The sequence below is a fragment of the Mustelus asterias genome, chromosome 7 (assembly GCF_964213995.1).
Source record: "Mustelus asterias chromosome 7, sMusAst1.hap1.1, whole genome shotgun sequence".
Taxonomy (NCBI): domain Eukaryota; kingdom Metazoa; phylum Chordata; class Chondrichthyes; order Carcharhiniformes; family Triakidae; genus Mustelus; species Mustelus asterias.
In genome coordinates this window covers 42,178,750-42,291,987 of record NC_135807.1, presented here as the reverse complement: position 1 = coordinate 42,291,987, position 113,238 = coordinate 42,178,750, and the positions used below count along the sequence as shown (strand labels likewise).

At 42.4% G+C, this 113,238-nt stretch overlaps 1 protein-coding gene across 4 annotated transcripts; it reads left to right on the top strand.

The window, feature by feature from the left end:
* The first annotated feature begins 5,306 nt into the window (after window positions 1-5,306).
* Window positions 5,307-49,831, top strand: plekhf2 (pleckstrin homology domain containing, family F (with FYVE domain) member 2). 4 transcript variants are annotated; one of them, XM_078215961.1, is made up of 2 exons: window positions 5,307-5,495; window positions 48,776-49,831. In XM_078215961.1, the coding sequence occupies exon 2, from the start codon at window positions 48,784-48,786 to the stop codon at window positions 49,528-49,530; it is 747 nt and encodes a 248-aa protein (XP_078072087.1). In that variant the 5' UTR covers window positions 5,307-5,495; window positions 48,776-48,783; the 3' UTR covers window positions 49,531-49,831. The 4 variants fall into 4 exon arrangements, with proteins under 4 accessions (XP_078072087.1, XP_078072090.1, XP_078072089.1 ...); XM_078215964.1 differs by lacking the exon at window positions 5,307-5,495 and adding an exon at window positions 6,075-6,188; XM_078215963.1 differs by lacking the exon at window positions 5,307-5,495 and adding an exon at window positions 6,126-6,193.
* Window positions 49,832-113,238: the final 63,407 nt, after the last annotated feature.

Sequence of the window (113,238 nt, the reverse complement as noted above, 5' to 3'; positions counted from 1 at the left end):
ATGAGATTCATTCCCATTTCATTACAAAAAGGAAGAAAAAACATAAAACAACAAAACACTCTCTCATTCTTTCAGCAGTGATTGGTTTTATCTCTTCTGAATCCTAACTTCTTTAAGTTCTGGACAAGACATCCCCAATCATATTGCATTTCCAGGGAATAAGGATGATTTTGAAGTGGTACGGTTGGAGGAACAAACTTCAATGAATAGCCTAGCATTTCCGCAAAAGTTAATGGATTGTGGTCATTAAGACTGTGATCTCTCTGTACCTATTTTGGACAAATATCTCAAAGTGTTTGAGAGCCAGTAACAACCTGAGGGTTTCCTTCTCGACCATTTGAGCATTTCTTAGTGAAGTACCGGATTGGTCTCGCTATCCTGGATCCTGAACACCTCCCATCCCGATGTTGCTCGCATCAAAGGCCACTTAGGGGAGGTGATGGCCTAGTGGTATTATCGCTAGATTATTAATCCAGAAACTCAGTTAATGTTCTGGGGACCGGGGTTCGAGTCCCACCACGGCAGGCGGTGGAATTTGAATTCAATAAAAAATATCTGGGATTAAGAGTCTACTGATGACCATGAAACCATTGTCAATTGTTGGAAAAGGACCTTGGGGTCCAGGTCCATAGGACTCTAAAATCGGCCCCGCAGGTGGAGGAGGTGGTTAAGAAGGCGTATGGTGTGCTGGCCTTTATCAATTGAGGGATTGAGTTTAGGAGTCCGGGGATAACGATGCAGCTATATAAGACCCTCGTCAGACCCCACTTGGAGTACTGTGCTCAGTTCTGGTCGCCTCATTACAGGCAGGATGTGGAAATGATTGAAAGGGTGCAGAGGAGATTTACAAAGATGTTGCCTGGATTGAGTGGCATGCCTTATGAGGATAGGCTGAGGGAGCTCGGTCTTTTCTCCTTGGAGAGACGTAGGATGAGAGAAGACCTAATAGAGGTATATAAGATGTTGAGAGGCATAGATCGAAGAGACTCTCAGAGGCTTTTTCCCAGGGTGGAAATGGCTGCTACGAGAGGACACAGGTTTAAAGTGCTGGGGGGTAGGTACAGGGGACATGTTAGGGGTAAGTTTTTCACACAGAGGGTGGTGGGCGAGTGGAATCGACTGCCGTCAGTGGTGGTGGAGGCAAACTCAATAGGGACTTTTAAGAGACTCCTGGATGAGTACATGGGACTTAATAGGATGGAGCATTATAGGTAGGCCTAGAAGGTAGGGATATGTTTGGCACAACTTGTGGGGCCGAAGGGCCTGTTTGTGCTGTAATTTTTCTATGTTTCTATGTTTCTATAAACCCATCTGGTACACTCATGTCCTTTAGGGAAGGAAATCTGCCGTCCTTACCTGGTCTGGCCTACATGTGACTCCAGAGCCACAACAATGTGGTTGACTCTTGACTGCCCTCCAAGGGCAACTAGGGATGTGCAATAAATGCTGTCCAGCCAGTGCCACCCATGTCCCATGACTGAATAGAGAAAAACTTCAAATGCTTGGGGCGGGATTTTCCGGCCGTGCTCACCCCAAAACTAGAAAATCTTGCCTGAGGTCAACAGACCTTTGCATGGCTCCCCATCCCCTTGCCCCCTCACCCCACCTGCAATTCCCATGGCAGGTGGGACGGGAAAACTCCCCCCTTGATTAAAATTCAGGACTACAAGCACTGGTTTGCCTTTTAAAATGGCCTTCAGCTTTTCGAAAGCTGTCTGGCATTTCTCAGTCCATACTACCTTTGCTTTTATCTGTAGAAGGTCTGTCAGTGGGGCAGCTACTGTGCTAAAGTTCAAAACGAACTTGTGGAACCCACACATCCCCAAGAACCTCATGATTTCGTGGTGGGAATGGGGATCTAGGCTATGGCTTGTACCTTGGCACCCCCCCCGGCAGTATTGGCCTTGAGCCACTACATGTCCGAGATAGGTCACTTTAACTTCAGTGAACTTGCTCTTTATGAGATTCATCACTGGGTCAGCTGACTACTCTTTGGATAAGGGCTTCCAGTTGTTCCACGTGGATTTGCCAGGTGTTGCACACTAGGAGGTCATCCAGGTACACTACACAATTGGACAAGCCCACCACTACCTGGTTCATCAGCCTTTTGAAATTAGCTAGGACAATTTGGAGTCTAAAGGACATAACCTGACACTGGTGTAACTCATCTGGATTCACAAAAGCAGAGATTTCCTACTCGCGGGCCATCAAGGCCTGCCAGTTTCCCTTGAGCAAATCTACTTTTGTGATATAGACGGCTTAACCTCCCCTATCTATGCAGTCTTCCAGCTGGTGTATTGGGTAGGAGTCAGCTTGGGTCACTGCATTAATTTTTCAGTAGTAAGTGCAGAGCTTTGTAGAGCCATCTGGCTTGAGCATGAGTACAACTAGGAAGTTCCAGCTACTGTTACCAGGTTCTATTAGTTGGTGTTCCAGCATGTACTTAATCTCCTCTAGACCTGGGTCAGCTTTGCTGGGTCTAGACAGTGATGGGATGTTGCCTAATGGGAGGCAGCGGGTAGTAGTGGGTTCAATGTGGGCCTCGCCCATGTCTGTGTCCAATTCATCTGAATTGCTACCCTCATTCTCCCGCTGAGTGACAATGAGACAGACTGTTACTCACTTACCCCTTCTCGGCTGTGACGTTCCTTTATCATGTTGACATGACACAACCTTTGCTCTTTCCCCGATCTGGGGCATCGATTAGGTAGATCACTTCCCCAAGCTTCGTTGGTTTAAATTTAACTTAAAAGATCTTGCATTGTGCAATGAGGAAGGGCTAATTAATAACCGTGTTGTAAAGGAACGTTTAGGGAAGAATGACCATGATATGATGGAATTTTACATGAAGTTTGAAAGCGGTATGGTCCGATCTGAAGCCATGATCTTATATTTGAAGTTGCCTATGGTGGACTGGAAAACCTAATTAAAAGGGTTGACAGTAAACAAGCAATGGCTAGCATTTTGAAAATGAATACATGATTTACAACAAATATACATTCATTTGAGGCATAAATGGACTCCAGCTGTGGCTAACAAGAGAAGTGAAATATTATATTAGATAATTAGGCTTACAAAGTTGCCAAAAAATAGAGAGCCTGAGGATTAAGAGGGAATTAGAATTTAGCAAAGGAAGACAAATAAACTGCTAAAGAAAGGGAAAATAGAATATGAAAGTACATTAACGGAAAACATTAAATCAGACCGTAAAAGCTTCTGTAGGTATGTATAAAGGAAAAGATTAACAAAGATAAATGTGGGCCCACTACAGGCAGAGACACAGAAGGAGGGAGTGAAACAAAGATTCAGCAGACTGATTCCTGGGATGGTGGGATTGTCCTATGAGGAGAGATTGAGGAGACTGGGCCTATAATCTCTAGAGTTCAGAAGAACGAGAGGTGATCTCATTGAAACATACAAAATTCTCACAGGACGTGACAGGGTAGATGCAGGAATAATGTTTCCACTGGCTGGGGTGTCTCGAACAAGGAGACAGAATAAAGAGTAGGACAATTAGTACCGAGACAAGGGGAGATTTTTCATTTAGAGGGTGGTGAATCATTGGAATTCTTAACTCCAGTGGGCCTGTGGCAGTTCAGCCATTGAATATGTCCAAAGCAGGGATCGATAAATTTCTAGATAGTAAAGATACCAAGGTAGTGCAGGAAAATTACTCCGAGGCAGATGATCAGCCATGATCTAGTTGTCTATACCTGCTCCTTTCCTTCTCTTTCTTGATCTGATCTTTCCTGATCTTCCTCTACATCCTATCTGTGTGTGACTATAACACTATATTCTGCATCCTCTCCTTTACTTCTCCCTTATGTACTCGATGAACAATATGTTTTTGTCTGTATAATGTGCAAGAAACAATACTTTTCACTGTATCCCAATACATGTGACAATAATAAATCAAATCAAATTGAATGGCCTACTCCAGCTCCTATTTCCTATGTTCCTGTGTAACATAGATAAACTGACAGCTTATTAAAGGCACATTTATAAAAAAACAACTGCAGCTGCTCCAGCAGTAATGTTAAAAGCTAACTGGCAGTTTATATTGATTCACTTTTGAAAAAAAGCAACTCATGATTTTTTACCAAAACAAATTACTGTGGATGCTGGAATCTGAAACAAAAATGGAAAATGTTGGAAAATCTCAGCAGGTCAAACAGCATCTGTGGAGAGAGAGAATAAAGCCAGCGTTTGGAGTATGGATGACCTAAAGGTGCTGTCAGACCTGCTGAAAATTTTCCAACATTTTCTGTTGTTGTTTCATTTTTTTAAATATCAGGTTTCTTGATTTTTAAGCATCAGCTCTGTTTTTTTTTGAGACCGCAGGACTGTCATTGTTATCTTTTGATTTGAATTAGAAACATAGAAACTAGAAGCAGGAGAAGGCTATTCGGCCTTTTGAGCCTGCTCCGCCATTCATTTTGATCATGACTGATCATCAAATTCAATATCCTGATCCGCCTTTCCCCATATCCCTTGATCTCTTTAGCCCCAAGAGCTATATCTAATTTCTTCTTGAAATTAGACGTTTTGGCCTCAACTACTTTCTGTGGTAGTGAATTCCACACATTCACCACCCTCTGAGTGAAGGAATATCTTCTCACTTCAGTTCTAAAAGGTTTATCCGTTATCCTCAAACTATGACCCCCTAGTTCTGGACTCCCCCACCATTGGGAACATTCATAAGAACATAAGAACTAGGAGTAGGCCATCTGGCCCCTTAAGCCTGCTCCGCCATTCAATAAGATAATGGCTGATCTTTTTGTGGACTCAGCTCCACTTACCCACCCGCTCACCATAATCATTAATTCCTTTACTGTTCAAAAATGTATCTATCCTTGCCTTAAGGGCACTCACCTGATGAAGGAGCAGCACTCCGAAAGCTCGTGCTACCAAATAAATCTGTTGGACTTTAACCTGGTGTGGTGAGATTACTTACTGATTTATTATTGTCCCATGTATTGGGATACAGTGAAAAGTATTGATTTAATTTTTTATTGTCACATGTATTGGGATACAGTTAAAGGTGTTGTTTCTTATCTTTTGCGGTTCTGTGTGTTTTTCTTTGGTCTGATTACGGCCAACCTCATGTTAAAGGTGTTATCGCAATGCAGGGTGCACAGTGTGGCCTGTGGTTTGCACCTTTGACTGACAGTGGTCTGCCGAGTGATGTAACCCTCTCCCTCTCACGTGGTGCGCGGGGATTCCCTCGGCTGGGCGCCGTCGCTTGACGGACGTGCTGACGTGTGCGGCGCGGCTGGATTGTGCGTGCGGACGTCGCGGGCGACGCCGGGGCTGTTCGCGATCCTGAGGCCAATCCCGTCGGCGCCATATTGCGATCCACTGGGGAGAAAGAAAGTGAGATAGAGAGAGAGAGGACGGCGGCGGCGGCGGGCAAAAAACTTTAGCAGAGAAGCTCCAAGAGCCGACATCCACTTCGGGCTGAAACAAACCGAGTTTAACGCCTGTCGAACTCAATGGTGAGCGCGAGGAAAGTAGAAGGCGGTACTTTCTGGAAGTTGCGAGCCCCGCGGTGGCCGTTGATTAAAGAGTGACGGTTAACCCTCTTCCCCCCCCCCCCCCCCCCCGGGACTCGGGGCAGCAGAGGAAAGCGACCCCCCCCCCCCCCCCCCGCTCACATCCAGCCGGGCCAGGCCCGTCAGTCAATCAGGGAGAGTCAGGACGGTCACCTTGGAGCTTGTCTGTCTGTGGCTCCCAACGACTAACAACAACCACCAGGGCGCTCCCGGGGCCAGGGTGGCTGCCTCCTCGGGAGAGAGGGAGCAGAGATCCCGGGGGAGGTCGCCCTGGGGATCTGGAGCAGACCCGGGGAGGGGACCCGGTTCCTGAGGTGGAAGAGAGGGAGGGAGGGGTCCTGGATTCTCCTCCGTTTGCAAAGTGTTGACATGTGTCGCCTTGTGTTTGAAATTTCTCATTCCCCTCCCCTCCCAAAAAGAAACACTCAAAACTATCCCTGGTGTTCTTGAAACGACACTTTCTGTTCCTCTGAAGTTTCACAGCGATTTTTTTTTTGGCCCTTGTGACCCTCCCAAATTATTTATACTCTCAGATCGCAGGCGTTTACTTTTTAGTTTTCCCTCAAGAAAAAGGTCGTAGCAACAAGTTGTTTTCTCAAGTTGTGGTTTCTGGGTGTGTGTTTTCTGGTCGGACTGGTAATGTGAGCTTTCCCTGGGCTTGAATTTGTCAATCACATATTGGAGTTGTTTTGATTGAACTTGTGTGTAAAATTGACATGCAAATTTCGTGTTGTCAAAGAAAAAAATACAGCGTTTAAATTGGTTGATGTCAGTTAAAATATTCAGGACTATCAGTGCAAATGTACAAATCTCGGACAGAATGCCACTCCTTTCTATCCCGTTTACCTCCGTTCTCATTCAGATCCGCAGCCAACAGTAGTTTAAGACAAGTTATCAGGTCTGAAAGCATGAAGCATTTCATACAAAGGGTGGTGCAAATTTGGAATTTTCTTCCTCAAAAGTTTGAGAGTGTTTGGTTAAGTTGAATCTGTCAAGGCAGATCAATAGGTTTTTGTCGGGTACGGGTATCGAGAGTAACAAAAGAGCGTCAAAAAGCGGGTAAATGGAGTCCAGGTAAGGATCAGCCATCGAATGGCAGAACATATTTGAAGGTTTGAATGGCCCACTCCTGTTCCTGTGTACTCAGATTTAACTCTTAAATGGTCATAAGCAGTCAATTTATAATTATCCTGATACTTGATTGAATTGATGTGTTTATTTTGCAGCACTCGTTATAGCAGTATTTTTGAAATGGCTTATTTGCTGGCAAGATCGTATGTAATTTTATTAAAGTTATCAAAGCACGTTACAAGTGAAGGTGCACCTTTACTTTAAGTTTTACTCAGAGTAAATGAACCATTTTTAAATTAATTGCATTGGAGCAATATTTCTGCACTTTAGTGTGAATAATCTTTTGTTCACTGAGCTGTTCGAGTTGCTGGTACTATTAAACTTGATGGTTATTTGAAGTTTGACTGATATGATGGTGACTTTATTCAAGAAAATTTGAGGTATTTATACTTTGTATAAGTTTACAATGTCAAGAATTAGTCATTTGTGATTGAGCTTTGTCGGTGCAAACTTATAATTTAACTAAAGTTCACTTAGCTTTTACAGAGGTGAGATGTCATTGCAATCATGTTCAGGACTGTTGGCTTTAAGAAAATAATACTTTTCTGGTAGGAAATGTGATGTTTGTGTAGTGATTAATAAGCAATTTTTATATTAGTTAAGCTGACTTTGTACGCTGTTTTGTCTAACCTCCAAAGTCCTATATAGATCTTGCATAAAATGTATTTGTATTATTAGAAAAGAAACTTTGGGAGAAGTCAATTTTTCCTATTAAAGTTCAAGAAAACTGCCCAAAGTTTTACTAACAACGTATCAAAATATGTAGAAATTACAGCACAAAAGTGTTTATCCTTCAAATATTTCTATAATCAAAATTTCAGCTTGTATGGCATAGTATCCATCCCCTTATAGATCATTATTTTTTCCTTATCCCTATGTCAAGTGATTTGGAATATTTTCCATGTTAAAGGATTATGTCTTGAAGATGGAATACTTTGGCAAGTCACTGGGATGATCCAACTGTCAAAGGAAGAGAGGCCAAAGGTTTGATGAAGGAAATAAGATGGCAGTCACAAATGATGTCTGTGGATGTGGTGAAAACCGGATTATGGGGCCTTGAGCATAGCTTACCCGCGAGCTCAATTGTGACGCTGTAGTTGTACATGGATGTGTAAAGTGGGTTTGCAGCAAGTATGTAATTGATTCAGAGGGAAAATCTACGTGAACATTAGGTTGCAATGTCAATGAGGTTGAAAGTTATGAAAAAGCTTTATTAAATGGTTATATTGCTCCCCAATTTGCTGATGGAGGAGACTTGGTGATGGTACCATTAAGTCAAGGGGAGTTTACTGGGCTTCCTTTTGTTGGAGATGGTTATTACCTGGCATTGGGTAGTGTAAATGCTTCTGGCTACTTGCCAGCCAAAGCCTGGATGTTATATAAGCTCTGTTGCTGACTGGAGTGAGTTCTTTATTATTAAAGGGGTTGTAAATTGAACTGAACGTTGTAGAAATGTCAGCAGGTAATGTGACATTGTCAAAGATTGAAGGTCATTGAACCAGCAAGTGTGGTTAGGCCAAAGAGTGTTTCCCTTGGATTGCGGTGATTGGTCTCAGCCACAGACATTTTCCTTCCTTCGTGCATGTCTCTGCCCACTGGATAGTTTTCCTGTTGCCCCTCCACTGTTTTCAATTCTGTTAAAATTGCTTGGTGCCATTTTTAGTGAAATGCTGCCTTGATGTCAGGGTGGTTATTCTCACATTGTCTCTGGCATTTTAGCCCTTGTGGCCATGTCTATTAATGCACTGATGAGATCTGAAACCAAGGGTTCAATGGGAACTTGAACTGAGTGTCAGTGGAGAGATGATTGGTGAGTCACTGTTGCTTGATGGCACTAACTCCTTCAGTCTCTTTACTGATTGGGAGTAGCTCGTCGAGCAGTAACTGACTGGGTTATAATGCAAACTGGGGCAGTCTTTCACATTGAGTAGATGCCAGTGTCAGTAACAGTCCTGGAACAGATTGGCTGGCAGGCCAGCTAGCTTTGCACAAATCATCAGGGCCACATCTGAGCATTGTCATGATCTCTAGTCTTTGGTGTGTCCATGGCGGTCAGCCACATTCTGCCTTGCGGAGTGAATCCAATTAGCTGGATAATCGAATAAAAACAGAAAATGCCGGAAATACTCAGCATATCAGGCAACATCTGTTAAAAGAAAGAAACAGCGTTAACGTTTCAGATCAAGGACCTATCATCAGAATTGAAAAGCTTCAGAAATGTAAAAGATTTTAAACAGGTGAGGTGAGGAAAGAGTAAAAGAGAAGGTCTGTGATAGAGTTGAGGAGTGAGTTACTGAGCACAATTGGCCATTGAGTCCATGCTGGCTCTTTAGAGCAATCCATTCCCTCAAAGTTTATTTCCCCAAGTGTTCAGCCAATTTCTTTTTGAAATCATTGTTCCACTCTGATCCACCATCCTTGTAGGCAGTGGCTTCCAGATCATTACCCCACAGTGTAAAATAAGTTCTTCCTCTCATTTCTCCTCTCACTTCTCATACCAAAACCTTAAATTTCTGTCTCCTTATTCTTGCGTCATCAGCTAATAGGAACAGCTTATTCAAATCTTTGCTCATCTTTTTTTCTTCCATAAAGGACCAGCCCCAGCTTCCCCAATCTAATTTTGTAGCTAAAATTCCTTGTACATAGAACAATTGTGGTAAATCCCCTCTGCACCTCTCGAGGATCTTAAAATGCTTTCTAAAGCATGGTGACCAGAACTTGGCGCAAAACGTAGTTACGGCATAACCAAAGCTTTCTAGAGGTTTGGCCTAACTTCCCTAGATCCTGTATGCTTTGCTGACTGCTCCATCAACATGTCCTGTCTTCAAAGGTCTATGCACATGAACCCCTGCATTCCTCCATCCCTGCGTGATCTTCACAGTATAATTAAGTTTATATGTGTTTCCTATCTATTCTGCCAAAATCTGTCACCTCCTACATCTCTATTGAATTCCATTTGCCACTTGTCTGCTTGTTCTGCCAGCCTATGCCCTGTTGTAGTCAATTGGTATAGTCCTCACCATTCAATATCATCAGCAAATGTTGACATTTTGCTGTATTCTAATATGCAAGTTAAGAAGGCCTTGTACAATGGTAGCGCCCCAACTGCTGGACCAGAAGCTCTGGGTTTGAGTCCAGCCGGGATATTGGGTTCATGTCACACTATTTGTAACGCCCACAGTTGCGTGGACCTGCAGAGTTTCACTGGCTGTCTTGTCTGGAGACAATACACATCTTTTTAGCCTGTCTTGATGCTCTCTCCACTCCCATTGTTTTGTTTCTTAAAGACTTGATTAGTTGTAAGCATTCGCATTCCAACCATTATTCATGTAAATTGAGTCTGTGTCTTTATAAACTCTGTTTGTGAACAGAATTCCCACTCACCTGAAGAAGGGGCTTAGAGCTTCGAAAGCTTGTGTGGCTTTTGCTACCAAATAAACCTGTTGGACTTTAACCTGGTGTTGTTAAACTTCTTACTTTGAGTCCAACACCAGGACTTGTTGACCATAGTGCATTCATAGTTCAATAGGCTGATCATCAGCTCAGAAATAGCTCCCTGCTATTGCCCTCAGGGTGAAAAACAGTATGGGAGTTGATTAAAGGCAAAATACTGCAGATGTTGGAACAGTGAAAATGCTGGAGAAATTCAGCAAGCCTGACAGCATCTGTGGAGAGAGAATAGAGCCAACGTTTCGAGTCTGGATGACCATTCTTTGGGTCAGCTCTGATGAAACAATGCCCACATCCCATGAATGAACAAAAAAACCTAGCCTGTAGTAACAAGGCATGCCCTTGCATCTTTTCTTGAACAAAGGTGTGAGATCAGCCATTTTCCAATCCACTGGCATTCCCCCTGTATCTCGAAGATTGGAAGATTACGGCAAGCCTTTCCACTAACTCCACTCACGTTTCGTTTAACTTGAGATGCAAGCCATTTGGACCAGGTGACTTATTCTAGGCATTGCCAGTTTTTCCAGCACATCCTATCAGTTTTTATTCCTCCCATTACCTTTTCTATCTCTGCTTCTACTGTTATTTTCAGCTTCTATTTTCTTAGCAAACGCTAACACAAAGTATTTCAGTATTCTTATGTTGCCACTCTAAGCATTTATCACCCCCTTTGTTCCTAATAGGCCCCATCTATCTCTTACCTACTTTCTATTTGCTTGCCTTAGAAGAAAAGTTACTTTTATTGTCACTGATCTATTCTCATTCTCTCCCAATCTTATATTCCTCTTCTTTTCTCCTCCCAACTTATGATATTTGTCTGGTTCTTGCTTGAAGAATTTGCCTGACATGCATCAACACTCTTGTTGCATCATATTTTCGATCTTCTTCATTACTCAATGAGGGCTAGCTGGCTTTGGTTCCTCTGTGTTTCCAATTTGTTCAAATATACATAGCCTGTACCTGAGAAATCTTTTTAAAGATAACTAATTGCTCTGTTACTGTTTTTTCTTGTCTTTGGTCCCATTTTACCCTGGTTAGATTCCCCCTTCATCTTACTGAAGTTAGCCCACTTCCGGTTTCAAAGTTCTACTCTAGATTGTTCCTTACTCTCCTCCATTACTAATATAAACCTTATGATCACTCTTGTATACGTGTTCACCACAGGCACTTGGTTCACCTCATTTCCCAATATTAAATCCAATGATGCTTCCTTCCTAGTTGGGTCAAGGAAGCTCTCCTAAACACATTTCTTAAATTCTTAATCAATGATCCCAATTGATATTTGGGTAAAGTCCCCCTGGTATCATCGCTCCCTAGGTCTTGTGCATCAGTGATTTCCCTTCTCATTTTGTGTGTTTACATTATAATCCTCTGTAATTTGCTCCTTTCTAATGTGGTACAACTTCCTTCCCTAGTACTATCCAGCACATTCCCCATCACGCACCTTATTCCTCTTTTCTATTTGTATGTGCTAGAGTCCACACAAAGTTCCCTGTCCTGTTATAGAGTCAGAGGTTTCTAGCATGGAAACAGGCCCTTTTCGGCCCAACTTGTCCATGCCGCCCCTTTTTTGTTAAAGCCCTAAGTTAGTCCCAATTGCCTGCATTTGGTCCATATCCCTCTATACCCATCTTACCCATGTAACTGTCTAAATGCTTTTTAAAAGACAAAATTGTACCCGCCTCTACTACTACTGGCAGCTTGTTCCAGACACTCACCACCCTCTGAAAAAATTGCCCCTCTGGATCCTTTTGTATCTCTCCCCTCACCTTAAACCTATGCCCTCTAGTTTTAGACTCCCCTACCTTTGGCAAAAGATATTGACTATCGAGCTGATCTATGCCCCTCATTATTTTATAGACCTCTATAAGATCACCCCTCAGTCTCCTACGCTCCAGAAATAAAAGTCCCAGTCTATCCAGCCTCTCTTTATAACTCAAACCATCAAGTCCCGGTAGCATCCTAGTAAATCTTTTCTGCACTCTTTCTAGTTTAATAATATCCTTTCTATAATAGGGTAACCAGAACTGTACACAGTATTCCAAGTGTGGCCTTACCAATGTTTTGTACAACTTCAACAAGGTGTCCTAACTGTATTCAATGTTCTGACCAAATGAAACCAAGCATGCAGAATGCCTTCTTCACCACTCTGTCCACCTGTGACTCCACTTTCAAGGAGCTATGAACCTGTACCCCTAGATCTCTTTGGTCCGTAACTCTCCCCAATGCCCTACCATTAACTGAGTAAGTCCTGCCCTGGTTCAATCTACCAAAATGCATTACCTTGCATTTTTCTAAATTAAACTCCATCTGCCATTTGTCAGCCCACTGGCCCAACTGATCAAGATCCCGTTGCAGTCCGAGAACCTTCATCATTGTCCACTATGCCACCAATTTTGGTGTCATCTGCAAACTTACTAACCACGCCTCCTACACTCTCATCCAAATCATTAATATAAATGACAAATAACAGTGGACCCAGCACTGATCACTGAGGCACACCGCTGGTCACAGACCTCCAGTTTGAAAAACAACCCTCTACAACTACCCTCTGGCTTCTGTCGTCAAGCCAATTTTGTATTCATTTCGCTACCTCACCCTGGATCCCGTGAGATTTAACCTTATGCAACAACCTACCATGCGGTACCTTGTCAAAGGCCTTGCTAAAGTCCATGTAGACAACATCAACTGCACTGCCCTCATCTACCTTCTTGGTTACCCCTTCCAAAAACTCAATCAAATTTGTGAGACATGATTTTCCACTCACAAAGCCATGCTGACAGTCCCTAATCAGTCCTTGCATCTCTAAATGCCTGTAGATCCTGTCTCTCAAAATACCTTCCAACAACTTACCCACCACAGATGTGAGGCTCACCTGGCCTGTAGTTCCCAGGCTTTTCCCTGCAGCCCTTTTTAAACAAAGGCACAACATTTGCCACCCTCCAATCTTCAGGCACCTCACCTGTGGCTGTCGATGAATCAAATATCTCTGCTAGGGGACCCGCAATTTCCTCCCTAGCCTCCCACAATGTCCTGGGATACACTTCGTCAGGTCCCGGGGATTTATCTATCTTGATGCGCTTTAAGACTTCCAGCACCACCTCCCCTGTAATATGTACCCTCCTCAAGACATCACTATTTATTTCCCTAAGTTCCCTAACATCCATGCTTTTCTCAACAGTAAATACTGAGGAGGAATATTCATTTAGGATCTCCCTATCTCTTGTGGATCCGCATATAGATTACCTTGTTGATCTTTAAGAGGCCCCATTCTCTCCCTAGTTACCCTTTTTTGGCCTTTATGTATTTGTAGAAGCTCTTTGGACTCTCCTTTGCCTTATCTGCCAAAACAATCTCGTGTCCCCTTTTTGTCCTCCCGATTTCTCTCTCAATTCTACTCCTACACCCCTTATACTCTTCAAGGGATTCACTTGATCCCAGCTGCCTATGCATGTCATGTGCCTCCTCCTTCTTGACCTGGGCCTCAATATCCCGAGCCATCCAGGGTTCCCGACTTCTGCCAGCCTTGCCCTTCACACTGAGAATGTGCTTACCCTGTACCCTGGTTAACACACTTTTGAAAGCCTCCCTTTTACCAGATGTCCCTTTGCCTTCCCACAGACTCCCCCCAATTAACTTTTGAAAGTTCCTGCCTGATACCATCAAAATTGGCTTGCCACAATTTAGAGTTTTAACTTTTGGGCCAGACCTATCATTCTCCATAGCTATCTTAAAACTAATAGAATTATGGTCACTGGTCCCAAAGTGATCCCTCACTAACACTTCTGTCACCTGTCCTTCCTTATTTCTCAAGAGGAGGTCAAGTTTTTCCCCCTTTCTAGTTGGGCCATCCACATACTGAATGAGAAATTCTTCCTGAATACACTCAACAAATTTCTCTCCATCCAATCCTCTAATACTATGGCTGTCCCAGTCAATGTTGGGAACATTAAAATCCCCTACTATTACCACCCTATTTTCTTGGAGCTATCTGTAATCTCCTTGCATATTTGCTCCTCAATTTCCTGCCGACTATTTGGGGGCCTATAGTACAACCCTATCAAAGTGATTTCCCCTTTCTTATTTCTCAGTTCTACCCATATAGACTCAGTGGGCGAACCCTCAGATATATCCCCTCTCAGTACTGCCGTGATGTTTTCCTTAATCAAAAGTGCAACTCCCCCTCCTCTCTTACCTCCTGTTCTATCTGTCCTTCTTGAATCGGTGCCTCTTGCCTCAGAATTAGTCCCGATGTTCCAAGAATCTGAAGCCCTACTGCCTGGACCTTGCTATCAAATCATACTTTGATCCTATCTTCCTATTTCTTCTCTGTTGGCATGTGAGAGTAATCCAGAGATTACTGCCTTCGAGATCGTACTCTTTAAATTCCTCCCTAACACATTACAGAAAACCAGTCTGCCCCTCTACTCCTTGTGCCCTTTTATAAAATCCAGGATCTCTGGAATCTTCTCCAATGTCTGCATTTCTACTCTTTGCTGTTCAGTCACCTGTTGGTAATAAGGTCTGGACTGCATGCCTTCACTCCCAGTACTATCCAAAGCTGAGGACTAGTTTGAGATCTGCACATATTCTGAAGAGTCAAAAAACAAAGAAAATTACAGCACAGGAACAGACCCATCGGCCCTCTAAGCCTGCACTGACCATGCTGCCCATTTGAACTAAAACCCCCTGCCCTTCTGGGGACCATTTCCCTCGATTCCCATCCTATTCATATATTTGTCAAGATGTCCCTTAAGCCACTATCGTATCTGTTTACACTACCTCCCCCGGCAGTGAATCCAGGCACCCACCACCCTCTGTGTAACAAAAAAACCTGCCTCATACCTCTCCTTTAAACCTTGCATCTTAAACTTATGCCCCCTAGTAATTGACTCTTCCACCCTGGGAAAAAGCTTCTGACTATCCACTCTGTCCATGCCCCTCATAATCTTGTAGACTTCATCAGGTCGCCCCTCAGCCTCCGTCATTCCAGTGAGAACAAACCAAATTTCTCCAACTTCTCCTCATAGCTTATGCCCTCCATACCAGGCAACATCCTGGTAAATCTTTTCTTTACCCTCTCCAAATGCCTCCACATCTTTCTGGTAGTGTGACAACCAGAATTGAACACTATATTCCAAGGGAGGCTGATCTAAGGTTCTATAAAGCTGCAACATGACTTGTCAATTTTTAAACTTGATGCCCCGGCCGATGAAGGCAAGCATGCTGTATACCTTCTTGACTACCTTCTCCCCCTGCGTTGCCACTTTCAGTGACTTGTGTACCTGTACACCCAGATCTCACTGACTGTCAATACTCATAAGGGTTCTGCCATTTACTATATATATTTCCCATCTGTATTAGACCTTCCAAAATGCATTACCTCACATTTGTCCGGATTAAACTTCATCTGCCATCTCTGTGCCCAAGCCTCCAACCGATCTATATCCTGCTGTATCCTCTGACAGTCCTCATCGCATCCGCAAATCCACCAACCTTTGTATCGCCTGCAAACTTACAAACCAGTGACATTTTCCTCTAAATCATTTATTTATATATATATATATCACAAACAGCGAAGGTCCCAGCAGTGATCTCTGAGGAATGCCACTAGTTATAGCCCTCCATTCACAAATTCACCCTTCCACTGCTACCCTCTGTCTTCTTTGACCGAGCCAGTTCTGTATCCATCTTGCCAGCTCACCTCTGATCCCATGCAACTTCACCTTCTGCACCAGTCTGCCATGAGGGACATTGTCAAAGGCCTTACTGAAGTCCATGTAGACAACATCCACTGCCCTACCCTCATTAATCATCTTCGTAACTTCCTCGAAAAACTCGATCAAGTTAGTGAGACATGACTTCCCCTTCACAAAACCATGTTGCCGTTTGCTAATACGTCCATTTATTTCCAAGTGGGAATAAATCCTGTCTCGAAGAATTCTCTCCAATAATTTCCCTACCACTGATGTAAGGCTCACCAGCCTATACTTAACTGGATTATCCTTGCTACCCTTCTTAAATAAAGGAACAACATTGGCTATTCTCCAATCCTCTGGGACCTCCCCTGTAGTCATGATGTGGAGATGCCGGCGTTGGACTGGGGTAAACACAGTAAGAAGTTTAACAACACCAGGTTAAAGTCCAACAGGTTTATTTGGTAGCAAAAGCCACACAAGCTTTCGGAGCTGCAAGCCCCTTCTTCAGGTGAGTGGGAATTCTGTTCACAAACAGAGCTTATAAAGACACAGACTCAATTTACATGAATAATGGTTGGAATGCAAATACTTACAACTAATCAAGTCTTTAAGAGACGAAACAATGTGAGTGGAGAGAGCATCAAGACAGGCTAAAAAGATGTGTATTGTCTCCAGACAAGACAGCCAGTGAAGCCAGTGAAACTCTGTGGGGGTTACAAATAGTGGGACATGAACCCAATATCCCGGTTGAGGCCGTCCTCGTGTGTGCGGAACTTGGCTATCAGTTTCTGCTCAGCGACTCTGCGCCGTCGTGTGTCGCGAAGGCCGCCTTGGAGAACGCTTACCCGAATATCAGAGGCCGAATGCCCGTGACCGCTGAAGTGCTCCCCAACAGGAAGAAAACAGTCTTGCCTGGTGATTGTCGAGCGGTGTTCATTCATCCGTTGTCGCAGCGTCTGCATAGTTTCCCCAATGTACCATGCCTCGGGACATCCTTTCTTGCAGCGTATCAGGTAGACAACGTTGGCCGAGTTGCAAGATTGGGACATGAACCCAATATCCCGGTTGAGGACGTCCTCGTGTGTGCGGAACTTGGCTATCAGTTTCTGCTCAGCGACTCTGCGCCGTCGTGTGTCGCGAAGGCCGCCTTGGAGAACGCTTACCCGAATATCAGAGTACCTCTTTCAGGTACACGGTACATACTCTTGCAACTCGGCCAACGTTGTCTACCTGATACGCTGCAAGAAAGGATGTCCCGAGGCATGGTACATTGGGGAAACTATGCAGACGTTGCGACAACGGATGAATGAACACCGCTCGACAATCACCAGGCAAGACTGTTCTCTTCCTGTTGGGGAGCACTTCAGCGGTCACGGGCATTCGGCCTCTGATATTCGGGTAAGCGTTCTCCAAGGCGGCCTTCGCGACACACGACGGCGCAGAGTCGCTGAGCAGAAACTGATGGCCAAGTTCCGCACACACGAGGACGGCCTCAACCGGGATATTGGGTTCATGTCCCACTATTTGTAACCCCCACAGAGTTTCACTGGCTGTCTTGTCTGGAGACAATACACATCTTTTTAGCCTGTCTTGATGCTCTCTCCACTCATGCTGTTTTGTTTCTTAAAGACTTGATTAGTTGTAAGTATTCGCATTCCAACCATTATTCATGTAAATTGAGTTTGTATCTTTATATGCTCTGTTTGTGAACAGAATTCCCACTCACCTGAAGAAGGGGCTTGCAGCTCCGAAAGCTTGTGTGGCTTTTGCTACCAAATAAACCTGTTGGACTTTAACCTGGTGTTGTTAAACTTCTTACTGTGACCTCCCCTGTAGCCAGTGAGGATGTAAAGATTTCTCTCAAGGCCCCAGCAATTTCTTCCCTTGCCTCTTTCAGTATTCTGGGGTATATCCCATCAGGCCCTGGGGACTTGTCTACCTTAATGAAGATGGCTGAACATGCATGCAAACACCGATCTTGACGCTTGCACTCATTGGCCAACTTTGATTGAGGATGGGATATTCTTGGTGTTTGGTTTTCCTGCTGCTTGATTACCTATGATGATTGTCCTCCAACCAATGGTTGAGGTGATGGTGTAGCTGTGATTGCTGCAATTGAACTCTGCTTTAAGGGGCACAAGTATTTCTTCAATTTCAGAAGCTGTGATCTGGAAATACCCTGCCTGAAAGGTGGTGGAAGTTGATTCGGTAGTAACCTTCAAAAGGGAAAAAACCCCAATGCTCCCTCCTTTTGCTCTCAACATGACCCAAACTATCTTCACATCCTTCCCTAGACTCATCATCCACCAAGTCCTTCTCGTTTTGGTGAATACTGACGCAAAGTACTCATTTAATATTGCACCCATTTCCTCTGGCTCCACATGTAGATTCCCTCCCCTTTGCCTGAGAGGGCCAACCCCTCCCTGGCTACTCTCTTGCTCTTTATGTATAAAAAGGAGCTTTGGGATTTTCCTTACTCCTGCTGGCCAATGACTTTTTGTGACCCCTTTTAGCCCTCCTGACTCCTTGCTTCAGTTTCTTTCTACTTTCCTTGTATTCCACACTTGCTTTCTGTGTTCCAGCCTCCTAGACTTGACAAATGCTTCCCTTTTCTTTTTGACTAGGCTCACAATAGCTCTCATTATCCAAGTTCCCGTAACCTGCCATACTTATCCTTCAGCTTTACAGTAACGTACTGGTCCTGAATTCCTATCAACTTGCACTTGAATGCCTCCCATATGACAGATGTTGATTTGCCCTCAACCATTTGCCCCCAATCTACATTCTTCAGTTCCTGTCTAATATTGTTGTAATTAGCCTTCCCCCAGTTTAGCACCTTCACCTGAGAACTGCACTTATTTTTATCCATCAGTACCTTAAAGCTTACTGAATTGTGGTCACTGTTCCTGAACTGCTCCCCTACTGAAACATCGATCACCTGGCCGGGCTCATTCCCCAATACCAGGTCCAGTAAGGCCCCTTCCCTAGTTGGACTATCTACACACTGTTTCAAGAAGCCCTCCTGGATGCTCCTTACAAACTCTGCCCCATCCACGCCCCTAGCACTAAATGAGTCCCAGTCAGTATAGGGGAAATTAAAATCACCCATTAGAACAACCTTGTTACTTTTGCACCTTGCCAAAATCTGCCTACACATCTGTTCCTCCTGCCACTTTTTACTCTTTCTGATGGCCACCCAACCTGTGTAGCCACCTCCTGTAATGTACCATCCAGGAGGCTGGACCCTACAACTCTCAGCCTCCCTGATGCATCCAGTGAATAACGCTCTCTCAAGCTTGGAAACACTCACTGTCAGTAAAACAAAGGAGATGGTCATCGACTTCAGAAAGCATAGTGGAGGACATGCACTGGTCTACATCAATGGTGATGAAGTGGTCAAGAGCTTCAAGTTTCTAGGTATCCAGAACACTAACATGTCCTGGTCCCTCCATGCTGACGCTATAGTTAAGAAAGCTTTCTCAGGAGGTTAAGGAAATTTGGCATGTCTGCTGCGACTCTCTCCAATTTTAACAGATGCACCATAGAATGCATTTTTTCTGGATGTATCACAGCTTGGCATGGCTTCTGCTAACCAGGACCACAAGAAACTACAAAGGTTTCTGAATGAAGCCCAGTCCATCGTGCAAACCAGCCTCTCATCTATTGATTCCGTCTACACTTCCTGCTGTCTCTGAAAAGCAGCCAGCATAATCAAGGACCCTGTGCACCCTAGACATACTCTCTTCCACCAAAAGGGGAAAAGGTACAAAAGTCTGAGAACGTGTACCAACTGACTCAAGAACAGCTGCTTCCCTGTTGCCATCCGATTTTTGAATGGACCTACCATATATTAAGCTATGTGTGTGTGACTGTAACACTATATTCTGCACCCTCTCTTTTCCTTCTCCTGTATGTACTGTATGAGGGGTATATTTTGTCTGTATAGCGCGCAAGAAACAATTCTTTTCACTGTATCCCAATACATGTGATAATAAATCAAATCACTGAGCTCAGGCTCAAACAGCAGGAGACACTTCATACACTCCCCAAGACACATGTCCCTCATGGCACTTGATTTTTAAGACAATAGGTCTCACTTGTATGGACAAGAGATTAAATGTCAGAGATTTGGCATTGCAAGGTTGGATAAGAGCCTTGGGAGGAAATTGATAAGGATAACCACATACCTTTTGGCTAAAGATGCATGCAAATACCGATCTTGACTCTTGCACTCATTTGCCAACTATAATTGAGGATGGGGTATTCTTGGTGTTTGGTTTTCCTGCTGCTTGATTATTTATGATTGTCCTCCAACCAATGGTTGAGGGGATAGTGTAGCTGTGATTGTTGCACTTGAACTCTGCTTTTAAGGGGCGCAAGTATTTCAATTTCAGAAACTGTGATCCCTGCCTGAAAGGTGGTGGAAGTTGACTCAGTAGTAACCTTCAAAATGGATTTAGGTATTTATTCGAAGCAGGGAATGGCCTGTGCCATTCATTATGGTCATGGCTGATCATCAAATTCAATACCCTGATCCTGCCTTCCCTCCCATATCCCTTTAGGCCCAAGAGCTATATCTAATTCCTTCTTGGAAATCTTACAATATTTTGGCCTCAACTACTTCCTGTGGTGGTGAATTCCACAAATTCACTACTGTCTGGGTGAAAAAATTTCTCCTTGCCTCTGTTCTAAAAGGTTTACCCCTTATTCTCTCACTATGACTCTTATTTCTGGATTCCCCACCATTGGAAACAGTCTTTGTGAATCTACCCTGTCTAATCCTGTTAAAATTTTATAAGTTTCTCTGAGATCCCGGCTCTCACTTCTAAACTCCATTGGATATAATTCTAACCGATTTGTTCTCTTCTCAAATGACAGTCCTGCCATCCAGGAATCAGCCTGATAAACCTTTACAGCACTCCCTCTATGGCAAGAACATCCTTCCTCAGATAAGGACACTGAAACTGCACACAATACTCCAGGTGTGGCCACACCAACACCCTATACAGTTGCAGTAAAACATCCCTATTCCTATACTCAAATCCTCTCACTATAAAGGCCAACATACCATTTGTCTTCGTTACTGCCTGCTGTACCTGCACGCTTACTTCCAGCAACTGATGCATGACAACACCAAGGTCTCACTGAATATCCACCTCTCAATTTATACCCATTCAAATAATCTGCCTTCCTTTTTTTTGCTACCGAAGTGGATAACCTCACATTTGTCCAAATAATATTGCATCTGCCATGCATATTCTCACTCACCCAGCCAGTCTAATTCACACTGAAGCATCTCTGCATCCCCCTCACAGCTCACCCTCCCACCAACTTTGTATCATCTGCAAATTTGGAGATAATAAATGAACAGTTGGGGTCCTAGCACCAGTGGGTTCTGTGGTATCCTGCTAGTCACTGCCTGCCAATTGGAAAAAGACCCAGGGTGGCACGGCACAGTGGTTAGCACTGCTGCCTCACAGCGCCGGGGACCCAGGTTCAATTCCGGCCTTGGGTGACTGTCTGTGTGGAGTTTGCACATTCTCCCCATGTCTGTGTGGGTTTCCTCTGGGTGCTCCAGTTTCCTCCCACAGTCCAAAGATGTACAGGTTAGGTTGATTGGTCATGATAAATTGCTCCTTAGCGTCAGGGGGATTAGAAGGGTAAATATGTGGGGTTACGGGGTTGGTACCTGGCTGGGATTGTTGCTGGTGCAGACTCGATAGGCTAAATGGCCGCCTCCTACACTGTAGATTCTATGATTCTATAACCCATTTATTCCAACTCTTTGCTTCTCCTCTGTGAACCAGCTTTTCATCCATCTCAAAAAACTACCTGCAATCCCATACGTGTTTGAGACCTTAGCAAGAGTCATTTAAAAGATTAAATCACATCTTATGGTTCTCCCTGGTCAACTCTACTAGTTACATTTTCAAAGGATTCTAGTAGATCTATTGAGCATGATTTCCCTTTCGTAAATCCGTGCTAATTTTGTGTGCTTTACAAATGCTCTGCTACGAAATCCTTGATAATGGACTGTCGCAACTTGCCTCCTACTGATGTTTGACTTATTGGTCTATAGTTCCCTGTTTTTCTGCACCTCCCATTTTTGAATGGCGGGCTTATATGAACTACCCTCCATTCTGTAGGAAGCATTTCAGAGTCCAAAGAATTTTGGAAAATGACCATCAATGGATCTATATCCAGGACTACTTTCCTTAAATACTTTGGGATGAAGATCATCAGGCCCCGTAGATTTATCTGCCTTCAATCCCATTAATTTCCCCGAATCCATTCCAGTATTGATTTCCTTCAGCTCCTCACTAAAATTTGTATTTCTCAGGACTCCTGTTACATTATTCATGCCTTCCTTTGTGAAGACAGAAGCTAAATATGAATTTAGTTCATCAGCCATTTCTTTGTTCCTGCCTGTCCTGTCCATGCTGGTGCTCTCCAAAAGCAACTACAGTAGTCCCACCCCCTCCACCCTTTTCCTGTAAACTTGTACATTTTTTTCCCCTAGATAACTGTCCAATTCTCTTGAAAGCCATAATTGAATCTGCCACCATACTTCCCAGGCATTATAAATCCTAACCACTGCATTTAAAAAAAAATCTTTTGGTATCTTTGCCATTTACCTTAAATCAATGTGCTGTGGTTTTTCTTTCATCCACCAATGGAAACAACGACTCCCTATCTCCTCTGTCCAGACCCTTCATGATTTTGAACACCTCTATCAAATCTCATCTTAAACTTCTCCGAGGAGAACAGCCTCTCTTTCTTCTGAATTTTATTCACAAAACTGAGATTCTGCTGAACCTTTTCTGCACTCACTGCAATGCCTCCGCGTCCTTCTTAAAGTGGCATCCAGAACTGAATGTAGTTGAGGCCCAACCAGTGTTTTCTATTGATTTAATATAACTTCCTTGTGTTTGTACTTTCTGTCCCTTTTTATAAAAATTAAGATTCTGTCTGACTTATTGATCACTATTCTCGGGAGATGGTGGCATACTGGACTAGTAATCCAGAATCCTGGAGGCATGAGTTCAAACCCCACCACAGCAGCTGGTGGAGTTTAAATTCAATTAATAAAACTGGGACATGATGTTAGTTTCAGTGAGCAGTTGCATTGCCCCTCTCACCAGCTGAAAAAGAATTGCACCCCAACCATATAACCTATGTTACAGTAACTTTCACCCAACCCTATATAATTTGTGCTCTTCATGCCCCTATTAAAGCAAAAGCTTCCTTTTTCCAGCCATTCCCCCCCTTCTCCCCATTCTCACTCCTGAATTGACAAGGATATCATAGTCAATTTGTGGTGGACCTGATTGCTCATCCTTGCACTTGTTATAGTCTACTCAGAAGCTATGACACAGTATGTGTTCTATCTATTTTTGGGACATAAAATGGATGTGATTTTACACCAAACCTGCTCCAACAGCATGGCCTTTAGCACTACCACATTAGTCATCACTGCTAGATGTCTCTGGTGGCTGTATGAAATCAGGATTGAGTTAATTTGCATATGGGAGAAGGCTACTTCTGCAAAATGCATAAAATATCTAAATGAAGTGTGTGTTATGCATGATCCTAACCAACAAATTTAAGTGTTGAAGGCTGAAGAAATGGTAGGCAAATTGGCTGTCTCAGCTTCAAAGTCAGACTGCACATCAGTGCTTTGTATCCTCTTGGTGATGCAGCAGGCCTAGTTTTCTTTTAAACAAGCTGCCTTTGGAGAAAGTATTGAAGTCAAGCTCCAGATCAGCATCGGACCTCAGCAAGATCCAGTCGTTGTTCTGAAAGGGGGCACAGGGATCATGACTACAGCTTACGGTTGTGTTGCATGCTGCTGCCCAATATGAACGTTGGAGGTTGAAGTTTGCAATGTAAAAATCAATGTGCAGTTTTTTCGGTGAAGTAAAAGTAATTGAGCTCCACCTATTTGTTCCCCAACTGAATTGCTGCTGTTCTTTGAGAGAAAGAAGCCTGCTGTCCATGCCTGGCTGGTCTATATGATTCCAGATCTACAGTGATGTGGTTGACTCTTTACTGCTCTCTGAAACGCCGAGCAAGCAGCAAAGTCTTGCCAGTGATGCTCACATCCCATGAATTCATTCGCACACCAGTGTAATTCTTTCTCAGGTTTGACTTCCTTTCCTGGCTGCTGCATTTGTATTGCTCCTACTCACAGAACGATAGAATAGAATCCGTACAGTGCAGAAGAGGCCATTCAATCTATCAAGTCTGCACTAATTCTGACATTATCTTAGCCAGGCCCCTTCCCCTGCCCTATCCCTGTCACCCCACACATTTAACATGGCTAATTCATATAACCTACACACTGTTGGACTGTGGGAGAAAACTGGAGGAAACCCACGCAGACACAGAATGTGCTCATGGGCTGAGTTCTGCATGAAGTACTGGGCAGCATGTCCACTGAGCCAATTACATCACCTTGTTTTCTCCACCCACCCTTGCCCTAGCCCAATCTTCAAACCCCACTCCAGTCTCTTTCTTCCCACATGCCTCTCCCCACCCCACCCCACCCACCTAAATCTCCTATCGCTCCTTTCTCCTTGTGTCTCAGGCCTAATTTTCTGTCCTCCCCACTGACCAATCTCTTGTGCAATCTCCTGATAACCAAAGCCAACCTAATCCTGCACGTCCGTGCTCCATCTCTACCACAAATAGCTTCCCTTTCCAGTCACACTTGAGCAGGATGAGATGCTGACATTACAAAGCGATGAGTGCTGTTTGGACTAAAGATCTAATGGGCTGCGCAAAGCCGTGTTTCAGAGACTTGGCAGGCACATGGTGGCTGAATGTAGCTGCTCTGTGGGCCACGATATGACATTTTTGGCCTTGTACAAAAAGTTTGACTTTACGCTAATTTATATTGTAAAGCAAATCTAAATGGGTGGGGATCAAAATATTAGGTCTACAAGTGTGGAGGCTGGGGACGAGCTTGGGGCTGGGACAAGGCTGGCAAAGAAGAAGAGCACTCTGGGGGAGGACGACCTCACTGGGCCTGGAGGTCTGGAGTGCTTATACTTCAATGCAAGGAGCGTAGCAGGTAAGACAGACGAACTTGGGGCCTTAATGCGCACGAGGAATTTGGATGTGGTTGCGGTGACAGAGACTTGGTTGAAAGAGGGACAGGACTGGCAGCTGAATATTCCAGGGTACAAGTGTTTTAGGCGAGACAGAGGAGGGGCCAAAAGAGGTGGGGGAGTAGCGGTATTAGTTGGAGAGCATATTACAGCGGTGCAGAGGGAGGACAATTCAGAGGGGTCGTGTAACGAGTCACTCTGGGTGGAGCTTAGAAACAGGAAAGGCGCAGTCACTATGTTGGGGGTGTACTACAGGCCCCCCAACAGCCCAAGGGAAGTGGAAGAATGGGTATGTCAGGAGATACTGGATAGGTGCAGGAAAAATAGGGTTGTTGTAGTGGGAGACTTCAATTTCCCTGGTATAGACTGGAAATCGCTGAGGGCAGGGACTCTGGATGGGGAGGAATTTGTAAAATGTGTACAGGAGGGTTCGTTGGAACAATATGTAGACAGCCCGACTAGAGAGGGGGCTATACTGGACCTGGTACTGGGGAATGAGCCCGGTCAGGTCTTCAAAGTTTTGGTAGGGGAACATGTGGCAAATAGTGACCACAATTCTGTTAGCTTTAGGATAGTGATGGAAAAGGATGAGTGGTGTCCCAAGGGTAAGGTGTTGGATTGGGGGAAGGCTAACTTTAGTGGGATCAGGCAGAAATTGGCAGCTCTTGATTGGGAGAGGCTGTTTGAGGGTAAATCCACATCTGGTATGTGGCAGCCTTTTAAGGAACAGTTGTTAGGGCTACAGGACAAGCATGTGCCTGTAAAAAAGGATAGGAAGGGTGGGATTAGAGAACCGTGGATAACCAGGGAAATTGAGGGACTGGTCAAAAAGAAAAGAGAGGCGTATGTTAGGTCCAAGCAGCTAAAAACGGAGGGAGCTCTGGAGGAGTACAAAGAAAGTAGGAAAGTACTCAAACGGGGAATTAGAAGAGCAAAAAGGGGTCACGAAATGTTCTTGGCAGACAGGATTAAGGAGAATCCCAAGGCATTTTATTCATACGTTAGGAACAAAAGGGTTGTTAGGGAAAAAATCGGACCTCTCAGGGACAAAAGTGGGGACTTATGCTTGGAGCCCAAAGAAGTAGGGGAGATCCTAAATGAATACTTTGCGTCGGTATTCACAAAGGAGAGGGATGTGTTGACTGGGAGTGTCTCGGAGGGGAGTGTTGAACCGTTGGAGAAAATCTCCATTACAAAGGAGGAAGTGTTAGGTTTGTTAGAGAATATAAAGACTGACAAATCCCCAGGGCCTGATGGAATCTATCCAAGGCTGCTCAGGGAGACGAGAGGTGAAATCGTTGGGCCTCTGACGCAAATCTTTGTCTCGTCACTGGACGCAGGTGAGGTCCCAGAGGATTGGAGGATAGCTAATGTGGTCCCGTTATTTAAGAAGGGTAGGAAGGATAACCCGGGTAATTATAGGCCGGTGAGCTTGACGTCCGTGGTGGGGAAGTTTGAGGGTAAATCCACATCTGGTATGTGGCAGTCTTTTAAGGAACAGTTGTTAGGGCTACAGGACAAGCATGTGCCTGTAAAAAAGAAGGATAGGAAGGATGGGATTAGAGAACCGTGGATAACCAGGGAAATTGAGGGACTGGTCAAAAAGAAAAGAGAGGCGTATGTTGGGTCCAAGCAGCTAAAAACGGAGGGAGCTCTGGAGGAGTACAAAGAAAGTAGGAAAGTACTCAAACGGGGAATTAGAAGAGCAAAAAGGGGTCACGAAATCAAGAGCTGCCAATTTCTGCCTGATCCCACTAAAGTTAGCCTTCCCCCAATCCAACACCTTACCCTTAGGACACCACTCATCCTTTTCCATCACTATCCTAAAGCTAACAGAATTGTGGTCACTATTTGCCACATGTTCCCCTACCAAAACTTTGAAGACCTGACCGGGCTCATTCCCCAGTACCAGGTCCAGTATAGCACCCTCTCTAGTCGGGCTGTCTACATATTGTTCCAACGAACCCTCCTGTACACATTTTACAAATTCCTCCCCATCCAGAGTCCCTGCCCTCAGCGATTTCCAGTCTATACCAAGGAAATTGAAGTCTCCCACTACAACAACCCTATTTTTCCTGGAGAAGATTCTTAGAGATAGGATGTATGCGCATTTAGAAAGGAATAAACTCATTAACGATAGTCAGCATGGTTTTGTGAGAGGGAGGTCATGCCTCACTAACCTGGTGGTGTTTTTTGAAGAAGTGACCAGAATGGTTGACGAAGGAAGGGCCGTGGATGTTGTCTATATGGACTTTAGTAAAGCGTTTGACAAAGTCCCTCATGGTAGGCTAGTGAAAAAGGTTGGATCTCATGGGATAAAGGGGGAGGTGGCTAGATGGGTGGAGAACTGGCTTGGTCATAGAAGACAGAGGGTGGTAGTGGAAGGGTCTTTTTCCGGCTGGAGGCCTGTGACTAGTGGTGTTCCGCAGGGCTCTGTATTGGGACCTCTGCTGTTTGTGATTTATATAAATGATCTGGACGAAGGAGTAACTGGGGTGATCAGTAAGTTTGCGGACGACACAAAACTGGCAGGACTTGCAGATAGTGAGGAACATTGTCAGAGGCTACAGAAGGATATAGAAATTTGGGCAAAGAAATGGCAGATGGAGTTCAATCCTGATAAATGCGAGGTGATGCATTTTGGTGGGAATAATGTAGGGAGGAGCTACACGATAAATGGAAGAACCATAAAGGGTGTAGAGACGCAGAGGGACCTGGGTGTGCAAGTCCACAGATCTTTGAAGGTGACGTCACAGGTGGAGAAGGTGGTGAAGAAGGCATATGGCATGCTTGCCTTTATAGGACGGGGCATAGAGTATAAAAGTTGGGGTCTGATGTTGCAGATGTATAGAACGTTGGTTCGGCCGCATTTGGAATACTGCGTCCAGTTCTGGTCGCCACACTACCAGAAAGACGTGGAGGCTTTGGAGAGAGTACAGAGGAGGTTTAGCAGGATGTTGCCTGGTATGGAGGGGCTTGGTTATGAGGAGAGATTGGGGAAACTGGGGTTGTTCTCCTTGGAAAGACGGAGGATGAGGGGAGACTTACTCGAGGTGTATAAAATTATGAAAGGCATTGATAGGGTGAACGGTGGGAAGCTTTTCCCCGGGTCGGTGGTGACGTTCACGAGGGGTCATAGGTTCAAGGTGAAGGGGGGGAGGTTTAACACAGATATCAGAAGGACATATTTTACACAGAGGGTCGTGGGGGCCTGGAATGTGTTGCCGGGCAAGGTGGTGGAGGCGGACACACTGGGAACATTTAAGACTTATCTAGACAGCTATATGAACGGAGTGGGAATGGAGGGATACAAAAGAGTGGTCTAGTTTGGACCAGGGAGCGGCGCGGGCTAATTGTTCTTTGTTTCTCGTTTCAAGGCTTCATTCTATGATCATCTTGCTGGTGCCAGTACAGAGCGAGACTGCGGATAGTTGGGAACCTGTCTCGGGGGCAGGGAATTCAGATGGTGTTCGTAAAGCATAAGTGGAAATGAATAGGGTTGGGAAGCATTTTCTGATCAGGGCCAGTGTGATCTCCTGGACTCGTTTCGATCGCCTCAGGGGGTCGGAGAGGAATTTCCCAGATTTTTTTTTCCCCATATTGGCCCTGGGGTTTACACTCTGGGTTTTCGTCTCTCCCTGGGGATCACATGGTCTGGAATGGGGGGGTGGGGGTGAGTTAATAGGTTGTGATGAACAAAGCATCGTAGCTGTGAGGGACAGCTCGGTGGATAGGATATTAGGATGTAGATAGGCTGGAAAATTGGGCGGGGATCCTGGATTCAGGATTCAATCCTGGACCGGGGAGCGGTGCGGGCTTGGAGGGCCGAAGGGCCTGTTCCTGTGCTGTATTGTTCTTTGTTCTTTGTTCTTAAATAGAGTTGAAAAAATAGAAGATAGGAACAATGTACCTCGTTCTGGACAAGATGATGATTACTCTTTTGAGACAGGTTTTTTCTTGTGTTGTGTGTTTGGGAGAATGAGTGAAACAACAGAACTGGATTAAGTATGATGTGATTTATTAAACCAGTGACGCATGTGAAGTCTTCTGACATTGAGTCATTGAAGAATAACCTTGCTCTGGTGCTAATACCTACAGTCCTTTCTTGGTCAAAATATTACATATACCAATAACCTGTTAATCTTTAATATTGAAAATAGTACTTTGAGGTTTGAGATTATTTGTGCCTTTTCTTTTGGTTTTGTTTCCACCCTGCCCAATCCCCAGCTGTTCATTTCAGATTGTTGAGTTACAAATGTATTAATTGCCACATGACAGCATGCAAATTAAATGTTTCAGTGGACTGGAAATGCCAGAATATATTAGAAGTGCAACTTTAAATTTAACTTGACAACTGTATTCCTGATCCTGAGTTTCAATGTTAGACATATGATTTTAAATTATGCACTGTCATTATCAATTGAGTGATAATTGACAAATTTGTAAGACATATTTTAATCCAAGCTAATATCGTGTAAGCAGATTGTGTAAAGTAGCCTTATGGTTACAGCTGATTCTCATTGTGGATCATGCATACGGAAACATAGTGGTTATACTACTGGACTAGTAACCTGGGGGTCCGGGTGAATGATTTGCATACATGAACAGGCATTTAACTTGTCCAAGAGATTAGTTTATTTATAAAACAATTAAACTGACACCAACCAAGTGTCACGTTTTAATTTGATCAGCTTACCAGTATAAATAGGTGTAGTGTATAAAAATTCTGTTGGCCATGGCTTTATGTATAGTTCTTAAAGCCACAATATTTTGGTACCTAAAGAAAATTTCTCTGTTATGTAATTTATTCTGCCATCAGTCTATAAATCACATCAAATAGCATGTCAAAAATTTCCTGTGGTCCTTAATGGGATTGAAAATGTAAATGTGCCCATCAGCAAGTTTAAAAAAAACTTTTATACTGGAAATGACTTACACTTGTATAGCATCTTTCATGAGCTCTCAATGTTATTAAAATACTTGAGAACCAGTTCATTTCAAGTGTAGTTACTGATAATGATGGGAACTGTGACAGTTTATTCATTTTGGATATGTGTGTTGCTGTCAAGGCCAGCATTTGTCATTCAACCACAGATACCCTGGAGTTGGTGAGCTGACGCATTAAACTGCTGCAAATATGGTGTAGGTGCACTCTCGGTGCTGTTTGGAAGGGAGTTCTAAGATTGAGATTCCCCAACGTTGAAGGAACCACAATGTAGTTAAGTCAGGATGGTGTGTGTGCGTTGCATGTAATGGTGTTCCAAATCATCTGCTGCCCTTGCACGTCCATGTGATAGTGATCGCCGGTTTGGATGGGGCTGTCAAAGGAGCCCTAGGGAGTTGCAGCTATTCGTCTTTGTACATTTCAGTGGTGGACCGACTTAATGTTTAGGTTCATGCATGGGGTGCCAATGAAGCTGCCCATTCCTGGAGAGTGTCAAGCTTCCTGAGTGCTGTTGCAGTGACATGCATCCAGGCAAATGGACAGTATTCAATCACACTCCTGACTTGTACCTTTTATAGATGGTGAACATATTTTGGGGACTCGGGAGGTAAGTTACTCACCTCAGAATTCCCAGCCTCTGACCTGCTCTTGTAACTAAAGTATTTGCAAGCTTGTCCAGTTCAGTTTTGGTCAGTAGTAACCCCTTGGACGTTAATGTAGCATTCAGGGATGGTAATGTTATTGAATGCCCCGGGGAGATGGCTAAATTCTTTCTTGTTGGAGATGGTCATTGCCTGGCACTTGTGTTGCACAAATGTCATTTACCATTTATCCCAAGCCTGAATGTTGTCCAGGTCTTGCTGCATATGGACATGGGCTGCTTCAGTATCTAAAGTGTTGTGAATGGCACTGGACATATTGTGCAATTATCAACAAACTTCCCCTCTTCTGAATTTATGACAGTCATTTATAAAGCCCCTGAAAATGGTTGTGCCCAGAACACTTTCCGGAGGACGTAGTGCATAGCAGTGAAAAAAATCTAAAATGTGCAGAAGAAAAAGGTACTTTGGGTATTCATTTTAACCATTTAAACCAATTTTTAAAATACCATCAAATTTGAATTAAAACGCACAAATCTGTAATGTAGATAATGCATATTTTGAGACATTCTCATGACAAAAATGTGTTCCAACATAAAAAGGGGAATATTACTTCCACAAAACCACTCTGAAAATGTTCAAGTCTTCAGTGGTTTGACTTTGTGTTTTAGACTATCGGTTTATGGGATTGCAGGAAAAAGGAACTAATTCTTTCACATTTGTATGTTAATTTTGAAATGAAAACTCTCACCAATTTCAAGAGCTTAGATTTATAATTTAATCATTATTCCCCCACCTCTGTCCGTAATTATAAGTCACTTTAATTCTCTCCAGTGTAGTGAGGAAGTCTCATCAGTTAACATGTATATTTGTATTATATAGTATTTATTTATTCAGCACATGGGGTTCTGTGGAGTTGTTTAAGTTGAAATGGATGATGTGCTGTTTTATAAGGAGGAGCATTGTCATGTTCTGTGAAAGGGACCTGTCCCACGAAGCCATAAATTTATTTTCAGCTGGCTGAGATTACTCGGAGGCTAATTGGTCTTAAACATTCTCACTTGAGGCAATAAGGCATAATCTGATACTGAATGAAGTTAGAAATATAGAAAAACTACAGCACAAACAGGCCCTTTGGCCCACAAGTTGTGCCGAACACATCCCTACCTTCTAGACCTACCTATAACCCTCCATCCTATTAAGCTTCATGTACTCAACCAGGAGTCTCTTAAAAGACCCTATTGAGTTCACCACCACCACCACCACTGACGGCAGCCGATTCCACTCGCCCACCACCCTCTGTGTGAAAAACTTACCCCTGACGTCTCCCCTGTACCTACCCCCCAGCACCTTAAACCTGTGTCCTCTCATAGCAGACATTTCCACCCTGGGAAAAAGCCTCTGAGAGTCCACCCGATCTATGCCTCTCAACATCTTATATACCTCTATTCGGTCTCCTCTCATCCTTCGTCTCTCCAAGAAGAAAAGACCGAGCTCCCTCAGCCTATCCTCATAAGGCATGCCACTCAATCCAGGCAACATCCTTGTAAATCTCCTCTGCACCCTTTCAATCTTTTCCACATCCTTCCTATAGTGAGGTGACCAGAACTGAGCACAGTACTCCAAGTGGGGTCTGACGAGGGTCTTGTATAGCTGCATCATTATCCCCGGACTCCGGGGATAATGATTATTCATTATTGGTTATTCATAGATTATACGTGATTTGCTTTATTTTTGTACTTTATTTAAATGTAAGAGGCAATGCAGCGTAGAAAACGTGAGAGGTAAACGCAGGTATGGTGTACATATTCTTCTGAGTATATAATGCACTGACATACATTTTGGTTAACTATTTGGCTAATCATTGTTAATTTGTGCTACAAGTTTCTCTGCCAACTGGACGAAATGCAGGTATATTCCACTTTAAGCAAATTTCTTTCAGTTGATTAGGTGATATGCAAATTTATGCTTTACTCTGAGAACATCCAGATCATTTTGTTTGCCATTTGTCCTCTAATCAAAATTTGTAATGTTCAAATTGATTTTAAGCGAAAAACATTAAGTAATGGTTCAAAATTTCTGAATTGGTTAATCTTACCTATAAAGTCATTTGTGTGCAGTTTCATCACTGTTTTAATTTGAAAGCCTCAACGCCTCTTTAAAAACCTTGGGCTAAAGCTTATCATTTACGTATGTTACTTCAGAAGAAACAAGACAGATGGCAGGCTGCCTCTTATTTATACTCAAACCCTGAGCACGTTTTATTTCAGTGAAAAGTCCTATTTTGCCTTCAGTGCAGTTAAGAAATTTTCCTTTTCAGTTGAATATACAGTTGCAATCAATATTTTGTTTATTTTTCTAATAAGTAAAATTATCTGACATTTATGTCAGACTCCTATTTATTGACTGCAGCTCAACATTCAACACCATTATTCCATCGTATCTCAATATATGTGGGCAATAAATCAAATCCAGTCTTTGAGGTATTGCGCCCCACTTCTGTGTGGTAGTTCAGCACCTCAATTTCTTCCTCTCCTTTCCACAGTCTGTTCTTCAATATAATGCCACTTGATTTGACCACCAGTTTAAAGTGCTTTAAACACTGTCTTTGTTGGCATGCAATCACTTTGAACATAAGCCCTAGGAGCAGGAGCCCCTTGAGCCTGCTATGCCATTCAATACATTCGTGGTTGGCCTACTACACCAACTCAATTTTTTCTCCATATCACCAAAAAATCAACCCTTTGAATGAAGACCTATGTGTTAAATGGATCCCCCTCTTATCCTGAGAATATGATACCTAGTTCTACACACTCCAGCTAGGAAAACGGAATCTCAGCATCTATTCTGTCAAGCCATCTCAGAATTTTACATGTTCCAGTGAGATCACCTCTCATTTTTCTAAACTCCAGAGAATATTTTTGCAGGTAACATAATAACAGTACTATTTGAGTTCTCATCAGCTCTCATGGACAAGCACATTCATGTCCTATGAGCTGAACTGACCAATTTTGTCATACAATCTGAGTATGCACCCTGGGGAAACATTAAGACCTAGTTTTGTTGTCTACTTGTATTCAAGATTTATATTGAACAGTTCAGAGGCCAAGTAATATGTCAAAGCAGGCACTTTGGTGCTTGTTGAAATTGTCAAGCTAGTTGCCTCAATGTTGGTTTATGATACTGCAGTGGCAATTACAGTTAGTTATTGAAGGCAGCTCAAATCATGGCTTGAAACATTCACAAAAGTACGTTCTTTTGTATTTGTAGTGGATGTAGAGATTTTGTGACTAGAAATTTCTTACACCTATTTTTAAGCTAAGTAACGTTACACAACTTATTTCTTATTTTTCTTTGATTTATGAAGTTTAATTCAAATTATTAGATTAAGACTGCAGATTTGTATTGTTGCTTTTGGGTAGACTGATTAATATCTCCCGTGGTGTGTTTGCGGTAAAGACTAATATCGGTACATGGTGAAAGCTAGAAGATGCCATTGTCATGTGCTCTTGACATTGTGTTCGGTTACAGATTGTAGATTTGGAGATGGCATGGAACTGGTATGTGAAATGAAATACTGCATTTCAAAGATGCTTTATATGTTTGGAGAGTCAAGGCAAAAGATAGTGTGCTCCATATCATTGTTAGAAAAGTTTAGTCCTTCCCCTGTTTGCACTTAGCCTGAAGCTAGAAAGAGGGATCAAGTGTATTTCTGTAACATTTTTATGCCACCTTTCTTGTGTGTAGGTAAAGAATCACAAACTTCAGCATGGAAGGAATTATGCTGATGGTGCTGGTGGTAACACCTTAACTGGCTCTATCTAATTCAATTTCCTCATTCTTTTCAGTTTTGATGAAGGGTATAAGTGGACTACAGAAAGCTTAGACTTCTAAAATATATTTGGTAAAGTTCTGCATCAAAGTATATGAAGTCAAACATAAAGTTGTTAGGATTTGGAAAACGTCTTGGGGATTGATGAGGTTATTTGACAGGAATAAAGCAATGGGGTATTTGTTAGAGAATTTTCCTGGGGTTGGGTGTTAAGCTGAGTGCCCATTCCTTCTATTAATCAGCACTATTTTGAATTTACAGTCATTGGGTTCAGAAATTCATAAAGTGGGAAAATTAACTGTGGCAGTGAAATCGGGAAGCCCAGCAAAAACCTTGATTGATTTATGTACATTTGGAATGTTAACCTGCATTATTCTTTGCAGATGATTGAAGTATTTTTCCATTATTTTCTGCTTTTACCCAGCCTTTCCCTATATCCTTTTGTATTCAGTTTCCAAATACTGCGATCACACTTCTTTTAAAATGTCACAGTATTTTTGTTCTGATATGGCTTGTATGCACGTGTGCTCAGAGGATTGGGGGAAAGGAGGAGCAAATTTTTCTGAAACTTCCCCTTTGCTAGTAATAAACCAAAATGTATACTTTTTTTTGTTAGTAATAAACCAGTGAAACGTTCTTTCACGGTTAATGTCACACATTCTCATGATTTTGAAACACTTGATTAGATCTCTCAGCTTTTCTGTTTCAATGAAAAAGCCCAAACGTTTTGAAGTCTTTATCACTATAACTTCGAATCACTAGTACCATTCTTATGGATCTTTATCTTGCCGGTACCTTTTTCATGGATTTATGTTCCATATTGGGATACCCAGGACTGCACGAAGTGTGCCAGCCTAAACTGACCCAATCTCTTTCACAAATCATACATGCGTAGATACATAGAAAATGTTTAACTGTAGCAAACTGCTCTTTCGTAGAAACTAATAAATCAATTTTGTGTTCTGTGGGAGAGCTGTGAATAAATGCCTTCAAAGTTAGATATTCTTCTCATCCCTTGCATGCTTACACAGTAAAGCAGTATGCTCTGCCTGGATGAATCTTCAATTTTGAGAAAAATCAGGCCCTACCAGATTCTCAGCTCCCTCTGACAAGTGCACAATGTGTTTATTTCAAGTTGTCTGTCTTGTAAAATTCAAGTTTTTAAAATTTTATCCTGCTCTGATCTTTTGTATGAATCTTTACCTTTCCTATCTTACGATTAGTGTTGTGAACATGCTTCTAAAATATATTAATACCAGCACTCTATAGAAAAGTATTATACTTGTTCCAATATGCTTTCATTGTATTTTGTTTTTTTCTCATCCTACCAGGCCAAAGCTCTGGGTGTGAAAGGACAAAATCTATAATTACTTTGTTTTGGGCCCTTTTCAGGGTTCATAGGGACATAAGGTCGATCTTAATTCATAATTTAAAAAAACTTCTATTACTTGACTGCATTTTCCTCAGTTGTGAAGATATTTAATATGTGAGTAACTAATGCAAATTCGCCAGCTTTCAGAACATCATAAACCAAATTTTCCTGTCAAAATAATGTTGAGGCTCATGGTTTTGCTGTTTGCTTTAGTCAAAATGACATCCTGCTGTCTTTTTCACCATTGGAGCAGATAGTTGCTGTATTTATGTGGAAGATTTGATCCAGATAAAGTATCATCTGATCCAGTCCAAGTAACTGTTTAATTATGTGATGAGTCCTAATTATTTCCAGTCAGCCTCTGGCATTGGCTTGTTGGACTAGGAGCATGATTCTCATTCAGGGGCATACATTGAGTTAGTTTGTTCCCAGGAACTGAAGTCCCATCAATGTGTTAACACTGGCAAGAAACTGTTCAGGTGCTCTCACTGTGGGATGGGGTTCAGGCAATCAGCTGATGTCATTGTATATGAATGCATTCACACTCGGGAAGCCATTCACCTGCACCAAGTTTGGCAAGGTATTCACTTAGTTATCCACCTTGCAGAAACACCAGCGACTTCACCAGTAACTACGGTGGTTGAATCTTGCTGTTCAGGATTGAACCATTTTCATTGGGGTCTGTTTCTGCTGATGTCAACTCCAGCCCAGTCACAAGTGTTCTGGATAAAGTGCAAATAAATCAGCTTTGTGTTTAAAAAAATTAATCATTGCAAGTGTGGAGTCTCATTCCTTAAGCTTTTTCATTGTAGATTTCAAAAATGTCAAATTTAAAATTTTACTTTGTCTCTTTTCATTTTCTACCTCTCTCTCTATATATAATTTGACACTGAATCTCCCAGCTCCAGTCTATACTTCCTTCTCTGCCCTTGTGCTGTTATTTTGACAATCCAGTCTGATTTGGTCACGGAAAACAGGTTGCATACCCTGTTCGCTAAAGTCCCTGTCCTGTTTCCTCACAATCAGCTCACAGTTTCAAAGAATTGCAAAGAGCTTTAAAATCTAAACATGCCCAGGATGAATCTAACTAATTTGGTGTTCTACTACAGCAAGAATTAATCCATTTTTCAGCTTTTCAGCTGATATTTCTGTGCCACTCTGATGCGCTAACATAAAATTTGTACCACTGAGATCCTGGGGTTAACTTGAGATTGCATTTATTTTGACCTGGGGAAGCAACCTTTAGAGCTGTAATTTCTTGACAATTTATATCAATGACTAGAATGAAGGGACTGAATGAATGGTTGCTAAATTTACTAATGACTCAAAGATCGCCAAGAAAGTAAGTTGCAAATTAAATTTTGGCAGATGGAGTCTAATATGCGAAAATGTTAACTTGTCCACTTCTATCAGGAAGAATAGAAAAGCAGCATATTATTTAAATAGAGATTGCAGAACTGTAAGGTGCAGAAGGACCTGGGTGTTCTGATACATGAATCTCACAAGTGAGTATGCAAATATACTGATTAGGAGAGCAAATGGAGTGTTGCTGTTTATTGCAAGGATAATGGATTTTAAAGTAGGGATGATTTGCTGCGGTTGTACAGGGCATTGATTAGGCCACATCTGGAGTGTTGTGTACAGTTTTGGTCTCATTTAAGAAAGGAAATAAATGTTTTAGAGGCTGTTTCGAGAAGCTTCATTCGACTGATGTCTGGGATGTGCTGGGTTATTTTACAAGGAAAGATTGGACAAGTTGGACCTGAATCCATAGGAGTTTAGAAGAATGAGAGGTGATCTTACTGAAACATACGTGATGGGGTGATTGTGAGAAGATGTTTCTCGTTGTGGGAGAGACTTGAGCTAAGATACAAAGTTTAAAATAAGGGATCTCCCATTTAAGACTGAGATGAGGAGAAATGTTTTTGAGGGTCATGAATCTTTGGAAAACTCTTTCCCCAGAAAACAGTGGAGGTATTTATTGAATATTTTTAAGGCTGAGGGATTCTTGACTAACAAGCGAGTTGAAGATTATCGGGGAAAGGCAGAATGTGGAGTTGAGGCCATGATCATATTGAATGAGGGGCTGACTGGTCTACTCCTAATTTGTATATTTGTATGTAATTCAATACTACTTGGTTTCTGTATATACAAAAGCAAAATGCTGAGGATGCTGTAAAAAAAAGCAAAAATGCTCAAAATATTCAACCGGTCAGGCAGCATTTGTGGAGAGAAGCAGAAGTTAATGTTTCACATTGACAATCTTTGATCTGAACGTTGTTTTGAATGCAACTGATTTGGAAACAGATTTTTAAATTTACTGTAGCCTTTTCAGCAGATATTTGGTATAATCAGTGAAGCAAGTGGATAAAGTGTATTTGGTGTGAAGATTGCAAACCAGTTGATTTTGCTGAGTCTTATCTTGTTTAAATGTTTAACGTGCATCATCATCAGCATTTCTATTGTCAGATGCCTCTTCAGCTCATCCAAAGGTCATCCAAAGACTGCACAGACTAGCTCCTTGCTACAGGAAGGATTCTTTGTTTTTGTTACTGAAGATTGAACCTTCACTAATATCGGAAAAGATTATAACTTTTTTGCAAATATTTGGTCTACCCTGAAAAAGTCTCCATTTTAAATTCTTGTGTTTTGAGGGTTTTACATCATCCAGAAAAATATGTAAAGTAATATGTAGATTACATGTCAAAGCAAGTTTACACAAAGTATAAAATCATTGGATACTGTTTGTTTTTTAGTAGGAACATTGAGGTCACATTACCTTAATTAAAAACAATATTGTCTATGTGTAAGCTTTAAATTTTTGTGCTTCATGTTTTGCACATGAAAGCATGAATTAAAAAATCCTATTGGTAAGACTGAACTGAACAATCAGAATCCACTGATTGAGATAAAACTGATTGGTGCTGCACTGCATGTGATTGTTGCTATGAGCAGTTATTAATCATAAATCAGTAAGTACCAAAAAAACAACAAAAGTACTGAAAGAATTTTTATCCGTGTTTAGTGCAGCCATTTTCTTTTAGAATATAGGGACATGCACTTAGATCATAATATGGTTAAATAGAGTCAGATGGTTTTATGAAAGGTGGAGAGTACTTGGCAAATTGATTACTTTCTTTGAGAATATGACTAGTAGGGCAAATAAAGAGGTGTATGTAGTGTGTTTGATTTTCCAAAAGAATTTTGGTAAAATGCCACAGAAGATTAATATGCAAGGTAAGGGCTCATGGAGTTGGGGATAATTTATTAGCGTGGATGGAGGTACATTCATGTACAGGAAGCAGAGTAGGGATCAATGAGGTATTTTCAAGTTGGCAGGCTGTAACAAGGGGAGTGCTGCAATTATCAGTGCTTCAGAAATCTGGACAAGTTACAGCAGGCATCTCAAACCACTGGCAAAGTACCAATATTGATGCTTTTGGTTTATGTCCTTAACCAGCACAGGCAATTCTGTCCATTGAGCTTGCTCCCATATCCAATTAGATTATGGTTGAATTGATCATAATTCCAACTGCCCACCTTTGTTCTGTAACCCTCCATAGCATTGCCTAAAAATGTCAGTTCCAGATTTTGAATTTTCAATTGACCACTAGCCTCAACAGAATTCCAAGTTTCCACAACCCTTTGTTTGAAGAAGTGCTTTCTGTCATTACCCTTGAATGACCTAGCTTAAATATTTATGCCCTTTGATCTGTATTCCCCCCACAAAAGGAAAGAGTTTATATTTCTATCCATCAATCATAAGCACCTCAACTAGATCATTCCTTAATCTTCTATACTCAAGGAAATGTGATTAAAATTGTCCAAGGTGCTTCACAGCCTTCTCAAACATTTGATACAGTTGATTAGGTTAGATCAGATAACAAATCTTGGTTGAAAAGATAGGTGTGGAACATTTTGAAGGAAGAAAGAGAAAAAGGAAGGAGAGAGGAATCATGAGGGAATTTCAGAGCTACGGGGCCCAGCAGTGGAAGACATGGATGCCAATTTTGTTAAAAATTAGATTAAAAATTGGGGATATGCAGTCGGCCAGAATTTGCGTGTTTGAGGGTTATAGAACATAGAAATAAATACAGCACAAACAGGCCCATCGGCCCACAAGTTGCGCCGGTCATGTCCCTACCTACCTAGGCTTATATATAGGCTTACCTATAACCCTCAATCCTATTAAGTCCCATGTACTCATCCAGAAGTCTCTTAAAAGACCCTATCGAGTTTGCCTCCACCACCACTGACGGCAGCCGATTCCACTCACCCACCACCCTCTGAGTGAAAAACTTACCCCTGACATCTCCTCTGTACCTACTCCCCAGCACCTTAAACCTGTGTCCTCTCGTAGCAGCCATTTCAGCCCTGGGAAAAAGCCTCCGAGAATCCACCCGATCGATACCTCTCAACATCTTGTACACCTCTATCAGGTCACCTCTCATCTTTCATCTCTCCAAGGAGAAAAAACCGAGCTCCCTCAACCTATCCTCATAAGGCATGCCAACCAATCCAGGCAACATCCTTGTAAATCTTCTCTGCACCCTTTCAATCATTTCCACATCTCTCCTGTAATGAGGCGACTAGAACTGACCACAGTACTCCAAGTGGGGTCTGACGAGGGTCTTCTAAAGCTGCATTATTATCTCCCAACTCCTAAACTCAGTCCCTCGATTGATGAAGACCAGCACACCATACGCCGCCTTAACCACCTTCTCTCCCTGCGAGGCCGATTTACGAGTCCTATGGACCCGGACCCCAAGGTCCTTCTGATCCTCTACACTGCGAAGAGTCTTACCCTTGATATTATACTCCTTCATTCCATTTGACCTGCCAAAATGGACCACTACACATTTATCCGGGTTGAAGTCCATCTGCCACTTCTCCGCCCAGTCTTGCATCCTATCTATGTCACGCTGCAGCTTCTGACATCCCTCCAACCTATCCACAACACCACCAACCTTCGTGTCATCGGCAAACTTACCAACCCATCCCTCTACTTCCTCATCCAGGTCATTTATGAAAATGACAAACAGCAAGGGTCCCAGAACAGATCCCTGGGGCACTCCACTGTGACTGACCTCCATTTCAGAAAAAGACCCATCTACAAGCACTCTCTGCCTTCTGCAGACAAGCCAGTTCTGGATCCACAAGGCAACAGCCCCTTGGATCCCATGCCCCCTCACTTTCTCGAGAAGTCTTGCATGGGGGAACCTTATCGAACGCCTTGTTGAAGTCCATGTAAGCCACATCTACCACTTTTCCTTCGTCAATGTGTTTAGTCACATTTTCAAAGAACTCCACCAGGCTCGTAAGGCACGATTTGCCTTTGACAAAGCCGTGCTGACTACTTTTGAGCATACTAAACTTCTCTAAATGTTCATAAATCCTGTCCCTCAGGATCTTCTCCATCAACTTACCAACCACTGAGGTTAGAGTCACCGGTCGGTAATTTCCTGGGCTATCCCTATTCCCTTTCTTGAATATAGGAACCACATCCGCAATCCTCCGACACCTCTCCCGTCTCCATCGACGACGCAAAGATCATCGCCAGAGGCTCTGCAATCTCTTCCCTCGCCTCCCACAGTAACCTGGGGTACATCCCATCCGGACCCGGCGACATATCTATCTTGACGCTATTCAAAATTTCCAACACATCCTCTTTTTTAATGTCCACATACTCAATCTTTTCAGTCCGCCTCAATCCTGTAGTACAACCACCCAGGTCTTTTTCCACCGTTAATACCGAGGTAAAATATTCATTAAGCACCTCTGCTATTTCTTCCGGTTCTGTACAGACTTTCTCACCTTCACATTTATATAAACCTAACCGTCGTCTGTGCAACCTATCCTCATAATTTAACCCTGTTAACCTGAATATAGTTCTTGAAAATAGCGGAATGGTTGCACCAAATAAACCTGTTGGACTTTAACCTGGTGTTGAGACTTCTTACTGTGGCTACCCCAGTCCAAGACCGGCATCTCCACATCATATTCTATCTAAGCAGCCTGGGTGCACTTTATTTGGGAATGAGCCATGCAGGGGATAAATGGTTTTGCAGCAAACAAGGTTCTCTTTAAGGTGTGCACATGTGTGACTGCACAGTGCAACAAGCTGACACACTCAGCAAACAGGTTAGAGCAGTGATTCCCAAAATAATTTACAATCGGACACCGTTTTAACATTTGAAAGTTAAGTCCCAGATGTCAACAAAAAAGCAATAAAACAGCATAATTTTCAGTATAAAATTATTGAAGTTTATGCATTAAATATGAACATATAACATAAATGAGAATCTGTATTTTAACCTATTTTGTAAAAATATTCCACATATGTATGTAGATTTAAGTCAAGCTTGCCATATTCCCTAGTGATAGACTTAATGAAGGTCCTTTTCTGCTTTCTGGTCCAAGATTGAGCATGCTCCATAATGCACTTTGCACAATCATGATCTTTTTGGTAACAATGTGCAACAGGATGCTGCCATCTTTATAGGGGCAATGTGCAGCAGGCCGGTTGCCACCATCTTTATAGTAGGCAATTACCCTACTTCATATTGGTCTCTATAAAGGTGGTGGCTTGGGCCAGTATTTATTGCCCATCCCCAGTTATCCTAGAGCTGAGTGGCTAGGCCACTTAAGAATCAAGCACATTGCTGTGAGTCTAGAGTCACATGTATGCCATGTCAGGTAAGGACGGCAGGTTTCCTTTCCTAGAGGATATTAGCGAGCCAGATGGGAGGCTGAGAATTTACAGCAAGTAACTTACCTTTGATTTTGATTTGATTTATTATTGTCACATGTATTAACATAATGAAAAGCATTGTTTCTTGCGCGCTATATAGACAAAGCATACCATTCATAGAGAAGGAAACGAGAGAGTGCAGAATGTGGTGTTACAGACATAGCTAGGGTGTAGAGAAAGATCAACTTACTGCAAGGTAAGTCCATTCAAAAGTCTGACAGCAGCAGGGAAGAAACTGTTGGTTGGTATGTGACCTCAGACTTTTGAATCTTTTTCCCAAAGGAAGAAGGTGGAAGAGAGAACCCCTTAACTCCTCTAAGCCTGTTCACTATCTATATGGCACAAGTCAGGAGTATAATGGGATACTGTTCGCTTGCCTGTATGAGTGCAGCTCCAACAGCCCTCCAGAAGTTCGGCAGTATCCAGGATAAAGCAGCCCACTTGAATGGCACCCCATCCACCACCTTTAACATTGACTCACTCAACCACCTGCACAGTGGCAGCAATGTTTACTATATACAAGATGCGCTGCAGCAACCCGCCGAGGTTCCTTTGGCAACACCGTCCAAACCTGTGACCTCTACCATCTAGAAGGACAGGGCGCAGATGCATGGGAACGCCACTACCTCGCCATACTGATTTGGAACTACATCGTTGTTCCTTCACAATCGCGGGATCAGGATCCTAGCATTCCCTTCCCAGCAGCACTGTGGGTGTATCTGCACCACATGGACAGCAGTGATTCAAGGAGGTGGCTCTCCACCACCACTTCAAAAGAATTGGCATTGGGCAGCGAATCATGGTTTCTTAATGAGAACCATGTTCCATGACAGAATCAAAAAAGTTGTAGTAAGAAAGAATATATGTCGTGCCTCCTGAGGCAAATTATACATTTGTCCTCCACAATTTTAGTACTGGTAGTGTCTCAAAACCTGCAATCTCGGGATCAGGCAAATGTCAAATCTTGCTGGATTTCAGATGAGGCAATTTGGGTCAAGTTGGGTTGGGTGGGATCAAATTTTGCTTAGAGTGTAGGAATAGATTGGCGCATCAAGGACAAAAGGGATAATTAGGCATCACACAGTGCCAATGCCAAGTTGTCGAGTTAAGATTTTAAAAACATTTTAAAATTGATGCATGGCACATTCTAAAGGCTTTTGGGCAGCTAGATTTGAGACACTACTGTATTAACTGGATATTATTAGGTGGATTATTGTTATAATGAATGAGTGCCAGCAGAAGTTTAAAATATTGGTAAATTTTTCTTTTGGATCTACCAGCATTAACAAAGTATCTTGACTCCATTGAGCTGCAGCTTCCACCTTGGTATAAGTCAGGAGGTGTGGTGTTAGTGTACTGCTCAACCTGAAATGAAGCTCCCTTCTCCATACCAGCTGTTACCAAAACCATTCTCTTCCACATCTGCAAAATTGCCTCATCCATCTCACTTCTATCATTTACTTATTGCTATCAATACCTGCTGCTTCATGATGTGAACCATGAATCTTTTGTAATCCTTTATTAGGTCTGGGCATCGCTGGCAAAGCTGGCATTTGATTCCGATCCTGAATTGCCATTGCTGCGTTAAATAACTGATCTATATGACTTTTCTGTTCTGAATAGCTTGCTAGACTCATTAAGAAAGCAGTTAGGAGTTAATTACATAGAATTTAAATTCATTAATGGACTCAAACAGCTGGTGTGGTGGGATTTGAACCTCTGTCCCCAGAGTATTGATCTGGGCCTCTGGGTTGCTAGTCCAGTGATATTACGACTACTTCACCATCCCCCCATTAAAGTTTTAAAGTTTATTTATTAGTGTCACAAGTAGACTTACATTAACACTGCAATGTGAAGTTATTGTGAAAATTCCCTAGTCTCCACACTCCGGCGCCCATTCTGGTACATTGAGGGAGAATTTAGCATGGCCAATTCATCTAACCATCACATCTTTCAGACTGGGAGGAAACCAGAGCACCCGGAAGAAACCCATGCAGACTCTGCATAGACAGTGACCCAAACCGGAAATTGAACCCGGGTCCCTGGTGCTGTCTCAAATTGACTCGATCTTTCTGTTCTGTACTGCACACTCAGAACAAAAGATGGGGTTGGATGCAAACCGCAGGTTTATTGATCAGCTGTTAACTTGACAATGGCTTAATCTAGACTGAGGCAAAGCCTGTACAAACGATACATGTGACTAGACTCTTAGTGATCATGCAACCACACAACAACCCCAAATATATAACACATTCCTATCCAGCCTCCTTGCTGCAACTCTCCGTGACCATCAATGCATCCGGTACCCCACACTGCTGGCCAGGAACGTGTAAGGTCCTGCTTTAGGGTATTAAAAAATCTATTTATATTGCATAATCAAGGCTCTTAATTTACTAATAATCCATCAAAATGTGAAAAGTGAGTGTCGCCTTGAGTATCACCAATACCAATGCTCAAACCTGGGGAATTACAAACCTGTTTTTCAATGTTGTTTTGAACTCTGGACAGTGAACCTTTTGTAAGTTTGAGTCGATGTCTGATTAGTTACACCCAGTACTGTGTCATGGTACTGTGTTGATAACTGCACAGATTGATTCTGAATGCTTTCAAAATCTCTCAATTTTCCTGCATTGGCCTATAGTGAGTCAGTTGAAGACAGAAAATGAACATAAACTGGGGAGAGAAGTAAATGGAGAATATTATAACTCTCCTCTCTGGAGACAGGATATCAATGCACAAATATGGTAAATGGGATATGGTTTTGATTTTATGGAATCCTGATACCGAAATCACACTCTAAATTTGTGCTCCATGTTCCTGCATAGCTTTGAGTTTTACAATGGTAAACATGGAATAAAAAGTCAAATTGTAAATACTAGAAATCTGACATCACTGCTGCAACTATTCGGCAGTTTGCATCTGAAAAGAAAAATAATCCAGGTTTATTTTCTAGCCACTTTCCTTTGTCATCACTGTCTTCCTTGATGATTTCTGCGCACAATAATAAACTTCTGTCTATTTTCAACTGTTCCATTTTATCTCCATTTTTGGCTTCTTCGGCCTTGTTAATAGACTAGTAGTGTACAACCGGACCAGTACCAGTTGTTTACTGTGGCATGTTACATGTAAAATAATAGATGATTGTAGAAGCTTCAAACGGTGATCAAAATTCATTTCTATCTCCAATAGCCTGTTTCTAAATTTATGCTTGAAATTTACATTTGATTTGTTTTGCTGTCCTATTCTAGGGTATTTCATATCCCTACAGTGCAGAAGGAATCTATTCAGCCCATCGAGTCTGCGCTGACTCTCCGATAGAGCAACTTGCCTAGGGCCTACACCTATAACCCCACATATTTACCTTGCTAATCCCCCTAACCTACACATCTAAGGGAAAATTTACCAAGGCCAATTAACCTAACCACATCTTTGGACTGTGGGAGGAAACCCACGCAGATATGGGGAGAACATGCAAACTCCACACAGACAATCATCCAAGGCCAAAATTGAACCCGGGTCCCTGGCGCTGTGAGGCAGCAGTGCTAACCACTGTGCCAACCACCGTTGACACCACTGTGCCACCCCTGCTTGCCCTTCTTGAATTATTTAGATCTAAAGATGCTCCAATTTAACTAGAAAACATTATCTATGATTATCAAATTGAGATACATAAAGAAATTTCTAAACTCCTTTCAACATGTAGTCTATCATAATAGCTGCTGTTATTATGGTATAGCAGCAACTATGCAAGTCCACAATTTGCAACTTAGAGCTGTTTACAGGTACAGAATAGGCTAAAATCTTTATCACTTCCAGGAATCGTTCTTAGCAGGTTTAATAGGGTAAGCCACTTAGTTGTGTCAAATTGCTCCTGCAGATGTTCAAGTATAAAGATTGCAATCACCTTCTCAGACAACCAAGAAAGGCCAATCAATGCAAAAGATGCCCACAATCCAGGAAATAATTTTTTTAATTTATTGCAGCAGAAGTTAAATCCACACAACCCTGAAGCTATCCTGAAATATTTGTTTGATCCTGGAACTAGAAGCAGTGACTCGCAGAATTTGTTTCAGCTGGAGGCTGGAAACTTAACTTCTGGCAACTCTGTACATCAGAAATTGGTCAGTTGAGCTGCCAGACAAGCCTGCTATGCTTCCCTCAATGTGGGTATGCTCTAGCAGCTACCTCACACACTGGGCTCAAGTGAGCCCCATTGCCTTAAAGCATCGTGTATTAAGCAAATATTGCTGACTTTATATGCTAATCTATCTCTGGCTATCTCTACCCATGGTTTGTATTGCTTGGTTTCAGCAATTGTTCACCTGTAAAGTGGGAACAGGGTTATCTTCTGTACCTATTTGCAAGGACATGACCGAATCTGTTAACATTGGTTAATGTTATTAACTAAAACGCTGCATCTGTGAACATCTAATTCTGCAATGAGAGGAAATTAATTACATATTTAAAATGTTAATATTTAACAGTTCCTTACAGTCATTCCTATCTGAGTAGTAATGAATGACACACCAGCCTTTATAGGTGACTAACGAATAGGAATCTAGCAGTAAAGTTTAAGTAAATTGTTGAATAAAAACAAAAAATTCTGGAAATACTCAGGTTAGGCCGTCTCTATGGATTAGTAGTTCAGAGATGCAGAATGATTCTCTGGGGACCCTGGTTCAAATCCCACCATGGTGGGTAGTGACATTTGAATTCAATAAAAGCAAAATCTGGAATTGCAAGTCTAATGATGACTATGAAACCATTGCCAATTGTCATGATGTCTGTGAAATATTCTATACAGACACTTTGACCAGTTTATTACACTTGTTCAAGTGCCTTTACTTTGAGGCAGACAAAGGACTGGTTCAAACTTAGTTTTATTAAAAACACTCTCGGATTAAAGAAACAATCCTTTTGCAATAGATTAAGTTAACTTTCCTCAAAGTAGGCTAATTGCCTGAGAGATATTACCCTGTCTGGTAAAATCGATTGGGCTGTTGTATTCAATTCACTGAGCTCATGGCAATTGATGAACTCGGGGTCCTCTTAGCATGAAGGTGGATCTCGCACGCCCTCTTGCACTGCCCCAGTTCACAGTAGGTTTGGTCGAGCCTCCGTTGGAGTTTGTCTTGGATATGGCTGTTTTACCCTTCTCTTCCCTTCTTCGAACGTTCCCTGGTTTTTGGCCAATGGGTAGCTTTGTCAAAGAGTTGACACAATATAATGGGCTGAATTTGACTGCATGCAAATAGTAAATTTATTTAGGCTTGTTTATGATGGTAGGCAACTCCATTGGTTAAGAGACGATTGGAATTTTCCAGTTTCCTAACAAACTAAATCTCTCCGTCTTTACCTCTTTCTTCCTTTAAGATATTTCTTAAAACTTTGACACAACCTTTGGTTTTCTTCCCTAGTAGACTTTTATGGATAAATGTTTGATTATGCTTTGTAATACTCCTCTGAACATGCCTTTGGATGGTTTATTGTATTAAAGGCGCGAGATACATATAGGTTGTTGTGATTGGAACACAGGTCAACATTTTGAGTAAGTTATAAAGGAAATTTGTTTTTTTAGTGGACATTTTAAAAGGCTATCATTATAATTGAGTAAAATGAGAGCATAGGAGGTTGACAGTTAATTTGTCTCTTGTAGCATGCTTACCAGATTTAATTCTATCAAAGGTTATCAAATCCAAGTGTAAAGTTAACTAAGGAAACCAAACTGTCAAATTTGTATATTGCTGTTAATTAATGATCAGGGCTGAATATCAAAGGTTTATTTTCTGCAAAGGGATATTTGCAAATCAGAGTAACTCATTGTGGCACTATGATTGTTAAACTATATTTGAAAATATCCAGTAGCTCAAACTATAGTGCAAAAGGAGAACATTTGGTCCATCATGCATGTGCCACCTTGCTGAAATAACTTTCTGCTTAGTCCCGTTCCACAGCCCATTAATCTTTCCCCAACTATTTATCTACTTCCTTTTAAAAGTGGTTAAGGATTCTGCTTCCGTCATTTTCTAGTTGAGCATTTCATCTCCTAACAGTCCATTAGAATACAAAGCATTTGCCATCTTTCCATTATATACTGCCCAGATACACTCCCAATAGCTCTCTTCATAGAAGTGCATTAATGATTTTCATCCCTTGTGATGTAATTGCCTTGCCTTGTCCCTCTGCCTTGCAAAAAAAGGTGCCCAGGTTATATAGATTTCAAACGTTTCATGGTTTTAGTCACCATAACTTTGATAACATGTTTTTTTGCCTCCAAAGCAAATGTTAGCTTGATGTAAAACTATCTTGTAATTTGTGTCTTTCTCCTTTACAGAAAACAAGATGGTGGACCGCTTAGCAAACAGTGAGGCAAATGCTCGACGCATTGGCATGGTTGAGAGTTGTTTTGGAGCAGCTGGCCAACCTCTGACTATTCCCGGTCGAGTCCTCATAGGCGAGGGAGTTCTTACAAAGCTCTGTCGAAAGAAGCCAAAAGCCAGGCAGTTTTTCTTGTTCAATGATATCCTTGTTTATGGTAATATTGTAATCCAAAAGAAAAAGTACAACAAGCAGCATATAATTCCATTGGAGAACGTTACAATTGATTCCATTGAAGATGATGGTGAGTTGCGTAATGGCTGGCTTATTAAGACTCCAACCAAATCCTTTGCTGTTTATGCTGCTACTGCCACTGAAAAATCTGAATGGATGAATCATATTAACAAGTGTGTCACCGATTTGTTGTCAAAAAGTGGGAAAGTACCCAGTAACGAGCACGCTGCTGTTTGGGTGCCTGATTCAGAAGCGAATATATGCATGCGTTGTCAAAAAGTCAAATTCACACCAGTCAGCCGTCGACATCACTGCCGAAAATGTGGATTTGTTGTGTGTGGGCCTTGTTCAGATAAACGGTTCCTTCTTCCCAGCCAATCCTCCAAGCCAGTACGTGTGTGCTCCTTCTGCTACGATCTGCTCTCTACTGGCCAGCTGACTGCAACTCTGCCAAATCGCTCTGAGTTTTACCGTGGATCCATCCAGTCCCCTAGAAATTTATCTGATGAAGATGACGATGACGACAGCAGTGATTAAAAAGTGAAATGTCAACTTTGGTATTTAAATAATTGGAGTAAAACTTCAAATGAACAGTTTTTGAGGTGTTAACTTCACAACTTCCTCCTGTGACAATTAGCCATAAACTATACCTGCAAACCTTAATACAAAACTTGTGCCTAAACGTTGGATGAACTAATGTTTTCTACTCTATCTTCTGCTGGAACACACTGCTGACTGAAAAATAACATTCTTGGCCAGTTGTAACCATGATCATTTTTAGATATTTGATTTACTTTCTGGCTGCATGAAAAAAATAAATCTTATTGCCCTCTGTCTACATTATTTTGTGTGATTTTCCCAAATATTTAAAATCAAAATCTCCTTGTTAACGCTATGAAAAGGACATTGGAAGCGGCAATGTTGATGTGAAGGTTGAAAGATGAATACTCATATATAAACACTATACTGTCAAACAATGATATTGGCCTGATTCACATTCGTTTAGGATAGGATTAAAATGGTATTGCTGTATCAAAACTAGGTTTCTGAGCGAAACATATGCAGGAAAGTCAAATTTAATATTGCACATCTAGATCGAGGCCTTGATACGTTTTCCTCATGATGCTGAAAAATTATAATTTTTTTCTCCATTATCTGCTGTCATGCTCCAAATATCTTGTTTAATCTCAAACAAAAAAGCCACATTTTGTAGAGCTCTTCCACAGGTGGTAGGATAGTCTGTTTAGTACAGGTTCTGAAGCCACTCTGTAAAATGCTATAGAGCCTCTGGAGAATGTCGTAAAGTCAAGATTGCTTTGGGAAATGGAGTTTTTCCAGATTAAACCTCACTTAACATATTTATAGACACATTTCCTTGATTATGCAGTAACCTTATTAATACCTTTCATGAATAAAGTTTCTTGAGTCCAATTCAAAGTCACCACCAGTGCACATGAACAAGATCGTCCTCCCGCTCTTCACTCTTTCCTCCCAACCCCCCACCCCAACGACTTCCCTGCCAAATTCTTACATATTCAACAGAGGAGCTAGACATTGACATTACCTTTACCCAAAAAGCATCTGGAAGCAAAATTCTTTTTATTAAAAGTAAAATACTGTGGATGCTGGAAATCTGAAGTAAAAGCAGACAATGCTGGAAATACTCAGCATATCAGGTGACCTCAGGTGAAGAGAGAAATAGTGTTAACATTTCAAGTTGATATCTTCTGTCAGAAATCTTTCACTACTTTGTTTAATCGCTTGTCTTGCTCTATTGCATGGCACTCATCAGTGCTAACATTCTGTTTATATTGTAATACTCAAGAGATCAGTACATTTAAAATTAATCAGCACAATTCATTGCAGTTTGTCTGTGATTTTTAAACTGCCGGAACAAATAAATATGAATTTGTTGTATGTCATTGACTTCTATGGAATCAACACCAGGACCTCATTAACTGATTGGAGAACAGCATTGGAGAAATTGCAGTTTTATTAATTTCACCAGTGATTAAGAACAAACTATTCATCAGTATGATGGCCCATACCGTTTTTGTCACTAATTAGAAATTGAATTGCAAGAAAGATTTTGGAGTATTGTGATTTCTAATTACCAGAATGATGGCAGTATTCGTGAATTACTGGGACCAAGGAGTTTCTATTCCAACCTTCATAGTAAAACTGAAGTAAGACCAAATACCATGTTTTTGTCAAAATATGGCATTTATAAAGAAATATAGCACAAGTCTTTGTTTAGTTACTGAAATGCTGCTTTAGCTGGATTAAATTAGTGATGATTTTGAAAGCCTCTAGGGTTGTGCTTTAAACATTGAGCTATAAGATCATGAGCTGAAACCTGGCATTCAGGTGTTTAATTTCCTAAGCAGTGAATAGTCTTAATTAGCTGAGAATGTTTAACAAATTCATGCATATGAGCAAGTTGACAGTGGAAGCTGGCAGAGAACAAGAGGTAACCTGGAAATGGGAATTTCCTTAGACCATGTAGTGCCTTGACATGGCAAGTGTGTTGCAAGGAATGCAAACCCTTTGTACACTGGTAATATTTTACAGGGAGTTTTATTACTAGCTAGATATTGTGTAAATGTTGGCTAATGAGCATAATCCTGTACAAAACTGTCCATCTTTTGCTTTTCCTTTTGTAAACATGAATCATTTAGAATATTTTAAAAACCAAAATGAAACAATATCCTAACATTTGTAACACCAGCTGTGGAATAGGGTGCAAGTTTATGGTGAATACAAGATGTTGTAGAAATATTCAATCTTTGTTACCTTATGCATTTTTTAAAATATCTGTGTGCAACACTAGTTTAATGATGTGAAACATTTGTAATAGCAAACAGCAACAGGCAGTGCTCCATTATCCTCCAAATACCAATTATAGAGAATAAGCTGAGTCTTTAGATGCTCAGTTTTGATGTCCAGTGCCCTTGGATGAATAGTAATTATCTTCCACTGATACTGTGGTTCACTTTGTGGTCATGTCAAAGATATAGCAACAAGTCGCATTAGATCTGTTCAGATCTTATCTCCTCCTGCCCACAGCTTCAGCCAACCTCTGTTGCTGCTTCATATTTCTGGCCCATTGAATACCTGCTTCTGAAGGTCAGTATAAATGGGATTGATGGGCAGTATTATGGGTTTCAAGTTGCTATAAAAATCTGTATTTCAGACTGAGGTATTGAGAACAAAAACCCAAGTATAACACTTGGTAAAATCTAAACTTTAAATGTGTGCAACATTTTTGCTGGAAGATGAACTCTGCTAAATTAATGGTTCTTTTTCATAGGAGTAGGTTTAGTAACTCGTGGTCCTTTGTTATTACACTCCAGGAATATTGTCTCAGATATTTTTACTGGGGTGTTTTTTTTCTCTTTAGCTGGTTAATTAGTAATGGGCAGTAGTACACAATACAATTGTTTTAACACTTGAATGTTGTGTTTGACCATTTTTCACTTCTCTCCATGTAGTCAGTAATGGTGTAGTGATTTTTTTTTTACAAGTAACAGGAACTATATATTTTCCTCTATCACGACAACTACATGAATGCATAACCAGTATTAATGAATGATTCAGTTTCATTCGACTGATTCTCCTAATTATCTAGCTGCATTTAAATATGCAGGTGCCTCAAATTGTGCTTGTATGCCTGAGATCGGGTGGAGTGAATAGAAATCCGTGGAAATTTTAAGTATTGCTTCTGTGACTGAATCTGTTAAAGCCAACTGAGGTAACTCCTACCCATCTTACTAAATTGAGAAATGCACTTAAGATAAAGGACATTTTGAGATTCACGTTCTGATTTACTGAAACACTTTTTTTTAAAGTTTCAAAATTGCTAATCAACTGCATTGTGAAATATTTGGAGCTGTTGCATTTGAGTAATTCAAGTACTGAATGGCATGTTATGGCATGACAGCATGAGATTGCTGGGGCAGCTGACATTTTTAAACATTGCACTGATTCAAACTCTGAGAAACAATTTTTCTCAGTTGAAAGATTGCAGTTGCTTATCAGCTGAATTTGATGGCGTGTCTATGGAAAATGTGTAGTGCAGTTTTCAGTTGCCTTTCTCGTCCATTCAGCTGTTGCAAGTAGAGAGAAAAAAAAGCAAGCTTGCACCCGATTTACTTCAATTTTCTGTACACCATTTACTTCCAGCTATATTAAACAATTACTAAAGTTTAGTGGAGTGAAATTGAGATGATTAAAACCAGAAGTTCAAAAATTTTATTTTCTTAAGCTGTCTGTCTCAGGAAAAAATCAGTGTACAAAGGGTACATAAATTAAAATAAGATTTACAAACAAGCTTGATTACAGTCCTGGTTTTTGGCTTGCATCTTACAGATATTCTGTAATAGAAAGAAATGACTTTTTTTGCTTTACGGTTCTTTTGTATAATGTACTTTTTCAAATTTGGCACTTTACTACTTTAGTTTGCAAAGTATGTCGCTTTAAGAATCCTCCCAAAAATTATAAATGTGATATTAACCCCTCTTCATTCATGTTTTTTCTCGCATTTGTAGAAGCTTGCACTATACTGCGCTGAGTTGGAAGGTGTCAGTGAAACATTTGAACCTTTCAACACAATGAAATGTTTATTATCTGTAGTTAATGATTATGGTGTTTTTGCAAGTTGTTGATTTTGAATTGTATATGTTGGTGTAGAATTCTTTCAATTATTCATCTAAGTCTTGGATGTAGATTTTTTTGGTGTTGACAATGTGCAAACTCTTTGATCTTTTGAAAGGGCTCAATACTTTGTAACAAATGTATTTTGTTATGCAAATATATTGCATTGCTTGTCTAAAGTACTTTTAGTGGATATCTGACACTAATAACAAGTAATGAAATGATTTTAGGGCAGAATATGTAATAAACTACAACTAAAATTGTCTTTAAAAAAATAAACTGTCTTAACTGTTTTGTAATTGTTCAGGTTTTGGTGTACATTTAATCCAAGATGTCAGCATTTTCAAGGGTCTCTTCCTGTCGCTATTAAAATTTCATTGCAATCAGGCCATTTTCTATTCTGTAGGGAAAGTGGGTACCTGCACAAAATGCGCATAACACGTTTTTGGGCAGACAGGTGAAAAAGTCTCCATTATGATGTGTCTTTAGAAGTCTTTATCCCATTTAAGGGAAAAAATAAGGTTTTTGTAATTATAAAATTGTCATCTAAATGGAGACTGAAGTACACAGTAAAGCAGTGAAACATTTGTCATTCTATTTTGATCCTCGGAAGCTGTTTGGTTTTCACCAGAGCATTCTCTTAATCTAATGGGTTTATTTGCCCTGATCAGTCATCACATCTTTGTGCTCTGTGTACAAGACCATTCAAATTTGTGTCAGAATTTGGATATAGCTTTAAAAAGATTGAGTCCCTATAAATTGACAACTATAGACTAACAATTCACTAATAGTGAAACATCAACAGCTAACAACCAATGTTGGAAATGCTCAGCAGGTCAGGCAGCATCTGTGGAGTGATGTACAGAATTATTCTGACAAAAGGGTCACTTAATACTTCACTATATGTTGCTGACAGCAAACGTGATGTTTCAATAAGAGCCCTGCACAAAATTATTGTATGTTATCTTCACCTTGTTTTTAAAATGTTTCCTCACATTAAAGCTTGCAATGTACTGCAGTTGGTAAAATTTTCTGAGGTGAAGTTGTAAAGATCTGAAAGGCCCATGAATGCTGTCTGATTTACTGAGAATTACCAATATTTTCTGTTGTTTCAGATTTGAGACATTTCCAGAATGTAACAGAAAGATTCCAATGTTCCACAGAGGAGAAAAGGAATGGCATTACATACACTGCTTAGAACATTAAGTTTCTGAAGCATTCTTTGAACTATTCATGCCTTTTTAATGCTGACATTTTTAAGACCAATGTGAATCCACTAAGTGGGTCCAGTTCACACTGACCACAAATTTGGAAAAGTAATATTGCATATCGAAATACATTATTGGCTTGGAAGTGAACCAAAATCACTGTGTAAAATCAATGCAGAAGTTTCTAGTGTCAGATATAAGCTTACAATATCAATAGTAACTGGTATTAAAATGTTCTTCCTTGACTTCACAAATTTGATATGTTATTTAAGTACACTTCATACATGCTTTGTGTATTCTGTTTGGAAAAATTAAAAAATGCAAAGGCTTTGACTCTTAGTCCACAATAAACCTTTCAGGACATATTTAAATTATGTTTTGGTGGCTTCAAACATATCTTCCAATTCTTGAGCTTCGCATAATTTTTTGCATGCCAACTGCAAGCAAAAATGTCAAGGAATAGGATTTAAAGTGTCAGTACAAACATGGTAAACAAAATAACTTTTGGCATGATTGATTTGGATTTGCACCAAATTTTAAACAAACCAGTTGAATGGTGGGAAATACCTCGCATCCCATTTTCTTTGCTGATACCTCAAATGTCATTTTTGTCAAAGAAAAAACACTAGCTTAAACAACCATATGCTCTTGCTGTAAGAAGAAGTGGAACTTTGGAAAACGTTTTTTGCTGGTTGGCAAGATGCCTTCATTCATCGGAAAAAAATGGCTGTTGCTATTGTGTCCAATTGGCATTATGGCAAACCCTGACTGAAATGAGTCATTAAATGCGATTCAGTTTTTATTGCACATGCACAGTCTAGTGCAACCAGTACTTCTGCATCTGGGTGGCACAGTGGTTAGCACTGCTGCCTCACAGTGCCAAGGACCCAGGTTCGATTCCCGACTTGGGTCACTCTGTGGAGTTTGCGCGTTCTCCCCGTGTCTATGTGGGTTTCCTCTGGGTGCTCCGGTTTCCTCCCACAGTCTGAAAGACGTGTTGGTTGACTGCATTAGCCATGCTAAATTCTCCCTCCATATACCCGAACAGGCATTGGATATGGTGACTGGGGGATTTTCACAGTAACTTCATTGCAGTGCTAATGTAAGCCTACTTGTGACACTAAAATAAACTAGAGGTTGGTTTTGGTTGCAAAGGGGACAGTTTGGGCTCAAATTGGAAACACGTGTAAGTTTTATATGGCGCAGGTTTGGTTTGCAGTTAACGGAATTGGTGGTAGAAACAATGGCTCTGGAATAGCAGTTGTGCGTTCTGGTTGCAATTCTAAATCTCAATTCAACTGTCAAAACTAGCTCTCTCGGCTATGGTTAGGCCCCATTTGGAGTACTGTGAGCAATTTTGGGCCCCACACCTCAGGAAGGACATACTGGCACTGGAGCGGGTCCAGCGGAGATTCACACGGATGATCCCAGGAATGGTAGGCCTGACATACGATGAACGTCTGAGGATCGTGGGATTATATTCATTGGAGTTTAGGAGGTTGAGGGGAGATCTGATAGAAACTTACAAGATAATGAACGGCTTAGATAGGATGGACGTAGGGAAGTTGTTTCCATTAACAGGGGAGACTAGGACGCGGGGGCACAGCCTTAGAATAAAAGGGAGTCACTTTAGAACAGAGATGAGGAGAAATTTCTTCAGCCAGAGAGTGGTGGGTCTGTGGAATTCATTGCCACAGAGGGCTGTGGAGGCCGAGACGTTGAGCGTCTTCAAGACAGAAATTGATAAATTCTTGATTTCTCGAGGAATTAAGGGCTATGGGGAGAGAGCGGGTAAATGGAGTTGAAATCAACCATGATTGAATGGTGGAGTGGACTCGATGGGCCGAATGGCCTTACTTCCGCTCCTATGTCTTATGGTCTTATGGTCTTAATCCTTTCAAAATTTGAATCTACTCCCACTTCTTCTGTTCCTGAGAGCATGAACTCTCAAGGGTGAATAATGCCTCTAGTAAATCACCTAAGCAGAAAATGAGCGTAGGTGGTGAATATTGACAGGTTGTTTGATTATTGGTGCATCACTGCCAAGTCGTCCCTGGGCAAACCTAACATTCATGAAATTGAATGATTTCCACAGATATAGTTTAGATTTGGATTAGTTGATTTTTATTCGAGTCAGTGAGAGCAACCGAGGGTGGACGTTTGTTTTTTCCTCACTTGTCAGCATCATCACTTCCAGGTTATATGCAGAATAAAGCATAAGCTGCAATTCTCCCAATAGCTTTTAAACTCGACCTTGCATGAGTGATGTTATAGTTACAATAAGTTTGCCATCCCCATATCATTAATTCTTTTGATCTGAGCAAGTCTGTAAGTTCAGTACCAAAGCTTGGGAAATTTGGGCTTGCAGTTTTGAACTGGGTTCAGACTACATTTTTAATCCCCAAAAGCATTAAAGCTAATTGGAAGAAGAGGATTTTTTGGTCAGAGATGGATATTCATTATATTTTAGTAGTGATATTCTCTAGTTATTGCGAGGCTGCAGAATTTCTAAGATTTGGAGATTACCTGTTTTAATATTTTTAATCTGGGAGTGTGGCTGCTATTTTGCCAATACATTTTCAAAACCAAGCTATGAATAATTCAGCTATGAATAATAAAAAGTCTGCTCATAGAACAGATACATGATCATGGAACAGTTGCATGATGGGGCCATTGTGTTCACCATTCCTACTGAGTTAGTTGAAACATCATAAAAGTTATTGCATTACAACTTAATGTCGGAGTTAGGTTTCACAGTTGCAGTTAGCTGTATATTATCTTGTTCAAGTGGCATTCACGGGAGTCGGTGACATAGTGGTAACATCACAGGACTAGTAATCCAGCGGTCCAGGCTAATTATACAGTCATAGAGGTTTACAGCATGGAAACAGGCCCTTTGGCCCAACTTGTCCATGTCACCCAGTTTTTACCATCAAACTAGCCCAATTGCCCCCGTTTGGCCCATATCCCTCTATGCCTATTTTACCCATGTAACTGTCTAAATGCTTTTAAAAGGCAAAATTGTACCTGCCTCTACTACTACCTCTGGAAGCTCATTCCAGAGCTGCGTGAAAAAACGGCCTCTCTGGACCCTTTTGTATCTCCCTCTCTCGCCTTAAACCTATGCCCTCTAGTTTTAGACTCCCCTAACTTTGGGTAAAGATGTTGACTATCTAGCTGATCTATGGCCCTCATTATTTTATAGACCTCTATAAGATCACCCCTAAGCCTCCTACGCTCCAGGGAAAAAAGTCCCAGTCTATCCAGCCTCTCCTTGTAACTCAATCCATCAAGTCTTAGTAGCATCCTAGTTAATTTCTTCTGCACTCTTTTTAGTTTAATATCCTTTCTATAATAGGGAGACCAGAACTGTACACAGTATTCCAAGTGTGGCCTTACTAGTGTCTTGTACAACTTCAAGACATTCAATTCTGAGTTATCAAATGATCATTTAATTTTCGAAGTTATCTTATTGTAATCCCTCTACTTCGATATGGTCTTTCGCTAATTGTCTGAGAATGTCAGGACACATGTTCTCTGACCTCCACCAAAATAGCGTTGCAACTAAACTCTGGAACTGTGGGCTGGGGTACCGAGTTGTCTCATTTTCCGTTCCCTTTTTTGGGACGATCTAAGTACGTAGTTCTTGCTTGGCATCTTTAACCACCATTTATTGAAATTAAGACCTTGACCATGTGTTGATTCATGGGGTGGGAGCTTGGACCCTATTTTTGCACACATTGAAGCTATGATCCGGACCACCATCTCTGCACCCAAGTTGTATTTTATGAAGTGTGTTTAAAGATGTGAAATTGATTGTATTATTCTTGATGATTTGCTGTTCTCATTTTTATTAAGTAAATTGTTGGCTGATCTATGAAGAACAAAACTTGCTAGCAGCTGCATTTAAGGTTTGGTTTGTCTGCTTGGGAAAGGTTGTTTCCTTCTAAATTACTAATTTGTGAAAGAATTTGGAGAAAAATATAATTCTTTAATTCTAGGAGCGAAGTTGGTGTATCTTTCAAAAACAATTCTCCACCCGAGTGTTCGTTTTATCTTGCCCTGCTATTGAGTTAATGCTTCTAGCTTTCAATGACTGATATAGGTGAGAAGAGTGATGGGATCAAAGGCTTTCTGTCAATGTATAGCATTACAAACTACAGCTTGTGCTTAAGTCGCAAGGCACTTTGCAAAAAGGAAATTGATTTCTAAGAAACAAAAGGTTAAAAGGATGGTGATTGACGAAACAGACTTTGAAAGTCTTTGTGTGAAGAAGTTTGGTGAATGAGTTTAAAAGTAGAACTGAGGCTGATGAAGGCGCTACCATTAATGGTTAAGTACAAAAGGCTTGAATCAAGACCTGAGCCCAGATGGGTTTGTGGATTTTCACCTAGGAATATACCAAGACTGGGATAAGAGCCAGCTGTAAAATTTGGTTAGAGTTGACTAGTGCTGAGTATGTCAGTGTGTGACACTGGGAAAGAGAGCAGAAGACCGTACGGGTTTTGCAGATAGCTTTTTCTTGATGCAAGAAGGTCGAAGAGAGTATGTCTGGGGTGCGTGGAGTCCTTGATTACGCTGGATGCTTTTCTGAGGCAGTGGGAAGTGTAGATAGTGTCATTGAATGGAAGGCTGTTTTGCGTGATGGATTGGGCTACACTCACAACCCTTTGTAGTTTCTTGCGGGCTTGGTCAGAGCAGGAGCCATACCAAACTGTGATGCATCTGGAAAGGATGCATCTGTAAAAGCTGGTGAGAGTCATAGTGGACATACCAAATTTTCTTAACCCCCTGAGAAAGTAGAGGCGTTGGTGGATGTTCTTAACCATAGTGTTGGCATGGAGGGGCCAGGACATCTGGACCCAGGTTTAATTCCTGGCTTGGATCACTCTGTGCGGGTCTGCACATTCTCCCCATGTCTTCGGGTGCTCCCGTTTCCTCCTACAGTCTGAAAGACGTGCTGGTTAAGTGCATTGGCCATGCTAAGTTCTTTCTCGGTGTACCCGAACAGGTGTTGGAGTGTGGCGACTAGGGGATTTTCACAGTAACTTCATTGCAGCGTTAAAGTAACGCTAATTGTGACACTACTAATAATTATAAATATAAATAATATAGGAAGTTCTATTGCATCAAAGTGGATGAAACTTCTATTTACTGTTTATTCCCATGTTTTCAGATGAGGCTAAACTGTACAGTTGTTTTATACTTGAAGTGTCATAGCCGTGATTATTTAGGTTATAGAACTGGATGAGAATCCAGACAATAGTTCAAATTCTGCCATGGCAAATTATGACATTGTAATGCAAACTAAGTAAAATATTTTGAGTTTATGCATTGGTAAAAGAAATGCAAATATACATAAAATAACAGCTCATAAGTAAGAATAGATTTCTACACATGTTTGACGTGAGGATGATCACTTTCACACAATGTCCTTATAGAGTCTGTGAAACAACCGCGTGATTAGAGGAAGTATTTGGAAAGACAGCAACAATGAGAAATACTTGTAGAATGGAAGAGCCAAAACTGCAAGGGGCACAGAAATTCAGAAAATGCAACAAATCGCATAATCACTTATTGGCAATGTAATACCATTTGAGGTTATCAGCACACAAATAGATCGGCTGATTGCTTGAGCAATCCAAAACGTTAGTAGGTCCCGCTGTACGCTTGCATTTTCCTCTGCATTATATAATTACCCCATAAAATATGGAGAGAGAATTTCCACTTTAGGCACAATTTCCCATTTACGTTGATTGGGTTACAGTTCAAGTTTCTAAAAAAATTCCTAATCTTAAAGATGAATATTTTGAGTGAAACAGCAGCTTTGAGCTAGCCCATAGTACACTAACTAGCAAGCCTCCCCTTATAGAGGTTTCCTGCACTTAGTGTTGATTGGTTGTTGATTGGGGGTAAAGAGATCGAGACATATGGGGGAAGGGGGGGATCAGGATATTGAATTTGATGGTCAGCCATGATCAAAATGACTGGCGTAGCGGGCTCGAAGGGCCAAATGGCCTACTCCTTCTAGTTTCTGTTTGTGTTCAGATGACGTGACTCTTGCTCAATAAAGCCGGCCTTAAGAACAAAGAGCAAAGAAAATTACAGCACAAGAACAGGCCCTATGGCCCTCCTTGGCTGCACCGACCATGCTGCCTGTCTGAACTAAAAACCCTCTACCCTTCCGGGGACATACCCCTCTATTCCCATCCTATTCATGTATTTGTCCACACGCCCCTTAAAAGTCACTATCGTATCTGCTTCCACTACCTGCCCCGGCAGGTGACAATCACCGCACTATATCTCTTCACAACCTCTTTGTGGCCACAATGCTTGCATTCCCACCTAGCTTTGTATTGTCAGCGAACATCAAGGTTAAAATTACAGAATTATTTTATGCTGACCATTTAATGGCATCATTGTTATGCAGTGGTTGGTTTATTAATAAATTAAGTATGTTTTGATAATGTAAAACCTTTGCCTACTAATGCCTGTGTGCCTAAGAAAGTGAGTGCAATTTGATGAGCCTTTACTAACCAGTGAAATTAGTGCAATCTCCCAGTTTTTACCTGAAGACATGGCCAGTTTTATGGATAGGGGCTGATCCAGCCCAATAGAATGTTAAATCAAAGTAAAATTCCCTGATCATCTGCACAGATTTAGCCAATTATACCCATCCTGTGCTGATAGCAGAAATGAATACTCTTCGATTCCGGCCTTGGGTGACTGTGTAGAACAAAGAACAATACAGCACAGGAAACAGGCCCTTTGGCCCGCCAAGCCTGTGCCGCTCATTGGTCCAACTAGACCATTCGTTTGTATCCCTCCATTCCCAGACTGCTCATGTAACTATCCAGGTAAGTCTTAAACGATGCCAGCGTGTCTGCCTCCACCACCTTACTTGGCAGTGCATTCCAGGCCCCCACCACTCTCTGTGTAAAAAACTGATATCTGAGTTATACCTCACCCCTCTCACCTTGAGCCCGTGACCCCTCGTGATCGTCACCTCCGACCTGGGAAAAAGCTTCCCACTGTTTACCCTATCTATGCCCTTCATAATTTTGTCCACCTCTATTAGGTCTCCCCTCATTCTCCATCTTTCTAGGGAGAACAAGCCCAGTTTACCCAATCTCTCCTCATAGCTAAGACCCTCCATACCAGGTGACATCCTGGTAAACCTTCTCTGCACTCTGTCTAAAGCCTCCACGTCCTTCTAGTAGTGCGGCGACCAGAACTGGACGCAGTACTCCAAATGTGGCCTAACCAGTGTTCTATACAGCTGCAACATCAGATTCCAGCTTTTATACTCTATACCCCGTCCTATAAAGGCAAGCATACCATATGCCTTCTTCAGCACCTTCTCCACCTGTGCTGCCACCTTCAAGGATTTGTGGACTTGCACATCTAGGTCCCTCTGTGTTTCTATACTCTTGATGGCTCTGCCATTTATTGTATAATTCCCCCCTACATTAGTTCTTCCAAAATGCATCACTTCGCATTTATCTGGATTAAATTCCATCTGCCATTTCTCCGCCCAATTTTCCAGCCTATCTATACCCTGCTGTATTGTCCGACAATGTTCATCGCTATCTGCAAGTCCAGCCATCTTTGTGTCATCCGCAAACTCGCTGATAACACCAGTTACACCTTCTTCCAAATCATTTATATATATATATATCACAAATAGCAGAGGTTCCAGTACAGAGCCCTGCGGAACACCACTGGTTTACCCCAGTCCAACACCGGCATCTCCACATCATGAACACCACTGGTCACAGACCTCCAGCCGGAAAAAGACTCTTCGACTGCTACCCTCTGTCTCCTGTGGCCAAGCCAGTTCTCTACCCATCTAGCCACCTCTCCTTGTATCCCATGAGCCTTAACCTTAACCAACCTGCCATGAGGGACTTTGTCAAATGCCTTACTGAAATCCATATAGACGACATCCACGGCCCTTCCTTTGTCAACCATTTTTGTCACTTCCTCAAAAAACTCCACCAAATTTGTAAGGCACGACCTGCCTCTTACAAAACCATGCTGCCTGTCACTAAGAGATTGGAGTTTGCACATTCTCCCCGTGTCTGTGTGGGTTTCCTGCTGGTGCTCTGATTTTCTCCCACAGTCCAAATACGTGTGGGTTAGGCTGATTGGCCATGCTAAATTGCTCCTTGGTGTCACAGGGACAAGCAGGGTCAATACGTGGGGTTATGGAGATGGGGCCTGGGTGGGACTGTTGTCAGTGCAGACTTGATGGACTGAATGGCCTCCTGCACTGCAGGGATTCTATTCTATGATGCACCAGATTGTCAATTGAATAATACCTGCAGTAAGAATGAAAAGATTCATTTCATTTCAACTACAGCAATGTGCATTTGTATGAAGCCTTTGCCATAGTAAAGCCTACTGGCATTATCGGATAGAATTTAACCAAACCACATAGATATTTAAAAAAGGTGCCCAAAAACCGAGTCTAAGATGTCTGCCTTGAGGAGTGACAAAGGAGAAGATCGAGGGAAACAGATACATTTATTATCACCTGCGTTATGGCGCTGGGAAAAATTTTGCCTTCGTTTGTCAACAAAAGCAGTTCAAGTGCATTTGACTGCTGTAAATAAAGTCTACTATTGTCACTTCAATTGCTTGATCTCACTATATGTTTTTCTGTGTCTTTCATCCTGTTAAACGTTCCAAACATTGAGCACCAGAGTCCTCAAGGCCTTCACCAACTCATTTAATTGATGCAGTTGTTGATCCATGAATTTGTCAAACCTATCAACGGAAGGAGTCATTGTTGCAATGGTCAGTGTTCTCTCTGAGCCCTGTGTGTCGGTGCAGAATGAGTTGCATCATCCAACAATCACCATTTCCTTTAAGATGTGCACATGCTCGGCTAGGTTATTAGCAAATTGCCACGCAGTGTGACCAGCAGGCTTTGTGCAATAAAGAAAAAAATGAGAAAGAATATCTCCACCCACTCGTTCTTAAGGTGACTCCTCCGTTCAATCTGCAGTTGGAGACTGTGTGCTTGGGAGGCCTTTCAGTGTAGTCCAGACTTCAAGCTGCTTCTCATTGATTATCACTGACGGACCCCGGGTACACTCTGATCTGGGTCCAACTGAGCAGAGATTGGAGAATCGGCCTTCTGACATGGATTCTCCACAGCTGATATTGTCAGCTTTTCCTCAGTTTCCAGATTAAAATTCAAGTATCTGTCTAACTGGTGTGTGAGTAATGTATGTGTGAGCACAGACACACAGAGCTTAGGGGGAATACTGATACATGGTAAGTATGAATCCTGTGATGATCCACCCTCAGCAAAATTAAGTTCCTCTCAAGTTTGAGCATCCCTGAGATCCTCTACTTGTGGTTACAACTCTGCTGGAGAGAATGAATTAGAAATAATGAGGGAACAATGCTGCAAGATGAAACTGAACATATTCCCCTTGCTGCTGAAATCAAGTCAACATAATATTGTATGATGTGTGGTTAGATGAAACTTCTATCACTAGATAGCTGGTGGTCCCCATCTCTTGGCCTCCAAGGACCAGGCTCACCAAGATGACATTGATCTTCAGCGCTTTTCCTTCTGCAGTTGTTGATTCTGAAATCTGCCATGGACCACCTCTCGTCCTGTCTCTTTCCCAAGCATTCAGCGCTCTCTCCTGTAAGGGGGAAAAGAACAGACATATGAGTGCCTGCAAAAACATCCAATAAATGCAGTGCACTTGCTGAGGATGTCTTATCAGGATGAGAGGTGGGAAATTGCAGAAGAATGAGGGTGAGAGGCAGTGGTGGGCGGATAGATGGGGCTGTGAAGAATTGCAGCGAAAGAGAAGGGTGGGTGCACTTGCAAATTACGTGGGTGTGAGGAATGATGAAATGGTGTAGGCTTGACGAGGTGGAAGAGGATGGCTGTGATTGGGCACAACAGGTTGTAGATGGGTGTGTATAAAATATAAAATCACTCAATCACAGAATTGTTATGGTGCGGAAGGAGGCCATTTGGCCCATTGTGTCTGCACTGGCTCTCCAAACGAGCATCATTACTTAGGGCCTTTCCCCTGCTTTTTCCCCATATCCCTGCACATTGTTTCTATTCAAGTAATCATCTAATGCCCTCCTGAATGCCTCCACTACACTTGCAGGTGAACCACTTGATGTGTGAAAAAGCTTTTTCTCACATCACGTTTGCTTCTTTTGCAAATTACTTAAAATTTGTGTCCTCTTGTTCTCGATCCTTTTACAAGCCGGAACAGTTTCTCCCTATCTGCTCTGTCTAGCCCCCTTGTGATTTTGAACATCTGAATCAAATCTCCTCTTAGCCACCTTGGGAGAACAGCCCCAACCCCTCTAATCTATCCTCATAACAGAAGTTTCTCATCCCTGGAACAATTTTAAAAAAATCTACTCTGCACTCTTCAACGCATTCACATCCTTCTTATAGTGTGGCACCCAGCACTGTACACACTATCCCAGTTGAGGTCTAACAATCTCCACCAGTATTTCCTTCACTAAAGACAGGGACGTGGCACAGTGTTTCTGCTCCTAACCTCCAAGGTCATATCCAGCGGTGTGTTTTTATAGCAACAGCATTCATTGCTGTGGAAGAGAACTTCTCTGTAGCTCCTCATTTCTCCTAGAGCTACAGTACAAGTGGCATTGTCAAAATTGGGTGCCAGCTTAGGCCCATCTTCTGTAATTGTTTTGGAAAACCATTCGTCTGTTTTCTTGTTGACCTTTTGCCAGCTTGCTGGGTTTCAGTGCAATGTTTCAGAGTTCTATTGCAGCTTTTTCTGTCGTAATAGTCAATTCATCTTTAGCTCCTCATGTTTTTCCATGGCTATATATTGATTCTTCAAGCAGTCTTTCAGCATTGCAACTTCTTTGCTTGCCTTTTCTGCCTCGTTGTACAGCTGATTTTTCCCAACTCCCGCTTTGATTTGCCAGCTGTGGAACTGAGGGCCTGTATTTCCACCTGATAACTTTGTGTTGTCTTTGAAGTTGTTCTGGTCTCAATCAGCCTGATTCACTGAAGACTTCAGTTCATCATGTTTTTTCAAAGGTATATACTCAGCTTCAATCTTGCACTTTAAACCTTCAAGTTCAGGGCTGCTGTGAACATTTCCCTGGAGAACAACGTCATTTTTGTTTTGCATGTTTTGCTTCTTTTGAGTTATCAGATAGCTTTCCTTCATTCACAGCCATCTTCTCACTTTGCACAGATATCTGTCACCCTCACTCTGGAACCGCTAGTCGCCCTCGCTCTGGGGCCTCTTGTCGCCCTCACTTTTGCTCTCTTGTTTTGCCTCTTGTTGCTCTTTTTGCTTTATTGGGCGTTGTCCTCTCTCTGGAGTCTCTTCTAATTTTCTGTCCATTGCCTTCTTTTTGTTTAAAATGTATTTATTAATTGCAAGTAGGCTTACATTAACACTGCAATGAAGTTACTGTGAAAATCCCATAGTCGCAACACTCCGGTGCTTGTTCAGGTACACTGAGGGAGAATTTAGCATGGCCAATGCGCCCAACCAGCATGTCTTTTCTACTGTAGGGGGAAACTGGAGCACCCGGACGAAACTCACGCAAACACGGGGAGAATGCGCAGACTCTGCACTGACAGTGACTCAAGCCGGGAATCAAACTCAGGTCTCTGGTGCTGTGAGGCAGCAGTGCTAACCATCATGCCACCCATTGCTGTAGTACATGTTGTTGCCCCTTTAAGGCTGCCAGCACAGTAACCATTTTTCTTCATTCAGGCTGAATGCAGCCTAACCATTTCCTTATGAGTTTCTGCATTTTTATGACTTTGGAGGGCACCTTGACAATCGGCCACTTAATTTTTTTGTGAGCTCTTAAACTTCTAAAACTCTTTTTTAAAGAAAACCACTGCAGGGATTCCTTGCGGCCTACTTGGCAGGGTTTGCTTCTTTACTTTTTTTAATGTCCCTCAGTGAGAGAGACTTTCCAGGCTTTTGGTCCAATCAAGGCCCATTTAAAAAAACTAAAGCTACAGCGTTGCTTTCTGTTCACTTTGCTTGCCGTGCAGGGGATCTTTTTTGTTTTGTTATACTCAGCAAGTACTTGTTTGCTTTGCAGTTTTTCCTCTGTTTTTTTTTTCAAACTTCAGTGCAGCATGGCCACCACTATTGCAACCTGCTGAGCCTCTGGGACCACCATTCCTTCTATAATGTAAGGACAGCTTCTTTTTCTGTAATCATTTCTCACCGTCTTGTGAATTGACCAAGTGCTTTGGTTCTGCATTGCTCAGGGTTTTGCAATTCTTTGTAGTTTTGCTCACTCACATTTGTAATCTGACCAGATTTTTTTAAATCTGCATCATTTGGGGATCTTGCAATAGACTTCCACTCACACTCTGTTGGATTCCTCAACTTCCAAGTCTGTAGTGAAGCTTGTTCAACGTTTATTCTAATGCATCTTTTTAGACGCATGTCTCTCTGGTCCTGCTTCAGCTGATTTTGGTCTTCCATATCTTGGGATACTGTTCTGGGTTCGTTGTTTAAATGCTACCTTCCATATCACTGCTGATCACCATGTGGTATTATAGTGCTTCTGCTGATGTGACAGCTTTTAGAAATGACCACTGCTGCCAACCATGTCATACATATTATAATCTCACTGAGCGCCATGTTGCCTTATGGATTTTATACATGTCTCAATGATGAGATCTGGAGGCTTGTATGTTTGAACATGAACCAATTATTGCTAATCTTTAACTATGTATAGATTCCAGATATTATCATGCATATTGTTGCTTCTCCATGCAGGCTGCTTCCAGAATGTCCTTTCTGAGGCTATTACCATGTGACTCCTGTAAGTTTCAGGGCAATCCTCCATACGTTAAAGGACTCAGAAGAAATCTTGACAGTTTAAAAGTGACCAACTCTGGCTGCTGCCTGATGGAAAGCTTCCCAGAAGGCTCGGCAGGACAAGCATAGCCAGCCTCGGACTGGGATAAGGAAAGGTGTGAGCCACCCTTGAACATGCAAGCGGCCAGTGGAAGTAGAAAGGCAGACACACCTGTGATCTAATCATTGGAACAAAGGCAGATGGAGACCAGCAGACAAATAAATAAACAAATCAGCGGGGGGCAATGGCCATGGAAATCGGCCCATCCCCAGAAGACAAGAAGACCCATCCCACTAATGGGATACCATTCAGGAAGCTCCGGAGGGACATCAAAAGGACATTAAAATATCAATCAAGGCAGCTTCAGCCTTTTGTGTTTGGACTTGACTCAATTTAAACCAAGACTGCGGGTGATCGAAAACCCATTGCCTTTGAAAGCATCTACGGGGGCGGAGTCGATCGGACCCTTTTGAAAGGTCAAGACTTAAAAAGATACAGGTTCAAGGCAGAAGGTGTGCTTCAGTGCTTCAGGTCTCACAGGTACTGCAGAGTTGTTTCCAGAGTTGTGGTGCTTGAAAGTTTTGGAAAGAATGTGGCTGTTCGAATGGGCAGAAATCAAGATTGAGAAAACAGACAAGCAAGGCCAAGCTCCTTTTCCAGAATCACAAACTCCCTGCACTAAGACGTTCGAGCTCACCACAAAGGGACCCCTTTTTTGGATTGTGAGTATCCCAGCCAACCTTGTGAAGTGCCTGAAGATAGGATAGAGGTTGAGGGAAAGGGGAGGGGTGGTGTATTGTAATTTTAAAGTTCAGTAATCTTGTTTGAACTGTGTAAAGTAAGATTTTACTTGTGTCCGTTAGCATTTCTCCCATAGTGATAGCATAAAGCATAAGTTTTATTCATGTGTGGTGTGGCATTGGAGAGGTTGATTCTATTGTTAAATAAATCACTAAGTTTGAATCTTGTTTTGGAGTTCGTCTTGCCTCTTGTTCTCTCATCGACGCACTCTGGCGAGGTCACAGTTTCAATATCCCTTACCATAAATCCGGAGTCCAGAACCGAGGGTGATCTGAGCGATTCGAATCCGCTCACTCCAGGGAGACTGCTGGTCAGGAGATAAAGGATCAGAGTCTCTCTGTTTCTCTCTCTTGGGAACCCACTCGAGTGGTGTGGGTACACGGTGGCTATTGTCCCACCGACAAGGGAGAGAATCACTCGGGCCTTGGTGGTGGTTCTGGTATAGCTGTGTGATATAAGTATCAGGCTACCGTCAGGTATAAACGGTGAGCCTGGTTCAGCGCTCGCTCTCCTGCGGGGCTGCCCCAGTGCGGCATTCCCCGATCCTTTGAAATTTGTAGGAGAGAGACACTCACAGCTATCGGCAGACCCCCAAATACCGGCCCGCAAGTGGAGTAAAAAGAAAGATCCTGCTACACTCCATACATCGTATAGTGAGCAGTGCTATTCTCCAGTCCTATGTTAACCCTTGCTCTGCCTAGCACCGTCATTACAATGGCTTGCAGGCACATAATACAACATTCACTTTATCAGCAAGACCATCTACTTTCTTCACTTACAGGAACCACATGCTCACCTCATTACACAACTCTAGGCTTGACACTTTCTTGCTTGCTTCCCCAGATGTACCTACACAAATTCAAACTCTGTCATCAGCATCCTCTTATCATAGTTTTCCTTTATAAATCCCTTCATGGCCTGTTCCCCTACCCTCTACTTCTTCTGCAACTTTCTTCAGTCCTATGTCATTCCCTAACTCTTGACTCTTCTCACTCCATCATCTTGTGCTTCTTCTCCCATCCCCTGGGTTTAGCATTAGCAAGAAGTTTAACAACACCAGGTTAAAGTCCAACAGGTTTATTTGGTAGCAAAAGCCACACAAGCTTTCGGAGCTCTAAGCCCCTTCTCACCTCACCTGAAGAAGGGGCTTAGAGCTCCGAAAGCTTGTGTGGCTTTTGCTACCAAATAAACCTGTTGGACTTTAACCTGGTGTTGTTAAACTTCTTACTGTGTTTACCCCAGTCCAACGCCGGCATCTCCACATCATGTTTAGCATTAGCAGCAGCCTCTGGGTCCTATATGCTGCACTTCTCTCCCTAAGTGTCAATGCCTCTCCTGTATGGGCCTTCCCAAATTAAACTATAGGAGCTAAGGACCAGTAGTAAGCAATTCAAGCATGTTTCATTCTGCAGTAGTAATGGTTGGTATTAATATAGTTAAGATCACCCTGCTCAGTTATTCCTTTTCTGGCTTTTCAATTGTTTTCCAAATTCCCAAATATGAAGTCTTGTGTTCATGGCTCTATTTAAATGAAATTTGACTTCTTAGGCTTGTCATGTCACCCCACCTTTAAAATGAACATACATTAGAACTAGGAGCAGGAGTAGGCAACATAGTTCCTAGAGCCTGTTCCGCCATTTAATACGATCATGGCTGAACTAATCCCGGTCTCAACTTCACTTCCCTGTGAACATTTTCCTGGAGAACATCATTTTCGTTCACCATAGCCCTTTAAACCCTTGCTAATTAAAAATCTGTCCACCTCTTCCTTAAATTTACTCAAAGACCCAGATCCACCATGCTCTGGGGTAGTGAATTCCACAGACTCACGACCCTTTGCTGGAAGTAATTTCTTCCTCATCTCGGTTTTAAATCTGCCAACTCTTTTCCTAAAACTATGACTTCTTGTTCTAGATTTCCCTACAAGAGGAAACATCCTCTCCATGTCTACTTGTCAATCCCCCTTATCATGTACACCTAAATTAGATCTCCTCTCATTCTTCTAAACTCCAGGGAGTATAGGCCTAAACTGTTCAATCTCTCTTCATAAAACAAACCCCTCATCTCTGGAATCAATCTAGTGAACCTCCTCTCAACTGCCTCCAATGCAACTACATCCCTCCTCAAGTAAAGGGGATGGAACAGTACACAATATTCTAAGTGCGGTCTCACTAATGCTTTGTACAGTAGCAGCAACACTTCACTAGTGGAGGTGATGGCCTAATGGTATTATCGCTAGACTATTAGTCCAGAAACTCAGCTAATGTTCTGGGGACCCGTGTTCGAATCCCACCACAGCAGATGGTGGAATTTGAATTCAATAAAATATATTTGGAATTAATCTACTGATGACCATGAAACCATTATTGATTGTTGGAAAAAACCCATCTGGTTCACTAATGTAATTTTAAGGAAGGAAATCTGCTGTCCTTACCTGGTCTGGCCTACACTTACTTCAGATCCACAGCGACTGCCCTCTGAACAAGGGCAACTAGGGATGGGCAATAAATGCTGGCCAGCCAGTGACGCCCATTTCCCACGAATGAATAAAGCATTTTGTATTCTATTGCTTTGGCAATAAATGTTTACATTTCATTTGCCTTCCTTATTACCTGCTGTACCTGCATATTCGTTTCCTGCGATTCATTCAAAATCCTGCTTAAAAGTCATCTCTTCAAACATGTTTTTGGGCACCAACCCAAACTCTTCCAGATTTCTGTACAATCAGCTCCTCTACAATCAGCTCCATCTTGGGGCCTTCGGCTACATTGTCTCTCTCTTATCTTTATCCATTTCCACACAATAAGTTGAGTCAGCAATAAATAGCTTGCGAACAACATGTAGCGTTTCTTCTCCGAAAGCGCACGCCTCTACAAGTTTTCCTTCAAGTTAGGAGTGCTTCGACCTACGCAGCGTGTCTCAAAATGACCCAAACAGCATAGTAAGCTCAGATGGAATGAATTTTGAGTGGAAGTTTAGATGCCACCACTCTCTGCCATCAGGCATTGGGATATTGCGTCACCTTCCATCTTTCTGCTGCTTTTAATTGATGCATCTCTGATGTGACTTGTGTGCAATGTGTCAACAAAAAGAATAAAAGGCAATAGGAAATGATGAAAACATTGATAAACATAAAAGTGAAAAAACAAATTCTTAAGTTCCTGCTCAAGTTTGTTGCAATATCCCCTTTAAAGCACTACTGTGTTGCATAGATATTGATACAATACATTGCTAGTTATACTGCAATGAAAACACTTCCTCTGCCTAATCTATTTTAAAATAAACATGCAATATTATCAGGTTGGAGATGTTACTAAAGTAACTAAAGTGAAGATGTTACTAAAGTAACATATTGCTAACTGCTTAAAGCAACTGAATACAGATATGGTTTAGTGTTGAAGGTTATTAATGATTTTGGTACCAAGTACTCTGTATTCAGAAATAGTAGTAGTCAAGGACTGAACTCCTAATGGTGTTTTAACCTAAGATTCAATTCAAGGTGGAGGAATTCACAGTTTGAATAATTAAAATAGTCACTTGATAGAACAGTTTGAATATTGCTGGAGAGACATGTTGCCAAAGAGGGTGATGGAGGAGGTGGGGGATTGGGGTGTCAGGCGGGTGCACTGGGCATCTAATCGGAGTCTGATTACCCTGAACTACCTGTCTGATTTTTTTTGACTGCCTAGTGGTCACCCATTCTCTTCCTTCCACAAGTCCCTTCAGCTGCTATGTGGCCACCTCACTAACTGTACCATCCACGATGCCCTTAGACTTGCAGATGCTCCACAGTGTCCCTAATCCACCGTTCCAGCTCTGAAACTTGAACTTCCAGGAGATGCAGCTGGATACACTTCCTGCACACATGCTGGCCTGGGCACTGGAAATATGCCCAGTATCCCACATAGAACAGGAGGAGCAAACCACGGCTTTGACCCTGCTAATCGGCTCAAACCAATACAAATGAGCCTATCAGCAGCAAATGCAGAGGGAAATCTGATTCTGGTTGAGCCTGAAAGAGCGGGAAAACTGGTAACAAATGGTTAACTTGTTGAAGAGCGCGTGCATGCAAGCGCTCTTCAACAAGGCGAGAGGTGAGGGAGGGGTGCGGCAGCTCTCTGGCAGGAGAGCTCAAAGCCATGGTTTGCTCCTCCTGTTCTATGTGGGATACTGGGCATATTTCCAGTGCCCAGGCCAGCATGTGTGCAGGAAGTGTATCCAGCTGCATCTCCTGGAAGTTCAAGTTTCAGAGCTGGAACGGTGGATTAGGGACACTGTGGAGCATCTGCAAGTCTAAGGGCATCGTGGATGGTACATTTAGTGAGGTGGCCACAGCTGAAGGGACTTGTGGAAGGAAGAGAATGGGTGACCACTAGGCAGTCAAAAAAAATCAGACAGGTAGTTCAGGAGTCCTCTGGGGTCCCACTCGCAAATTGGCATTCCATTTTGGAGGCTGATGAAGGGAGCTAGTTCTTCCAGGAGCGCAGACATAGCCAAGCTTCTGGCACTACAAGCAGCCTGTCTGTACAGGAGGGGTGGAAGAGCAATAGTAATAGGGGACTGTATGGTCAGGGGAACAAGTAAGCACTACTGTGGCAGTCAACATGACTCCAGGATGGTATGTTGCCTTCCTGGTGCTAGGGTCCCGGATGCCATTGAACGGCTGCAGGGCATTCTGAAAGGGGAGGATGATAAGGTAGATGCCATGGTTCATGTTGATGCCAGTGACGTAGGTAGAAAGAGGGATGAGATCTTGCATCAAGAATTCAGGGACCTAGGCAGGACCTCTCGGGTTGTAATCTCTGAATTACTCCCAGTCCCATGGGGGATGTGCCAGAGGACTGGAAAACAGCTAATGTGATTCCTCTATTTAAGAAGGGTTGTGGAGATAAGCCAGGGAGCTACAGACCAGTGAGTCTCACATCAGTGGTAGGGAAACTATTAGAGAAAATTCTGAAGGAGAGAATCTCTCTCCATTTGGAGAGGCAAAGTTTGATCAGGGATAGTCAGCATGGCTTCATCAGAGGGAGGTCATACCTAACAAATTTGATCGGAATTTTTGAGGAGGTGACCAGGTGTGTAGATGAGGGTAGTGCAGTTGATGTAGTTTATATGGATTTCAGCAAAGCCTTTGGCAAGGTCCCACAGGATTTGACAAGGAGACTTATAAAGAAGGCGAATGCACATGGGATACAAGATAATTTGAGGAGGTGGATTCAAAATTGGCTCAATTGTAGGAGTTAGAGGGTGATGACAGGAGGCTGCTTTGGTGACTGGAAGCCAGTGTCCAGTCGTGTACCACAGAGATCTGTGCTGGGTCCCCTATTATTTGTCAGTTATATAAATGACACTAATGACTGTGGGGGGTAGGATTAGTAAGTTTGCAGATGACACAATGATTGGCCAGGTCGTTAACAGTGAGGTTGAGTGTTTTGGGCTACAGGAAGATGTAGACAGAATGGTCAAATGGGCAAATAAGTGGCAGATGGAATTTAGCCCTGAAAAGTGTGAGGTGATACACTTTGGAAGGAGTAATTTGAGGAAGAAGTATTTGATGAATGGTAGGACACGAGGAAGTTCTGAGGAACAAAGGGACCTTGGCGTGTTTGTCCATAGATCTCTGAAAGTGGAAGGGTGTAAGAGTAGGGTGGTGAAAAAGGCATATTGGACACTTGCCTTTATCAATCGAGTAAGAAGTTTAACAACACCAGGTTAAAGTCCAACAGGTTTATTTGGTAGCAAAAGCCACACAAGCTTTCGGAGCTGCAAGCCCCTTCTTCAGGTGAGTGGGAATTCTGTTCACAAACAGAGCAAATAAAGACACAAACTCAATTTACATGAATAATGGTTGGAATGCGAATACTTACAACTAATCAAGTCTTTAAGAAACAAAACAATGTGAGTGGAGAGAGCATCAAGACAGGCTAAAAAGATGTGTATTGTCTCCAGACAAGAGAGCCAGTGAAACTCTGTGGGGGTTGCAAATAGTGTGACATGAACCCAATATCCCGGTTGATATATCTCCACATCATGTTTATCAATCGAGGCATAGATTACAAAAGTAGGGAGTTGTATAGAACTTTGGTGAGACCACAGCCAGAGCACTGTGTGCAGTTCTGATCACCACATCACAGCAGGAATGTGATTGCACTGGTAGGGGTTATTTATGTTTATTTATTTGTGTCACAAGTAGGCTTACATGAAGTTACTGCGAAAATCCCCTAGTTGCCACACTCCGGCGCTTGTTCGGGTACACTGAGGGAGAATTTAGCATGGTAAATGCACCTAACCAGCACATCTTTTGGATTGTGGGAGGAAATCAGAGCACCTGGAGGAAATCCACAGAGACATGTGGAGAACATGCAGATGCTGCACAGACAGTGACCCAAGCCGGGAATTGAACCCAGGTCCTTGTGGCTGTGAGGCAGCAGTGCTAACCATTGTGCCCCCGTGCCGCCCAGAGGAGGGTGCAGAGGAGATTCACCAGGATGCTGCCTGGAATGGGACATTTAAGTTATGAAGAGAGGTTGGATAGACTTCGGTTATTTTCGTTAGAACAGAGAAGACTGAGGGGCGATCTGATTGAGGTGTACAAGATTATGAAGGGCATAGACAGTATGGATAAGGAGCAGCTGTTCCCCTTAGTAGAAGGCTCAGTCATAAGGGGACATAGTTTCAAGGTGAGGGCAGGAGGTTTAGGGGGGATGTAAGGAAAAACCTCTTTATCCAGAGGGTGGTAATGGTCTGGAATGCGCTGCCTGAGAGGGTGGTGGAGGTGGGATGCCTCACATCCTTTAAAAAGTACCTGGATGAGCACTTGGCACATCATAACATTGAAGGCTATGGGCCAAGTACTGGTAAATGGGATTAGGTAGGTAGGTTAGGTGGTTGTCGCGTGTTAGTGCAGACTCGATGGGCTGAAGGGCCTCTTCTGTATAGTATGATTCTGTGATTCTAACTGCTCCTCATACTGCTCTCTCCAATCACATTTTGCACCCTTCTCCTGTTCACTCCCTCTCTCTCTTATCTCCTCCTCCGCTGCTGTCTCCAAACAGATCTATTCTCCTCTCCAATCTCTCTCTCTCTCTTAGCCTTCTCTTCTGCTTTCTCTGCGTTCATGCCTTCCCCCTCTCTCTCTTTCATCTTCTTGAAGATTAGTCACAGTCGAACCACTTTAAACAATCTATTTCTTATTAAAGAAGGATCATGCGGTTTAATAGGCTTAAACTGAGAAAATTAAAAGCTGCATTTTTTTCTAAACTAAGTTTATTTTGTGTACTGCAATCATATGCTGCTTTTGTTTCCACAGTAATAGCAGACTTCGCTGGAGAAAAGGAGATTTTTTTTAACGTTATGCCTGTCGTTCGGTGTTTTTTTTTTGCAAATTAATGGTGGCTCAAGTTAACAGAGACACTTAGAGTGTGATGGTGTTATCTTCATTTCAAGTTTATTTTCTAAATTTTCAGGTTTTACTGCAGAAATCTGCAGTAAAGCTGCAAAAGGGTATTTATTTATATTAATATAGTAATTATCTAACTGGGTTAGGAAGATTCTTTATTTGATTAAGTAATCAAACTGTTACTGTTTTTGGAGAAATCCCTTACAAATTACTTTCCAAATCCTTTAAGTGTCCCCCTTCTCCATATACACGAGCAATAACCTCCATGGCAACAGCATAACCTTTTGCACTCTAAGCAATGTTGCAGGAGATTTTCTAATTTATATAAATGTGAAAAAAGTAAGTGTTGAGACAGATCCATCATTAGAGTTCCAAACATATTTTCTTCCTGTCGCACTTGTAAAACATTTTTTTTTTATTCATTCGTGGCACGTGGGAACCACTGGCTGGCCAGCATTTATTGATGTGGAGATGCCGGCGTTGGACTGGGGTAAACACAGTAAGAAGTTTAACAACACCAGGTTAAAGTCCAACAGGTTTATTTGGTAGCAAAAGCCACACAAGCTTTCGGAGCTCTAAGCCCCTTCTTCAGGTGAGTGGGAATTCTGTTCACAAACAGAGCTTATAAAGACACAGACTCAATTTACATGAATAATGGTTGGAATGCGAATACTTACAACTAATCAAGTCTTTAAGAAACAAAACAATGTGAATGGAGAGAGCATCAAGACAGGCTAAAAAGATGTGTATTGTCTCCAGACAAGACAGCCAGTGAAACTCTGCAGGTTCCCACTCACCTGAAGAAGGGGCTTAGAGCTCAGAAAGCTTGTGTGGCTTTTGCTACCAAATAAACCTGTTGGACTTTAACCTGGTGTTGTTAAACTTCTTACAGCATTTATTGCCCATCCCTAGTTGCCTGAGGGCAGTTGAGAGTCAACCACTAAAATAAAGGCAAAACACAACGGCTGCTGGAAAGTCTCCACAGATGCAGTCACACCTGTTGAGATTTTCCAGCATTTTCTGTTTTTGTGTGTGAGAGTCAACCACGTTGCTGTGGTTCTGGAGTCACATGTAGCCCAGACCAGGTAAGAATGGCAGATTTCCTTCCCTAAAGCTCATTAGTGAACCAGATAGGTTTTTCCAACAATCGACAATGGTTTCATGGTCATCAGTATCTTAATTCCAGATTTTTTTTTATTGAATTCAAATTCCTCCATCTGCCATGGTGGGATTTGAACCTGGGTCCCCACAACGTTAGCTGAGTTTCTGGATTAAAAGTCTAGTGATGATACCACCAGGCTATCGTCTCTCAAAGTCTAGTGATGATACCACCAGGCTATCGTCTCTCAAAACATAAGGTCAGCCATTTCCCAGAGGTTATTCCTATCTCTACTTCATAATCTGCCTGAGAGCAATTTTCATGGAGATACAGTAATTAGATCTTATGATCTTAAATGGGCACAGAGGGCTACACACTAATGCACAGATTAAAACATTGAACTAGAGAAGGGGTTCTCAACTGGGGTCTACGGCCCACTTTGAGGGTTGGCAAAAAAGATTTCAGAGGGGTCCACCAATTGGTTTACCTCAGCGATAGTCTTCCCTGTATATTGGAACGAGTGGAATAGTGTCAAAAACTGTGAATGTGTCATCAGTTCAGATTCTGACTTGTCTAGGTGTGAATATTCTTCTGAGCTCAGACCATTGGCTTTGTGAGAGGGTTGGTGAGGAGGAGGAGGATGGGCTGTCTTTATCAATACAGGATCAATGCTAATGAGGTCAGCCGGGTAAACTCACTTAGGTGAATTAGCCATGGTAATTGTGTGGATTTACAGGGGTAGGATGGGGGGAATGGCCTGGGTGGAATGCTCTTTCTGAGTGTTGGTGCAGACCCGATGGGACAAATGGCCTCTTTCTACACTATAGGGGTTCTAAAACATCCCAAGGCCACCTCAGAGACAACGTAAAACAAAATATGACACAAAACTCCACACATTAGGAGATGAACTTGGTCAAAGATGCAGCTGTAAAGAGTGTCTTAAAGGAGGAAAGTGGGGTAGAGAAATGGAGAGATTTACAGAAGGAAATCCAGAGCTTAGGGCTTAGGCAGCTAGAGGCAATGCCACCAATGAAATGCTTGAAATTGGGATATTCAAAATGCCAGAATTGGAGGAGCACAGACACCTCAGAGGGCTGTTGGAATGGAGTAGGTTACAGAGACGGAGAGGGGTGAGGCCATAGAATGATCTGACAACAAGGATGAAAATTTTTAAATTGAGACACTGCTTAAACCAATGCCAGTAAGTCAGGATCCATTTTGGTAGGAATAACAGCAAAATGGACTATTATTTAAATGGTAAAAAATTGCAGCATGCTGCTGTGCAGAGGGACCTGGGTGTCCTTGTGCAGGAATCACAAAAAGTTGGTTTGCAGGTGCAGCAGGTAATTAAGAAAGCAAATGGAATTTTGTTCTTCATTGCTAGAGGGATGGAGTTTAAAAAACAGCGAGGTTATGTTGCAGCTGTATAAGGTGCTGGTAAGGTCTCACCTAGATTACTGTGTACAGTTTTGGTCTCCTTACTTGAGAAAAGATATACTGGCACTGGAGGGGGTGCAGAGGAGATTCACTAGGTTGATTCCGGAGTTGAGGTGGTTGGTTTATGAGGAGAGACTGAGTCGACTGGGGCTATACTCATTGCAATTCAGAAAAATGAGGGGAGATCTTATAGAAACATATAAGATTATGAAGGGAATAGATGAGATAGAAGCAGGGAAGTTGTTTCCACTGGCAGGTGAAACCAGAACTAGGAGGCATGACCTCAAAATAAGGGGGAGCAGATTTAGGACTGAGTTGAGGAGGAACTTCTTCACCCAAAGGGTTGTGAATCTCTGGAATTTCCTGTCCAGTGAAGCAGTTAAGGCAACTTCATTGAATGTTTTTAAGGCAAGGATAGATAAATTTTTGAACAGTAGAGGAACTAAGGGTTATGGTGAGCAGGCAGGTAAGTGGAGCTGAGTCCACGAAAAGATCAGCCATGATCTTATTGAATGGTGAAGCAGGCTCGCGGGGCCAGATGGCCTACTCCTCCTCCTAGTTCTTATGTGTGCACAGGGATGATGGATGAATGGAATTTAGGGAGAACACGGGCAGCAGAATTTTGGATAATCTCAAGTTTGCAGAAGGTAAGAGGCCAGGCAAGAGTGCATTGAATAGTCAAGCTGCAGAGTAACAAAGACAGAGATGAGTGTTTCTATAGCTGCTGAGGTGAGGCAGGAGTGAAGTCGAGTGGTGTTATGGAGATGAAAATAGGCAGTCTTTACAATGTTGGGGGATGTGTGGTTGGAAGCTTATCTCATGGTAAATATGACATTAGTGTTGCAAACAATCTGACTCAGCCTCAGACAGTTACCAGGGAGAGGAGTTTGTGGATAGAGTGGAGTTTGTGGCAGGAACCAAAGGCTTTGGTCAACCCAGATTTAATCAGAGGAAATTACTGCTCAATCAACCCTGGATGTCAGAGAAGCAGTCTGACAAGGTGGTAGGACTCAGATGACTTCTTTCTGTGGTGCGAAGTTCAGTGCTGCTGGCTGCAGTGTGATTTTGAGGTTTGTGTCTCATTTGAATTTGGTTATTCTGTGGATGCTCATGCAGTCGGACATGGTGGGCCCCAGGAATCCAGCCGTCTGGGATGTCCGGGGAGGGTTGCGAGGGGTGCGAGACATGGTAATGGGCCGGAAAGGGAGCAGTGTAATTTTGTGGAGTCAGGGGGTACACTTAAGTGAAAATTGGCTCCGGCACTAAAATGCAATGACTGTCAGTGTATGATTAATTTTAAAATATTACTAAAGATTAGCCACAATCTTCCATTTGACTTTGGATGTGGATGCGGTGCCAGAGTACTAGAAGGTTGCAAATGTTGCACTCATGTTTAAAAAAGGGGGGAGAGAGAAGGGTTTTGACGGACAAGATGAGGAGAAACTGTTTTCACTGACAGCAGAGTTGTAACGGGATAATTCAGATTTAAACTATTCGGCAAAAAGAGAGGGAGATGAGGAGAATTCTTTTTACTCAGCAAGTTCAAAGCTTTGCCTAACAGGATGGTGGGAGTGGATTCAATAGTTACATTTAAAAGGGAATTTGATCTCTACTTAAAAAGGATACATTTTCAGGGCTATGTAGAAAGAGCAGCAAAGTGTGACTAATTGGATTGAATTGGCAGAGGCACAATGGTTCGAATGGCCTCCTCCTGCATTGTATGTCTCTGTGACTCTTAGAAAAATTGATCAAATAAGAAAGGGCATTTGAATAAAATAGAGAGAGGAAACAGGGTGGGCTGTATGACTGGCAGGTGATTTGCTACCACTTATTTAACACCTCTGCACAAGTTAAAGGATTTTCCTGTTATTGAGTGGAAGATAAGTGGGCTCTAGAGAAAACTTCAAACTGATTGGAGGCAATGTGAGTATCAGAAGGTGAAAAATCCATGTTTCATAATTGATTATTACATTTATTTCATTCAGATGAAAAGTCCAGTTTTTATTAAGAAGAAGCTTCTTAATAAAAAGACAGACTAAAACTGGAGGTGCCTCTCTGTCCAACTTAAAAGGGACCCAATCTTATGTTATAAATTTCATGTAATTTTCTCATGAATAAAATCCTTCCTCCTGTGTGCTGAATGAGTTCTCTGGTTTTATGCTGAAATTCTGCCTGTAAAGTTGCTCTTGGAGCAATGCCACCCTTTTATCTGTTGTATTCTGGCTAATTTGTCACAATGATACTTTGACTGCATATAATCTGTAATTTAGATTTATTACTTTCCCACAGCAGTTTCAGTCAGTCTCTAAGCACACTGCTACCAAAGGTGATACGTGAAAGTTCAGTGGATGATCTTTTTATTTGGACCTGATGATTAATGTTACAATATACATCCTGTATTGGCTCATGGTAAAATCAACATTTTTGTTTTTGCAATTTTCCGCTCTCAATTCTCCTTCCCCAAAGGCAATCTGGTAACTCGCCCAAGTGTTCTTTTTGTATGAGATTAGACAAAGAGTTTTGGCAGGATATTTAGCCTGGGAGACCAATTTCAAAATCCCTCGCTAATCACATATGCAGACATTCTAGCAGGTGCAATATGAATTTCCTCTTGATGCACTAAGCATGGATAAATAGTTCATTATAACAAATGAAAATGAAAAGCAATGTGCTGGACTGAATTAACTTGGCTCTTTTTGACTCCTGATTGGGATGCAGTGTTACAGGTGCCATTGACATAGGATCATAGGAGGGTGACAGAATAAAATGGGGCATTTGGTCTGTGGAACAAAGGAACCTTGGCGTGATGTCCATAGATCTCTGAAGATGGAAGGGTCAGTTGGTTGGGTGGTGAAAAAGGCATATGGGTCACTTGCCCTTACCAATCAAGGCATAGATTACAAAAGCAGGGAGATCATGTTGAAGTTGGTATGGAACTTTGGTGAGACCACAGCTAGCGTATTGTGTGCAGTTCTAGTCACCACATTATAGGAAGGATCTGATTGCACTGGAGGGGGTGCAGAAGAGATTCACCAGAATGCTGCCTGGGATGGAACATTTATGTGATGAAGAGAGGTTGGATAGGCTTGGGTTGTTTTCATTGGAGCAGAGGAGATGGAGGGGCGACCTGATTGAGGTGCACAAGATTATGAGGGACAAGAACAGTGTGGATAAGGAATGGCTATTCCCCTTAGTTGAAGGGTCAGTCATGAGGGGACATATGTTCAACATGAGAAGCAGGAGGTTTAGGGGGCATGTGAGGAAACACCTTTCTTTTACACAGAGGGTGGTGATGGTCTGGAATGTGCTGCATGCGAGGGTGGTAGAGGCGGGATGCCTCACATGCTTTAAAAAGTGCCTGGATGAGTGCACTCATCACATTCAAAGCTATGGGCCAATTGCTGGTAAATGGGATTGGGTAGGAGGCCAGATGTTTCTCATGTGTTGGTGCAGCCTCGATGGGCTGAAGGGCCTCTTCTGCACAAATCATAATATACCATACCTGCAGTTATGCTATACCTGCCCTCTCTAACAAGGTCAGTAGCACTAAACTGCTAGGTGTATGCAAAAACTTTCAATGTTTTACTGAAGCAAATTGATAGGCAAGTGGATGATGCAGGAGAAAGCATAATTTCCCATTATGTCAGTGCTACCTCTCTACTAAAGCAAACCACTCCTCTTGTCCTGTGCTCTTCTCATAGCCCTTTCTCTTCCTTTGTATCTAATATCCAATTTTCACTTAAAAGATGCAAGGTCTCTGCCTGAGCTATTCTCTATGACAAGGCCTCTGTGTAAAGAAAATTCTGTAACTTCTCTTCCCATTCTCTTCGTGGTAATTTTAAATTAATGACCCCTCATCACTGAGTTTCCAATGGTGAAAAGTTTGAACTAAGTTGCCCAGTGGGAAACTGATACAATCAGATCAGTCACCAGATTTACACACTTCCTGATTTCACTTTCTATTGATTTCAGTTGGAAGTAACATTGTGTGATCTTTTAACCCGGCGTGTGATCAGTTTCCCACTAGGCAGGTTGGATTTACATGAACCCAGATTTTCCCTAGTCATTTTAAAACTATCCCCCATTAAATCTCCTCTTAGCTATCTCTGTTTAGTTTTCTATAGTCCAATTATTTTCTCCAAACTATGGTTTTCCATTCTGGTGAATCAATGTTGGAAGATCCCAATAGTTTTTATGTCATAGAATTCCTACAGTGCAGAAAGAGGCCGTTTAGCCCATCAAGTCTGCACCGACTCGCCGACAGAGCATCCAACCCAGGCCCTTTCCCCGTAGCCCCACATATTTACCATGGCCAATCCACCTAACCTGCACATCTTTAGACTGTGGGAGGAAACCAGAGCACCCGGAGGAAACCCACCCAGGCATGGGGAGAACATGCAAACTCCACACAGTCACCCAAGGCCAGAATTGAACCCGGGTCCCTGGCGCTGTGAGACAGCAGTGCTAACCACTGTGCCACCATGCCACCCCCATGTCCTTTTTATAATAACTGCACTATGTTTTATATCGATTCATCATTACTTATTTCTTTGCCAGTACTCACAACCCCAAATCCATGCCTAAAAGCGGCAAGATTTTAAATGAAGCACTTAAAGCTAGCAGATGTTCATCCTATCAGCCTGCTATGGATTTAAACCACTTCCCAGAGATGAAAAACCAGCATTGAACCCATCGGGATGTTATTGATTTTCCTTATATTAGTCATCCGGCCACAACGCTTCATTTCATCAGATTTTATAAAGAGTAAGCTACTCCATGTTGTTTGGGAATAATGTGAACTGCAATAATGTGAACTAGTGGAATCTCTGGTGAACAGACCACCAGAGATTCCACTAATGGCGGAACTCCAACTGGAGCTCTTCAGTTGATTAGCACCTTCCGCTTCCTCTTTCCAAGCCAGCCATCTTTCTCTGCCAGAGATTCCAGCTGTTACTCATGGCTCATTTAAATCCAATTTTGGGCCTGTGAATCTGCCAGAAGCAATTTTTCTTCATTGTAAATGAGAATGAAATACCAAAGCACGATAGGGATTGTCTACTTTCTCAACCTCTTACTTTCGGATGCACGGTTTGCATCCTTGCTGATTTTCCAATCAGAGAATTGCTCCCTTACGGTCTCCTCTCTCCCCCCCCCCCCCCCCCCCCCCGCCATCCCCCTCCCTCTTCCAGCAGCTTCTCCTGCTCTCTGTCACATCTTCCCATTCTCCCCGTCATGCCGCAATTCAATAGAAATGCAGACCACTGCACCAAGCTCTGGAAGCAAATGGTTTGTGCAGAATCCTTAAAGTCAGGACAAAGACTTGTACACAGTACATGTCACTTCCTGTAGACTTTAGCAACATTAAAGGACTCTTTAAACAAAAACCCACTTCTACAATTGCAACAATGGCCAGGGAAATCAATCAGTAACCAACCTTTAAGTAGCTGGTTATTCCCTTAAATAGTGCTGGTTGGAGGGAGCAGGGGGCCATCTCTGCCTGAATGTCTGTGAGTCTAAGAGCTGGAGCATGGAGTTCCAAAGTGTAATGTTGGTGTCAAATCTGTGTTAGGCGTAGTCTAGATTGATGTCACGATCTGCTTATTGTGTATACTTCCAACAAATATTCCCTGCGCACGTGCTGATGCCATCACTAAGACGCTGGTTAGTGTGCCGCCTGTAGCAGAAGCGTGCGTGCCTGTCACAGATGCCATTTTACAGCCAAAACAGCTCCGAGCTGACGTGTTGATAGTTTGCCATTAGCTCAGGTGCTCTCCTGAAGGTTATGGGCAGGTTTTTTTCTAGCAAAAACTGGCCTAACAGATCATTCAGCCTTGGATTTAAAAAAACAAATAACAAGCTTACATCCTACCCACATTTCCATTGTTGTGAAAACATGAGTGTAAAATATGTAAGTAGTTTGGGGAACTCTGCAACCTCTTCTCTTATGTTGCTTCATTTAGAAATCAATTTGCTGCATGTATTTTTTACATTTTCCAGCATTATTTGTCTTCTATAAAAATATCATTTTCTCCTACTTTTGTTTTTTTTTGATACTTTGTCCCGTGTTCACATTCACATTTCATACTATTAAACCAGATGACACTGATCTTGCTCTTCAAAGATTTCAGTGGGCAGTATCTACTGCCGAATTACGCAAATCTAATTAAGCAATTAGTGAGAAAACATGCAACAGTTTTGTAAGAGAAAGGAAGCCTTTTTCCACCAAAGTGGAACGGTGACACAGCGGTTAGCACTGCTGCCACAGCGCTGGGATCTGGGTCCAACACCGGTCTTCCGGTGGACTGTCTGTGTGGAGTTTGCACATTCTCCCCGTGTCTGCGCGGGCTTCCTCTGGGTGCTCCGGTTTTCTCCCACAGTCCAAAGATGTGCGGGTTAGGTTGATTGGCCATGCTAAATTGTCCCTTAGTGACAGGAGGATTAGCAGGGTAAACACGTAGGGTACAAGAATAAGGCCTGGGCGGGATTGTTTTTGCTGCAGACTCAATGTGCTGAATGGCCTCCGTTTGCAGTGTAGGGATTCTGTGATTCGATGGAACTGCAGCTTCATGAAGGGTTGGTGTTAGTTCTTTACAGATGTGCCCCTGATGTTGGCCCCATTCTGTGGTCTTAATACTTGATGATAATCCAGGCATCCCTTTCGTCCTCTGCACAACATTTATAGAATTCGATCTTTCCTAAGTCTGAAAACATTTTATAGACATTTGCTCCTATGGCCTGTGGATTTTGCTTTGCTCACCACAGTCTGCCATGCTGAATGCGCGATTCATATTTTTGGAAAGGCTCGCAAAATAAATTCAGCCCCCAAAATATAGACCGCCACCTCCCCCAGCAGTTTGTTCAAGTCCTCAGTGAAGACTTCAGCTCTTGGACTTCCTCAATCCCTCTTCAAAAGCAGTAGTCAGCCACCATCAAAATGGTTCCAACTCACTTTAAGTACTGCTGCCCTTTTCAAGCTATTACTAAGATTAACAGGTCATCCAATCACCACATAAAATCACAGGCTGTCAAAAGTCTGGCTAGGTTTGTCCAATAATTGGAAAGTCTTCTGTAAGAGCTCAGAATTGTGTAATTCCCTGCTAGTCTTGGTCTGTCCTCCCTCCTTCAATTTTCTGGCTTGAGAAATGAGCCAGTCATGACCTCCAGATTTTCCTGTCATTTATTCTTTCCCACCTTGATGCATTCTGCACTATGGGCCACGGCCCTTCATTTTGGACTCTGCATTGAAAAGCACAATTCCTCTGCTAATTCTTTCTGGTTTCCTGGATTTCTTCTTTAAATTTTCCTATGATATTTTTATTTCCATTCCTTTTGTCTGTTTTGACTCTGCTTATGTATGCATTTTTTAAAGTTCATAATAGAGCACAAGAAGTCATCTATGAATAGTTTCCTAACGATCCCACTGTAATCTAGTCTCTGTCCCATCAGGTCACTCACTGAATTAAATATAGCCTGTTCAAAAATAGCATTGACTGATATAATGAAATATTTATAAATTTAATTGCCAGTTTCAAATGGCACTATATAGCACAATAGACAAAAAACTTTGTAACGTTGGGTGACAAATATGTCTGACTGCTGTACCTCGCTGGTACCTATTCACAACACTAATACTATAAAGAAAATTCTTTCAGTCATTTTGCAAAGTTTATTCTTAATAACTTGTGTTTCATTTTAAATAAGTAGTGGTAAGCAGGCCTTCTGTGGATTCATGTGGCCATATGCAGTGTTGCAAGCTTATATTTGCTGTTGCTATGACATTGCTAAGTTCCTTTCTCGTCCTGTGAGATGTTATTTCATGAGGGCCTGTTTTATTCTTGGAGTGTGTCCTGCTGACCCTCCCAATGTTATTTCATGTGAAAGTGATTAGTGTGAATAGATTGGATTTTTGAAGTGATGTATTTTAGCCTCTCCAATTAATTCTCATCAGTTTTGTTTTCATATTTGGCCTCAAGTCTGTCATCTCATCCAGTACCAAACAAAATTCCTACAGATTGGCTGAAATTGACTTGTATACTAATTTTAACAACAGCTTGAATTTCTAGTGCCTTTAATGTAGCAAAGCGTCCCGAGGTGCTTCACAGGAGCTTAACCGGATAGAGTTTCAAACCGAACCATGTTAGGACTGGTGAAAGGCAGGTTTGAGGAACACTTTATGAAAGAGAGAGTGTGCAAGGTATTGAGAGAGTTAGGGAGGTATTTCCAAAGCTGAGGGCAGAAGACATGGCTACTAGTAGTTGGGTGCAGGAAATCGGGGATGCACAAGAGGCAGCACGGTGGCACAATGGTTAGCACTGCTGCCTCACAGTGCTAAGGACCTGGGTTCGATTCCCGGCTTGGGTCACTGTCTGTGTGGAGTTTGCACATTCTCCCTGTGTCTGTGTGGGTTTCCTCTGAGTGCTCCGGTTTCCTCCAACAGTCCAAAGATGTGCGGGTTAGGTTGATTGGCCATGCTAAATTGACCCTATTGTTGGGGGATTAGCAGGGGAAATGTGTGGGGTTATGGGAATAGGGCCTGGGTGGGATTGTGGTCGGTGCAGACTCGATGGGCTGAATGGCCTCCTTCTACACTGTAGGGATTCTAAGAGGCCAGAGTTGGAGGAGTGCAGTGACCCCGGATGTATTGATGGTCTTTTGGCTGAGAAGAGGCTGTACTCCCAAAAGGTAAGTATTTTGGTGAGTGATATTCTGGCTTTTGGCTTAATTTGCCGTCCCTCTGGTGCACTCCCTCTGAAGATACGATAAGAAGAAACACAGAATCCTGACTCTGCATAAATGGTAACAACACATTAACATGGTTATACTCCACCCTGTAGCCTTTGATTGGCACTGATTGCTGCAGTTTCCAGTTGTTTTGGAAAAGCTTGCTTTGGAACTATCAACCGAGTATTTATTTTCTGGATGGGAATTCTGGTGGTATCAGGGGCATGGACAATTTGCTGCTGAAGGAATTGAGCTTATTTTTTCCTTCAGGGCCCATGTTAAAACTCCCGAGCCATTTGCACCATTTGTCAACTTTCATACAGAGCTGCTTGCAGGCTACTCCCAGCTTTCGGCAGTTGCTGTAATAAACTCAACTGATGTTGAAATTGGCGAAGAATGTGGTCACACAAACCAGGAAGTTGGATGAGATGGAGACATTGCACTATCTTGTGGCATGTCACTGCAGGCTGCTCTTCCACTGTGTGTCTGTCTGTTCTCCCTGTGTGTTTGACTAATTCTTGTTTGTGAGGTAATTTTACAGTTAGGCTAAGAAGGATAGCAATTGATCCTTGTTGCATTCCTTTCCTGCCTCACTAACTTTACAGCACCGACTTCGCAATGATGCCTGAAAAACCTCCCACCAAAAAGGAAGACGTGCGGCTGCTGAAAACAAGTGTTGGGCGATTCAATATGATAATACGGCCTCACCTGTTTAAGGATGCTTTCCAGAAATTTGGACTCACAGCCCGGGCTTTCTTGACAGCCTAGATAGCAGCCACCATAAAAATAGTTGTGAAAGCTGCTCATGATGGCTATGTGAAACTGCTGTCCCATCCTCTTGGGACTTAACTGAGGGTTACTAGTGACATAGCTGTTGACCTGAGACTGAAGTCTCCCCTGTGGGTGTGTGACAGATGCCTCACATGTAGTGAGGCATGAGGACCAATTTCTAATGATCCTCAGGCCTTGTTCTGTGGGTGCATCTGGAGATGTTAATTGTGTCTTTAAATAGCAACAAAGGCACCTGTGAAAGATTATTAGTAGCTGAAGTACAAATCCTGGTGAACCCAGGCAAGTGGGGAAGGAAGTGGCCATTTCCCCTGAGGTCCTGAGTAGAAGGTCAAGGACTTCAGACTTCATGGTACCTGCATCAAAAGGTACATGTGTACAAGCAAGATGAGAGGTATCTCAATGCCCTGGGCAACTCCTGTGATTTGCAACAAATTGCTGGTCAGGCTCACAATTCGGATTAATGACAACATCGTGGAGGTGTTAACTTTTCAGAAGGAACCAATAAAGCAAGTTGCCTGCAGTAGGTCCCCAGGTAAGAGGCTGCCAAGAACCCATTGAGACCCCGACCTGCGTCAAAACTCAAAGTGAATCAATGATGTCATGAACAGAATTATTTGAAGATGCCTTCACATGTGCTTTCCATTAATTCCGTGACTGAGGACATCCAAAATTTTCTAACCACCATTTACACCGACCAGGATTACACCGATCATCCAACTGCGGCCACAGATCCAGGGCCAAGTGGAAGGATCAGGCAGTTCTAATGCCTGATAATGGTGTCTCGCAAATAGCCACACAAATCAGGCTTGTGAGCACCTTTCCTCCAGATTATATTGCCAGTCTAATCTTAACTAGGCTATCCAGAAGCTCCCTCCTGAGACACAAACAGGAACAACACTATGCTAGGAGGCAGTGTGTGAGTCGAAAGGCAACTCAGTTCCTTAACTCGTCAATCCAGCATCAGGAGCCATCATTTCCATTTGCCCTGGCTCTTAGGCCCTGTTAGATGCAGCAGTAGAATAGGCGATAGAAAGGCATGGGTCAGCAACATCGAGATGCTGGGTGTATGGAAACTGTAGGAGGAATATTTCAATGTTTTTACACGATGATAGATTATTAAAACAACAGGCTGGTATAATCACAATGTCAACAGCAAATATACCTCATGCAAAGAAAATAGTTCATATTCTTGTATGTTAATTATATGAACGAGTTAACTGAAATATTGCGTGGGTTTAATAGCAATCAATGCTATTTACGACTGTGCTTTACTTATTCTACTCCTTAACACAGCAGTGAACAACCTCCCTCCAAAAAAGATGGAGCCAATTGGAAGTTAAGTTATCTGTCATCTTCCGTGGTTTCGCCTTCTGGGGTTTTGCCATCCAGGGTGCCGGCTTCTAGGGTTCCACCTACTGTGGTTTCGCTTTCAGAGTTTCACCGTGTTGAGTTTTGCATTCCAGGACACACAAATCCCAACCGGGCAATATTTGGGGTGTATCTGGCTATTTAACTTGTTAATTTCAAAAAGCACTTATTTTGCATGTAGTTATTCATAACATTTGCTTTGTATGCTGCCATGACTCTGAAAGTTGATTGAGCACTTTATTTTATGCATTGTGCTTCATGGAGGCTTGTTTGTGTTTTGCCATTTTTTTGTATTGTGCAAATAAAAGCAAATTACTGCGGATGCTGGAATCTGAAACTAAGAGAAAATGCTGGAAAATCTCAAAGGATCATCTGGACTTGAAACGTCAGCTCTTTTCTCTCCTTACAGCTGCTGCTAGACCTGCTGAGATTTTCCAGCATTTTCTCTTTTGGTTTTTGATGCGCGATTAAATCACTCGGGAGGCTGGATCGTATCCGGGAAATAAAGGCTTTTATTAGTAACAAGAATGGAGCATACTGCTTAACAATACAATCCCAGACTAAAGGGTCACTGGGCAGTGCAGCGACCTTTATACTCCTACAGGTAGGCGGAGCCAACCAGAGTGTACCACAGAACAATACCAACAGGTAGAACACCCCAACCCTAGCCCCAACAGTAACAACAGTAACATATGTACAAGTACCCATAGTGGTAACCATCTATGGTTCACCACAGTTTTTATATCATGCGACTGGTGCGGCGACAATAATCACTCCCTCAATGTCAACAAAATGAGGAAGATTATCATTGACTTCAGGAACCATAGTGGAGGATATGACCCTGTCTACATCAATGGGGATGAAGTAGAAATGGTCGAGAGCTTCAAGTCTTTAGGTGTCCAGATCACCAACAACCTGTCCTGGTCCCCCCATTCTGACACTATAGTTAAGAAAGCCCACCAACATCTACTTTCTCAGAAGACTAAGGAAATTTGGCATGTCCGCTCTGACTTTCACCAACTTTTACAAATGCATCATAGAAAACATTCTTTCTGGTTGTATCACAGCTTGGTATGGCTCCTGCTCTGCCCAAGACCACAAGAACAAAAGGTTGCGAATGAAATCCAGTCCATCACACAAACCAACCTCCCATCCATTGACTCTGTCTACACTTCTTGCTGCCTCGGAAAAGCAGCCAGCATAATTAAGAACCCCACACACCCCGGACATACTCTCTTCCACCTTCTTCCATCGGGAAAAAGATACAAAAGTCTGAGGACACGTACCAACTTACTCAAGAACAGCTTCTTCCCTGCTGCCTTCAAACTTTTGAACGGACCTACCTTGCACTAAGTTGATCTTTCTCTACACCCTAGCTATGACTCTAACACTACAATTCTGCACTCTCTCCTTTCCTTCTCTATGTACGGTATGCTTTGTCTGTATAGTGCACAAAAAACAATACTTTTCACTGTATATACTAATACATGTGACAATAATAAAATCAAAAAAATCAAATTAAATTTTAATGTGCACTCATTATCAGGTTTGTTAATCATGTTGACTCCTTTTGGACAGGAAAAGGTGTACCCATTTCCTACCACTGCTGATATGCCAATATCAGCCCAGTTGTATCTACGCTCTTCAATATCAAGAGTAATTGAAGCAGGTCTTAAAGTTTTATTTTTATTTATTTTGTGTTATTCATCATGCTACTTTGTTTTGTAATTATGTGGTTAACGGGGCTGGTTCCAGCATTTAAAAAATCTGATCGGATTATCATTTTAGGAAAATGACCTGTAGTTAAGTCTCAATACTGCAGCTGACAAATGCCTTCTAATTTGCTTGGAAAATTGTTAAGTTGCAGACTTGGATTGTAGATGTGGGAAGGATTAAAGGGCAACATTGTCCAGTTTTGCACCTTTATTTTATCTTTCTTTCTGTTCTTTTCTTCTTTCTCACTGTGACACCTATTCGAGAGTGAACTGTAGAAAACTCAGATGACTGTTATACATTCCTACATTTCTGGCAATGCCATTGCAAGCCCATTTCCCAGAATTCAGACTTCATGCTGAAAGCCTCAAGAACAGCAAGTAATGAATTGAATTGATAGAAATATAATTTCATATCAACTTCAATAATTATAGCAACTTAACAACATAGGTTCAGTTAAATCCAGGAAAAGTGTTTGTTTTCTCATCCATAATGAAAAGTATATTCTGCAGCTCCAATTAAATAATTTTAATGCAATAACTCCTGTTGTATTTGATTCCCATCTTAGGGTTAATTCAAATTACTTTGCCTGTACAGAACACAATCAAGTTTAAAATAAAAACATAAAATGCTGGATAAGCTCAGCAGGTCGGGCAGCATCTGTGGAGTGAGAAATGGAGTTAACGTTTTGATCCGTATGACTGGACTTGAAACGTTGGGTGGAATTCTCCTGTTTCCACTCTAAATGCCCACGCCAGCGGGATCATGGATGGCCTGTTGTATTCAGCATGAGGGTGAACATGGGATTCTCGTCAGGTGTCAAACCCATTGCAAGTGTCCTGGCCCACTGTGGCAGCCCTGATCAGGTTCCCACACACACAAAGCGGGAAACTAATGAATACCCATTAATGCTCATTTCCATGTCATTATCAGGCTGGAAGCCCAATTTAATATCCTCCTGCGATGTACCCGTGCCCCCCCCCCCCCCCCCCCCCCCCCCAGTGGGAAGTCCATTGGGTGGGATTTGCTGCAGGTCCTGACAAGCATGGACCTGGTGCCTTGGACTCCAAGTGGGGTGGGGGGGAAAGGAGATAAGTGCTGTGCCCATATACCACTCTGCTGCTGCCAGGCTGCAGAGGGAGGGTCCACTAAGGGACCTAGGGGTTGGGGGGGGGGGTGGGTCTTGGATTGCTCCTTCTAGCCCTGGGAAAAGTGGAAATCACTCATAGTTTGATGATTCCAGGAACCTTGCTGGTTAATATCTTTAAGCCTGTCTGTGTACTGTGAAACCTTTGAAGTGGCCTGGTCACATGAATATTCTTGTCCCAAACATCTGGAATCTCCTACTTTCTCAACCTGTCCTGCCATCTTCTATGATTTATGCACACATACAATGAAACCCCTCCGCTCCTGCACTCACTTTAGAATTATATAGTTTCTTTTTTATTGCCTCCTCATCCATTCTACCAGAATGAATCACTTTACACTTCTTTCCATTAATTTTCATCTGACACTTGTCCTCCCACTCCACCAGCCTATGCCCTCTTGAGTTTTATCATTATCCACTTCACAGTTCACCATACTTTCAAGTTTTGTGCCATCCACAAATTTTGGAATTGTGTCCTGTACACCAAAGTGCAGCTTGTTAATATAACAAGAAAAGCAAGGGTCCTAACTCTGACAGCTGCACTTCCATTACATACCTTCCTCCAGTCTGAAAAACAACCTTTCACTGCTACTCTCTGTTGCTTGTCATTCAGCTGAAGTATTTTTTTATTTATACTGTCACTATACCTTTTCTTCCACGGGCTCTAATCTTGCTGACAAGCTCATTATGTAATATTTTATCAAATGTCTTTTGATCGTCCCTGTGCATCACATCAACTGAATTACCCTCTTCTGCCTCCTTTTAATTTGCTTTGTAGCTTCGGGTAGTGTTGCAGCAGTTTGGCTGCAGCATCATTAACCTTTGTCTCGGGGGAAGAGGAGGACTTTCACTTTCTGATGGGGATCCCATTGGGACAGTTTCCAGCATTGCAAATGATTTTGATCCAGAGAAATGGGTTGAGGTTGCAGCAGGGGTCAGAACGCAGATAAGAGTCCTGCCCCACCTCCCCTGGGATTCCAAGAGTAAAATTGAGGCTTTATTAGTTGACAGAAACTTTGAAGCTTATATCCCTTCCTGTTAACTTGCGTGGAACTAAAGATAAAGGAAAGAACTTGCCCTTGTGTAGCGCTGTTCATGTTCTTGGGATGTGCCAAAGCAATTCACAGTCAATGAAGAATTTTTGAAGTGCACTCACTGTTGTAATGTGGTGAAACATAACAGACACAGAGGGACATCAGGCAGAATCTCAGAACTGCCGCTGTAACTATACTAGGAAAATGCCTCTAGAAAGAACTCACAATTAGACAACATCACAAAAACTGATGTAATTACATCATTATCACACTGCTGTTGGTGGGAGCTTGCAAATTAGCTGCTGCCTTCCCTACATTACAACATCATAAAACCATAATAAGACCATAAGAAATAGGAACCGGAGTAGGCCATTCAGCCCTTCGAGCCCATTCCAACATTCAACAGGATCATGGCTGATCTGCCATTCCTCACGTCCACTTTCCTGCCCTTTTCCTGTAACCCTTGATTCCCTTACTGATTAAGACTCTATCTATCTCAGCATTAAATATACACAAGGACTCTGCCCCCATCTCTGTGGCAAAGAGTTCCAAGGACTCTCAAACCTCTGAGAGAAGAAATTCCTCCTCATCTCAGTCTTAAATTGGCACCTCTTTATTCTGAGACCAAGCCCTTTGGTTCTAGATTCTCCCATGAGGGGAAACATCCTCTCAGCGTTTACCGTCAAGTCCCTTAGGAATCCTATATGTTTCAATGAGGTCACCTCCCATTTTTCTAAATCCCAATGAATAAATTCCCAACCTGTTTAACCTTTGCTCATAAGACAATCCCTCCATATTGGGATCATCCTAGTAAACCATCTCTGAACTATATTTAATGAAAAAATGTACTTCCTTAAGTAAGGGGACCAAAACTGCTCACAGTACTCCAGATGTGGTCTCACCAGTATCTTATACAGTTGCAGGAAGATTTCCCTACTTATATACTCCACCCCGCTTAAAATAAGGACCAATATTCAATTAGCTTGCCTGTTGCACCTGTGTGTTTGCTTTTTTGTGTTTAATGCACAATATCCCCAAGTCCCCTTGTGTTGCAGCTTTCTGCATTTAAATAATACTCTGTTCTCCCTTCCAAAATGAACAACTTCACCTCACAACTTGCCTTTCCACCTATTTTTATGTCATCTGCAAATGTGGCTACAGTACATTCTCTTCGTTCCTCCAAGTAAACAGTTGGGGTCCCAGTACTAATCCCTGTGAAATCCTGCTGGTTACATGTTGTCAACCTGAAAAAGAACCCCTTATCCCCACTCAATGTTTCCTTCCCATTAACCAATTGTCTATCCATGCCAATATACTACCTCCAACACCATAGGCTCTTATCTTATGACTTAACCTTTTGTGAGGTACCTTGTCGAATGTCTTCTGGAAGTCCAAATACAACACATTTACTGGTTCCCCTCCAACCACTCTGGTTGAGACTTCCTCGAAAATCTCTAATAAATTAGTCAGACATGAATTCCCTCCCATGAAACCACACTGACTCTGCTTGATTAGAGTATGGTTTTCCAAATGTCCTGCTATTACTTCCTTAATAATTGATTCCAACATTTTTTCAACAACAGATGTTAAGCTAATCGGCTTAATAATTACCTGCTTTTTGCCTCCCTCTCTTTTTGAACAGGGGTGTCACGTTGGCAGTTTCCCAGTCCTCCATTACTTCTCCAGATTCCAAGGATTTTTGCAAAATTACAACTACTAAATCTGTAGCTACTACTTTTAGGCTCCTAGGATGCAAGGCATTAGGGCCAGGGGAGCTATCTGTCGTTTGACCCATTAGTTTAATACTACTTCTCTGGTGATGGTGATGGTAATTAATTCCTCCCCTGTATTCTGTATTAATGGCATGTTCGAAGGACTTCAAAAGTACTTCCTGGTCTGTAAAACTGTTTGAGACAGTCAGTGGTCATGAAACATGTTATAGAAATGCAAGTTTTTAAAATTTTCTTTCCATTCATTGTGATGTGCATTTCCTGCATTCCAAGGTGTGTTGGATGAATAAAGAAGTTGCACAGAATCCATTTGCTACAACACAAAGAGAGGAAACAAGACCCCAATATAAAGAGGAAATGAAAGCCACAAGTCAAGAGTGACAAAGCAGCCAGCAGCCCTTCCTAATCTGTATTATTTTAATTGCAAGCATTTGTCTCAGTCAGCCCAGTTTGTTTCGCTCAGTGGATAGCATTCCCTCACCTCCGAACCAAAAGGTCACGGGCTCAAACCCAATTCCAGAGCGTACATAAACGAGACTTCAGTGCAGTGCCATGTGCTGGCAGCGCCGACCTTAGGGTGAGGCTTGTCTGTGATCTCAGCTGGACAAGAAGATTCTATGGCACTTTTCGAAGAAGAGCATGTGTATTGGTCAATATTTGTTGCCCAAGCAACATCCCTACTACAGATTATCTGTTCATCCATTTCACTGTTGTTTGTAGAACTCCTTCAGAAAGTGTCATGGCATCGTTTCCATGCAACTGAGTGCAGGCAAACCCTGTCCTAGGGTTGGCACAGCCTGCAGTTCAGTATGTGCTGTTTCTTTCCCTGATGTTTCACTTTGGTGGCACGCATGAGAAAAACCACTTAGTAATCCTCCTGCTCCAGTGGGAGGAAAAAGTGAAGCAGCTATCTGCTGACTTTGCCAAGGGCTTTCTTGGAGGGAATGATTCATTGACCTTCTTCTGCACTTATTTTGCTGTAGTGGCTGCTTCGCCTGCTCTATTTCTGGTTCTGCATGAATCCTTTGAACGGGTGGCTGAATGAATTGGGATGATGACTTGTCCTGAGAGACATTTTCATCATTCTCAGTTATAATAGCCCTGCTGCTGGATTTTCTGTTAACCAGTCTGACCATATGCATGGGGCAGATTGCTGAGTTGACAAGAGCTTCTTGAACACCTGGACCTGTCAGGACAATCCTCTAGAATAAAGAATTCGGTAAGGATTGAGTGCAAGGCTTAGAACCCAAGGTTATGCCAGTTCTGATAGTCTACAGCTGTGCTGAAGATGTCAGCTAAAGGGGCTGCCCCACAGATGCCATGGGGCCAGCAGTTCTGTGGAGCAGTCAAGCATCACCGCACGGATGTGGCTAATGGGTGTTTCAATAGCAACACCGCCCCCCCCCCCCCCCCCCCCCGCACAGATGCACCTAAGGTCTCTCTTTGAAAAGGCAATGGGAAGACAAGATTTCAGAATCTGTCACAGAGTCTTTGGAACACATTTTAGCAGCTATTGCATGTCATTGTATGATGGAGTGCTGCCGCTAGAAAGTCAAATTTGAGGTATTGGAGAATTGGGTGTCAGTGTGGATCCCGGAGGATTGGGTGATGGAAGTCTGAGACTGGGTATGGAGAGTGGAGGGTGAAGGAGTAGCCAGGCTTTGTTGACGTCGGAATGGGAAAATCAGGTGGTGGCAAAGGCATAAAAATTACAGGATAAATTTGTGTTTTATTTCAGTCCAGGGAGGAACGATTTCCTCTGCCCAGTATGTATAGGGAAACTGTAAATGTGTTATTAATAAAATGAATTTATGATTTTACCACACATAGTGAACATTCTTTTTCCCCAGTGTGTTGGGGCATTGATTGTCGTCAGTTAACACACTGCTTGGAGTTACAGCCTTAATAAAAATGTACACTGATTTAGTGCAGTTCAAGATACATAAATGTGAATTTGAGGAGTAAATCAAACTATATGTGCGGTTGATGCATGTTATCAGCCATTTCAACGTGGCTATTAGTTCACTTTATATGGGCAGTTTATACAGTTATGAATAACTCTTTGTCTTCTCTTAATCTCCTGGATTAATTCCATCTTGCAATTTGGTTCAGTGCTGTCTCTACAAAGACGGCTTTCAATTTGTACTTTAATTGTTGGCTTGCAACAACTTTGTGGCCTACTCACACTAACCAATACTCATTTTAAAGCTGACAGCAAACTTGCAGCAGAGAGCAATGCATGTGCTGAGGAAATGAATGGTTTTCAGCTGTGCCTTTGATGGCAGCTAACATCACCATAGTTTCTCGCATGAGGCAGTTCCATCGACTGTCAAACAGGCAGTGAAACATATTCACCAACTGTTTTGTATGGGGTATTCTCCAACTAGACAGCGAGCTTCTGGAAGCTGAAAACTGAAGTGAATACAAGTGGATAAAAGCAAAATACTGCGGGTGCTGGAATCTGAAACAAAAACAGAAAATGCTGGAAGAGCTCTGACGAAGGGTCATCCAGACTCGAAACATTGGCTCTGTTCTCTCTCCACAGATGCTGTCAGGCCTGCTGAGATGTTCCTGCATTTTCTGTTGTTGAATACAAGTGGAGATTGTTTTTTAAAAAAAGACCTCCTCCCACATACTGTTTCAAAGTCAGTTCAACTGCCACAGAAACCATCCTGTAATAAAAATACTTCAGAAAGTGGTTCTTTTTATTTGGACCATTAAGTATCCCCAAACCTGAAGAAATCTAACCTCCTTGTAATGGTATCTACATAGCATATGTGCCATCATATTAGGCATCTGGAATTGGTCCCAATTCAAATTAAACTGCCTCAGGGACAGTTTTCATGCTACGTGTAATTTGAATGGTGGCCAGTGTGCCAAATTAGCCCCGTCGCCAGCTCTACAAAAACACTGCTGGTGTGAAGATCGTGGGGGTAATTTTCACTCTGGGCATGGATGATGCTTTTGAAGATGAAAGCCAATGGAGGGGAAAATCATGCGGGCTGCCAATCTGCACCAACTAGTCTTCTGCACGTGTGCAAAGTGAAAATTGGCTTCCCTTTCACTTCAACCTTGCTTTCACCGCCAACTCAACATTTATTTCCCATTTGCCTCCCATTTGGCATTAAACTTTTTTTCCTTTCCCCTGTGAAGTGCGGTGAGATGTTTAACTCGAGGAGAGCTGAAGGAATACAAGTTGAGGTTTATTATACGAGGTTTTCCCAAAGCTCTCATCTTTTCCACTGTTGGCAGTAGCCACTTGTCGCTGAAACCAGTGGGATTCTTGTCTGCTCAGTCCACGCTTCAGTCATTAGGCAGAAAAGGAGTGAACACTTGCTCAGTAATTCTAATTTGAATAATGCTGTTTGTGTCTCACTGTTTCCTGTAAATGCTTACATAACAGCGAGTGCACCACTTACCAATGTCGACAAGATTTAACCACATGGTCTGAACAGTGGGATCTGGACTTGTGGGCTGTGACTCAACCATACAATAACCATGCATTGGAAATATGTGGCCTTTCCTTACATTTGTAAAATCTGCTTATTTTGATACTTTTTTTCCACAACATGAGCAATAATGTAAAAATAACAATTAATATAAGTGAAATTGTGATGGACAAATTAACACTAAAGGCTTGAATTCCCTCTGATCTGTTGACGTAAAGAAATCCTGGGCAAAGGGAATCAGATCAAGGCCTGGACACACCGAGTCCCCATCCGTCTTCCCATCTACTAAAATGATTTGATTCAACATTAGATACGTCACAAATGAGAAAGTGTCTTCCGAAACCTTGCAAATGAGGGTGGGACATACTTCCCATGAGCTGTATCACAGCAACAATTGGTGGAATGAAAAACTATTTATTGAAAGACTAAAAAGGGGAACTGTATAAAAAAAAGGACGATTATTACGTGACTGCAGGAAAGGGCATCATATTAATTTCCAGTCTTCTACCTGAGGTGGGAAGGTGCCCTATTTATAACAAAAGTGGTGCAAGTGCCTGCTGAAAATAGTTAAATGCACGGATATGGATGGGGTCAGAGGTACACCAAATGGGTGGATGAGCACTGTCACAGTAGAATGAGATAAAGTTTGGTTTCACGTCTGAGTCATTCAACCTATTTTTGTAGCAGCTGAAATAGTGCTATGCAGTGGTGCATTATGTCCCAATTTAAGGTGGCTAACATGTACAAAAGTACTAGGGCCAATTTTCTTCTACCCCTGTCCTCAGAACCAATAAATGAGTGCAACCTCCATTCTGCTCCAGAACACTGTTTATTGCACTTGAACTTCTTCAGTGGTGATTCCGGTACACACATCTGTGTGTACGTCGAGCGATGTAAATTATATACAAATTGATGTGAAAGACTTTGCAACACATATTTTCTACAATGGTGCCAGGTGCACATTGGAGTTGAAAGCCTCCATTAAAAATTGGCGCTGATTATTTCAGATCTGTTGCTTTGGTGATATGTGTCTTAAAGGGCCAGGCTAGTATTGTCAAGAAACGTTCTGATATTTAAGGTCTGAAATATAACAATGTTTTTTCTGCAGAAACGCTTTTGGTCTTTCAAGTTTAGTGATAGATTGTGTTCTCAACTTGTTCCACAGACCCCTTTTGCAATATAGCTGGAAAAAGGAAAACAGATCCCCAAACTTTCCAAAGATGTGTGGGTTAGGTTGATTGGCCATGGTAAATTGCCCCTTAGTGTCATGGGACTAGCAGGGTAAATACGTGGGGCTATGGGGGTAGGGGCTGGGTGGGATTATGATCGGTGCAGACTCGATGGGCCGAATGGCCTCCTTCTGCACTGTAGGGATTCTATGATACTATGATTCTAACTGATTGAGTCTCTCTGAACCATCCACTCTGTTGGTGATTCATGCAGCAAAGAAAAAGAGTTTTTATGTAGTTATGATGAAGAAACATTTGAAAAACAAGTTCAATTGGGGTTTAGAATGAAACAGGATTGGGTTTCTTTGAAGGGGTAACCAAGAAGGTAGATGAGGGCAATGCAGTTGATGTTGTCCACATGGAGTTTAGCAAGGCCTTTGACAAGGCACCGTATGTTAGGTTGTTGCATAAGGTTAAATCTCATGGGATCCAGGGTGAGGTATCTAAGTGGATACAAAATTGGCTCCTTGACAGAATAAGAAGTTTAACAACACCAGGTTAAAGTCCAACAGGTTTATTTGGTAGCAAAAGCCACACAAGCTTTCGAGGCTCTGAGCCCCTTCTTCAGCCAGACGGTGGTTGTAAAGGGTTGTTTTTCAAACTGGAGGCTTATGACCAGTGGTGTGCCTCAGGGATCAATGCTGGGTCCACTGTCATTTGTCATTTATATTAATGATTTGGATGAGAATATAGGAGGCATGGTTAGTAAGTTTGTAGATGACACCAAGATTGGTGGCATAGTGGACAGTGAAGAAAGTTATCTCCGATTGCAACGGGATCTTGATCAATTGGGCCAATGGGCTGACGAATGGCAGATGGAGTTTAATTTAGACAAATACGAGGTGATGCATTTTGGTAGATTGAACAAGGGCAGGACTTACTCAGTTAATGGTAGGGCGTTGGGGAGAGTTGCAGAACAAAGAGATCTCGGGGTACATGTTCATAGCTCCTTGAAAGTGGAGTCACAGGTGGACAGTGTGGTGAAGAAGGCATTCGGCATTCTTAGTTACATCGGTCAGAACATTGAATACAGGAATTGGGACGTCTTGTTGAAGTTGTACAAGACATTGGTAAGGCCACACTTGGAATACTGTGTGCAGTTCTGGTCACCCTATTATAGAAAGGATATTATTAAACTAGAAAGAGCGCAGAAAAGATTTACTAGGATGCTACCGGGACTTCATGGTTTGGGTTATAAGGAGAGGCTGGATAGACTGGGACTTTTTTCTCTGGAACGTAGGAGGCTGAGGGGTGACTGTAAAGAGGTCTATAAAATAATAAGGGGCATTGATAAGGTAGATAGTCAATATCTTTTCCCAAAGGTAGGGGAGTCTAAAATTAGAGGGCATAAGTTTAAGGTGAGGGGGAGAGATACAGAAGTGTCCAGAGGGGCAATTTTTTCACACAGAGGGTGGTGAGTGTCTGGAACAAGCTGCCAGAAGTAGTAGTAGAGGCGGGTACAATTTTATCTTTTACAAAGCATTTAGATAGTTACATGGATAAGATGGGTATAGAGGGATATGGGCCAAATGCGGGCAATTGGGATTAGCTTAGGGGTTTAAAAAAAAGGGCGGCATGGACAAGTTGGGCCAAAGGACCTGTTTCCAAGCTGTAAACCCCTATGACTCTATGACTCTAGGAGAAATTGAAGGAATTTTAGTTTTCGATTTATTAACAGATAGGTATTGAATGGATAAATTGTTCTCATTTAATGCAAAGCATTAAAACCTCATTTAAATTTAAATTAAAATATGAGAAATAAACAGAAAAATATTATTGTATGTTGTTTCTTCTCCAGCAGACGAGACAGGGATGTCGTTTATCTGCACACTTTATTTAGACCGTTTTATTCATACTGCACTGACAGAGCAAACCTATGCGTCCAAGGAGCACAGGTCAGAGGAATGAACCATAAAATATCCCTGTACGTTAAGACCATAATATGAACACTCAACTGCCTCTGAAATGGGCAACAAGTGTTGGTCTTGTGAGTGATGCTCACATCCCAAGGAAAAATGAATTAAAAATAACTCCCAGGTGACACCCTGGGATGAAATGGTTGGCCTCCAACAACCACAACCATTTTACTTTGTGCTGGGTATGACTCAAGAGATTTCCTCTTGATTCAATTGACTTGAACTTTGCTCGGGCTCCTTAATGCCGCACTGGTCAAATGCTGCTTTGATGTTAAGGGCAGTCACTCACACTTCACCTCTGGAATTCAGCTCTTTTGTCTACATTTGGATCAAGGTTGTAATATAGGCAGGACATATGTGGGCAACCTTCACACTGTCAGACATATGCCAGATGTTGTAGCTTGAGCTGAAATTGAAGTTGTGACATAAGGCCTTCAATGGGTACGGTGATTGTGTCCCCAAATATTCTCATGGAGTTGTTTTCCATGTTCCTTCAGAGTGACCACAAACCCGCTAGCTGGACCGCCAATGCACCAAGCATTTCATTCTGTATACTTGTCAGCCCCTGTATGTCACCCGCTTTAATTTCTCATATACATCCTCTACAGAAGAACTTAAGTGCGATTTCTCCCTCAGTCGAGGGAGCACTTACCTTTCTCTCCCTGCCTGAGATGCATGTTATTGGTGCCCAATGTCTCACCAGATCCACCTCTAAGCTGCTCTTTAAAGTGTGCCCATTGCCAGAATCTGTCAGCTGCTGACTGTTGTTTGTGAGATGGAGTAATGGCGTTCCTTCAATGTCATTCTCTTCTTTCTCCTCCACTCCTAGCTCCTGTCCCATGGTCTGTCTTGTCTTTCTAAAAGGGGCAATGGTAGGGGAGCGGGGGGCGGGGATGGGCAAAATGCAAGATGTATATGCTTACACTATCGACGATTTGTAAATGATAAGAGATTGTGGGATGTGGGTTAAGAGGGATGTGAGAATATTGGATATGAGTCTACCATATGGTTTGAAACTGCCACTGGCCACGGCCTTATTCATGGTCACTCCCCTAATGGTGAGAAATGTCTTCTCCATCAGGGCGAGCCTGTCCCCATTGGGAACATAGAAATATAGAAAATAGGATGGGGGTAAGCCATTCGACCCTTCAAGCCTGTAAGACCATTGATTATGATCATGGCCATTGGTTTGGTGCTGCTGTCCGGGGCCACATTGCCCTGCAAGAAAGTGGGAAGTGAGTGTGGTGCAATGCATTCAGGTGATGCGGTTAGAATGATTGGATAACTGACTGTGTGTGTAAGTTGTGGAATGTAGGTGGGTGTGAGGCTTGCAGCAGTGTTAGTTATGTGATGGTGATGTCAATTTTTGAATGTGAGGTATGGGTTGTTCACAGAGACAGTTGGTAGAAGAGAGACATTGGTGAATTGAGCAGTGAGGCTGGTGGCTGATATGGCATTGGACGATACAGTTACCAACTTTGACCACTAATGTAAAATTCTTCTTGTGGTACTGCATCAAGATCCTCGGGGCTACACTGCCAGCATTCACTGTGATGGCTACCTGGTTTCCCTTCATAGTGTTTCTTTGAGGTCCTCCTGGAGCCAAGTGTATAGGGGACCTGTCCCCTTCTATTGACCTCCTGAGCCATGGCCTTCAGTGCTTTGTTAGAAAACCTTGGAGCATGCCCTTTGCCATGTTGTGCCATTCTTGCGCTTTTCCCAGGTCAAAATCTCTCTTGGAATAAGTTCTATAATTTTCTCCAGTCAAAATCCATTTTCCCTTTAGGTAATGCAGGCTCTTTTGAGCTGCTGGCTGCTGCCTGCACTAAATCAAATGCAGCCATTTTAGGGGCCTATCCAATTTTGTTCTTTAATTGAAAGTCCATCTCCAAGTACATCACCAATACTGAGATTTGGTGAGTGGTTGTCAAATAGGAGATTGCCATTGTTTTCAATGCATTGTTACACTTGTGACGCTACTGTGTCTTTAAGAAATGCATTTTTAAAATCATGTTCTCTGCCGTTATAAGCAGCTTTGTTTTTTTTTCATTGTGGCATCGGCTGCCTGATTAGATGTCCTTTTTTTTCTGCTTAAATGGGGTTTTGTTTATTTTTACTTTGGGTCTAATGCCCTTTCTGGGAGTTTATGACCTTTTGAATTGTTGTGGGATGAATGATTGACAGGTCAGGGACAGTTTATTTTTCTCTCCCAAGAGTTCTTACTTTCAGTTTTGGCTGCTGGTTAGTTAGAAGATGTTTGGACTTCAGGCTAGATGCAGTGTTCAGTATCTCTCTCCTTGGTGTTTTAGAAAGCTATTCTGATTTCAAACTTGTCTGTGTGTGTGTCAAGAAAGCTGCAGAATCCAACAACAATTAGCACTGCTGTCTCATAGCGCCAGGGACCTGGGTTCGATTCCCAGCTTGGGTCACTGTCTGTGCAGAGTCTGCACGTTCTCCCTGTGTCTGCGTGGATTTCCTCCAGTTTCCTCCCACAGTCCAAAGATGTGCGGGTTAGGTGGATTGGCCATGCTAAATGCCCCTCAGTGTCAGGGGGACTAGCTAGGGTTATGGGGATAGGATCTGGGTAGGATTGTGTTCAGTGCAGACTCAATGGGCCGAATGGCCAGCTCCTGCACTGTAGGATTCTATGATATCTATGAACAAAACGTGAGCATCAGAGCTTCCTGTGCTAATCCCAAAAAGGGTGTTTGTGTATGGGGCTTGTTTGGTTGGAACAGTGCATTTAGTTGTTAAGGTTTATACAATATCATGTCTTTTTTTCTTGTTTGTAATTGGTAAAAGTCAGTGCTAGGTTTCTTTCTATGTGTCAACTGTTTTCTTAATTAAACTAAGCTCCCTCGTGGGTCATTTGAATCATACCTGAAGTGAAAAATCGTACGCTTATCCGCACCAAATTCAAAGTGCTAAATTTACAGTCTAGGCTGACTTCATTAAATACCTTGAAGTTTCTGACCTGGATTATAACACACTAGGAGCCGACAGAATGCCCTGAATTCAATGCAGAGCTTAACTTTAATGCATGAAAACTGCTGAATACATACTTCCAAGAGACATCCAATTTCTTGAGTTGACAGATGCAAAAGTAGCTAACACAATGCGTAAGCTATAGGTTGTGATAGGTATGTACAGCCCAGCATTCTTTGCCCTCTCCTGGTACTGGAGACATTCATATAGAATTACATTGAGTTTACAAAACAAACACAGGCCCTTCAGCCCAGCAGCTCTATGCCAGTGTTTATGCTTCATATTAGCCATCTCCCACCCTTCGTCATCCAACCCAGTCAACTCAGTCCTTCCTCTTTCATATACTTACCTAGCTACTGGGTGGGATTGTGTTCAGTGCAGATTTAATGGGCCGAATGGCCAGCTTCTGCACTGTAGGATTCTATGATATTTATGAACAAAGCGTGAGCATCATAGCTTCCTGTGCTATCCCTAAAAGGATGTTTGAGTTCAGCGATTCTGCGTTGTCGTGCGTCACGACACACGACAACGCAAAGTCGCTGAGCAGAAACTGATAGCCAAGTTCCGCACACATGAGGACGGCCTCAACCGGGATCTTGGGTCTACGTCACACTATCTGTAACCCCCACGACTTGCCTGGGCTTGCAAAATCTCACTAAATGTCCTGGTTGGAGACAATACACTTGTGCTTGGCCCCCTCTCCACTCACATTGTCTGTACTTTTAAGACTTGATTACCTGTAAAGACTCACATTCCAACCATTATCTTGTAAATTGAGTTTGTGTCTGTATATGCCCTGTTTGTGAACACAAGTCCTCACTCACCTGGTGAAGGAGCGAAACTCTGAAAGCTTGTGCTGCCAAATAAACCTGTTGGACCTGGTGTTGTGAGACTTCTTACTAGTGCTGTGAGACTTCTTACTATGCTTACCCCAGTCCAACGCCGGCATCTCCACATCTTGGCTAACAAGCAAAGGGATGATGGGTGAATGGGACATGGCGTGAATAGAGACATAAGCAGCTGAGCTTTTGTTGGGAGAGTGGAATGGGGGGAGGCCAACCAGGAGTGCATTAGACAGACCTGTGTAGAGGTAAACGAAGGCAGGAATGAGGGTTTCAGTAGTAGATGAAAAAAGACTGGGAGGAGTCAGGTGACGTTATGGAGCGGGACAGAGTACAGCATAAATATATGGTTACAATTTCATCTTGGGGTCAAATGTGGCACCAAGGCTGCGATCATCCTGGTACAAACTCTTGCCAGGGAGAGAGATAGAGTCAATAACTAGGGAATGGAGTTTGTAGCAGAGACTGAAGACCAATGTTTAGTTGGAGGAAGCTTCTGCTCCTCCAATACTGGATGCCAGACAAGCAGACTGATAATTTAGCAACGGTGGAGGAGTTGAGAGAGGTTGTGGTGAGGTAGAGCCCAGCGTATTGTGTGTGCAAACGAATGGTATGTTTTTGGATGATGTTGTTAAGGGATGTCATGTAGATGAGTAATGGAGGGGACCATGGATAGATTTTCTGGGGGACACCAGAGATAGTAGTATGGGGGTTGGAAGAGAAATTATTGTAAGTGAGACACTAGCAGGTAAGAATTGAACCAAGCAAGTGCTGTTCCACCCAGCTAGATGATAGCAGATAGATATTGGAGGAGGATGGTAAGAGCAACAAGGTTAAAGTTGTAGAAAGGTGGAGAAGGATGAGAGATGACAGCTTAGTTTTGTTACAATCACCTAGAATGTAGTGAGTGATTTTGGTAAGAACCGTTTTGGTATTGTGGCAGAGGCAGAAATCTAACTGGAGGGATTCAAGCATGGAGTTTGGGGAAAGATGGACATGTATTTGGGAGATGATGAAATATTCAAGGACGTTGGAGAAGAAAGGCAGGTTAGAGATGAAGTGGTAGTTTGCAAGGATGGTGCAGTTGAGGATTAGTTTTTTGAGAGGAATGATGGCGGCATTTGTAAAGGAGAGAGGAACTGCACCTCAAGAAAGATCTGTTTATAATATCAGTTACTGTAATGTCCTAACTATGTTTGGGGTTGTGGGTTTTAAACAAAAATGAAACGTTATGGTTTGCACATGTAGGTTCAAAATAACAACGATGTGGAGATGCCGGCGTTGGACTGGGGTAAATACAGTAAGGAGTCTAACAACACCAGGTAAAGTCCAACAGGTTTATTTGGTAGCAAACGCCACTAGCTTTCGGAGTGCTGCTCCTTTATCAGGTGAGTGGGAGATCTGCTCAGATCTCCCACTCACCTGACGAAGGAGCAGCGCTCCGAAAGCTAGTGGCGTTTGCTACCAAATAAACCTGTTGGACTTTACCTGGTGTTGTTAGACTCCTTACAAAATAACAACAACAGATTTGTTATTTGGGGCAGCACAGTGGCACAGTGATTAGCACTGCTGTCTCACAGTGCCAGGGACTCGGGTTCGATTCCCGGCTTGGGTCACTGTCTGTGCGGAGTCTGCACATTCTCCCCGTGTCTGTGTGGGTTTCCTCCGGGTATTCCGGTTTTCTCCCAGTCTGAAAGACATGCTGGTTAGGTGCATTGGCCATGCTAAATTCTCCCTCAGTATACCCAAACAGGCACCGTGTGTGGCGACTAGGGAATTTTCACAATAACTTCATTGCAGTGTTAATGTAAGCCTATTTGTGACTAATAAATAAACTTCAACTTTAACAGATTTATTGCAGGAGCTATTGCCGTTAAAGAGTAGAAAATGAAACTAAACAGGAGCCTGTGAAACACCCCAAAGACATCACCATCAAATCATGTGACTGGCTCTTAAAGTAATCATGTAACCACTTAAATATATAAGTTACCATAGGGATCAGGAGGGGAAGTTGAGTGGTCTATAGTTTAACGGGAATATGGTCATGGGCGGAAATGTCTTATACATAAGATTATAGGGCTTGAGGGCTGGAAGGCGAGAAACTTGCAAAAGCTATGTGTTCGGGGGTAGGGCGACAGGTGGATGTGGGAATGTCAGAGGAGATTGGCTCGGTGAGCTGGTGGAAGGGAGGAAAGCAGCAGAAGTTGATCGGATGGTCTCAATATCGGTGACAAAGGATAAAGAGCCCACTTGATTGGCAGCCCATCCACCACCAGAAACATTCACTCTCTCTACCAGAGACACACAGTGGCAGCAGTGTGTACCATCTACAAGATGCACTGCAGCAACTCACCAAGGCTCCATCAACAGCACATTCCAAACCCACAACCTCTATTAACTGGAAGGATAAGGTCAACAGATGCATGAAAACACCACCACCTGGAAGTACCCCTCCAAGCCACACATCATCCTGACTTAGAACCTTATCGTCATTCCTTCAGTGTCCTTGGGTCAAGATGCTGGAACTTCCTCACTAACAGCACTGTGGTTGTACCTACACCACATGGATGGTATTGATTTAAGAAGGCAGATCACCAAGGGCAATTAGGGATGGGCAATAAATACTGGCCTAGCTAACGATGCCCATACCCAGTGTAAGAATAAAAAAGGTTCATGAGTTCCTCACATTTATTGCAGGGATAAGGGTTGAGGAGAGCGCCAAGAAAGTTTTGAAGATGGTTGCAGTTGAGAAAATAAACTGGAGGTTATTCTGCATTCCTGGGAACAGTTAGAAGTTTCAGTGGATGAGCACAGGATCTGAATGTGCTTTATATGGTTCAGCTATACTGACAATAGTGCTGCTTGCTTTGCTGTCCTCCTTTCTCCCCTGCATCACTTGCTTGCTTCTCAGTCTCGGTCCCTCTTTAATTTACACCTACATAGTTTTTATTCTGTTAAAATAAAAATGACAGCCTGGACCCTGTCAGCTAAAGGGAAACTCAAATTGAAGTGAGCCACCTGCTCTTTGTGAGTTGAATCTGGCTGGCAATACGTACGACATGCATCAGTACTGGTCTGGTTTCTGTTACAGAAACTGTGAAAAACAAAACCAGAGTTAAATTTGCATTTCCTCTTTTTTTGGCAACAGAAGTTGCAGATAACAGAACTGTTAGTGAGAAGTAATTTCCTGTCCTTTACAGGAACATGTGCATCTACCCAAATATGTAAACCTAATTCTGGACAGGTTTTCAAAATAAATTATTACTCTGAAAGTATTTACTTTTTTCTTTATTATGAATTAATTTATAACAAATTGGCAGCTACCTATTTTAGGATTGAAACAGAACGCCCATTAAAATAGAACATAGAACAGTACAGCACAGTACAGGCCCTTCGGCCCTCGATGTTGTGCCGAGCTTTGTCCGAAACCAAGATCAAGCTATCCCACTCCCTATCATTCTGGTGTGCTCCATGTGCCTATCCAATAACCGCTTGAAAGTTCCTAAAGTGTCCAACTCCACTATCACAGCAGGCAGTCCATTCTACACCCCAACCACTCTCTGAGTAAAGAACCTACCTCGGACATCCCTCCTATATCTCCAGCATGAACCTTATAGTTATGCCCCCGAGTAACAGCTACTATCACCCGAGGAAATAGTCTCTGAACGTCCACTCTATCTATCCCCCTTATCATCTTGTAAACCTTTATTAAGTCGCCTCTCATCCTCCTCTGCTCTAAAGAGAAAAGCCCTAGCTCCCTCAGCCTTTCCTCATAAGACCTACCCTCCAAATCAGGCAGCATCCTGGTAAATCTCCCCTGCACTCTCTCCAATGCTTCCACATCCTTCTTATAGTGAGGTGACCAGAACTGCACACAATATTCCAAATGTGGTCTCACCAAGATCCTGTACAGTTGCAGCATAACCCCACGGCTCTTAAACTCAAACCCCCTGTTAATAAATGCTAACACACTATAGGCCTTCTTCACGGCTCTATCCACTTGAGTGGCAACCTTCAGAGATCTGTGGATATGAACCCCAAGATCTCTCTGTTCCTCCACATTCCTCAGAACCCTGCCGTTGACCCTGTAATCCACATTCAAATTTGTCCTACCAAAATGAATCACCTCACACTTATCAGTGTTAAAATCCATCTGCCATTTTTCGGCCCAGCTCTGCACCCTATCAATGTCTCTTTGCAGCCTACAACAGCCCTCCACCTCATCCACTACTCCACCAATCTTGGTGTCATCAGCAAATTTACTGACCCATCCTTCAGCCCCCTCCTCCAAGTCATTGATAAAAATCACAAATAGCAGAGGACCCAGCACTGGTCCCTGTGGTACACCGCTGGTAACTGGTCTCCAGTCTGAAAATTTTCCATCCACCACCACCCTCTGTCTTCTATGAGATATGATGTGGAGATGCCGGTGTTGGACTGGGGTGGACACAGTAAGAAGTCTCACAACACCAGGTTAAAGTCCAACAGGTTTATTTGGTAGCAAATACCATAAGCTTTTGGAGCATTGCTCCTTCGTCAGATGGAGTGGAAATGTGCTCTCAAAAAAAAATTTATGAGATAGACAGTTACTTATCCAATCAGCCAAATCTCCCTCTATCCCACACCTCCTTACTTTCTTCATGAGCCTACCATGGGGAACCTTATCAAATGCCTTACTAAAATCCATGTATACGACATCAACTGCTCTACCTTCATCTACACACTTAGTTACCTCCTCAAAGAATTCAATCAAATTTGTGAGGCAAGACTTACCCTTCACGAATCCGTGCTGACTATCACGGATTAAGCTGCATCTTTCCAAATGGTCATAAATCCTATCCCTCAGGACCTTTTCCATTAACTTACCAACCACCGAAGTAAGACTAACTGTCCTATAATTACCAGGGTCATTCTTATTTCCTTTCTTGAACAGAGGAACAACATTCGCCACTCTCCAGTCCTCTGGCACTATCCCCGTGGACAGTGAGGACCCAAAGATCAAAGCCAAAGGCTCTGCAATCTCATCCCTTGCCTCCCAAAGAATCCTAGGATATATCCCATCTGGCCCAGGTGACTTATCGGCCCTCAGGCTTTTCAAAATTGCTAATGCACCTTCCCTCAGAACATCTACCTCTTCCAGCCTATCAGCCTGTATCTCATACTCATCCTCAAAAACATGGCCCCTCTCCTTGGTGAACACTGAAGAACAGTATTCATTCATCGCCTCTCCTATCTCTTCTGACTCCATGCACAAGTTCCCACTACTGTCCTTGACCGGCCCTAACCTCACCCTGGTCATTCTTTTATTTCTCACATAAGAGTAAAAAGCCTTGGGATTTTCCTTGATCCGACCCGCCAAGGACTTCTCATGCCCTCTCCTAGCTCTCCTAAGCCCTTTTTTTTTTTAGCTCATTCCTTGCTACCTTGTAACCCTCAAGCGACCCAACTGAACCTTGTTTTCTCATCCTTACATACACTTCCTTTTTCCTCTTGACAAGACATTCAACCTCTTTTGTGAACCATGGTTCCCTCACTCGGCCATTTCCTTCCTGCCTGACAGGGACATGCCTATCAAGGACACGCAATATTTGTTCCTTGAACAAGCTCCACTTTTCATTTGTGTCTTTCCCTGACAGTTTCTGTTCCCATCTTATGCTCCCGAATTCTTGCCTAATCGCATCATAATTACCCCTCCCCCAATTATAAACCTTGCCCTGCCGTATGGCCCTATCCCTCTCCATTGCAATAATGAAAGACACCGAATTATGGTCACTATCTCCAAAGTGCTCTCCCACGACCAAATCTAACACTTGGCCCGGTTCATTACCCAGTACCAAGTCCAATGTGGCCCCACCTCTTGTCGGCCTATCCACATATTGTGTCAGGAAACCCTCCTGCACACACTGTACAAAAATTGCCCCATTCGAACTATTCGACCTATAAAGGTTCCAATCAATGTTTGGAAAGTTAAAGTCACCCATGACAACTACCCTGTGAACTCCACACCTATCCATAATCTGCTTTGCCATTTCTTCCTCCACATCTCTATTACTATTTGGAGGCCTATAGAAAACCCTCAACAATGTGACCGCTCCTTTCCTATTTCTAACTTCAGCCCATGTTGCCTCAATAGGCAGATCCCCCTCGAACTGCCTTCCAGCAGCCGTTAAACTATCCTTGATTAACAATGCTACTCCACCACCTCTTTTACCACCTTCCCTACTCTTACCCCGGACCTTCCAACAACCATTCCTGTCCCTGTTCTAACCATGTCTCTGTAATGGCCACAACATCGTAGTCCCAAGTACCAATCCACACTCCAAGTTCACCTACCTTATTCCGGATGCTCCTTGCATTGAAGTAGACAACACTTCAACCCTTCAACACTTCAATAGTCAAAGACTATTTCCTCGGGTGGATGGAGCTATTACAAGGGGGCATAACTATAGGGTTCGTGGTGGGAGATATAGGAAGGGTATCAGAGGTAGGTTCTTTACGCAGAGAGTGGTTGGGGTGTGGAATGGACTGCCTGCAGTGATAGTGGAGTCAGACACTTTAGGAACATTTAAGCGGTTATTGGATAGGCACATGGAGCACACCAGGATGATAGGGAGTGGGATAGCTTGATCTTGGTTTCAGATAAAGCTCAGCACAACATCGTGGGCCGAAGGGCCTGTTCTGTGCTGTACTGTTCTATGTTCTATGTAACCCACCTTCCTGTCTGCCGGTACACTCCTGCAACCTTGATACCCTCCTCAGTACCTCACTACACTCAACACTGGCTTCTGGACGACAGCTCGTTTTCCCATCCCCCTGACAAATTAGTTCAAACCCCCCGAAGAGCTGTAGCAAATTTCCCTCCCAGGATATTGGTGCCCCTTGATAAAATTGATAAAACAAAAACAGAAAATGCTGGAAAAACACTCAAAATGTTAACTCTATTTTCTCTCTCCACAAAAACAGCATCTGCGGAGACAGAAGAGAGCAGACAAAGGATCATCCAGACTCGAAACGTTAGCTCTATTCTCTCTCCACAGATGCTGCCTGACCTGCTGAGTTTTTCCATCATTTTCTGTTTTTGTTTCAGATTCCAGCATCTGCAGTGTTTTGCATTTATTTTCATGCCAATTGATAAAATATTGATTGGACTATATCATCTACAGAAAATTTAGAAATGTTCATTTTTCTCTAAATCGTTTTCAATTGCCATTTTATTCTTAAGGTCCCACTTTGTAGAACTCCTGCCTGAGTCAGAAGCAAGTGGATTTGAGCCCAATGCAAGGAATTGAGTTCATTTTAAAATTACTTCATGGATCTGGGCATCACTGGCAAGGCTAGCATTTGTTGCCCATCCCTACTTGCCCTTGAACTGAGGGTCTCACTTTCAGAGGGCATTTAAGAATCAACTCGCATTGCTGTAGATTTGGAGTCCCATATAGGCCAGACCAGGTATGATTGGCAGATTTCCTCCCCTAAAGTCAACCAGATTTTAATTTTTACAGTTGATGAGTTTCTTGGAAACCATTATTGAGATGATTGTATTCCAGATTTTTTATCAATTGAATTTAGATTCCACCATCTGCCATGCTGCGGTTTGAAACCTTTTCCTCAGAGCATTAGCCTGGGCCCCTGGAATATTAGTTCAATGACAGACCACAATGGCAGCATCTCTCCCCAAAAACCTTTTCTAGGCTGCCAGAATTAAAAATTTGTCCGTGGCCATTCCATGCCATCCTTCGTCCATTTTTGATTTTTTGCAGTCCTGGCGTGGCGATGGGCGGAATAAGGTGAATGAAATTGGATATGGACAAAGATACACGTCAGGTGATATCATCTCAGTTTCCGGTCATCCGCTCAC

Coding starts and splice junctions, on each gene's coding strand:
- plekhf2 (XM_078215961.1), top strand. CDS start 48,784: ATGGTGGACCGCTTAGCAAACAGTGAGGCAAATGCTCGACGCATTGGC.